The sequence below is a fragment of the Protomyctophum parallelum genome (genome assembly GCF_964188405.1).
Source record: "Protomyctophum parallelum genome assembly, chromosome: 13".
Lineage (NCBI taxonomy): Eukaryota > Metazoa > Chordata > Actinopteri > Myctophiformes > Myctophidae > Protomyctophum > Protomyctophum parallelum.
This window is the reverse complement of record NC_139708.1, coordinates 43,968,114-44,112,292: the sequence shown is the minus strand read 5'-3', so window position 1 is coordinate 44,112,292 and position 144,179 is coordinate 43,968,114. Positions and strand designations below refer to the sequence as shown.

The following is a 144,179-nucleotide window of genomic DNA, read 5'->3' as shown; positions in this document are numbered from 1 at the left end:
GTGAAGACGACTTTGACCAGCAGGATGCAGAGGTGGTCTGTAAGCAGCTGGACTGTGGGGCTCCTTCAGTCCTCCAGGGGGCGCTCTATGGAGAAGGGAAGGCTCCAATGTCGACCAAAGAGTTCCAGTGTGAAGGCAGTGAGTCTGCTCTCCTGGACTGTAGAACCTCAGACTCAACTAGAAACACCTGCTCACCTGACAAGACTGTTGGACTCACCTGCTCAGGTAAAAACATAAAAAATACACTTGAGGTTTGGACTATTAGTTTACAATAAAAGTATGATTTTTTAACCGCTTATTCAATTTTCTCTGTACAGCTACTGATGTCAGGTTGGTAGGGGGAACCAGTCGCTGTAATGGTATATTCGAGCTGCATCACCTGGGGAAGTGGAGAACAGTGAGTGATTATCAGTGGAACCAGCGGACAGCAGGCACAGTGTGTAGACAGCTGAACTGTGGCTCTCTTGTTTCAGAGAAAGAAATTAATTCTGGAGATCTTCAACCTGTATGGTTGATCAGATCTTCTTGTGAGTTACATGATGCTTCGCTGAGGGAGTGTATATTAAAGTGGGATCATACATCTATCTCCAGAATAGAGGTGATCTGTTCAGGTGACAAACAATGACTTGAACAAAGCAACTCATTAAAGATTAACATCTTATTTCACCATAATAATAATAATAAACTATTTATATAGCACCTTTCTTACAGAGTTGCAGTTCAAAGTGCTTCACAGGCAGGACAGAAATCAGGTACTTTACAGTTAGGTCATAACATATCAGACAAAGGTCATAACAGACAACATATCAGATATCCTTTGGTTCTGCATGTTCCATAAGGATATGTATCCTGCTACAGCTCAACTCTGCTGGTGACATTACACTATCTTCATTGTGGTTCATATAAATATTTATCTTCATTGCAGGTATTGTTCATTGTCCTTTTTAACAAATGTATTGCTTCTGACAGAAGGTTCCGCCAGTTGGAATCTAACCGGCAACTGCTTCTGGCGTAACGTTCCGTCTGATAAGCGCTGATGGGCGCTGTTGATGTTCTGTTTGTTTTTAACACTTTGGTCAGCTTTTGTTGTTTTAAATGTGCTATATAAATAAAGTTTGATTGATTGATATCAAACCGGATCGCTGATTTATTTTTTTGGTTGGCCTTTCCTTCTTTAGCGATCCTAAACCATCAGTTTTGTTGAAGAAGGTCCGACTCCCGACCCAGTGTTTGGGGAAACACCGCTCTATGACATATCTGTGAATCATGACATGATGCATTTAGACACGTTTCTGTCTGATCTGACTTCCTTCCTTTAAAAGGTAGGGTAAGTGATGTTTTTGAGTGGTGCAACCACTCCAAGGAACAGCAATGTCCGTGTTGTTCACCTATGTATGTGACGTTAATGAGCACGAGTATGACTATTAGTACCAGTAGGGGCGCTGTTGTGCCAGAAACAGAGAGAGAGGTAGTGCTGTACTGTTGCCTGCTAATGAGAGAGAGGGGGAGGGAGAGAGAGGAGTTGCACCACTCAGTTCACACAGGTGTGATTTTTTTGTTTAATGTTGGTTATTTCCTAAGTAAAGTTGTCGTTAACTGATTCTATTTTGAACTGAGTATGAGCATTTGGGTCCAATGAAACACATCCGGGTCCTGACGGAATGATCCAGCCATCCAGCGGAACTCTGGTCCTGGTCCAGTTACCCCTGGTTGAGTTCCCCCTGGTCCAGCGATTCCGATCATTTGATTTTGAGTATATGTCATCATCATCTTCGGTTTTAAGTCTACTTTCCAGGCACCGTGTGGATTGGACTGGACTCTATATATGGCTTTCTTCCACTGGGAACGATCCATGGCAATACAGATTTTTCCCGATCCAATATATAACATTTGTGCCATATCAAAACAATACAATATCCAAAATCACAGGCAATATCCAGTCTAATATCATGATATAATATTGATACTAGGGATGTCCCGATCACATTTTTTTCCTCCCAATCCGATTCCGATTATTTGAAAATGAGCTCATCGGCCCCCGATTTCCAATCACGGGATCAGATTGGGACAACCCTAAAAGGGAGTCATTAGCACACCTGGGCACAAAGGTGGAAATGCTTCCAATCACAGTCTCAGGAAGGTGGGTGAAGGGAAGGGGCGCAGGGGGACACGAGAGGAAAAGTCAGGGAGACGACCTCCAGGCATGGCACAGGTCTTTCTTTTTGAGAAGCATGTAAACAAGTAAAATATTTAAAAACTTACTTTACTTGTTTCTAAAGCTATCAATGGTCTCGCACCTTCCTACCTACTAGGGCTGTCCCCGACTAAGGATTTGTATAGTCGACTGATAGATGAATAAATTAGCTGTTAGTCGACTAATAGTCGACTAAGCAAAAAAAAAAAAAAAAAAAAAAAAAAAAAGGTTTTTTTTTTTTTTTTTTTTTTTTTTTGCCCCAAAAAAATTGTATATAAAAATACAATATTTACAAAAATATACAAAAATATTGTATTATTCCACTAGGTCTGTGGGGGACATAAACACATTTGAACATTCTGACTGTTCAAATCTTTCTTTTTAACAACTGAGAGGCTTGTCATTAGCCAGATTGAGCACAGCAGGTGAGATTGAGATTCTGGAGTCTATCAGGCCAGCACACTGTGCGATTCAAGTCACAGGCAGTGGCACATTGCCACACAGGCAGACACACTCCAGATGCACATTGGAGATTTGAACAGTCAGAATGTTCAAATGTGTTTATGTCCCCCACAGACCTAGTGGAATAATACAATATTTTTGTATATTTTTGTAAATATTGTATTTTTATATACAATTTTTTGGGGCAAAAAAAAAAAAAAAAAAAAAAAAAACTTTTTTTTTTTCTTTTTTTTTTTTTTTTTAGTCGACTATGAGGTGGTCAGTCGACTGAGACCCGTTCCGATCGATTAGTCGACTATTCGACTAATCGAGGTCAGCCCTACTACCTACAGGACTGCCTATATGTCCCAAAACCTCCCCTGCACCGTCCTACACTGCTGGGCTGCTCGATGTCTAAAAATGGCAACTAAAAAGCACGGTGAAGCAGCTTTCTGCTTCTGCGGGCCGACGCCGTGGAACAAATTCCCACTATACGTTTGACAGGCAGCCTCTGTAGACATTTTTAAAGCACAGCTGAAGACCTACCTCTACTCTTGCTTTTAGTTGAAATCCTTGTTATTCATGTCCTCCTCACTGTATTGCATTACTGCTATTATTTTAATGCAGTTTTATGCCTTTGCTTTTCTTTCATTCTCTATTGCTCTGTAAAGCACTTTGAGTTGCATTGCATGTCATGAAGGTGCTATACAATAGTATACAATAGTTGAATATGTATATCATGTGTTTTCCCTTTGAACCTAACCTCAAATAAATCCAAATCCAATGTCAAAGTCCTTCACTATCATTATATTGAGCAATTCTTATCAAAGTCAACAGTCAGTCTGAACTGTTACATGGAAAGTGCGTGCGTGCGTGCGTGCATGCATGTGCATGCATGTGCACGTGCGCGCGCTGGTTGTGGGGAGGCTATGGAGGGGGCGTGGACCAGACAGTGGGTGTCTGGCATATCTGTGGAGCTTCAGCAGACACAGGAGCAGACAGGGGGTGAAGGTGTCTTCAGGCAGCAGGATGAAGATGGTAACGTGGCTGAGTGTGACCTCTCTCCTCCTTTCCTCCCTAACCATGGAGCTGCACTGTAAGTAGATGTAATCCTTCACCTCCTGATACCATGGTGAGACTGGACCATCTCACACTGATCACATGTTTTAGAGTGTAGAGAACAATAAACGCTCGCACACTGAGGGCTCCAAATGCGACAGATTCTTTATTGTTCCACAAAATACTGTGACATTTTCACCTCAAAGCTATTCCTCACAGTTTTAGTTTTATTTTTTGTTGGTGCATTAAAGCATCTGTCACATTGGAGCAATTAATGGAGCCCTCAGTGTACGAGCATTTTATGTTTTGTAATAATCACAACTAGTAACGTTTTCAGATAATTGTAGTGGAGTAAAAGTACAATTGCCATTGAGATGTAGTGGAGTACTGGAGTGAAAACTGGACTCCAGTAAAGTAAAAAAGAATGGTCGAAATTGTACACCTACTTAGGGACACTTAGTAGCTTAATTACTTGAGTAAATGTTCTACTTACATGCTACTTTGCGTCACTGCACATAGAACCGTTACACTTTCTGGTTCTAGATAGTTTACTAAAGCTTATGTGTCTCATAGTATACTGATAACCTCTCTTGTTCTGGAGAATATTCATTTATAACAGGTTATGATAGTGAAGTATCAACCTCATGTCCTATAGATACGGAGATGTGTTGTTGCCTTGAATTTGTATTTTGTGATGCCCCACACATACACACACTATGACTCGTTACGCTAATGGCTAATTGACTCCCTCCATACCATGTCCTGTTATGTTTAATGCTGTGCTTTCCATCCTCACACACACTATACTACTGTTTGACACATCCACCATTACACCAGTCATTACTGACTCCACACCTCACAGGATCCGTGCTGTTCTGTTCTGTTGCTCTTCAGTTTATCCTTTAGTTTATTGTTTGTATACGCCTAATTTAATAAATCCCATTCTGTTACACATTTACCTCGTCTCCTGCCCCAATCTTTGCCAGAGCCAGCTATGACAATTTGTTTGTAGACACTGTAGGTTATTGATCTTGTTCAGGTCCTGGATTAAAGTTCACATAAAAACCATGAGTTGACTCCTCCTGATCTGTCACTCACTCTCTCTCACACACACACACACACACACACACACACACACACACACGCACACGCACACGCACACGCACACACACGCACACACACACACACACACACACACACACACACACACACGCAATAGTAAAAGTCATCTGACTATCTTTACAAAAAAGAGAAATGGCGCCACCTTAAGTCAGGAATGGAAAACTGACCCAGTGTTTCGTTTCAGCAGAATCATTAAAATGTCTGAATTAATCTGTATGTTGTTGGAAACACAATATAATACAGAGGTCATGACCTCTGTGTCCTAAATGTAGCTACAAGGTTGGTGGAGAAGCCTTTATTTGTACAATTTGTGTAAAAGTACAAGGACAAGGAGGAAAGGTTAGTTACTAGCGCTATACGCTGAAACTCATTGATTTATCATTTCTCTCTTCAGCTCGCCGGGTTCAACCAACAGACCCAACAGGTAAGCAAACATGAACAAACAACTCAACATATTATAGATCATTTTGCATTACATGTTTTGTGTTCGGTGAAAATAATGGGGATCGTTTTGAAATCGGTTCAATTCATACCAATATGGATTTTTGTACAGTTACGATACCCTACCGGTGCTTACCGCTTATTGCGACCGGAGGTCGCAGATAACTATGAAACCTTGCGTTTTTGTCACCTCACTCGCAATCCCCGTCACTCACCCCAGGCAAGGCCCCAGGTGCCCAGGTCATCGTGACATCACGTGAAAAAGTTCCATACTTGGGCATTCCCAGCTGATACCCTAATATAATCCCTGTTATGCCCATATATGGAGATCCCTGACTGTGATCAATATTAAAGGAGAATTCCATACTAAAAGGATTTCTTACCTTTCTTTGTCGTTGTTACGTCCCCACCAAAGAGGTCCAGGTGTTATTTTGTGCAAAAGCTTCTCATTGGCTATTTCCCCTACGATAAGCCCTAAATGAATTGCATTGAATTGAATGGGAATTGAATGGGGCTATGGGGTGTTTTTTTGTATTATATCCTCTCTTCAGAATGCAAATAATATCCCAAGCGGCACACTTTACTACTTATTTCGATGGAAATAAGCAAATTAGCACACCACCCCATAGCCCCATAATCCCCATTCAATTCCCATTCAATTCAATGCAATTCACCCACGTCCCCACCTCTTAAGCCTATAGTAATGCCAATATATGGTCATATTGTGACAGTCTCATGATAACCACTGTGGTTGCTGCAAAGGTCACAGTTAACTATGGAATCATGCATTTCCCGTCAGTCAATCAGTCAGTGTATCTCTCAAAATCCCCATACATGGGGAAAGCCCCATATATGGTGCCCAGATCGCATGACATCATCAGGGATGGAGATCCATGATGTCATATACTAAAGCGACCTGCTGTCACAATTTAGCCCATATTTGGAGATCCCTGATGTCATCAATATTTGTATATGGATATATCTCAGAACCTGTTCTGACATTCCATATGTTGATCGTTCCCCATCCATCCTTCCTTTTCGATGTCTCCCTTTTGACTGATACCTGTCCATTTAAACTCTAGATGGGCCTGCCCTGAAGTTATTTGAAGTTATTTGCCCTGAAGTTATCTGCCAGGCGCGGGCCTGGCAGAGGGCAAAAACTAGAGTTCTCAATAGGCCCGAGAATTAAGGCCTGGCCCTACCTGGGCCCTCATCAAACCCTGTATATTCAATACACTGCCCCCGCTGCAACCCTTAGATGTCCATATATGGAGCTGACCTGTTCTGACATTGCATATCTTGATCTTACACCCTGTACGCTCAAGATTCGCTCCATATATGGCCAGTGCACGCGACGGGCGAGGTCGCTTCTCGCCCCTAGCCGTCTTGTATTGTACATCTCTAATATATAGATTTGTTTGTCTTTGACTTTGTACAGATGGTGATGTCAGATTGGTGGGAGGAACCAGTCACTGTGATGGTAAACTGGAGTTGAAAAGCGAAGGGGAGTGGAGACAAGTGGACCCTTATAAATGGATCTTTCATTTGTCATCTGTGGTATGCAGACAGTTGAACTGTGGCAGTGCTGTTTCAACAAAAGAGAGTCCTGGTGCTAAAGGGAAACCTACATGGCGGATTCGTGATTCTGAATGTGACGGAACTGAATCTTCAATGAGGGAGTGTGGATCAAAGGCCAAATCAAAGTCCGACAACAGACTGAAGTTGGTCTGTTCAGGTAACAAACTGACTTCAGCAATGACAGTAATCTCCTGTATGATTTGTTGAGTGTGTGGAGTGGAGTGAGTAAATATGACAGGAGCTGAGATCTGCTCATGAATTTGTATTTCATTTTTGTATTTTTAGAGAGTGTTAGTTTATTGCAGGTTATGTCATATTGTCAACTATAGAGAGCAGTGCATTGTTCACTCAGATGTCAGTGTTCAGATTCTCTCCACCTCCTCCTCCATGTGGCATTTAGTTCTGTAATGGGCGATTCTGTTATTGTGTATATGTTTATGTTTACTATGATCATGTTATATTCATCTATGTATCTAGCCAAAGATTTAGACTCTCGTAGATGTATACAAACTTTCATTCCCCACAGTGCTGACCGCAGCACCCACTGCCTCCATAGAGGTCCCCCCCCCCCCCCCCCCCAAAAGAAAAAAGTTCAGTTGTGCAGTTTTGTAGGAAGGCTTTGCCACATCTAACGTGGATAAGCCTTTATATTTATGATTTGTGGCAAGAGTGATTTGTGGCAAGAGCTTCAAATGTAAACTTTTTCTTCCTTGAACCCTTCCCCCCCTCCATGCACAAGAAATAAGTTAGTTACTATAGTGCTAGTTACACTGAAACTCATCAGTTTTATCATTTCTCTCTTCAGATGAGGTTCAACCAACAGACAACACAACGGGTAAGCAGACATGAACAAACAACTAAACATGATAGATTATGGCCTTACATGTTTTGCTCTCTCTCTCTTATGGCCAATTCCGATTTTGCTGGTGAAAGTAAAGGTAAAGGCCCCCTCCCCACAGTGAGACGGTCTGCTCTGCAAGTACAAAGCCATTGACCGTCACATTATTATTGCGTCATTAACATTGGTGAAAATAATCGGGATCATTACTTGCGCAAGCAGAGCGCGCAAGTAATAGTTTCGCCCGGCTCGTACGCACCGTCCCAGCCAACCCGCCACTTTTGATGCGTATGCACCGTCCCAGCAAATTGTGCCTGATTTGCTGGGACCAGATTACATGGTGTGTATATGTATAACTAGCTCTCAATGATGACGTAAGAAATTAAAGGACCCAATGCCAGAGTGTAATTGGTTTTCGATGGTGACGTAATGACGATATGTTTTAGTGTTGGGAGGATTAAAGGTGATGCTCCTGTGTATACATGTATGTAATCTGGCACCACTGCCGTATCAGGCACAATTTGCTGGGACGGTGCATGTACGCATCAAAAGTGGCGGGTTGGCTGGGACGGTTTTTGGCGCAAAGTAACCACAGTATACCGCTAATAAACTTACAAATTACATATACACATATATAGTATATGTATAACTAGCTCTCAATGATGACGTAAGAAATATGTGGATTAAAGGACCCAATGCCAGAGTGTAATTGGTTTTCGATGGTGACGTAATGATGATATGTTTTAGTGTTGGGAGGATTAAAGGTAATGCTCCTGTGTATACATGTATGTAATCTGGCAACACTGCCGTATCAGGCACAATTTGCTGGGACGGTGCATAAGCATCAAAAGTGGCGGGTTGGCTGGGACGGTTTTTGGCGCAAAGTAACCATAGTATACCGCTAATCAACTTACAAATTACATATACATATAGTATATGTATAACTAGCTCTCAATGATGACGTAAGAAAAATGTGGATAAAGGACCCAATGCCAGAGTGTAATTGGTTTTCGATGGTGACGTAATGACGATATGTTTTAGTGTTGGGAGGATTAAAGGTAATGCTCCTGTGTATACATACTGTAATCTGGCGCCACTGCCGTATCAGGCACAATTTGCTGGGACGTTGTATATGCATCAAAAGTGGCGGGTTGGCTGGGACGGTGCGTACGGCGCAAAGTAACCACAGCATACCGCTAATCAACTTACAAATTACATATACATAGTATATGTATAACTAGCTCTCAATGATGACGTAAGAAATATGTGTATTAAAGGACCCAATGCCAGAGTGTAATTGGTTTTCGATGGTGACGTAATGACGATATGTTTTAGTGTTGGGAGGATTAAAGGTAATGCTCCTGTGTATACATATATGTAATCTGGCACCACTGCCGTATCAGGCACAATTTGCTGGGACAATGCATACGGTGCGTACGGCGCAAAGTAACCACAGTATACCGCTAATCAACTTACAAATTACATATACATAGTATATGTATATGTAATTGGTTGACAGTTTGTAGCGGTCGAAAGTACTTGCGCGCTCTGCTTGATATGGCATTTTCTATGGACGATTTCGATACGCTACCATTATGTCATGCATCTATACATATATATATATATATATAATATATATATATATAATATATATATATATATATTTATATATATATATATATATATATAAATATATTCTGTTTATTCTCTTGTCTCTGCACAGATGGTGATGTCAGATTGGTGGGAGGAAGCAGTCACTGTGCTGGTAAACTGGAGTTGAAAAACGGAGGAGAGTGGAGACAAGTGGACCCTTATGCCTGGAACATTAGGTTAGCATCTGTAGTGTGTAGACAGTTGGACTGTGGTAATGTTGTTTCATCAAAACAGAGTCCTGGTTCTCAAACCGAACGTTTATGGTGGATTATTGGATATGAAGAATGTGATGGATCCGAATCTTCAATGAGGGAGTGTGGACGAAAGCACCATAGTAATGCTGCCTCCAGCAGAGTGGAGCTGGTCTGTTCAGGTAACAAACTGACTTCAACAAGGACAATAATCTTCTGTAAGATTGTCATGAGTGTGTGGAGTGTGTGTATTAGTGAAGTTAGTACCAAAATATGACAATTTTGTTCTTTATCTTTCCTAATTAGTGTCTCTAAGTAGCCTTACTCACACCTCTCTCTCTCTCTCTCTCTCTCTCTCTCTCTCTATCTCTCTCTCCAGAGTCTGTGAGGTTGGTGAATGGGTCTAGTCCATGTTCAGGCAGAGTGGAGGTGAAGTCTACTCAGTCGTGGGTCTCAGTGTGTGAAGGTGACTTTGACCAGCAGGATGCACAGGTGGTCTGTAGGGAGCTTGGATGTGGGGCTCCTTCAGTCCTCCAGGGGGCGCTCTATGGAGAAGGGAAGGCTCCAATGTCGACCAAAGAGTTCCAGTGTGAAGGCAGTGAGTCTGCGCTCCAGGACTGTAGAAGCTCAGACTCAACTAGAAACACCTGTTCACCTGACAAGACTGTTGGACTCACCTGCTCAGGTAAAAAGACCAAAAAAAGCACTTCAGGTGTGGGTTGTTATTTTACAGTCAATGTAAACTTTATTTTTTGTACTGCTTATTCTCTTCTCTCTGTACAGAGCCTGTTGTCAGGTTGGTGGGAGGAGCCAGTCGCTGTGCTGGTAGAGTGGAGACAAAACATGAGGGAGATTGGAGAATAGTGCAGATGAGCTGGTGGAACTTGAAGTCAGCATCTGTAGTGTGTAGAGAGCTGGACTGTGGCTCTGCTGTTTCAACAGAAACAAGTTCTGGTTCATGGCAAGCTGCATGGAAGATAAGTCCTTCTTGTGTTGGATCTGAATCTTCACTGGGGGATTGTGGAAAAAAGAAGTATAAGTCATCTGATGAAAGACTGGAGGTGATCTGTTCAGGTAACAAACGATTACTAAAACAAGGACGGTAATCTTTTTTCATCTCATATTATGTACAATTTAGAGACTGTAGACATTTAGCAAACTCTTAATCAAGAGCAATTTACAGTAGCCTAAGCAAGTTAAAACACAAGGTAATACAGCAAATGCATAGAAATAGTCATCTAGGTTCATAGATAAACCAAGAATAAATCGTCAGTCTAAACTGTATAATATCAGAAATAGATAATATGTACATTGAAACTATACACACTATAGGAAGCCAGGTCTAAAAATGAATCTGACATCCGTCTACATAACATGCTATCTTTACACTTTAACATTTGAATAAGCCTGCAAGGTTGTCAAGTTAGGGCAAGTGCTACGGGCTAAGCTTGAGTCTGAATTGGTGAGTCTTCAGATTATGGCAGAAGAGTGGGCCGGGAGTGACATGAATGATATGAGTTTTTATTTTATGAACAATAAATGTATGTCTACCACATTAAACCACACATCTGTATTTTGGGTACATTTTCCATGTCAAGTGTTTAATAGAAATATATAATAATAATAATAATGATAATAATAATAAGGGTAATAATATGTGTATGGCGTGCGTGTATTTTTATGTATGTTTTCTAACTATAACATAATTATATCATTCTCTCTCTCTCTCTCTCTCTCTCCAGAGTCTGTCAGGTTGGTGAATGGGTCTAGTTCGTGTTCAGGCAGAGTGGAGGTGAAGTCTACTCAGTCGTGGGTCTCAGTGTGTGGAGGTGACTTTGACCAGCAGGATGCAGAGGTGGTCTGTAGGGAGCTTGGCTGTGGGGCTCCTTCAGTCATCCAGGGGGCGCTCTATGGAGAAGGGAAGGCTCCAATGTCGACCAAAGAGTTCCAGTGTGAAGGCAGTGAGTCTGCTCTCCTGGACTGTAGAACCTCAGACTCAACTAGAAACACCTGCTCACCTGACAAGACTGTTGGACTCACCTGCTCAGGTAAAATACAAACTTCACCTTAGGTTTGGATTACCGGTAAGACGCCCTGAGGACGAGCGCGCACACATCCGCCCGGATGACGGCAGACTGTCAGATCAACATATGGAATGAATTCTGTAGTAGCATATATTGAGCGTGATGAGGTCAGAGCAACATAATGGGATGTCAGAACAGATCAGCTCCATATATGGAGATATAATGGTGGCAGCGGGGGCAGTGTCTTGACTGTACAGGGTCTGATGAGGGGCTAGGTAGGGCTGGGCCTTATTTTCCGTGCATGTTAAATGGACAGTTATCAGTCAAAAGGGAGACATCGAAGAGGAAGGACGGGTGGGGAGGGATCAACCTATGTCAGAACAGGTCAGCTCTATAGAGATCTAAGGGTTTGAGGCCAGATGTAGATTTGCTAGCCGGCTTAGGTAAAGTGTTAGGTTTTTATTGAGGTTAAGGTCAGTAATATTTACTTAAGTTACTTTAGGAATACCAGGCCGCGCAGTTCCGCCGGTTGTACGCCCGAGGCGAGTTGGTACCAAGATGACACGTCTGGTATTCATTAGGTGATGATCCAGTCTTCTCCATGTATGGCTATCCAGGGTTTGATGAGGTCAGTGTTGTGATCTTCATATATGGAGACGGCCATAGATATGGAGAGTCGACCATATGGTGGCGTGATGTCATTAGGTGTAACGGGCTGACAACCATATATGGAGGTGTGACCGAACGGTCTCAATTATGTTACAATCAACGTAATGTTACTTTTTCAAATGTTTGTCTCTTGTCTGTGCAGAGCCTGCAGACATCAGGTTGGTGGGAGGAACAAGTAACTGTACTGGTACACTGGAGATGAAACACCAGGGAGAGTGGAGCCCAATGGATGATCATTATGGCTGGAAACTGGAGGCAGCAATTGTAGTGTGTAGACAGCTGAACTGTGGCTCTGCTGTTTCAACACAAAGGCATTCTGATGTGCCATGGACATTGCCGTTGCCTAAATGGAGGATGATATCGAACTGTGATGGATCTGAATCTTCACTGAGGGAGTGTGGAACGATGTTGTCTAAGTCTCCCAGTCGCCACAAAATGGAAGTGGTCTGTTCAGGTAACAATCACTTCACCTATGACAGTAACAGTCTCTATACTATCTATCTATCTATCTATCTATCTATCTATCTATCTATCTATCTATCTATCTATCTATCTATCTATCTATCTATCTATCTATCTATCTATCTATTTGTTACTTTGCGCTGGGCAAAGGGATTCAACGGAGCAAACACGCAATCGTGACAGCTTCTCTGCAGTACCTCAGTGTGCGATATCGGCATGCAACCATTGCAACATAACATAACATCAGATATTAGACCTTGCAGAGTTGTGGCTGTGGAACGTATTCACATGGTTCCTCATCACACACAGCTTCTAAACTTTAGGTTTAATTATTGTCCAGCGTTGTTTGTTTGCCTCACACTCAGAAGAGCTTGAGACAAATGAGAGGGACATTTTCTCTCTCATTATTTTGAAAGTAATGATTAAGTAAATGTTAGATAAGTGAGTTTTCTGCAGCAGCAGGTTTGTTAATAGGCCTACTGAAGTAGAAATAACTGCAAAGCTTCAGTGAACCTTAATAATGTTGTGACAAAACTCTCATTTGATACACGCACACGTGCACACACACACACACACACACACACACACACACACACACACACACACACACACACACACTGAATATGCATGTTAATGTCGATTTCCACTTCGTATTGAGATCAACTTTATGCTAATCCTCTACATTTATAAAATCATACAGTTACTCATTTTCCAAACATTGAATGTCAAATACATGGCTGCAAACAGGAGAAACAAAATTCCATCTCGTCGCATTTCAACAGAAAACTGAAACTAATTCATTTCATATTTTGTCTCTTCAGCTGTCCATGTTCAACCAACACGCCACACAACAGGTGAACACATCTTACTCAAACAGCTAAACATCAGATTGTAGCCTTAAAACGTTTGTTTTTTAATCAAAGTACATATTGCTTTTCTTTTTGCTGTCTATTCTATTGTCTCTGTACAGAGTCTGATGATCTCAGGTTGGTGGGAGGAAGCAGAAAGTGTACTGGTACATTGGAGGTGATATACGAGGACGAGTGGTATCCAGTAAATCCTAGCGACTGGGAGCAGAAGTTATCCACTGTAGCGTGTAGACAGCTGGGCTGTGGTACTCCTGTTTCAACTAAAATGATTCAAGGATCTTACAGTGCACCGGCATGGTGGCTCATAATAAGGGACTGCTCTGGATCTGAATCGTTACTGAGGAAGTGTGGAAGTTGGAATTATAATACTGCTGACAACACACTGGAGTTGACCTGTTCAGGTAACAACAAAATGACAGTGATTGTCTGTATGTTCTTAATGAGTGTGTGGAGGCTGTCGAAATAATTATGATAATTTGTGCTGATTTTAAAACCCATTTGCTGCCAGCATTGAATCAGTCTATAGTCTGTCCCTAATTCCCTGCCACTAGCTGAAGCCAGATGTTTTATTCTGAAGACCCCAAAATGAACCGGAAGCTAAATCAATTTGGCTACCGTGTTTTTATAAGTCATCCGAAGTGTTAATATTGTAACTGTGAGGTAGCAACAATTTAATAATAAGCCGCTAACATCATGCTTTTGATCAAGCACCTCAATCTGAGAAAGGATTCAGAGAAAGCAGCGTTTTAAGATTAAATTGTATCCCGCCCTCTCTATCTCTCTTCAGGGTCTGTAAAATTGGTGCATGGGCCTAGTTCATGTTCAGGCAGAGTGGAGGTGAAGTCAAATCAGTCATGGGTCCCAGTGTGTGAAGGTGATTTTGACCAGCAGGATGCAGAGGTGGTCTGTAGGCAGCTTGACTGTGGGGTTCCTTCAGTCCTCCAGGGGGCGCTCTATGGAGAAGGGTGGGCTCCAAGGTCGACCAAAGAGTTTCAGTGTGAAGGCAGTGAGTCTGATCTCCAGGACTGTAGAACCTCAGACTCAACTAGAAACACCTGCTCACCTGACAAGACCGTTGGACTCACCTGCTCAGGTATAAAAGACAGTCTGTGCTTTGGATAATTTGACATTCAACCTAAACTTTATTTTCTTTTTTTCTTTCTTCTTTGTATGTTTATGCTCTTGTCTTTGTACTACAGACCCTGATGTCAGGTTGGTGGGAGGAACCAGTCACTGTGCTGGAACAGTGGAGATGAATAATAATGGAGATTGGAGACCAATTGATTTGAACTATTGGAACATGAGGTTCGCAACTGTACTGTGTAGGGAGCTGGACTGTGGCTCTCCTGTTTCAACAAAAAAGTTTACTCGTTCAAAGCAACCTGTATGGTGGCTGACATCTTCCTGTGGTGGATCTGAATCTTCACTGAGGGAGTGTAAGGGATCATATAGGCCAAATGAAGTACAAGAAGGCAGAGTAGAGGTGATCTGTTCAGGTAACCAACAATGACCTCAACAATGACAGTATCTATACCAGGAGACCTGAACCTTTTTGGCCGGAGACCCCCAGAAATGCTTTGGCCATGTCTTGCGAACCCCCCCCCCCCCAATACAAATTGAAGGCTACAATAACCTTAATAATAGAGAAAATAAAGTACATCATAATTAGAATACTTAAACCAGATATAATCGTTAAGGAACGTCATGCGGTGGCGCTATAACATGACACTGTGAAAAGGGTTCCATGACTTACTCGGCTATTGGGAATGTGTGCAAATATTCACTGCAATCAGAAGCTGTGTCTATTATTTGAAGCACTTTGTTCCAAACATCAGTGTGACGTTTGGGCAAAATATGTCAAAATTCAATTATGAAGTAAAGGTCGGCCTCCTGGTGACACTGACAGGCCTGTGTAAAAATGTGGGTGGAGGTTATGCTCTGGCATCGAGGGTGTGTGTGTGTTGACAGTTTCACATTGATGGGGACAACAGTGTCGGAGACTAGCTATGTAACGGACGGACACGCGCATGTACGCACGCACACACACGCACACACACACACTCATAGAAGGACGAGGAATTATATCTTTATTTAAGAACCGTTTAGGGGTTGTAAAGTTAAAAGTTATGCTTCGTAAATAACTCTCTACATAAGTAGCTAAACCCCTCTCTCTCCGTCTGTCTGTCTCTCTCTCTCTATTAAATTTCAAAATGCTGCAAAAGCATACATACAACAAAACAAATGTCAACATTGCGCACACGGAGACAATATCAGACATCCCAACAATAATGAACAGCAAGCAATACAGTAACAATGAAAATAAATGAACAAACAGAAACATGACAGCAACTTAATGACCCTGTTCAGCTGCTGTCAGTTGATGACGCCACACATATTTTGCTGCCAAAAATTGGATTGTTCTCTCAGAACATATTGAAGTGATGAGTTATTAATGGTGCATTCAAATTCTTTATATTTTGCGTTAAATTTAGGGAAGAATGATTCTCTGATGTCTTTATATTTGTCACATTGTAACTGAAAGTGTAGCTCGTGTCTGCCTGTTTCTATTGCCAGGTGGTGGTCACTGAGTCTCTCTCTCTCTCTCTCTCTCTCTCTCTCTCTCTCTCTCTCTCTCTCTCTCTCTCTCTCTCTCTCTCTCTCTCTCCCTCCAGAGTCTGTGAGGTTGGTGAATGGCACTAATTTGTGTTCAGGCAGAGTGGAGGTGAAGTCTACTCAGTCATGGGTCTCAGTGTGTGAAGATGACTTTGACCAGCAGGATGCAGAGGTGGTCTGTAGGCAGCTTGAATGTGGTGCTCCTTCAGTCCTCCAGGGGGCGCTCTATGGAGAAGGGAAGGCTCCAATGTCAACCAAAGAGTTCCAGTGTGAAGGCAGTGAGTCTGCTCTCCAGGACTGTAGAACCTCAGACTCAACTAAAAACACCTGCTCACCTGACAAGACTGTTGGACTCACCTGCTCAGGTAAATGACAAACTACACTTTAGGTTTGGATTATTATTTTACAATAAAAGTAAGAATTATTTTCAACTGCTTATTCTATTGTCTCTGTACAGCTACTGATGTCAGGTTGGTGGGGGGAACCAGTCGCTGTAATGGTATATTCGAGCTGCATCACCTGGGAAAGTGGAGAACAGTGGATGATTATCGGTGGAATGAGCGGACAGCAGGCACCGTGTGTAGACATCTGAACTGTGGCTCTCTTGTTTCAGAGAAAGAAATTAATTCTGGAGATCTTCAACCTGTATGGTTGATCAGATCCTCTTGTGAGTCGCATGATGCTTCACTGAGGGAGTGTATATTAAAGTGGGATGATACATCTATCTCCAGAAAAGAGGTGATCTGTTCAGGTGACAAACATTGACAAATCTACAGTATAGTCTCCAGGATCTAAACCTAAAACACAAAGATCAACGGCTTATTGCACCATCCTTTGTGCGTGCGTGCATGGGGAGAGGTATAGCAGATACTTAGGTATTATATGGAATCTGTTACAGCTAAACTCTGCCATTGGCATTACAGCATATCTTCAGCTTGTGGTCCATTATAAGCTTTTCTTCTTCATTGCTCATTGTCCTTTATAATATTACCACTGACCTACAGTATGATATGAGGCATTCCAACTGTCAGATTTGAGGAAGCCAATGGTTGACTCATTATATTCTAAAGCTAAGTATATCTGAAAATGTGATGTTCCTCCTCTTCCGAAAGCTTTGGAAAATAAATAATTTGATTGAACCACAGCTATGTTTTCACAGAGTTTTCTTTGTGGCATGACTCAGACGAGAAGTGTGTGTGTGTGTGTGTGTGTGTGTGTGTGTGTGTGTGTGTGTGTGTGTGTGTGTGTGTGTGTGTGTGTGTGTGTGTGTGTGTGTGTGTGTGTGTGTGTGTGTGTGTGTGTGCGTGTATACAGATCAGCGGTACATTTCTTGCAAACTAAGCCATGCATCTCCCACTAATGTTTATATTCTTTTCACATAATGTCTTGTACTTTTTTTGAACATTAAATGAAGGGTAAGTGATTTTCTGGTTAAAATAACTGTTAAAAAGCTATTGGCCCAGGCCGTAGCGTAATGGTCTGGGCACCGGACTGGTGATCCAGTCGCGGTGTGCTGCGGGTTCGACTCCCGAACCCGACACGGCCTTTACCGCATGTCATCCCCCCATCTCTCTCCCGTTTCCTGTCAGACTACTATCTGTCCCTTAAAAAATCAATAAAAGGCGTAAGCCGCAAAAAAATATCTTAAAAAAAAAAAAAAGCTCTATATTGTGATAATACTCATTTCTAAAAGTCCAATAGAGCGTCACAGTCCCGCCCCCTTTCATTTTTTTACACCTGACAGGGGGGAGTTTCCCTGGTTGGACGTAGCGTGTGGAAGGAACACGTTATTCCAACCAGTTCCTTTCCCCTCCATCAGGCACCCCGGCTGGCCAGGGGGAGGCAGTCTAGTGACCAGGATTACTGCATGTTTTTTGTGAGGGTACCTACCCTAGGGGACACGGGGAGAACATGCAAACTCCACACAGAAAGGCCCTTTCGCCAACCCCGCCTTCGGGTATGGGCACTGATGACGCGGAGGAGGAAACACGCCGCCAGCACCCACAGCGTCCCGAGCGGGAATCGAACCCAGGACCTTCTAGCTGTGAGGCGACAGCACTACCAACTGTGCCACCGTGCCCCCCAGTCCCGCCCCCTTTCATGACGACGCCAGGCCCAGGAAATTCCCAATGCATTTTTCCCATAGACATTTCAAATCGTATTTATATAAAGAGTAAGACCTTATAAGCGTCGTACAAAGCCAACTGGAGTTGTGACAAATCATGACAACAAACACAATATTTAACAAAACAAATAATTACAAAGGAAAAACAACAACAAAAAGTGTTGTAACCTGCCGTTTTCTTCTTCTTTCTAATTATTTGTTCTGCCCGAAAAACTGTTTGTCATGATTTGTCACAACTCGAGTATCTTGTATTATAACTGATCTAAACTTGACTCTTCCTGACTTTACAAGGCAGCAGCAATGCACTTAGGCTGTTGCATGCTGGAGCTCTCTGTTGTGTTCAGAATGAACTGGCTCTGCTCTGCTAATTTTACAGTTATCGAAACCACCCTTGCTCATCAACAGATCAGGCTTCAGCTGTTCAGAGGTTAATGTGAGCAATGAAGCAACATAAATCACCTCAAAATATACATTGAAACAAAATAGAAACATGAAACAAAAAACATGAATTTCTTAACTTATGTACTTATTTATAAAAAATAACTTTTCATTCTAAAGGCAGCTTTAATTGTGATGACAGCTACACAGACATAAAGGCAGACAGGCAGGCAGGCCTGCAGTCAATAGTGCAGGTGAGAATGGTAATTGAGGCACAGAAGACGAGAAGTCAAAAGTCACAATGAGCGAAATACTAAGGTTTAAAGAAAAATCACTAGTTAAGCCCTGTTCACATGTGGGGCAAAATATGAGCTTTTGAAAACTCTGAGCTTTCAAGAATGCCAGCTTGAAGCTATTTGCACTAGTGTTCAGCCAACCAGAGCACAGTGGGACAGTACTACTAATATTGTATTTATAGGCAAACATTCCCAAGGGTGCGCTCGTTTAGTGGCCAAGGAAAGCGTGAGAATGGTAATTGTAATAGTTCTGCATGGGCGGAACTTCACCTTCTAATACAAACACAAAACCCCATTCTGCCAGCTGCCTCGCTAGCCTAGTGGACTACTACGCCAACTTGCAATCCATGCTTCATGTGTTCAAAGTTTTACAACCACAGACTTTTTTAATAGTTTTTTTTTATTATTCAGGTTGATGAGGGATGCACTAATAGTTTTTGGATGAAGGTTGGTGAGGGGTGCGTTAATAGTTTTTGGATTAAGGTTGGTGAGGGGTGCATTAAAAAGATTAAAATTACTGTCACATTTACAACTGCAAAGAGCTGTGCAATTCCAGTGTGCCTTCCACCACAACCACTTTTACAACGGCACTTTATCTATAGTGTCAAAAGCCTGAAATGAACTGGTAGAGTGCTCCACACAGGAACCCAGTCCTGGTTCAGTCAGACAACTCAAGGAGGATGTAATATATATTCATTGAATATAGTGTTGTAGCCAATTTGATCATTTTATTCTGTGGTTAACTTGTTGTGAAGTTGCTATGACAACCTGGGAATGGGCGGGTTCAGTCAATCACAGGCACAGCCTACTTGTATGTGTCACAGGTGCACGGCAGCAGGGATTTTGGGAAACACCACAGGGAAGCCACACAGTTTTTCAACCATGCGTGTTTTGTTTGATTTCAGTTGTTTTGAGTTATCCTTTGTTTATTTTGCATCACGAGTTATTGTTTAGCAGGTTAAATGCCCATGATCAAGGTGAACACCGGGACCAAATTATTGTCCAGAGAAGTTTCTGGATACAGTTAATTGGTCTTCGTTTTGTATGTTGTTTTGACTATCTGCCCCCACATGTGCTATGGAGGCCTAACCAAAGTCCTAAAAGAGAAGTGTCTGGCAGGTTGATCATCAGAACAGTCAGGGTTGCTTTGGGGCTAGCCATGTTGGTAAACAAGCTTTTTATTTGTACCGACTCCCTCTGGAAGCTAGGTCAGTACAAATACAGCTATACAAACATAACATCTGTCACGGTTTGTTAAAAGTCCAATAGAGCGTTGCAGTCCCGGCCCCTTTCATGACGACGCCAGGCCCAGGAAATAGTTCCCAATGCATTTTTCCCATAGACATTTCAAAACGTATTTATTTAAAGACCTTATAAGCGTCGTACAAAGCCAACTGGAGTTGTGACAAATCATGACAACAAACACAATATTTAACCAAACAAATAATTACAAAGAAGAAAACCAACAAAAAAAGTGTTCCGTTTTCTTCTTCTTTCTAATTATTTGTTCTGCCCGAAAAATTGTTTGTCATGATTTGTCACAACTCGAGTTGGCTTTGTACGAGGCTTAAAATGTCTTTAAATAAATACTTTTTGAAATGTCGATGAGGGAAATGAACGGGGAATCATTTCCTGGGCCCTGGTAGGGGGCAGGACTGCGACGCTCTATAGAAATGCAGATAAAACAAAGTCCTGTTTTATTTTAAAGGGGACAGGAGGTGGTGGAGACATGGAAAACAGGCTTATAGGCAGACAGACAGAAGCCCCCTCGGTAGATAGATACGATCACACAGCGTTCTTTTTTCTTTTCTTTTTCTTTTATATCCCACGATTTTGTAACCCATTTTTCACCCATGTGTCAATCATCTAATGTGATCCTGGAAATGACCAGGATTACTGCATGTTTTTTGTGAGGGTACCTACCCTAGGGGACACGGGGAGAACATGCAAACTCCACACAGAAAGGCCCTTTCGCCAACCCCGCCTTCGGGTATGGGCACTGAAGACGCGGAGGAGGAAACACGCCGCCAGCACCCACAGCGTCCCGAGCAGGAATCGAACCCAGGACCTTCTAGCTGTGAGGCGACAGCACTACCAACTTTGCCACCGTGCCCCTAACACAGCGTTATTTTGTTGTACAGACATTTATTAGCGTAAACGCCACATATGCCCCAAATGCTGTGAGAACTAAAAACATAAACATAGCATACATTCAGTACAAACATTCTCATAGAGAACAATAATGATGAACATCACAAGTAAGTGTTGGCTTCTGGGCCAGTTCAGACGTGGCCCAGATCCCAGACTGGTAGACAACTTGCTTCACGTGCTGCAGCAGTGCATCTTGTGTTGGTGGAATGTGTTCCATCGTTTTGTTGTTCTCGCAGAACAATTCTCACCATGCTTCATTGACAGATTCCAAATCACTTGTTTTATCATACATGATGACTGTAAAGTGCTCAAAAAGCTGAAAGTGTTGGGCATATGGTCTTTGAGAATGTAGCCTATTGTAATATCCATTATATATAAAATAAAATAAAAACTCTACAACATTGGATAATTGGTTGCACCTCCTTAGGGTACTCTGATTTGAGGACACACCTCTCCAAATGGAACTCACCTGTGTTCCTCCCTATATAAGTGAGGTTCACTCTGCTTAATGTTGTCGATCCCTGAAGAAGACCTCTTTTGTTAGGTAGAAACCTAACATGGGTTTTTAATGGTATATTAGATGGTGACATCTAACCGCTATAAAGTGATGTACTCAATGGGTGGTTTCTTGAACAAGGTCCGTCACAGTCACGTCACTCGTCAATCCTGCAATGTTTGCGTCAGTATATGCACACTCCTCCATTCGGCTTGGAGACAAAATGGTGAGCATGTCATAGATAGCCATCTACTTGTTATCTAAACCATCCGCTATGTATTCATGCTTCTTACAATTTTAAAGTATTCATGCTTAGGAGCTAAACACGCCTGTGTAGATATTGATGCCATGAACATTTGAAGTTGCATAATATGTTCCTATTAATGCATGTCTAGCCCTACTCTGGTCTAGCCATACCGGCTATTCAGAGGTTTAAAATGGCTGCTGGACTGGGAGTAGGCCACTACTTGTCTGTTTAATTCGTTGACTGTTATCACAAGAGATGTAACATTGAAAATCAACAATCAAAGTCACGGCCCAGTAGACTTGCTAATGCTAACGTCAGGCTGAATGATGTCTCTAAACGAGGCTGCGCTGCGGATATTTGACAGTGCAGTAGTGACAACAAGAACTGTTTTTAACTGTTGAATGAATGGTAGAAAGTTGACTAATGACTTGTCATAATGGATGTGTTGGCCATTGGCTTGTTAAAGGCACCGCCAGCTCCCCGCCCGACCCACAAGCCTTGTTTCTAACCACTGGTCTTGTCCACTCTCCACAGTCCCACCGTAAGTTCTCAGCTCCACGGGTCCTTGGGCTTCCTGCCCCGTATGAGGTGCAAGTGTCACCGGGGCAAGGTCAGGAGCTTCCCCAAGGATGATGCCAGCAAGCCCATCCACCTGACCACCTTCCTTGGCTACAAGGCTGGCATGGTGAGATCAGATGCAAGCACATTTTCAGTGGACAATTTTAACTTGGACATCTGGCTAGCCATCTAACATGCACTGAAATGTGCCAGCAGTCCAATCCATGTAAAATCATGGCATATAGCCAGTACTGTTTTATTTTTTATTTATCTAGTATCATGTCGGATACATTCAACCCCTGCACTGTATGTAACCTGGTTCACACCCCATTATGAACTTTGGTCCCATTCCAGTGCCAGATTGAACTCCAGTGAGACAGCAGTGCCCTTTTGTGCTATAGCTCCCTGTTCATTCTCTGGGAACAAACTCTTGGTGCGGAAACCCAGAGGATCTAAGTTAACTACCCTTTGGCTTGAACTACTTCTGCTGGGTAAATGCATTATAAAATGTTTTATCCTTTCAGTCTCTCCCTGGAGAAGATCCACCTAAAGTTCATCGATGCCACTTCCAAACTGCAGATCGAGGAGAAGAAGGCGTTTATGGTAAGACAAATTTCTCATTGCACCACAGCAGCTTTCAAGACCTCTGACTCGTTTCCACAGCCTAGTACTATAGCTCAACTTCATATATTTGTGTGTATGTGATGAGACCATGGAAACTGCGTCAGGCATGGCGCCCGAACCGCATGAGGACACTTTCTACTGCCTTCCTTCTGACACCACAAATATTTGCATTTACAGAGCGGTGACATTTTTATGCAACATGTATTGACTGTGTTTTGATCAAAGCAGAAGAAGTCTCACCTCATGGAGGTGCAGCTCAACGGAGGCTCCATCACTGACAAGGTTGATTGGGCTCGTGAGAAGCTGGAACAGGCCGTGCCGATCTACAGTCTTCACACAGGACGAGATGATTGTCATTGGAGTCACAAAGGGTCACGGATACAAGGGTATGACATAATTATCAAGCGTAATCTTTGTTTAACAAGGTGGTTGGCAGCACTCGTGCCTCCCTAGGGCTGCATCTCACATTTTCTTTGACAATATAGGAATCATGATCTCTTATTGCATTCTCGATGGGCATTTACTTAAACATGATGCAGTAAATGGGAGTGAATACCTGAGAGGTAGCTGAAGTTATGCCTTCTATAACATGATAGTCTGTCTGTGATGAGGCTTCTCGACGGGCGGACTGAATGGGTTTATAACCCTTGCTGAATGTCGAGTACTGAGTGCAGTCTATCTTAGCATTTGAGGATGCATGTATGACTCAAGGTTCTATGTTTGTGAAGACTTAACGTTTCCTCTTACCTCTGTTGTGTGTATGTGTTGCCAGCCGTTGGCACACGAAGAAGCTTCCTCGCAAGACTCGTCGTGGTCTGCGCAAGGTTGCCTAGCTGTATCGGTGCCTGGCATCCTGCTCGTGTGGCCTTCTCTGTGGCCCGTGCTGGTCAGAAGGGCTACCACCACCGCACAGAAATCAACAAGGTGGGTAACTCCTTCGTATTTGAGATTCTAAATTGCACTTGACGTATGAGAGTTGTAAGGCGTTAACCACCTCTTTGTAGATCGGCCAGGGCTACCACACCAAGGATGGAAAGGTTGTGAAATGTGCCAGCAGTCCATCCATGTAAAATTGTTTCATAAAATCATGGCATATAGCCAGTACTGTTCTATTTATCTATGTCAGATACATTCAACCCCTGCACTTTACGTAACCTGGTTCACACCCCATTATGAACTTGGGTTCCATTCCAGTGCCAGATTGAACTCCAGTGAGACAGCAGTGTCCTTTTGTGCTATAGCTCCCTGTTCATTCTCTGGGAACAAACTCTTGGTGCAGAAACCCAGAGGATCTAAGTTAACTACCCTTTGGCTTGAACTACTTCTGCTGGGTAAATCCATTATAAAATGTTTTATCCCCTTTCAGTCTCTGCTGGTGCAGACGAGCCTTTATCCTTTCAGTCTCTGCTGGTGCAGACGAGCTGTCGTGCCCTGGAGAAGATGCACCTAAAGTTCATTGATTGTCGCTTCCAAACTGCAGAGGAGAAGAAGGCGTTTATGGTAAGACAAATGTCTCATTGCACCACAGCAGCTTTCAAGACCTCTGCCTCGTTTCCACCGCATGGTACTATAGCTCAACTTCATATTTCTGTCGTGGAGAGTGGCTCGTACTTATTGCCTCAGGCTCAGAGGTTCCATTGGTGAGCTAAGGTGATGCTAAAAGGGCTGCACACTACTTTTCGTCACTGGCTTCAACTGTCTGCTTAACTGTTTATAAATGCCATGGCCTATCCATGTTATGGGAAACATTTTCTTTGACTGGATAGTTGTAATGGAAATATTTTCCATAAAAGTTGTTCTTTAGCAACTCCTACACAGAGGGTTGGATGTCGCTATGACTACCACGTTGAGGCGGGGTATTATGCAGTGAGTACTTGGGCCTATACCATGCAGTGAAAAACCACCACACAGATCAACAAGAAGGTGGGTTTCGCCATAGTGTTTGAGATTCTAACTTGCACTTGACGTATGAGAGTTGTAAGGCGTTCACCACCTCTTCTTTGTAGATCTACAAGATCGACCAGGGCTACCACACCAAGGATGGAAAGGTTGTGAAGAACAATGCCTCTACAGAGTATGATCTGTCCAATAAGGGCATCAACCCCATGGTGAGTGTGCATTAGTGTCGGCAAGTATGAAGCATTCCTGTTTCGACTTGTATAATGTATGTAATGTTTTTATTTTCTCAGGGAGGCTTTGTCCATTATGGAGAGCTGACCAACGACTTCATCATGCTGAAGGGCTGTGTGATCGGGACCAAAAAGAGGGTGCTCACTCTGCACATGGTGAGATCAGATGCAAGCACATTTTCAGTGGACAATTTTAACTTTAACATCTGGCTAGCCACCTAACATGCACTGAAATGTGCCAGCAGTCCATCCATGTAAAAAAAAATCATAAAATCATGGCATATAGCCTGTACTGTTCTATTTTATTTATCTAGTATCATATGTCAGATGCATTCAACCCCTGCACTGTACGTAACCTGGTTCACATCCCATTATGAACTTTGGTTCCATTCCAGTGCCAGAGTGAGCTCCAGTGAGGCAGGGGAGCAGTGCCCTTTTGTGCTAGCTCCCTGTTCACTCTCTGGGAACACACTTGACTGACTCGGTCAATTGCAAATATTATGTCTGCATGGACTGACTGACTTTTCTTTCTACAGGGACCACTCAAGAAGGACCACTTGGTAAAGGAAGAGACTGCTTGAAGCCCCTGTCCTTTTGTGCTGGTTTGATGTAATTGTGCAGTACACCTCTTGATTAAAAAAAGAAACTTACAAAGACTGTTTTGCTCATTTTGTCAAATCAATTTGATGAGTTGTGTACAAATCAATTTACCGGTAGATGGGTGGTCAGGAATATGACATCTTGTGGCTGACGGAAATGGTTTGGTCAGTATTAGTAACCTTGTAGACGGCAATATTGGGAGTGCTGCAAATGCTTGGTCAATAATTAATTCAGCAGGGGTACTTGAGTTCATTGGTGCTGTTGTAGAAGGCATTTAAAAGTGTTTGGGTAGCTCGACATTGAGAGCAATATTCTCTGAGACTGGCTATAGTCTTAAATGCATTTAACATGGTGTTTCTAAATCCAAAATGCATGTGTTTAAAGTGGCCACATGCATTCCTGTAAAATGTGTCTTTGAGGATTTGGCTGACGTGAACTTAATCACTCACTGTACAGTAATAAGTCTAACCCCCTGACTCATCATTGCCAAAATATTAGTATCCACTGACACCCTGAGAGGGATCATGAGAGCCTTTCCGATGTCTCTCAAAAGGCCTTTGCAAGAACACTGCATAATCTGCAATATTTGCATCCGAAGCTCGGACAGTTCTCCAAGCAGCATTATTGAGATTTTCTGTCTGGAAATGTGTTCAAAGCATTCACCTTAAAGATCTACAAGCTCATATCGCGCCACCGAGTGGCGCGATATGAGCTTGTAGTTCTGCTATTTTTGAAAAATCGAAGAACGACTGTCATTTTTTAAAATCTGATCTCAGGTCAGAATGGGTTTAATCAGACCCAGTGTGTCCAGTGGAAACCTCGTATGAATCTGATCTCAGGTCAGAATGGGTTAAACTGTCCTCCTGGGTTTCCTGATTCTACTTTGAAAGTTCTGCATTTGGGTCAAACACAGCCCAGGGGCGCAGTGGAACACAAGGGGAAACACCCAGGCAGGCCCGGCGCCACAGGGGTGCCAGGTGCAAATTGTGCCCCCTCAGTTTACGTTTTATGTACATTATGTATAAGATTTGCCCCCTCGCCATTAAGAACCTTTTACCTAACCTCAAATAAATCCAAATTAAAGTCCTTCATTATATTGAGCTCTTATCAAAGTCAACAGTCAGAACTATGGAACATGGTGTATGTGTGTGTGTGTGGGTGGCTGTCTGGCATATCTGTGGAGCTTCAGCAGAAACAGGAGCAGACGAAGGTGTCTTCAGGCAGCAGGATGAAGATGGTAACGTGGCTGAGTGTGACCTCTCTCCTCCTTTCCTCCCTAACCATGGAGCTGCACTGTAAGTAGATGTAATCCTTGAGACTGGACCATCTCACACTGATCACATGTTTTAGAGTGTAGAGAACAAACGCTCGCACACTGAGGGCTCCAAATGCGACAGATTCTTTATTGTTCCACAAAATACTGTGACATTTTCACCTCAACGCTATTCCTCGCACATTTTTATTTTTTGTTGTGGTGCATTAAAGCACCTGTCACATTGGAGCAATTAATGGAGCCCTCAGTGTGTGAGCATTTTATGTTTTGTAATAATCACAACTAGTAACGTTTTCAGATAATTGTAGTGGAGTAAAAGTACAATTGCCTCTGAGATGACATAAAAGTAGACATAGTAGACATAAAAGTATTGAAAAGTAAAGTAAAAAGTAATGGTCAAAATTGTACGCCTACTTAGGGACACTTAGTAGCTTACTTGAGTAAATGTTCTACTTACATGTTACTTTGCATCACTGCACATAGAACCATTAAAATGTATGGTTCTAGATAGTTTACTAAAGATTATGTGTCTCATAGTATACTGATAACCTCTCTTGTTCTGGAGAATATTCATTTATAACAGGTTATCATAGTAAAGTATCCACCTCATCTCCTATAGATACGGAGATGTGTTGTTGCCTTGAATTTGTATTTTATGCCCCACACATACACACACACACTATGACTCGTTACGCTAATGGCTAATTGACTCCCTCCATACCATGTCCTGTTATGTTTAATGCTATGCTTTACATCCTCACACACACTATACTACTGTTTGACACATCCACCATTACACCAGTTATTACTGACTCCACACCTCACAGGATCCGTGCTGTTCTGTTGCTCTTCAGTTTATCCTTTAGTTTATTGTTTGTATACGCCTAATTTAATAAATCCCATTTTGTTACACATTTACCTCGTCTCCTGCCCCAATCTTTGCCAGAGCCAGCTATGACAATTTGTAGACACTATAGGTTATTGATCTTGTTCAGGTCCTGGATTAATCACTAAGGCCCAAAGTTCACATAAAAACCATGAGTTGACTCCTCCTGATCTGTCACACACACACACACACACACACACACACACACACACACACACACACACACACACACACACACACACACACACAAGCAATAGTAAAAGTCATCTGACTATCTTTACAAAAAAGAGAAACAGCGCCACCTTAAGTCAGGAATGGAAAACTGACCCAGTGTTTCGTTTCAGCAGAATCATTAAAATGTATGAATTAATCTGTATGTTGTTGGAAACACAATATAATACAGAGGTCATGACCTCTGTGTCCTAAATGTAGCTAAAAGGTTGGTGGAGAAGCCTTTATTTGTACAATTTGTGTAAAAGTACAAGGACAAGGAGGAAAGGTTAGTTACTAGCGCTATACGCTGAAACTCATTGATTTATCATGTCTCTCTTCAGCTCGCCGGGTTCAACCAACAGACCCAACAGGTAAGCAAACATGAACAAACAACTCAACATATTATAGATCATTTTGCCTTACATGTTTTGTGTTCGGTGAAAATAATGGGGATCGTTTTGAAATCGGTTCAATATGGATGGAATATGGATTTTTGTACAGTTACGATACCCTACCGGTGCTTACCGCTTATTGCGACCGGAGGTCGCAGATAACTATGAAACCTTGCATTTTTGTCACCTCACTCGCAATCCCCGTCACTCACCCCAGGCAAGGCCCCATGTGCCCAGGTCATCGTGACATCACGTGAAAAAGTTCCATACTTGGGCATTCCCAGCTGATACCCTAATATAATCCCTGTTATGCCCATACATGGAGATCCCTGACTGTGATCAATATTAAAGGAGAATTCCATACTAATAGGATTTCTTACCTTTCTTTGTAGTTGTTACGTCCTCACCAAAGAGGTCAAATCATTGAGGCCTTGACCTCTTAGGTGGGGACGTAACGACTACAAAGAAAGGTAAGAAAGGTAAAAAAGCTTTCTAGCATGGAATTCTCCTTTAAGCCTATAGTAATGCCAATATATGGTCATATTGTGACAGTCTTATGATAATAACCACTGTGGTTGCTGCAAAGGTCACAGTTAACTATGGAATCATGCATTTCCCGTCAGTCAGTCAGTCAGTCAGTCAGTGTATCTCTCAAAATCCCGGGGAAAGCCCCATATATGGTGCCCAGGTCTCGTGACATCATCAGGGATGGAGATCCGTGATGTCATATAGTAAATGCGACCTGCTGTCACAATTTAGCCCATATATGGAGATCCCTGATGTCATCAATATTTGTATATGGATATATGTCATAACCTGTTCTGACATTCCATATGTTGATCGTTCCCCATCCATCCTTCCTTTTCGATGTCTCCATTTTGACTGATACCTGTCCATTTAAACTCTAGACGGGCCTGCCCTAAAGTTATTTGTGCAGCCACGCCTGGCAGAGGGCAATCTCAATAGGCCCGAGAATTAAGGCCTGGCCCTACCTGGGCCCTCATCAAACCCTGAGCTGACCTGTTCTGACATTGCATATCTTGATCTTACACCCTGTACGCTCAAGATTCCCTCCAAGATTCGCTCCATATATGGCCAGTGCACGCGGCGGGCGAGGTCGCTTCTCGCCCCTAGCCATCTATCTTACTTGTATTGTACATCTCTAATATATAGATTTTTTTTGTCTTTGTACAGATGGTGATGTCAGATTAGTGGGAGGAACCAGTCACTGTGATGGTAAACTGGAGTTGAAAAGCGAAGGGGAGTGGAGACAAGTGGACCCTTATAAATGGATCTTTCATTTGTCATCTGTGGTATGCAGACAGTTGAACTGTGGCAGTGCTGTTTCAACAAAAGAGAGTCCTGGTGCTAAAGGGAAACCTACATGGCGGATTCGTGATTCTGAATGTGACGGAACTGAATCTTCAATGAGGGAGTGTGGATCAAAGGACAAATCAAAGTCCGACAACAGACTGAAGTTGGTCTGTTCAGTTGTGCAGTTTTGTAGGAAGGCTTTGCCACATCTAACGTGGATAAGCCTTTATATTTATGATTTGTGGCAAGAATGATTTGTGGCAAGAGCTTCAAATGTAAACTTTTTCTTCCTTGAACCCCCCCCCCCCCCCCCTCCATGCACAAGAAATAAGTTAGTTACTATAGTGCTAGTTACACTGAAACTTATCAGTTTTATCATTTCTCTCTTCAGATGAGGTTCAACAGATAGACAACACAACGGGTAAGCAGACATGAACAAACATCTAAACATGATAGATTATGGCCTTACATGTTTTGCTCTCTCTCTCTTATGGCCAATTCCGGTGAAAGTAAAGGTAAAGGCCCTCTCCCCACAGTGAGACGGTCTGCTCTGCAAGTACAAAGCCATTGACCGTCACATTATTATTGCGTCATTAACATTGGTGAAAATAATCGGGATCATTACTTGCGCAAGCAGAGCGCGCAAGTAATAGTTTCGCCCGGCTCGTACGCACCGTCCCAGCCAACCCGCCACTTTTGATGCGTATGTACTGTCCCAGCAAATTGTGCCTGATTTGCTGGGACCAGATTACATGGTGTGTATATGTATAACTAGCTCTCAATGATGACGCAAGAAATATGTGGATTAAAGGACCCAATGCCAGAGTGTAATTGGTTTTCGATGGTGACGTAATGACGATATGTTTTAGTGTTGGGAGGATTAAAGGTAATGCTCCTGTGTATACATGTATGTAATCTGGCACCACTGCCGTATCAGGCACAATTTGCTGGGACGTTGCATACGCATCAAAAGTGGCGGGTTGGCTGGGACGGTGCGTACGGCGCAAAGTAACCACAGTATACCGCTAATCAACTTACAAATTACATATACATATACATATGTATATGTAATTGGTTGACAGTTTGTAGCGGTCGAAAGTACTTGCGCGCTCTGCTTGATATGGCATTTTTTATGGACGATTTCGATACGCTACCAATTATGTCATGAATCTATATATATATATATATATATATATTCTCTTGTCCCTGCACAGATGGTGATGTCAGATTGGTGGGAGGCAGCAGTCACTGCGCTGGTAAACTGGAGTTGAAAAATGGAGGAGAGTGGAGACAAGTGGACCCTTATGCCTGGAACATTAGGTTAGCATCTGTAGTGTGTAGACAGTTGGACTGTGGTAATGTTGTTTCATCAAAACAGAGTCCTGGTTCTCAAACCGAACTTTTATGGTGGATTATTGGATCTGAAGAATGTGATGGATCCGAATCTTCAATGAGGGAGTGTGGACGAAAGGACCATAGTGTTGCCTCCAGCAGAGTGGAGCTGGTCTGTTCAGGTAACAAACTGACTTCAACAAGGACAATAATCTCCTGTAAGATTGTCATGAGTGTGTGGAGTGTGTGGATTAGTGAAGTTAGTACCAAAATATGACAATTTTTTCTTTATCTTTCCTAATTAGTGTCTACATAATGACGATATGTTTTAGTGTTGGGAGGATTAAAGGTAATGCTCCTGTGTATACATGTATGTAATCTGGCACCACTGCATAATTAGCCTTACTTACACCTCTCTCTCTCTCTCTCTCTCTCTCTATCTCTCTCTCTCTCTCTCTCCAGAGTCTGTGAGGTTGGTGAATGGGTCTAGTCCATGTTCAGGCAGAGTGGAGGTGAAGTCTACTCAGTCGTGGGTCTCAGTGTGTGAAGGTGACTTTGACCAGCAGGATGCACAGGTGGTCTGTAGGGAGCTTGGATGTGGGGCTCCTTCAGTCCTCCAGGGGGCGCTCTATGGAGAAGGGAAGGCTCCAATGTCGACCAAAGAGTTCCAGTGTGAAGGCAGTGAGTCTGCGCTCCAGGACTGTAGAAGCTCAGACTCAACTAGAAACACCTGTTCACCTGACAAGACTGTTGGACTCACCTGCTCAGGTAAAAAGACCAAAAAAAGCACTTCAGGCGTGGATTGTTATTTTACAATCAATGTAAACTTTATTTTTTGTACTGCTTATTCTCTTCTCTCTGTACAGAGCCTGTTGTCAGGTTGGTGGAAGGAACCAGTCGCTGTGCTGGTAGAGTGGAGATAAAACACAAGGAAGAGTGGAGACTAGTGCAGATGAGCTGGTGGAACTTGAAGTCAGCATCGGTAGTTTGTAGACAGCTGGACTGTGGCTCTGTGGTTTCAATAGAAACAAGTTCTGGTTCAAGGCAAGCTGTATGGATGATAAGTCATTCTTGTGTTGGTTCTGAATCTTCACTGAGCGAGTGTGGAACAAAGAGGTCTAAAAGAGATGGAACTACAGACAGACTAGACGTGATCTGTTCAGGTAATGAACAATGGCTAAAACATGGACAGTAATCTTTTTTCATAATAATAAATAAATGTGTTATATGTACACACATTTAGCAAACACTCTTAGGGCTCTATCGTATACCATGCCTTACCCGCAAACTATTATCCGTGAATAATGCAATTAGGAGCTTCCATTATGCGTTAATGGTATCTTACGGCCACTATACATTATGCCGACATCTTTATTTGCGGGTGGAGGTGTATCTGTAGGCATGTTGATGAACTTTCCCTATAATTGCTATCTTATGCACACAGGTTTAGGATAACGGAAAGCGCCTCCTCAAACCACATGACACATGTTGCAGAACATTCACAGCTCAGACGTCTCATTCTGTCTTAATTCTCCACAAATCTCTGTGATTGTAATTTTCCTATAATCAGCGTCGAGTGTCCATTCCTTGTGTCCATTGTGTGTAATTGTCTAGTCAAGAAGTTATTTAATTGGGAAGCATGAGTTCAAGTCCGTTGCTCTCCCCATGTCCCCCATATATGGGGACTAGGTTGGTGGAGGGCGTGTAGAGCCCAGGATCACATTAGATGATTGACACAGGGGTGAAAAATGGGTTACAAAATCGTGGGATAAAAAATGTATTAAAATGTTGCACTACTCACTTCACAGGGGTGTGATTTTTATTATTATTACAGTAGAAGTATTTTTCTTATGAAAGCAGAGAGTCTTATGTTTCATACGGTATATAGTATGTATATGTCGCTATAGGCCTTATTTTGTGAATATTGAGCAGTTCAGGTCCATGCATTTTCTGAAATCCTCTCGTATTTTAGACAAGACATGGACCCGACAACTAAATATTCACAAAATAAGGCCTATAGCGACATGTACATACTATATACCGTATGAAACATAAGACTCTCTGCTTTCATAAGAAAAATACTTCTACTGTAATAATAATAAAAATCACACCCCTTTGAAGTGAGCAGTGCAATGTTGCACTGCTCACTTCACAACATTGCACTGCTCACTTCACATGGGTGTGATTTATATTATTATTACAGTATTAGTTTTTTTCTTATGAAAGCAGAGAGTCTTCTGTTTCATACGGTATATAGTATGTACATTTCGCTATAGGCCTTATTTTGTGAATAATAGTTCTATAGGTCCATGCTTTCTCTAAAGTTCTCTCTGAAAAAGAGAATTTTATACCTGAACTGGATTCAATAGCCTACTGACAAACTGTATATGGGATCAATGTGTATTTTATTTGTTTTCCTCCTAAAATTAGACATTTAGGGCTTTCATTCAGTGTGTAGTATGTATATGATAATAATTTATTTATGTTTATATCTGCCTGTCAATCTCTGTGACTTTAAACCTTTATAACTCGCTATGATAACTTCATGATGATGATGATTATGTGCACATATGTGATCATTGTCTCAGTAAACAAAATCAACTTGATCAGTGTAAGCTACCAGTGTAGGATACCTTCCACAGATCGTTTCGTTTCAGAACGATAGCATAACGGTGACTTGAGAGGTTGACATGCCTGGACATGTCTGGACATGAACCACAGGAGCGATAAGCGAGAGACAATAATCCCGGCTGGCTGTGATTTCGACAAAATGACAGACAACTCGATGGCTTCCGCAGTTTAGGATGAACTATGTGTATTCGTTATCCATTACAAACGGGTCGATTACGTCCCAGACGCCTGCATTGCGGTCTTATCACTGCAATTGGCTGGCGAAGGCGCTATGGCTAATGGCGATTATGGTGATCAACTGCCGAGAATCTTTTTTCCGAGAATGAGAGAGATGCAAACTGCAAAGCGATCGATCGCAACTCGCAGTGGGGGGGGGGGGGGTTCCACGGCTGTGATATATGCTAGTATACTGCTTCTTTGTCCAAACATGGCTGACGCGACGGCGAAAAAAAGACAGTTGATCATATCTATACTGCTTCTCCTATGGCGGTCCTTCGAGAATACGTCATTCGTTTCGCGTATACCTGTCCGTGTGCGTGAAATGGCGATCGAACGTTGCAGATTATTCTTGGTTTATATACGGGTTTATATTTCCGAGAATGAGAGGACGAGGCGGCGGAATGGAGACACACACAGCCAGCCAGTGGATCTGTGTGGATGTTGAGTGCGGGGGGGAATGAAACTGTAATGCGATCGCCCCTCACTCCATCGCTGCCTCGGGAGAAACCATGTAGAAACAGGAGGGGAGGGGGAATCGAGTGTATTCACACACACTAGAGTATGGGTAACTCCATTTTAGATCCCGACATCTGCGTTGGTTTATGCCGTTGCCGTGCAGACTCCAGTACGTCGTAATGGAGGCATTGGAGGAGGAAGCTTGGCCATAGACCAGACCTCTTTTCAGGAGGGGGGGGCTTTTAACTCCCGGATCACATACCGGACCTTCCCAGAGACGATCGGTGTTACTTTCTTTGTTGTCCGGGCGCATAGGAAGTTGATGTACAGTAATCATAAAAAAAACGTATAAAACGTATAGATACGCTTCGCGTGTACGGCGTTCGATATTAATAAAGCGTATGGATACGTTTCCAGCATTCTTTGTGTTAACATACAGTAACTATAACATGTTACAACATCTCTCTCTCTCTCTCTCTCCAGAGTCTGTGAGGTTGGTGAATGGGTCTAGTTCATGTTCAGGCAGAGTGGAGGTGAAGTCTACTCAGTCGTGGGTCTCAGTGTGTGGAGGTGACTTTGACCAGCAGGATGCAGAGGTGGTCTGTAGGGAGCTTGGCTGTGGGGCTCCTTCAGTCCTCCAGGGGGCGCTCTATGGAGAAGGGTGGGCTCCAAGGTCGACCAAAGAGTTTCAGTGTGAAGGCAGTGAATCTGATCTCCAGGACTGTAAAACCTCAGACTCAACTAGAATCACCTGCTCACCTGACAAGACCATTGGACTCACCTGCTCAGGTATAAAAGACAAACTGTGATTGGATTATCTTACATTCATCCAATTTAAAATGTATTTTATTTTATTTTATTGTGTATGCTACTGCTTATGCTCTTGTCTCTGTACTACAGACCTTGAAGTCAGGTTGGTGGGAGGAACCAGTCACTGTGCTGGCACAGTGGAGATGAAAAATAATGGAGATTGGAGACCAATTGATTTGAACTATTGGAACATGAGGTTCGCAACTGTACTGTGTAGGGAGCTGGACTGTGGCTCTCCTGTTTCAACAAAAAAGTTTACTCGTTCAAATCAACCAGTATGGTGGCTGGAATCTTCCTGTTGTGGATCTGAATCTTCACTGAGGGAGTGTGAGGGATCATCATCAAATTAAGTACAAGAAGGCAGAGTAGAGGTGGTCTGTTCAGGTAATCAACAATGACCTCAACAATGACAGTAATCTATACCAGGGGTCCTGAACCTTTTTGGCTGGGGACCCCCTGGAAATGCTTTGGCCATGTCTCGCGACCCCCGCCCCACCCCACCCCCAATACAAATTGATGGCTACAATAACCTTAATAATAGAGAAAATAAAATAAATTATAATTAAATAATGAAACCATATATATTCGTTAAGGAAAGTTTATGCATGTACATAAACCTATGGAAACTCTTATCTTCCATTTTCCAGCCATCCAGTGGTGCTATAACGCATGACACTGTGAAAAGGGTTGCATGACTTACTCGCCTAGTGGGAATAATGTGTGCAAATGTACGCGGCAATCGGAAGCTGTGTCTATTATTTGAGTGCATTTTGTTCCACACACACAGAAGGACAGGGAATTAACTTAAAATCAGGAAAATATTCAGGTTGTTGTTAGGGTTAGGATTTAGGAATAGAATTTAGTGGTTAGGCTTAGGGGTTGTAAAGTTAAACCTTATGCTTCCTAAAGAACTCTCTAATCTCTGTCTGTCTGTCTCTGTCTCTGTCTCTGTCTCTGTCTCTGTCTCTGTCTCTGTCTCTGTCTCTCTGTCTCTCTCCAGAGTCTGTAAGGTTGGTGAATGGGTCCAGTTTGTGTTCAGGCAGATTGGAGGTGAAGTCTACTCAGTCGTGGGTCTCAGTGTGTGAAGGTGACTTTGACCAGCAGGATGCAGAGGTGATCTGTAGGGAGCTTGGCTGTGGGGCTCCTTCAGTCCTCCAGGGGGCACTCTATGGAGAAGGGAAGGCTCGAATGTGGACCAAAGAGTTCCAGTGTGAAGGCAGTGAGTCTGCTCTCCTGGACTGTAGAACCTCAGACTCAACTAGAAACACCTGCTCACCTGAAAAGACTGTTGGACTCACCTGCTCAGGTAAAAAAAAATGAAAAGTATATATATATATATATATATATATATTAAGGCTGTCAAAAATAACGCGTTAATGGCATTAATCAATTGCGTTAATTAATTGCGTTAAAATATTTAACGCAATTAACGCATGTTAGTGTTCCCCCTAACATGCGCCCGTGCGCGCGGCTCAGGAACGTCCAGAGCATAACAAATCTGTCACTGTGTAGCACACAGTCATGATTGAACAACACCAGAGAGATAGCTTGTGTATTGGTTGCAAAGTGGTTTGATTCTGTAACTCTGTTGCGTTACTTTGTCTGCCTAGCAAAGCCCCATTAGGCTACACTGCACACACACACACACACACACACACACACACACACACACACTACTAGTGTTAGCTATCAGCGCGCTGCAAGAATCACTCGGGTCCGTCGCAACTTGTGGACATTTTGAAAATGCCATTAATGTTTGTCCGGCTGGTTTCGTTTTGTCCTACGCGATTACGTGAATCAGCATGGCTGCGCCTGCAGTAGGCTATTACCAAAACAAACACATGGTACTTTTGTGTCGCACATGGAAAGCAACTGAAAACGACCATGGATATATTAAAGACAGTTCCCCTGTGCTGCTGTGCACAGCGCCGACAGCGGAGATAATGCACAACTCCAGGTACGAACCAAAACACTGACTGAAGCTGATTCACGACTAACTATCTCCAGACTAGTCCTGCAGTCCCGCAATGAAGGAGAGACAATCTCGCCTCTCACTACAGTCCACTACAATGCCATTCTAGCCTTAAAACCTACATTTTTATGTTATTCAATAATTACTTTAGCGCAAAATATAGGCTTTTCTAAACCAAGCCCTGTTTCCAAAAATGCTTATGTGCCATTATTGTATTTTGTGAATTTCAATTAACTATAGTCTACAGTTTAACCCATTGCTTCTCAGCTATTTTAATTTCAAGGACCCCCAAATTAAATTGATAGAAAGTAGCCTAGGCCATTTTATTATGATTTTCATCTCTGGACTGGGACCCCAGTCTCTATTCATCCATCCATCCATCTTCAACCGCTTATCCCTAGTCGGGTCGCGGGGGCAACAGCTCCACCAGAGTGTTCCAGACTTCCCTCTCCAGAGCAACATTAGTGACTTCCTCCTGGGGGACCGCAGTCTACATGGCCAAAAGCCAGTGTTGATTTAACTCAAAGTGTAGGCTAGGCCTACAAATGCTCACATCACATCATGTCTATACTAAATGCATTAGAAAACAAAAAACATTCAAAAACGAATGTATATCCGCTTTCTGTCATTTATATTTCCATTTCCACAACAATAAACAGGAAAACATGGCATATTTTGGACATAGTTCGAATGGTGATTAATCATGATTAAATTAATTTTGAAGCTGTGATTAATCTGATTAATTTTTTTAATCATTTGACAGCCCTAATATATATATATATATATATATATATATTAACGGCGTTAACGTGCTGCGTTAACAAGAGACTCTTATCGCGCGATAAAATAAATATCGGTTAATCTATTCTCAAAGTTGGGTCTGGGAGCTGGGTCTCTGTAACTGCGAGTGTAGCCTTAGCCTACTTCAAATGGAACCAAAGGACCCTTTTCTAAAAAATAAACTGTAAAAAATGGACTAGACTACCCCGTGCTATATATATATATATATATATATATATACACACACACACACACACACACTTGAGGTTTGGACTATTATTTTACAATAAAAGTATGCTTTTTTAACCGCTTATTCAAATTTCTCTGTACAGCTACTGATGTCAGGTTGGTGGGGGGGACCAGTCGCTGTAATGGTATATTCGAGCTGCATCACCTGGGCAAGTGGAGAACAGTGGATGATTATCAGTGGAACCAGCGGACAGCAGGCACAGTGTGTAGACAGCTGAACTGTGGCTCTCTTGTTTCCGGGAAAGAAATTAATTCTGGAGATCTTCAACCTGTATGGTTGATCAGATCTTCTTGTGAGTCGCATGATGCTTCTCTGAGGGAGTGTATATTAAAGTGGGATGATACATCTATCTCCAGAATAGAGGTGATCTGTTCAGGTGACAAACAATAACTTGAACAATGATTGTAATCTATAGTCTCTACGATAGAAAGCATATAACACATTAATTACTATAGTCCTACTAGACCCCAATAAATTACATCTGGCCACAAAAGATCACAGGATCTACTGAATGTGTCAAACTGACATGTTGAGCCTGACACACAGTGTGGCTTCCCCCCAGTAGGCTACCTTCACATTCAGTAGATCCTGTGATCTTTTGTGGCCAGATGTAATTTCTTACGGTCTAGTCGGACTATAGTAAATAATAAAAAAAGAAATCGCTATAAAAACAAATACATATTTAGCCCCATGCTCGAATGCCCCCGCCCCCCTGTCAAAAACAGCTAAAATCCCTAAAACGAAAGAAAGCAGCAAATGAAAAATAATTAACACTCATCTTTTACTTTCTCTAATAACAACCTAAAACATGAACCGTGGTTGAAAAAAACTAAAGTTGTCCTGTATACAAATATAATTAATTTGTTATTTTCATTGTTTTGAACAAGATTGTAGGACAGGTATTGTATTATTTGTTGTTTTTTTATATGGCCTGATGGTCAGTATTAAGCATTTACTTATGTATTCACCTGTGATAATCACATTTGGAAGTGGTATCGATGAACTTTAGGTGGATCTTCTCCAGGGCACGACAGCTCGTCTGCACCAGCAGAGACTGAGGTCACATTCATACGAGAGAGCTTTGCTGCGATTAAAACGAATCCTGCTGCGCATTGTCAGAAAGTGCGCTTCGTTTGGCAGGTGTGAAGGCTCATTCTAATCCTAATGCGCAGCAAATAACCGCATTTTACTCCGCCCAAAAACGTGGGTTTCGCTTCGCTTCGAATCGAATCGCACTTGACTACGATTCGGTGTAGGTGTGAATGCAATCCGCAGTAAATAAAGGAAATGAAGCAAACATAATGTGGCGGGTGAGGAGCTGAACACAGTTGGAGACGGAGAAGGCATATTTTACGCAGCGCAAAGATGTCCCGTTACTGTGGATAGACGTGGTCGAATAAGGAGACTGAAGCCCTGATCGAAATGAGGACATGTACATTAATCAATTGCTTAAGAAAACACATAAAAACACTGCAGTGTATTATAGCCTACATAATATTCTGTCTGTCTGTCTGTCTGTCTGTGCGTGCCGTAAACATGGAGTGCTGTCACTGTGTGGGACTGGGGAGTTATATCAGTGCGCTCATGCAGCGCTGTGCTGCATGCCCAAAAGAACAGTGTGTGGCGGCTGCGTGCGTAGAGAGAGAGAGAGAGGGGGGGGGGGGGGGTCCCAGACGGCACGACACATGCACGTTATGAGTGTAATTTTATCACCATAGATTTCACTGTGTAGGCTATAGTTTATGAATGGAACACATTGATAAAGGTCCCCCCTGCTGCGTTTCCAATTGCTGAGAATGACAGTGTGAAGGCAAACCGCAGCCAATTAAATATGCAAGAATCCCAATTTCCCCGCCCATACGGATCTGAGTCTACCGAAGTATTAGGTGAGAATCTGACCTGAAAGGATAAAGGATAAAGGCTCGTCTGCACCAGCAGAGACTGAAAGGATAAAGGCTCGTCTGCACCAGAAGAGACAGCAGAAGTAGTTAAAGCCAAAGGGTAGTTAAACCTTCAAAAGCTCATGTAAACAGTAAACATGTAAACGGGGCTTAACTTTTTCTTTAAACCTTAGTATTTGACTTTTGACTTCTCGTCTTCTGTGCCTCAATTACCATTCTCACCTGCACTATTGACTGCAGGCCTGCCTGCCTGTCTGCCTTTATGTCTGTGTAGCTGTCATCACAATTAAAAGCTGCCTTCAGAAATAAAAGTTTTTTTTTTATAAATAAGTACATAAGTTAAGAAGTTCATAATGTTTTTTGTTTCATGTCAATTTCATGTTTCATGTTTCTATTTTGTTTCAATGTATATTTTGAGGTGATTTATGTTGCTTGATTGACTAAGGTCACATTAACCTCTGAACAGCTGAAGCCTGATCTCTTGATGAGCAAGGGTGGTTTCGATAACTGTTAATTAGCAGAGCAGGGCAGAGCCAGTTCATTCTGAACACAACAGAGAGCTCCAGCGTGCAACAGCCTAAGTGCATTGCTGCTGCCTTGTAAAGTCAAGTTTATATCAGTTAAAATACAAGATACTCGAGTTGTGACAAATCATGACAAACAGTTTTTCGGGCAGAACAAATAATTAGAAAGAAGAAAACGGCAGGTTACAGCACTTTTTCTTCTTGTTTTTCTTCTTTGTAATTATTTGTTTTGTTAAATATTGTGTTTGTTGTCATGATTTGTCACAACTCCAGTTGGCTTTGTACGACGCTTATACCCAGCTAACATGTCCACCTGGGCCCAATTGGGTTTTGACATGGGCTATGGGCTTGGGTTCCAAGTGGGCCGTGCACCCAGTATTCACAAAGGGCCCACCCGTGTTAGCCCATATGGGCTTATGTGGGTTTCTAACCAAATGGGCCATTTTATTTCAGAACCATGTGTGCCACCTGTGTTTGCCTATATGGGTTTGAACTGGGATCTGATTGGGCCTTAAGTGGGTACCAGCTGGGCAAATTAACAGGCCACAATTGTGTCCGCCCTCATTGTCTTCCGTCCTGTTTCTGTTGTCACCTGCTGTCGATTGTTCATTCCTACGGATAGGATGCAGTGCGCCACATTGGCAGTGTTTCCAGTTTTCTGTAGTAGTTTCTTCAAGTGTTCAAACTTTATGACTGGATAGCACTCGATCTGTAGAGTCCTACATTACTATCTCCTACGATCAAGGGTTAGGGTTAGGGAACTGTAGCATTCCGTTTTTCATAATTTTTGAGGACGAAAATCACTCCGACACCATGGACTATAGCCCGTGGTCTAGAAGTGATTTTGTCTTTTTTTCAAATCCTCGTTTTTCATCGTTTTTGACCATGGATTATAGCCGGGTTAGGGTTAGGTTCCACGGGCTAATAAATAAATTTGGGGGTCCTTGACAAGAAAAGGTTTGGGAACCACTGTTGTAGAGGGTCTATACTAGATGATAAGTTAGTGACTTTGACAGTGTACAAATGGAACCGGTTTTCAGCAGGTCAAATGAGGTACAGAAAACCGTATGACTCCCAGGCTGATCTCACTGGGGGAAAACTGTATGAGTTTATTTGTTTAAGAACTAACAATCAATTGAAAAATATATTCTGGATGTGACACTTGCAAGTCGAATTAGCGCAGTTGGTAGAGCATTAGACTGAAGATCTAAAGGTCCCTGGTTCAAGCCAGGCTTTCGGCAGTTGAAATGAGGTACAGAAAATCCTATGACTCTTAGGCTGATCTCACTGGGTGAAAAACTTTATGAGTTTTTTTGTTTAAGAAGTAACAAGTAACAGTCAATGTAAAAATAAATACTGGATGTGTTACTTGCAAGCAGTAATAGCTCAGTTGGGAGAGCGTTAGAGCGTCTGAGGTACAGACAACCGTATGACTCTCAAGCTGATCTCACTGTGGGATGAACTGTATGAGTTTATGTTTAAGAACTAACAATACATTGAAAAATACATTCTGGATGTTTCACTTACAAGCAAACAAACAAAAAAGCAGTGTGAATTGTCTGGAGCCAGTGGCTCAGTGTGTTAGAACGCTGCCACATGATCGGGAGATGGTGAGTCGGCAGTAGAAATGAGGTACAGACAACCGTATGACTCTCAAGCTGATCTCACTGCGGGATGAACTGTATATGTTTAAGAACTAACAATGCATTGAAAAATACATTCTGGATGTGTCACTAATAGGGGATTCACACTATGGTCCCGGGTGCGCACTCGGGACCACTTGGCAGATGTTGTGGTAGTGTGAATGATGCGTACCGTTCCCGGGAGCGGATCGCCCAACCGTCCCCGGGAACGCATGGGGGGAGGGTCTCTGGACCGTTGAAGTGTATTCAGATACAGATCGTTCCAATGTGAATGCATGCAGTCGACGAGCCAAGCGTCAACAAAAGAAAAACACAGCCTCTGCACGATGCGTAACACCAGCGCATTTCTCAACGCCGCCCTTCTCCTGTTGAATCTGCTTATACGCGCAGCACCGCACTGATCTTATTCTGCGGACTACACGTGGCTCTTGGGCTTTGCTTGGCACAGTTTCCAAAGTAAAACAAAATAATAATAATGCTAAAGTAGAATCCATAGCAAACTAATACACTGGAGCACAGAACTGACTGACACAGTGAATAGCAGGCAGGCTGACAAGTAGTATAACGACAAAAAGCCAAAGGGGCAATGCAATTCAGTGTGTCTGGATTTATTTGAGACAATGTCGCACAGTTGATGGTCAGTGTCCGGGCGCGCCAGCCATCAAGCACACCGTCATCAGGAGGATTAAAGTGTGTTATGCAAGTGTACCCGGGTGCGCTGTAGAATCTCGGGCAATGTGAATCATGGCCATCGGGGACCAGGGAACCGTATTCGAAAACGGTTCCAATGAAACGGATTCAGTCCGTCTCAGTGTGAATCCCCTATTACAAGCTGAAATAGCTCAGTTGGAAGCTCATTAGACTGAAGATCTAAACGTCCCTAGTTCAATCCTGGGTTTCGGCAGTTGAAATGAGTTACAGAAAACTGTATATAGTTTCGGAAGACTTACTATAATATGTTGTTTTTCATGATTTTGAAGGATAAAAAAAAGACATAATATAGTTCATGGGTTTGGAAGACATACATGTGTACTTCATGATTTGGAGGATTAAAACATATCAGCCAAAATCCAACTCCAAACTCTAACTCACAGGCAAAGGAAGACTGTTGTTGCAGATAGCAATAGGTAACTGAGTTAGGGTGCTGTCGTCATTGTCTGGAGATTGAAGGTTCAAACCCCACTCAACTATTTAATGTGAAGTTTTCCTTTCCACACTGACATCAAGTGGCCTGGAAATTCCAGCTGAACTGTGTGCCGCTAAGTGGCCCAACGGATAAATCACAAGTTATCTGTAGAGTACCTTGTAGAATTGTGCTAGTTCAAACCCAACACACTCAGTAGGAAGGTGCTGGTTTTTGACGTGCCAATCATTCTGATTGACAGATTCCTTGGCCAATCAGATCGGTCTGCCTTCAGCCAATCCTAGGGCTCCTTACATTGTCTCGTCCAATCAAATGGTCGCAGACCCGGACCACTTCCTTGTTTATAACTGGATGAAATACTCTGACCTGTTTTAGATTTATAGTGATTCTTCAACTTCATTTTCTTCATTTTCACAGTTTTTGACGTTTTATTAATATAATTGATCATTCTAGATCACGGCTAGATCTGTAACAATCTTCTCTTATGGGGTTAGGGTTAGGGTTAGGGTTAGGTTCAGGTTCAGGTTCAGGTTCAGGTTCCGGTTCCACAGGTTAATAAAGTGTAAATGTGGGGGTCCTTGACAAGAAAAGGTTTGGGAACCACTGTTGTAGAGGGACTATAGAATAGATAGATGTTGATAGTATTAAGTTAGTTACTTTGACAGTGTACAAATGGAACCGGTTTTCAGCAGGTCAAATGAGGTACAGAAAACCATATGACTCCCAGGCTGATCTCACTGGGGGAAAACTGTATGAGTTTATTTGTTTAAGAACTAACAATCAATTGAAAAATATATTCTGTATGTGACACTTACAAGCCAAATTAGCGCATTTGGTAGAGCATTAGACTGAAGATCTAAAGGTCCCTGGTTCAATCCAGGCTTTCGGCAGTTGAAATGAGGTACAGAAAATCCTACGACTCTTAAGCTGATCTCACTGGGTGAAAAACTTTATGAGTTTTTTTGTTTAAGAAGTAACAAGTAACAGTCAATGTAAAAATAAATACTGGATGTGTTACTTGCAAGCTGTAATAGCTCAGTTGGGAGAGCGTTAGACTGTAGATCTGAAGGTTCCTTCTTCAAACCTGTGATTCGGCAGTTGAAATGAGGTACAGACAACCGTATGACTCTCAAGCTGATCTCACTGTGGGATGAACTGTATGAGTTTTTGTTTAAGAACTAACAATACATTGAAAAATTCATTCTGGATGTGTCACTTACAAGCAAACAAACAAAAAAGCAGTGTGAATTGTCTGGAGCCAGTGGCTCAGTGTGTTAGAACACTGTCCACATGTTTGGGAGATGGTGAGTTCAAACCCCAAATAAATCTTTATTTTCAAGACCAATTTCAGAAGAAGAAAACAAACAAAAAAGCAGTGTGCATTGTCTGGAGCCAGTGGCTCAGTGTGTTAGAACGCTGCCACATGATCGGGAGATGGTGAGTCGGCAGTAGAAATGAGGTACAGACAACCGTATGACTCTCAAGCTGATCTCACTGCGGGATGAACTGCATGTGTTTATGTTTAAGAACTAACAATGCATTGAAAAATACATTCTGGATGTGTCACTTACAAGCCGAAATAGCTCAGTTGGAAGAGCATTAGACTGAAGATCTAAACGTCCCTAGTTCAATCCTGTGTTTCGGCAGTTGAAATGAGTTACTAAAAACTGTATATAGTTTCGGAAGACTTACTATAATATGTTGTTTTTCATGATTTTGAAGGATAAAAAAAGACATACTATAGTTCATGGGTTTGGAAGACATACATGTGTACTTGATCATGATTTGGAGGATTAAAAAATATCAGCCAAACACTCAACTATTTACTGTGAAGTTTTCCTTTCCACACTGACATCAAGTGGCCTGGAAATTCCAGCTGAACTGTGTGCCGCTAAGTGGCCCAGCGGATAAGTCACAAGTTATCTGTAGAGTACCTTGTAGAATTGTGCTAGTTCAAACCCAACACACTCAGTAGGAAGATCCTGGTTTTTGACGTGCCAATCATTCTGATTGACAGATTCCTTGGCCAATCAGATCGGTCTGCCTTCAGCCAATCCTAGGGCTCCTTACATTGTCTCGTCCAATCAAATGGTCGCAGACCCGGACCACTTCCTTGTTTATAACTGGATGAAATACTCTGACCTGTTTTAGATTTATAGTGATTCTTCAACTTAATTTTCTTCATTTTCACAGTTTTTGACGTTTTATTAATATAATTGATCATTCTAGATCACTGCTAGATCTGTAACAATCTTCTCTTATGGGGTTAGGGTTAGGGTTAGGGTTAGGTTCAGGTTCAGGTTCAGGTTCAGGTTCAGGTTCAGGTTCAGGTTCAGGTTCAGGTTCAGGTTCCGGTTCCACAGGTTAATAAAGTGTAAATGTGGGGGTCCTTGACAAGAAAAGGTTTGGGAACCACTGTTGTAGAGGGACTATAGAATAGATAGATGTTGATAGTATTAAGTTAGTTACTTTGACAGTGTACAAATGGAACCGGTTTTCAGCAGGTCAAATGAGGTACAGAAAACCATATGTCTCCCAGGCTGATCTCACTGGGGGAAAACTGTATGAGTTTATTTGTTTAAGAACTAACAATTAATTGAAAAATATATTCTGGATGTGACACTTACAAGCCAAATTAGCGCATTTGGTAGAGCATTAGACTGAAGATCTAAAGGTCCCTGGTTCAATCCAGGCTTTCGGCAGTTGAAATGAGGTACAGAAAATCCTACGACTCTTAGGCTGATCTCACTGGGTGAAAAACTTTATGAGTTTTTTTGTTTAAGAAGTAACAAGTAACAGTCAATGTAAAAATAAATACTGGATGTGTTACTTGCAAGCTGTAATAGCTCAGTTGGGAGAGCCTTAGACTGTAGATCTGAAGGTTCCTGGTTCAAACCTGTGATTCGGCAGTTGAAATGAGGTACAGACAACCGTATGACTCTCAAGCTGATCTCACTGTGGGATGAACTGTATGGGTTTTTGTTTAAGAACTAACAATACATTGAAAAATACATTCTGGATGTGTCACTTAGAAGCAAACAAACAAAAAAGCAGTGTAAATTGTCTGGAGCCAGTGGCTCAGTGTGTTAGAACACTGTCCACATGTTTGGGAGATGGTGAGTTCAAACCCCAAATAAATCTTTATTTTCAAGATCAATTTCAGAAGAAGAAAACAAACAAAAAAGCAGTGTGCATTGTCTGGAGCCAGTGGCTCAGTGTGTTAGAACGCTGCCACATGATCGGGAGATGGTGAGTCGGCAGTAGAAATGAGGTACAGACAACCGTATGACTCTCAAGCTGATCTCACTGCGGGATGAACTGTATATGTTTAAGAACTAACAATGCATTGAAAAATACATTCTGGATGTGTCACTAATAGGGGATTCACACTATGGTCCCGGGTGCGCACTCGGGACCACTTGGCAGATGTTGTGGTAGTGTGAATGATGCGTACCGTTCCCGGGAGCGGATCGCCCAACCGTCCCCGGGAACGCATGGGGGGAGGGTCTCTGGACCGTTGAAGTGTATTCAGATACAGATCGTTCCAATGTGAATGCATGCAGTCGACGAGCCAAGCGTCAACAAAAGAAAAACACAGCCTCTGCACGATGCGTAACACCAGCGCATTTCTCAACGCCGCCCTTCTCCTGTTGAATCTGCTTATACGCGCAGCACCGCACTGATCTTATTCTGCGGACTACACGTGGCTCTTGGGCTTTGCTTGGCACAGTTTCCAAAGTAAAACAAAATAATAATAATGCTAAAGTAGAATCCATAGCAAACTAATACACTGGAGCACAGAACTGACTGACACAGTGAATAGCAGGCAGGCTGACAAGTAGTATAACGACAAAAAGCCAAAGGGGCAATGCAATTCAGTGTGTCTGGATTTATTTGAGACAATGTCGCACAGTTGATGGTCAGTGTCCGGGCGCGCCAGCCATCAAGCACACCGTCATCAGGAGGATTAAAGTGTGTTATGCAAGTGTACCCGGGTGCGCTGTAGAATCTCGGGCAATGTGAATCATGGCCATCGGGGACCAGGGAACCGTATTCGAAAACGGTTCCAATGAAACGGATTCAGTCCGTCTCAGTGTGAATCCCCTATTACAAGCTGAAATAGCTCAGTTGGAAGCTCATTAGACTGAAGATCTAAACGTCCCTAGTTCAATCCTGGGTTTCGGCAGTTGAAATGAGTTACAGAAAACTGTATATAGTTTCGGAAGACTTACTATAATATGTTGTTTTTCATGATTTTGAAGGATAAAAAAAAGACATAATATAGTTCATGGGTTTGGAAGACATACATGTGTACTTCATGATTTGGAGGATTAAAACATATCAGCCAAAATCCAACTCCAAACTCTAACTCACAGGCAAAGGAAGACTGTTGTTGCAGATAGCAATAGGTAACTGAGTTAGGGTGCTGTCGTCATTGTCTGGAGATTGAAGGTTCAAACCCCACTCAACTATTTAATGTGAAGTTTTCCTTTCCACACTGACATCAAGTGGCCTGGAAATTCCAGCTGAACTGTGTGCCGCTAAGTGGCCCAACGGATAAATCACAAGTTATCTGTAGAGTACCTTGTAGAATTGTGCTAGTTCAAACCCAACACACTCAGTAGGAAGGTGCTGGTTTTTGACGTGCCAATCATTCTGATTGACAGATTCCTTGGCCAATCAGATCGGTCTGCCTTCAGCCAATCCTAGGGCTCCTTACATTGTCTCGTCCAATCAAATGGTCGCAGACCCGGACCACTTCCTTGTTTATAACTGGATGAAATACTCTGACCTGTTTTAGATTTATAGTGATTCTTCAACTTCATTTTCTTCATTTTCACAGTTTTTGACGTTTTATTAATATAATTGATCATTCTAGATCACGGCTAGATCTGTAACAATCTTCTCTTATGGGGTTAGGGTTAGGGTTAGGGTTAGGTTCAGGTTCAGGTTCAGGTTCAGGTTCCGGTTCCACAGGTTAATAAAGTGTAAATGTGGGGGTCCTTGACAAGAAAAGGTTTGGGAACCACTGTTGTAGAGGGACTATAGAATAGATAGATGTTGATAGTATTAAGTTAGTTACTTTGACAGTGTACAAATGGAACCGGTTTTCAGCAGGTCAAATGAGGTACAGAAAACCATATGACTCCCAGGCTGATCTCACTGGGGGAAAACTGTATGAGTTTATTTGTTTAAGAACTAACAATCAATTGAAAAATATATTCTGTATGTGACACTTACAAGCCAAATTAGCGCATTTGGTAGAGCATTAGACTGAAGATCTAAAGGTCCCTGGTTCAATCCAGGCTTTCGGCAGTTGAAATGAGGTACAGAAAATCCTACGACTCTTAAGCTGATCTCACTGGGTGAAAAACTTTATGAGTTTTTTTGTTTAAGAAGTAACAAGTAACAGTCAATGTAAAAATAAATACTGGATGTGTTACTTGCAAGCTGTAATAGCTCAGTTGGGAGAGCGTTAGACTGTAGATCTGAAGGTTCCTTCTTCAAACCTGTGATTCGGCAGTTGAAATGAGGTACAGACAACCGTATGACTCTCAAGCTGATCTCACTGTGGGATGAACTGTATGAGTTTTTGTTTAAGAACTAACAATACATTGAAAAATTCATTCTGGATGTGTCACTTACAAGCAAACAAACAAAAAAGCAGTGTGAATTGTCTGGAGCCAGTGGCTCAGTGTGTTAGAACACTGTCCACATGTTTGGGAGATGGTGAGTTCAAACCCCAAATAAATCTTTATTTTCAAGACCAATTTCAGAAGAAGAAAACAAACAAAAAAGCAGTGTGCATTGTCTGGAGCCAGTGGCTCAGTGTGTTAGAACGCTGCCACATGATCGGGAGATGGTGAGTCGGCAGTAGAAATGAGGTACAGACAACCGTATGACTCTCAAGCTGATCTCACTGCGGGATGAACTGCATGTGTTTATGTTTAAGAACTAACAATGCATTGAAAAATACATTCTGGATGTGTCACTTACAAGCCGAAATAGCTCAGTTGGAAGAGCATTAGACTGAAGATCTAAACGTCCCTAGTTCAATCCTGTGTTTCGGCAGTTGAAATGAGTTACTAAAAACTGTATATAGTTTCGGAAGACTTACTATAATATGTTGTTTTTCATGATTTTGAAGGATAAAAAAAGACATACTATAGTTCATGGGTTTGGAAGACATACATGTGTACTTGATCATGATTTGGAGGATTAAAAAATATCAGCCAAACACTCAACTATTTACTGTGAAGTTTTCCTTTCCACACTGACATCAAGTGGCCTGGAAATTCCAGCTGAACTGTGTGCCGCTAAGTGGCCCAGCGGATAAGTCACAAGTTATCTGTAGAGTACCTTGTAGAATTGTGCTAGTTCAAACCCAACACACTCAGTAGGAAGATCCTGGTTTTTGACGTGCCAATCATTCTGATTGACAGATTCCTTGGCCAATCAGATCGGTCTGCCTTCAGCCAATCCTAGGGCTCCTTACATTGTCTCGTCCAATCAAATGGTCGCAGACCCGGACCACTTCCTTGTTTATAACTGGATGAAATACTCTGACCTGTTTTAGATTTATAGTGATTCTTCAACTTAATTTTCTTCATTTTCACAGTTTTTGACGTTTTATTAATATAATTGATCATTCTAGATCACTGCTAGATCTGTAACAATCTTCTCTTATGGGGTTAGGGTTAGGGTTAGGGTTAGGGTTAGGTTCAGGTTCAGGTTCAGGTTCAGGTTCAGGTTCAGGTTCAGGTTCAGGTTCAGGTTCAGGTTCAGGTTCAGGTTCAGGTTCAGGTTCAGGTTCAGGTTCAGGTTCCGGTTCCACAGGTTAATAAAGTGTAAATGTGGGGGTCCTTGACAAGAAAAGGTTTGGGAACCACTGTTGTAGAGGGACTATAGAATAGATAGATGTTGATAGTATTAAGTTAGTTACTTTGACAGTGTACAAATGGAACCGGTTTTCAGCAGGTCAAATGAGGTACAGAAAACCATATGTCTCCCAGGCTGATCTCACTGGGGGAAAACTGTATGAGTTTATTTGTTTAAGAACTAACAATTAATTGAAAAATATATTCTGGATGTGACACTTACAAGCCAAATTAGCGCATTTGGTAGAGCATTAGACTGAAGATCTAAAGGTCCCTGGTTCAATCCAGGCTTTCGGCAGTTGAAATGAGGTACAGAAAATCCTACGACTCTTAGGCTGATCTCACTGGGTGAAAAACTTTATGAGTTTTTTTGTTTAAGAAGTAACAAGTAACAGTCAATGTAAAAATAAATACTGGATGTGTTACTTGCAAGCTGTAATAGCTCAGTTGGGAGAGCCTTAGACTGTAGATCTGAAGGTTCCTGGTTCAAACCTGTGATTCGGCAGTTGAAATGAGGTACAGACAACCGTATGACTCTCAAGCTGATCTCACTGTGGGATGAACTGTATGGGTTTTTGTTTAAGAACTAACAATACATTGAAAAATACATTCTGGATGTGTCACTTAGAAGCAAACAAACAAAAAAGCAGTGTAAATTGTCTGGAGCCAGTGGCTCAGTGTGTTAGAACACTGTCCACATGTTTGGGAGATGGTGAGTTCAAACCCCAAATAAATCTTTATTTTCAAGATCAATTTCAGAAGAAGAAAACAAACAAAAAAGCAGTGTGCATTGTCTGGAGCCAGTGGCTCAGTGTGTTAGAACGCTGCCACATGATCGGGAGATGGTGAGTCGGCAGTAGAAATGAGGTACAGACAACCGTATGACTCTCAAGCTGATCTCACTGCGGGATGAACTGTATATGTTTAAGAACTAACAATGCATTGAAAAATACATTCTGGATGTGTCACTAATAGGGGATTCACACTATGGTCCCGGGTGCGCACTCGGGACCACTTGGCAGATGTTGTGGTAGTGTGAATGATGCGTACCGTTCCCGGGAGCGGATCGCCCAACCGTCCCCGGGAACGCATGGGGGGAGGGTCTCTGGACCGTTGAAGTGTATTCAGATACAGATCGTTCCAATGTGAATGCATGCAGTCGACGAGCCAAGCGTCAACAAAAGAAAAACACAGCCTCTGCACGATGCGTAACACCAGCGCATTTCTCAACGCCGCCCTTCTCCTGTTGAATCTGCTTATACGCGCAGCACCGCACTGATCTTATTCTGCGGACTACACGTGGCTCTTGGGCTTTGCTTGGCACAGTTTCCAAAGTAAAACAAAATAATAATAATGCTAAAGTAGAATCCATAGCAAACTAATACACTGGAGCACAGAACTGACTGACACAGTGAATAGCAGGCAGGCTGACAAGTAGTATAACGACAAAAAGCCAAAGGGGCAATGCAATTCAGTGTGTCTGGATTTATTTGAGACAATGTCGCACAGTTGATGGTCAGTGTCCGGGCGCGCCAGCCATCAAGCACACCGTCATCAGGAGGATTAAAGTGTGTTATGCAAGTGTACCCGGGTGCGCTGTAGAATCTCGGGCAATGTGAATCATGGCCATCGGGGACCAGGGAACCGTATTCGAAAACGGTTCCAATGAAACGGATTCAGTCCGTCTCAGTGTGAATCCCCTATTACAAGCTGAAATAGCTCAGTTGGAAGCTCATTAGACTGAAGATCTAAACGTCCCTAGTTCAATCCTGGGTTTCGGCAGTTGAAATGAGTTACAGAAAACTGTATATAGTTTCGGAAGACTTACTATAATATGTTGTTTTTCATGATTTTGAAGGATAAAAAAAAGACATAATATAGTTCATGGGTTTGGAAGACATACATGTGTACTTCATGATTTGGAGGATTAAAACATATCAGCCAAAATCCAACTCCAAACTCTAACTCACAGGCAAAGGAAGACTGTTGTTGCAGATAGCAATAGGTAACTGAGTTAGGGTGCTGTCGTCATTGTCTGGAGATTGAAGGTTCAAACCCCACTCAACTATTTAATGTGAAGTTTTCCTTTCCACACTGACATCAAGTGGCCTGGAAATTCCAGCTGAACTGTGTGCCGCTAAGTGGCCCAACGGATAAATCACAAGTTATCTGTAGAGTACCTTGTAGAATTGTGCTAGTTCAAACCCAACACACTCAGTAGGAAGGTGCTGGTTTTTGACGTGCCAATCATTCTGATTGACAGATTCCTTGGCCAATCAGATCGGTCTGCCTTCAGCCAATCCTAGGGCTCCTTACATTGTCTCGTCCAATCAAATGGTCGCAGACCCGGACCACTTCCTTGTTTATAACTGGATGAAATACTCTGACCTGTTTTAGATTTATAGTGATTCTTCAACTTCATTTTCTTCATTTTCACAGTTTTTGACGTTTTATTAATATAATTGATCATTCTAGATCACGGCTAGATCTGTAACAATCTTCTCTTATGGGGTTAGGGTTAGGGTTAGGGTTAGGTTCAGGTTCAGGTTCAGGTTCAGGTTCCGGTTCCACAGGTTAATAAAGTGTAAATGTGGGGGTCCTTGACAAGAAAAGGTTTGGGAACCACTGTTGTAGAGGGACTATAGAATAGATAGATGTTGATAGTATTAAGTTAGTTACTTTGACAGTGTACAAATGGAACCGGTTTTCAGCAGGTCAAATGAGGTACAGAAAACCATATGACTCCCAGGCTGATCTCACTGGGGGAAAACTGTATGAGTTTATTTGTTTAAGAACTAACAATCAATTGAAAAATATATTCTGTATGTGACACTTACAAGCCAAATTAGCGCATTTGGTAGAGCATTAGACTGAAGATCTAAAGGTCCCTGGTTCAATCCAGGCTTTCGGCAGTTGAAATGAGGTACAGAAAATCCTACGACTCTTAAGCTGATCTCACTGGGTGAAAAACTTTATGAGTTTTTTTGTTTAAGAAGTAACAAGTAACAGTCAATGTAAAAATAAATACTGGATGTGTTACTTGCAAGCTGTAATAGCTCAGTTGGGAGAGCGTTAGACTGTAGATCTGAAGGTTCCTTCTTCAAACCTGTGATTCGGCAGTTGAAATGAGGTACAGACAACCGTATGACTCTCAAGCTGATCTCACTGTGGGATGAACTGTATGAGTTTTTGTTTAAGAACTAACAATACATTGAAAAATTCATTCTGGATGTGTCACTTACAAGCAAACAAACAAAAAAGCAGTGTGAATTGTCTGGAGCCAGTGGCTCAGTGTGTTAGAACACTGTCCACATGTTTGGGAGATGGTGAGTTCAAACCCCAAATAAATCTTTATTTTCAAGACCAATTTCAGAAGAAGAAAACAAACAAAAAAGCAGTGTGCATTGTCTGGAGCCAGTGGCTCAGTGTGTTAGAACGCTGCCACATGATCGGGAGATGGTGAGTCGGCAGTAGAAATGAGGTACAGACAACCGTATGACTCTCAAGCTGATCTCACTGCGGGATGAACTGCATGTGTTTATGTTTAAGAACTAACAATGCATTGAAAAATACATTCTGGATGTGTCACTTACAAGCCGAAATAGCTCAGTTGGAAGAGCATTAGACTGAAGATCTAAACGTCCCTAGTTCAATCCTGTGTTTCGGCAGTTGAAATGAGTTACTAAAAACTGTATATAGTTTCGGAAGACTTACTATAATATGTTGTTTTTCATGATTTTGAAGGATAAAAAAAGACATACTATAGTTCATGGGTTTGGAAGACATACATGTGTACTTGATCATGATTTGGAGGATTAAAAAATATCAGCCAAACACTCAACTATTTACTGTGAAGTTTTCCTTTCCACACTGACATCAAGTGGCCTGGAAATTCCAGCTGAACTGTGTGCCGCTAAGTGGCCCAGCGGATAAGTCACAAGTTATCTGTAGAGTACCTTGTAGAATTGTGCTAGTTCAAACCCAACACACTCAGTAGGAAGATCCTGGTTTTTGACGTGCCAATCATTCTGATTGACAGATTCCTTGGCCAATCAGATCGGTCTGCCTTCAGCCAATCCTAGGGCTCCTTACATTGTCTCGTCCAATCAAATGGTCGCAGACCCGGACCACTTCCTTGTTTATAACTGGATGAAATACTCTGACCTGTTTTAGATTTATAGTGATTCTTCAACTTAATTTTCTTCATTTTCACAGTTTTTGACGTTTTATTAATATAATTGATCATTCTAGATCACTGCTAGATCTGTAACAATCTTCTCTTATGGGGTTAGGGTTAGGGTTAGGGTCAGGTTCAGGTTCAGGTTCAGGTTCAGGTTCAGGTTCAGGTTCAGGTTCAGGTTCAGGTTCAGGTTCAGGTTCAGGTTCAGGTTCAGGTTCAGGTTCAGGTTCAGGTTCAGGTTCAGGTTCAGGTTCCGGTTCCACAGGTTAATAAAGTGTAAATGTGGGGGTCCTTGACAAGAAAAGGTTTGGGAACCACTGTTGTAGAGGGACTATAGAATAGATAGATGTTGATAGTATTAAGTTAGTTACTTTGACAGTGTACAAATGGAACCGGTTTTCAGCAGGTCAAATGAGGTACAGAAAACCATATGTCTCCCAGGCTGATCTCACTGGGGGAAAACTGTATGAGTTTATTTGTTTAAGAACTAACAATTAATTGAAAAATATATTCTGGATGTGACACTTACAAGCCAAATTAGCGCATTTGGTAGAGCATTAGACTGAAGATCTAAAGGTCCCTGGTTCAATCCAGGCTTTCGGCAGTTGAAATGAGGTACAGAAAATCCTACGACTCTTAGGCTGATCTCACTGGGTGAAAAACTTTATGAGTTTTTTTGTTTAAGAAGTAACAAGTAACAGTCAATGTAAAAATAAATACTGGATGTGTTACTTGCAAGCTGTAATAGCTCAGTTGGGAGAGCCTTAGACTGTAGATCTGAAGGTTCCTGGTTCAAACCTGTGATTCGGCAGTTGAAATGAGGTACAGACAACCGTATGACTCTCAAGCTGATCTCACTGTGGGATGAACTGTATGGGTTTTTGTTTAAGAACTAACAATACATTGAAAAATACATTCTGGATGTGTCACTTAGAAGCAAACAAACAAAAAAGCAGTGTGAATTGTCTGGAGCCAGTGGCTCAGTGTGTTAGAACACTGTCCACATGTTTGGGAGATGGTGAGTTCAAACCCCAAATAAATCTTTATTTTCAAGATCAATTTCAGAAGAAGAAAACAAACAAAAAAGCAGTGTGCATTGTCTGGAGCCAGTGGCTCAGTGTGTTAGAACGCTGCCACATGATCGGGAGATGGTGAGTCGGCAGTAGAAATGAGGTACAGACAACCGTATGACTCTCAAGCTGATCTCACTGCGGGATGAACTGTATGTGTTTATGTTTAAGAACTAACAATGCATTGAAAAATACATTCTGGATGTGTCACTTACAAGCCGAAATAGCTCAGTTGGAAGAGCATTAGACTGAAGATCTAAACGTCCCTAGTTCAATCCTGTGTTTCGGCAGTTGAAATGAGTTACCAAAAACTGTATATAGTTTCGGAAGACTTACTATAATATGTTGTTTTTCATGATTTTGAAGGATAAAAAAAGACATACTATAGTTCATGGGTTTGGAAGACATACATGTGTACTTCATGATTTGGAGGATTAAAAAATATCAGCCAAACACTCAACTATTTACTGTGAAGTTTTCCTTTCCACACTGACATCAAGTGGCCTGGAAATTCCAGCTGAACTGTGTGCCGCTAAGTGGCCCAGCGGATAAGTCACAAGTTATCTTTAGAGTACCTTGTAGAATTGTGCTAGTTCAAACCCAACACACTCAGTAGGAAGGTGCTGGTTTTTGACGTGCCAATCATTCTGATTGACAGATTCCTTGGCCAATCAGATCGGTCTGCCTTCAGCCAATCCTAGGGCTCCTTACATTGTCTCGTCCAATCAAATGGTCGCAGACCCGGACCACTTCCTTGTTTATAACTGGATGAAATACTCTGACCTGTTTTAGATTTATAGTGATTCTTCAACTTCATTTTCTTCATTTTCACAGTTTTTGACGTTTTATTAATATAATTGATCATTCTAGATCACTGCTAGATCTGTAACAATCTTCTCTTATGGGGTTAGGGTTAGGGTCAGGGTTAGGGTTAGGGTTAGGGTTAGGGTTAGGGTTAGGGTTAGGTTCAGGTTCAGGTTCAGGTTCAGGTTCAGGTTCAGGTTCCGGTTCCACAGGTTAATAAAGTGTAAATGTGGGGGTCCTTGACAAGAAAAGGTTTGGGAACCACTGTTGTAGAGGGACTATAGAATAGATAGATGTTGATAGTATTAAGTTAGTTACTTTGACAGTGTACAAATGGAACCGGTTTTCAGCAGGTCAAATGAGGTACAGAAAACCATATGACTCCCAGGCTGATCTCACTGGGGGAAAACTGTATGAGTTTATTTGTTTAAGAACTAACAATTAATTGAAAAATATATTCTGGATGTGACACTTACAAGCCAAATTAGCGCATTTGGTAGAGCATTAGACTGAAGATCTAAAGGTCCCTGGTTCAATCCAGGCTTTCGGCAGTTGAAATGAGGTACAGAAAATCCTACGACTCTTAGGCTGATCTCACTGGGTGAAAAACTTTATGAGTTTTTTTGTTTAAGAAGTAACAAGTAACAGTCAATGTAAAAATAAATACTGGATGTGTTACTTGCAAGCTGTAATAGCTCAGTTGGGAGAGCCTTAGACTGTAGATCTGAAGGTTCCTGGTTCAAACCTGTGATTCGGCAGTTGAAATGAGGTACAGACAACCGTATGACTCTCAAGCTGATCTCACTGTGGGATGAACTGTATGGGTTTTTGTTTAAGAACTAACAATACATTGAAAAATACATTCTGGATGTGTCACTTACAAGCAAACAAACAAAAAAGCAGTGTGAATTGTCTGGAGCCAGTTGCTCAGTGTGTTAGAACACTGTCCACATGTTTGGGAGATGGTGAGTTCAAACCCCAAATAAATCTTTATTTTCAAGATCAATTTCAGAAGAAGAAAACAAACAAAAAAGCAGTGTGCATTGTCTGGAGCCAGTGGCTCAGTGTGTTAGAACGCTGCCACATGATCGGGAGATGGTGAGTCGGCAGTAGAAATGAGGTACAGACAACCGTATGACTCTCAAGCTGATCTCACTGCGGGATGAACTGTATGTGTTTATGTTTAAGAACTAACAATGCATTGAAAAAGACATTCTGGATGTGTCACTTACAAGCCGAAATAGCTCAGTTGGAAGAGCATTAGACTGAAAATCTAAACGTCCCTAGTTCATCCTGTGTTTCGGCAGTTGAAATGAGTTACTAAAAACTTTATATAGTTTCGGAAGACTTACTATAATATGTTGTTTTTCATGATTTTGAAGGATAAAAAAAGACATACTATAGTTCATGGGTTTGGAAGACATACATGTGTACTTCATGATTTGGAGGATTAAAAAATATCAGCCAAACACTCAACTATTTACTGTGAAGTTTTCCTTTCCACACTGACATCAAGTGGCCTGGAAATTCCAGCTGAACTGTGTGCCGCTAAGTGGCCCAGCGGATAAGTCACAAGTTATCTGTAGAGTACCTTGTAGAATTGTGCTAGTTCAAACCCAACACACTCAGTAGGAAGGTGCTGGTTTTTGACGTGCCAATCATTCTGATTGACAGATTCCTTGGCCAATCAGATCGGTCTGCCTTCAGCCAATCCTAGGGCTCCTTACATTGTCTCGTCCAATCAAATGGTCGCAGACCCGGACCACTTCCTTGTTTATAACTGGATGAAATACTCTGACCTGTTTTAGATTTATAGTGATTCTTCAACTTCATTTTCTTCATTTTCACAGTTTTTGACGTTTTATTAATATAATTGATCATTCTAGATCACTGCTAGATCTGTAACAATCTTCTCTTATGGGGTTAGGGTTAGGGTTAGGGTTAGGGTTAGGTTCAGGTTCAGGTTCCGGTTCCGGTTCCGGTTCCACAGGTTAATAAAGTGTAAATGTGGGGGTCCTTGACAAGAAAAGGTTTGGGAACCACTGTTGTAGAGGGACTATAGAATAGATAGATGTTGATAGTATTAAGTTAGTTACTTTGACAGTGTACAAATGGAACCGGTTTTCAGCAGGTCAAATGAGGTACAGAAAACCATATGTCTCCCAGGCTGATCTCACTGGGGGAAAACTGTATGAGTTTATTTGTTTAAGAACTAACAATTAATTGAAAAATATATTCTGGATGTGACACTTACAAGCCAAATTAGCGCATTTGGTAGAGCATTAGACTGAAGATCTAAAGGTCCCTGGTTCAATCCAGGCTTTCGGCAGTTGAAATGAGGTACAGAAAATCCTACGACTCTTAGGCTGATCTCACTGGGTGAAAAACTTTATGAGTTTTTTTGTTTAAGAAGTAACAAGTAACAGTCAATGTAAAAATAAATACTGGATGTGTTACTTGCAAGCTGTAATAGCTCAGTTGGGAGAGCCTTAGACTGTAGATCTGAAGGTTCCTGGTTCAACCTGTGATTCGGCAGTTGAAATGAGGTACAGACAACCGTATGACTCTCAAGCTGATCTCACTGTGGGATGAACTGTATGGGTTTTTGTTTAAGAACTAACAATACATTGAAAAATACATTCTGGATGTGTCACTTACAAGCAAACAAACAAAAAAGCAGTGTGAATTGTCTGGAGCCAGTGGCTCAGTGTGTTAGAACACTGTCCACATGTTTGGGAGATGGTGAGTTCAAACCCCAAATAAATCTTTATTTTCAAGATCAATTTCAGAAGAAGAAAACAAACAAAAAAGCAGTGTGCATTGTCTGGAGCCAGTGGCTCAGTGTGTTAGAACGCTGCCACATGATCGGGAGATGGTGAGTCGGCAGTAGAAATGAGGTACAGACAACCGTATGACTCTCAAGCTGATCTCACTGCGGGATGAACTGTATGTGTTTATGTTTAAGAACTAACAATGCATTGAAAAATACATTCTGGATGTGTCACTTACAAGCCGAAATAGCTCAGTTGGAAGAGCATTAGACTGAAGATCTAAACGTCCCTAGTTCAATCCTGTGTTTCGGCAGTTGAAATGAGTTACTAAAAACTTTATATAGTTTCGGAAGACTTACTATAATATGTTGTTTTTCATGATTTTGAAGGATAAAAAAAGACATACTATAGTTCATGGGTTTGGAAGACATACATGTGTACTTCATGATTTGGAGGATTAAAAAATATCAGACAAACACTCAACTATTTACTGTGAAGTTTTCCTTTCCACACTGACATCAAGTGGCCTGGAAATTCCAGCTGAACTGTGTGCCGCTAAGTGGCCCAGCGGATAAGTCACAAGTTATCTGTAGAGTACCTTGTAGAATTGTGCTAGTTCAAACCCAACACACTCAGTAGGAAGGTGCTGGTTTTTGACGTGCCAATCATTCTGATTGACAGATTCCTTGGCCAATCAGATCGGTCTGCCTTCAGCCAATCCTAGGGCTCCTTACATTGTCTCGTCCAATCAAATGGTCGCAGACCCGGACCACTTCCTTGTTTATAACTGGATGAAATACTCTGACCTGTTTTAGATTTATAGTGATTCTTCAACTTCATTTTCTTCATTTTCACAGTTTTTGACGTTTTATTAATATAATTGATCATTCTAGATCACTGCTAGATCTGTAACAATCTTCTCTTATGGGGTTAGGGTTAGGGTTAGGGTTAGGGTTAGGGTTAGGGTTAGGGTTAGGTTCAGGTTCAGGTTCAGGTTCAGGTTCAGGTTCCGGTTCCGGTTCCACAGGTTAATAAAGTGTAAATGTGGGGGTCCTTGACAAGAAAAGGTTTGGGAACCACTGTTGTAGAGGGACTATAGAATAGATAGATGTTGATAGTATTAAGTTAGTTACTTTGACAGTGTACAAATGGAACCGGTTTTCAGCAGGTCAAATGAGGTACAGAAAACCATATGACTCCCAGGCTGATCTCACTGGGGGAAAACTGTATGAGTTTATTTGTTTAAGAACTAACAATTAATTGAAAAATATATTCTGGATGTGACACTTACAAGCCAAATTAGCGCATTTGGTAGAGCATTAGACTGAAGATCTAAAGGTCCCTGGTTCAATCCAGGCTTTCGGCAGTTGAAATGAGGTACAGAAAATCCTACGACTCTTAGGCTGATCTCACTGGGTGAAAAACTTTATGAGTTTTTTTGTTTAAGAAGTAACAAGTAACAGTCAATGTAAAAATAAATACTGGATGTGTTACTTGCAAGCTGTAATAGCTCAGTTGGGAGAGCCTTAGACTGTAGATCTGAAGGTTCCTGGTTCAAACCTGTGATTCGGCAGTTGAAATGAGGTACAGACAACCGTATGACTCTCAAGCTGATCTCACTGTGGGATGAACTGTATGGGTTTTTGTTTAAGAACTAACAATACATTGAAAAATACATTCTGGATGTGTCACTTACAAGCAAACAAACAAAAAAGCAGTGTGAATTGTCTGGAGCCAGTGGCTCAGTGTGTTAGAACACTGTCCACATGTTTGGGAGATGGTGAGTTCAAACCCCAAATAAATCTTTATTTTCAAGATCAATTTCAGAAGAAGAAAACAAACAAAAAAGCAGTGTGCATTGTCTGGAGCCAGTGGCTCAGTGTGTTAGAACGCTGCCACATGATCGGGAGATGGTGAGTCGGCAGTAGAAATGAGGTACAGACAACCGTATGACTCTCAAGCTGATCTCACTGCGGGATGAACTGTATGTGTTTATGTTTAAGAACTAACAATGCATTGAAAAAGACATTCTGGATGTGTCACTTACAAGCCGAAATAGCTCAGTTGGAAGAGCATTAGACTGAAAATCTAAACGTCCCTAGTTCATCCTGTGTTTCGGCAGTTGAAATGAGTTACTAAAAACTTTATATAGTTTCGGAAGACTTACTATAATATGTTGTTTTTCATGATTTTGAAGGATAAAAAAAGACATACTATAGTTCATGGGTTTGGAAGACATACATGTGTACTTCATGATTTGGAGGATTAAAAAATATCAGCCAAACACTCAACTATTTACTGTGAAGTTTTCCTTTCCACACTGACATCAAGTGGCCTGGAAATTCCAGCTGAACTGTGTGCCGCTAAGTGGCCCAGCGGATAAGTCACAAGTTATCTGTAGAGTACCTTGTAGAATTGTGCTAGTTCAAACCCAACACACTCAGTAGGAAGGTGCTGGTTTTTGACGTGCCAATCATTCTGATTGACAGATTCCTTGGCCAATCAGATCGGTCTGCCTTCAGCCAATCCTAGGGCTCCTTACATTGTCTCGTCCAATCAAATGGTCGCAGACCCGGACCACTTCCTTGTTTATAACTGGATGAAATACTCTGACCTGTTTTAGATTTATAGTGATTCTTCAACTTCATTTTCTTCATTTTCACAGTTTTTGACGTTTTATTAATATAATTGATCATTCTAGATCACTGCTAGATCTGTAACAATCTTCTCTTATGGGGTTAGGGTTATGGTTAGGGTTAGGGTTAGGTTCAGGTTCAGGTTCAGGTTCAGGTTCAGGTTCAGGTTCCGGTTCCGGTTCCACAGGTTAATAAAGTGTAAATGTGGGGGTCCTTGACAAGAAAAGGTTTGGGAACCACTGTTGTAGAGGGACTATAGAATAGATAGATGTTGATAGTATTAAGTTAGTTACTTTGACAGTGTACAAATGGAACCGGTTTTCAGCAGGTCAAATGAGGTACAGAAAACCATATGACTCCCAGGCTGATCTCACTGGGGGAAAACTGTATGAGTTTATTTGTTTAAGAACTAACAATTAATTGAAAAATATATTCTGGATGTGACACTTACAAGCCAAATTAGCGCATTTGGTAGAGCATTAGACTGAAGATCTAAAGGTCCCTGGTTCAATCCAGGCTTTCGGCAGTTGAAATGAGGTACAGAAAATCCTACGACTCTTAGGCTGATCTCACTGGGTGAAAAACTTTATGAGTTTTTTTGTTTAAGAAGTAACAAGTAACAGTCAATGTAAAAATAAATACTGGATGTGTTACTTGCAAGCTGTAATAGCTCAGTTGGGAGAGCCTTAGACTGTAGATCTGAAGGTTCCTGGTTCAAACCTGTGATTCGGCAGTTGAAATGAGGTACAGACAACCGTATGACTCTCAAGCTGATCTCACTGTGGGATGAACTGTATGGGTTTTTGTTTAAGAACTAACAATACATTGAAAAATACATTCTGGATGTGTCACTTACAAGCAAACAAACAAAAAAGCAGTGTGAATTGTCTGGAGCCAGTGGCTCAGTGTGTTAGAACACTGTCCACATGTTTGGGAGATGGTGAGTTCAAACCCCAAATAAATCTTTATTTTTAAGATCAATTTCAGAAGAAGAAAACAAACAAAAAAGCAGTGTGCATTATCTGGAGCCAGTGGCTCAGTGTGTTAGAACGCTGCCACATGATCGGGAGATGGTGAGTCGGCAGTAGAAATGAGGTACAGACAACCGTATGACTCTCAAGCTGATCTCACTGTGGGATGAACTGTATGAGTTTTTGTTTAAGAACTAACACATACATTGAAAAATACATTCTGGATTTGTCACTTACAAGCAAACAAACAAAAAAGCACTTTGCTTTCCACACTTACATCAAATAGCACAAAAAAAAGCTGTGTAGTAGTATCCAGCAGTTAGCTCAGTGTGATGAGAGGCTGTCCTTGGGAGCCACAGGTCCAGGGTTCAAATCCCACATTAGTCATAACTGTGACACTTTGCTTTGCACACTGATTTCCAGAAGGACAACTTTAAAGCAGCCCAGAAATTCACCATGTTTGTGTGCCTCAGTGGCCCAACGGATAAGTCAGATGATATCCGTAGTATACCTAGTAGAAGTGTGCCGGTTCAAACCCGACGTACGACATGCGGTGTTCAAATCACCAACACCTAGAGTAGGCATGTCCCAGCGGTCTTTCTTTACTGTGACACTTTGCTTTCCACACTTACATCAAATAGCACAAAAAAGCTGTGTAGTAGTATCCAGCAGTTAGCTCAGTGTGATGAGAGGCTGTCCTTGAGAGCCACAGGTCCAGGGTTCAAATCCCACATTAGTCATAACTGTGACACTTTGCTTTGCACACTGATTTCCAGAAGGACAACTTTAAAGCAGCCCAGAAATTCACCATGTTTGTGTGCCTCAGTGGCCCAACGGATAAGTCAGATGATATCAGTAGTATACCTAGTAAAAGTGTGCCGGTTCAAACCCGACATACGACATGCGGTGTTCAAATCACCAACACCTAGAGTAGGCGTGTCCCAGCGGTCTTTCTTTACTGTGACACTTTGCTTTCCACACTTACATCAAATAGCACAAAAAAGCTGTGTAGTAGTATGCAGCAGTTAGCTCAGTGTGATGAGAGGCTGTCCTTGGGAGCCACAGGTCCAGTGTTCAAATCCCACATTAGTCATAACTGTGACACTTTGCTTTGCACACTGATTTCCAGAAGGACAACTTTAAAGCAGCCCAGAAATTCACCATGTTTGTGTGCCTCGGTGGCCCAACGGATAAGTCAGATGATATCCGTAGTATACCTAGTAGAAGTGTGCCGGTTCAAACCCGACATGCGGTGTTCAAATCACCAACACCTAGAGTAGGCGTGTCCCAGCGGTCTTTCTTTACTGTGACACTTTGCTTTCCACACTTACATCAAATAGCACAAAAAAGCTGTGTAGTAGTATCCAGCAGTTAGCTCAGTGTGATGAGAGGCTGTCCTTGGGAGCCACAGGTCCAGGGTTCAAATCCCACATTAGTCATAACTGTGACACTTTGCTTTGCACACTGATTTCCAGAAGGACAACTTTAAAGCAGCCCAGAAATTCAACATGATTGTGTGCCTCAATGGCCCAGCGGATAAGTCAAATGATATCCGTAGTATACCTAGTAGAAGTGTGCCGGTTCAAACCCGACATACTCCTAGTAGGCGGTGATGGTTCAAATCACTGACACTTAGAGTAGGAGTGGCCCAGTGGATAAATCAGATGATATCCATAGTCCGCACCTAGTACAAGGTGCGGGGTTCAGGTAGGAGGAGAGTAGCGTGGGCAGGTAGGAGGAAATTAGTGGGGTCAGGTAGGAGGAGAGTAAGGTGGTCAGGTAGGTGGGGGGTCAGGTAGGAGGAGAGCAGGGTGGTCAGGCAGGAGGAGAGTCGGGTTCAGGTAGGAGGAGAGCAGGGTGGTCAGGTAGGAGGACAGTAGCCTGAGGCGGAGTTCAGTCAGTAGGAAAGGGGAGGGGCCAGGCAGGGGGAGAGTAGGTAGGGGCCAGGCAGGAGTAGAGTAGGAAGGGGAGGGGCCAGGCAGGAGGAGAGTAGGAAGGGGAGGGGCCAGGCAGGAGGAGAGCAGGAAGGGGAGGAGCCAGGCAGGAGCAGAGTAGGAAGAGGAGGGGGCAGGCAGGAGCAGAGTAGGAAGGGGAGGGGGCAGGCAGGGGGAGAGTAGGAAGGGGAGGGGCCTGGCAGGAGGAGAGTAGGAAGGGGAGGGGCCAGGCAGGCGGAGAGTAGGAAGGGGAGGGGGCAGGCAGGGTGAGAGTAGGAAGGGGAGGGGCCAGGCAGGAGGAGAGTAGGAAGGGGAGGGGCCTGGCAGGAGGAGAGTAGGAAGGGGAGGGGCCAGGCAGGGGGAGGGGAGGGGAGGGGCCAGGCAGGGGGAGAGTAGGGAGGGGAGGGGCCAGGCAGGGGGAGAGTAGGGAGGGGCCAGGCAAGGGGAGAGTAGGGAGGGGAGGGGCCAGGCAGGGGGAGAGTAGGGAGGGGCCAGGCAAGGGGAGAGTAGGGAGGGGAGGGGCCAGGCAGGGGGAGAGTAGGGAGGGGATGCAGAGAAGGCAGAGGGGGTCTTCCTGATTTTTTTTATGATTTTTTTTTTTTTTTTTTTTTTTTTTTTTAGTAAATTATTTAAAAAAAATCAGGAAGACCCCGTCTGCCTTCTCTGCATCCCCTCCCCTTCCTACTCTCCCCCTGCCTGGCCCCTCCCCTTCCTACTCTCCCCCTGCCTGGCCCCTCCCCTTCCTACTCTCCCCCTGCCTGGCCCCTCCCCTTCCTACTCTCCCCCTGCCTGGCCCCTCCCCTTCCTACTCTCCTCCTGCCAGGCCCCTCCCCTTCCTACTCTCCTCCTGCCAGGCTCCACCCTACTCTCCCCCTGCCTGGCCCCTCCCCTTCCTACTCTCCTCCTGCCTGGCCCCTCCCCTTCCTACTCTCCTCCTGCCTGGCCCCTCCCCTTCCTACTCTCCCCCTGCCTGGCCCCTCCCCTTCCTACTCTCCTCCTGCCTGGCCCCTCCCCTTCCTACTCTCCTCCTGCCTGGCCCCTCCCCTTCCTACTCTCCTCCTGCCTGGCCCCTCCCCTTCCTACTCTCCTCCTGCCAGGCCCCTCACCTTCCTACTCTCCCCCTGCCTGGCCCCTCCCCTTCCTACTCTCCCCCTGCCTGCCCCCTCCCCTTCCTACTCTGCTCCTGCCTGGCCCCTTGCCTTCCTGCTCTCCTCCTGCCTGGCTCCTCCCCTTCCTACTCTGCTCCTACCTGACCACCCTGCTCTCCTCCTACCTGAACCCGACTCTCCTCCTACCTGACCACCCTGCTCTCCTCCTACCTGAACCCGACTCTCCTCCTACCTGACCACCCTGCTCTCCTCCTACCTGACCCCCCACCTACCTGACCACCTTACTCTCCTCCTACCTGACCCCACTAATCTCCTCCTACCTGCCCACGCTACTCTCCTCCTACCTGAACCCCGCACCTTGTACTAGGTGCGGACTATGGATATCATCTGATTTATCCACTGGGCCACTCCTACTCTAAGTGTCAGTGATTTGAACCATCACCGCCTACTAGGAGTATGTCGGGTTTGAACCGGCACACTTCTACTAGGTATACTACGGATATCATTTGACTTATCCGCTGGGCCATTGAGGCACACAATCATGTTGAATTTCTGGGCTGCTTTAAAGTTGTCCTTCTGGAAATCAGTGTGCAAAGCAAAGTGTCACAGTTATGACTAATGTGGGATTTGAACCCTGGACCTGTGGCTCCCAAGGACAGCCTCTCATCACACTGAGCTAACTGCTGGATACTACTACACAGCTTTTTTGTGCTATTTGATGTAAGTGTGGAAAGCAAAGTGTCACAGTAAAGAAAGACCGCTGGGACACGCCTACTCTAGGTGTTGGTGATTTGAACACCGCATGTCGGGTTTGAACCGGCACACTTCTACTAGGTATACTACGGATATCATCTGACTTATCCGTTGGGCCACCGAGGCACACAAACATGGTGAATTTCTGGGCTGCTTTAAAGTTGTCCTTCTGGAAATCAGTGTGCAAAGCAAAGTGTCACAGTTATGACTAAAGTGGGATTTGAACACTGGACCTGTGGCTCCCAAGGACAGCCTCTCATCACACTGAGCTAACTGCTGGATACTACTACACAGCTTTTTTGTGCTATTTGATGTAAGTGTGGAAAGCAAAGTGTCACAGTAAAGAAAGACCACTGGGACACGCATACTCTAGGTGTTGGTGATTTGAACACCGCATGTCGGGTTTGAACCGGCACACTTCTACTAGGTATACTACAGATATCATCTGACTTATCCGTTGGGCCACCGAGGCACACAAACATGGTGAATTTCTGGGCTGCTTTAAAGTTGTCCTTCTGGAAATCAGTGTGCAAAGCAAAGTGTCACAGTTATGACTAATGTGGGATTTGAACCCTGGACCTGTGGCTCCCAAGGACAGCCTCTCATCACACTGAGCTAACTGCTGGATACTACTACACAGCTTTTTTGTGCTATTTGATGTAAGTGTGGAAAGCAAAGTGTCACAGTAAAGAAAGACCACTGGGACACGCCTACTCTAGGTGTTGGTGATTTGAACACTGCATGTCGTATGTCGGGTTTGAACCAGCACACTTCTACTAGGTATACTACGGATATCATCTGACTTATCCGTTGGGCCACTGAGGCACACAAACATGGTGAATTTCTGGGCTGCTTTAAAGTTGTCCTTCTGGAAATCAGTGTGCAAAGCAAAGTGTCACAGTTATGACTAATGTGGGATTTGAACCCTGGACCTGTGGCTCCCAAGGACAGCCTCTCATCACACTGAGCTAACTGCTGGATACTACTATACAGCTCTTTTGTGCTATTTGATGTAAGTGTGGAAAGCAAAGTGCTTTTTTGTTTGTTTGCTTGTAAGTGACAAATCCAGAATGTATTTTTCAATGTATTGTTAGTTCTTAAACAAAAACTCATACAGTTCATCCCACAGTGAGATCAGCTTGAGAGTCATACGGTTGTCTGTACCTCATTTCAACTGCCGAATCACAGGTTTGAACCAGGAACCTTCAGATCTACAGTCTAACGCTCTCCCAACTGAGCTATTACAGCTAGCAAGTAACACATCCAGTATTTATTTTTACATTGACTGTTACTTGTTACTTCTTAAACAAAAAAACTCATAAAGTTTTTCACCCAGTGAGATCAGCCTAAGAGTCGTAGGATTTTCTGTACCTCATTTCAACTGCCGAAAGCCTGGATTGAACCAGGGACCTTTAGATCTTCAGTCTAATGCTCTACCAAATGCGCTAATTTGGCTTGTAAGTGTCACATCCAGAATATATTTTTCAATTGATTGTTAGTTCTTAAACAAATAAACTCATACAGTTTTCCCCCAGTGAGATCAGCCTGGGAGTCATATGGTTTTCTGTACCTCATTTGACCTGCTGAAAACCGGTTCCATTTGTACACTGTCAAAGTAACTAACTTAATACTATCAACATCTATCTATTCTATAGTCCCTCTACAACAGTGGTTCCCAAACCTTTTCTTGTCAAGGACCCCCACATTTACACTTTATTAACCTGTGGAACCTGAACCTGAACCTGAACCTGAACCTGAACCTGAACCTGAACCTGAACCTGAACCTGAACCTGAACCTGAACCTGAACCTGAACCTGAACCTGAACCTGAACCTGAACCTGAACCTGAACCTGAACCTGAACCTGAACCTGAACCTGAACCTGAACCTGAACCTGAACCCATAAGAGAAGATTGTTACAGATCTAGCAGTGATCTAGAATGATCAATTATATTAATAAAACGTCAAAAACTGTGAAAATGAAGAAAATTAAGTTGAAGAATCACTATAAATCTAAAACAGGTCAGAGTATTTCATCCAGTTATAAACAAGGAAGTGGTCCGGGTCTGCGACCATTTGATTGGACGAGACAATGTAAGGAGCCCTAGGATTGGCTGAAGGCAGACCGATCTGATTGGCCAAGGAATCTGTCAATCAGAATGATTGGCATGTCAAAAACCAGCACCTTCCTACTGAGTGTGTTGGGTTTGAACTAGCACAATTCTACAAGGTACTCTACAGATAACTTGTGATTTATCCGCTGGGCCACTTAGCAGCACACAGTTCAGCTGGAATTTCCAGGCCACTTGATGTCAGTGTGGAAAGGAAAACTTCACAGTAAATAGTTGAGTGTTTGGCTGATATTTTGTAATCCTCCAAATCATGAAGTACACATGTATGTCTTCCAAACCCATGAACTATAGTATGTCTTTTTTAATCCTTCAAAATCATGAAAAACAACATATTATCGTAAGTCTTCCGAAACTATATACAGTTTTTGGTAACTCATTTCAACTGCCGAAACACAGGATTGAACTAGGGACATCTAGATCTTCAGTCTAATGCTCTTCCAACTGAGCTATTTCGGCTTGTAAGTGACACATCCAGAATGTATTTTTCAATGCATTGTTAGTTCTTAAACATAAACTCATATAGTTCATCCCGCAGTGAGATCAGCTTGAGAGTCATACGGTTGTCTGTACCTCATTTCTACTGCCGACTCACCATCTCCCGATCATGTGGCAGCGTTCTAACACACTGAGCCACTGGCTCCAGACAATTCACACTGCTTTTTTGTTTGTTTTCTTCTTCTGAAATTGGTCTTGAAAATAAAGACTTATTTGGGGTTTGAACTCACCATCTCCCAAACATGTGGACAGTGTTCTAACACACTGAGCCACTGGCTCCAGACAATTCTCACTGCTTTTTTGTTTGTTTGCTTGTAAGTGACACATCCAGAATGTATTTTTCAATGTATTGTTAGTTCTTAAACAAAAACTCATACAGTTCATCCCACAGTGAGATCAGCTTGAGAGTCATACGGTTGTCTGTACCTCATTTCAACTGCCGAATCACAGGTTTGAACCAGGAACCTTCAGATCTACAGTCTAACTCTCTCCCAACTGAGCTATTACAGCTTGCAAGTAACACATCCAGTATTTATTTTTACATTGACTGTTACTTGTTACTTCTTAAAAAAAAAAAAAAAAAGTTTTTCACCCAGTGAGATCAGCCTAAGAGTCGTAGGATTTTCTGTACCTCATTTCAACTGCCGAAAGCCTGGATTGAACCAGGGACCTTTAGATCTTCAGTCTAATGCTCTACCAAATGCGCTAATTTGGCTTGTAAGTGTCACATCCAGAATATATTTTTCAATTGATTGTTAGTTCTTAAACAAATAAACTCATACAGTTTTCCCCCAGTGAGATCAGCCTGGGAGTCATATGGTTTTCTGTACCTCATTTGACCTGCTGAAAACCGGTTCCATTTGTACACTGTCAAAGTAACTAAGGGCGCTTTCACACCGGACATGTTTGGTTCGTTTAAAACGAACCATGGTCCGCTTACCCCTTTGGTTCGGTTGGTGTGAACGTGCATACGAACTCTGGTGCGGATCAAAGAAACGAACCATGGTCCGCTAAAAAAGGCCGGACTCGGTTCGCTTCCAAACGAACCACGGTGCGCTTCGTTACTGGTGTGAATGCATTCGGACTTTATAGAGGACCAAATACAGGACGATAGGCAAAATAGCCGTCGGGCGTCGGCAGTTGTGAGGCTGCATTAATAATTATAGTTATAAAAGCATGTCTTTTTTTACGGGGATCATATGACAGCTGACAGTCTGATTTTAATAGTAGACGCATACAGTAGGCTATATGTCGAGGCGCAGCGCAGCATACGAGGTTCACATGCGCAAAATGTACAAGTTATCGACATGGAATGGTGTACGGTATGGCACACGATGTAAGCTTGTAGATCTGTTTATTTTAAGCATGCGCTGGCCGCCGCCATGCAAAGTTATGACAAAGCATGCGAATCTGCGATGCATGAGTCTTCATGCGAGTTTCTCTTTCAACTCGTGTCCCCTCCTTTTTGTGTGTGTGTGTGTGTGTGCGGGCGCGTGGGCGCGCACGCACATGAGGGGACTGGGGGAGAGACCCATATATTTATATGGGAGAGACGCAGAGACAGAGAAATATTTAAAATCATCCATGTCGCGCAGGCCGCAGGTATCGAGAAAAAGCCAATGTTAAATAAGCTATACACAGGTGGTCCCAAATGATTAATTGATTACATCACTATAGCAAAAGACGTAAAACTAGGTCAACTCAATTAGCTGCAGCGGAGCTGTTCTGACTTGAAGCTCAATAACCAACTGACCAAACCATAAGATGACATGGAAATGTCCGCCGCGGCGCCGATTTGATGCGCAGAAATAACATGGGTGAAGGTGCACACATGGAAGAAAAGTCCTTTTTATCGGGGATACCTTGTTGTAGGCTATACGTCTCCGTGAATTTATGCATCAGCATTCAGCAGCAAGCACATTATTGTTCAAACACCTGCTCCTCTGTTCATCTGTTGCTCTTATTTGGCTAATACAATAATTAATAAGAATGAATGCAATAGCAAGTTGTTGCTGCCTGTCATGTTGCTGTTCTCTTCTCTCTCTGTGTGACTGAAGGTTGCCCCAAAAATTGTAGACAGTGATTTCCCCTCATGTTCTTTTCCCCCTCACTATTTGGTTCGCTTAACATGTCCACGTGTCATTTGTTTACATATTTGGTACGCTTTACAAAGTCCAGTGTGAACACCAAACGGACCAAAATCAAAATGCAAATATTTGGTCCTTGGTCCTTGATCCGGACCTTCTAAGCGAACTTTGGGTGTGAAAGCGCCCTAACTTAATACTATCAACATCTATCTATTCTATAGTCCCTCTACAACAGTGGTTCCCAAACCTTTTCTTGTCAAGGACCCCCACATTTACACTTTGGGCGCTTTCACACCGGACATGTTTGGTTCGTTTAAAACGAACCATGGTCCGCTTACCCCTTTGGTTCGGTTGGTGTGAACGTGCATACGAACTCTGGTGCGGATCAAAGAAACGAACCATGGTCCGCTAAAAAAGGCCGAACTCGGTTCGCTTCCAAACGAACCACGGTGCGGTTCGTTACTGGTGTGAACGCATTCGGACTTTATAGAGGACCAAATACAGTACGATAGCCAAAATAGCCGTCGGGCGTCGGCAGTTGTGAGGCTGCATTAATAATTAGTTATAAAAGCATGTCTTTTTTACGGGGATCACTATTGAGCTGACAGTCTGATTTTAATAGTAGACGCATATATGTCGAGGCGCACTGCGCAGCGCAAATGTAATGGCAGCGTGGTTCACATGCGCAAAAATAACAGATGTACAAGTTGTACAGATGTACACGGAATGGTATGTACGGTATGGTAAATTTGGAGCGCATCTCTCTCTCAGCGCATGCAAGCAATTATATCTACAGGCCTTTAATATAGCCTATATCAGACTATGCGCTCTCTCTCTCTCTCTCTCTCTCTCTCTCTCTCTCTCTCTCTCTCTCTCGTAATGACGGCACAGGAAGACGCATGCAGCCCCTGTGCGCACCTGTGCGTAATGTGACTATATCGTTAGATTGGAAGACAATACAGTCTGGGCTGACAACACCAATTGAAAGTAGAGTTCCCAAGGATTATGGTGATATTTAAATTTTAAAAATCGCATAAGAAATGAGCGAGATATGCCTAAATAAAATGTTAGTGGTCTTGGCAATTTATTTTATTTGTGTGCGATCCGGGGCGACGGCACGGCACAATAGATTTTCATTCATTTTTCAGATCATTGTCATGTCATTGCAGTGCAAACCATTAAATATAGCCTATATTAACTTCATAGGCTATTGTACAATATGTGACATATTTCTTTCACCCGGTATTATTGATGTGAGTTGATCAAAATAGTATTGCCTAGGCTATAATGCTTGACTTGTATAGCCTAGGCTATACAGTAGGCTATATAATGCCAGCACAGTCATTATTCTCTTTCTTTAAGACTAAAGGCAACCCTTGACTTGATGGGCTTTCTCAAATAGACTACTAATAATAATGCGACGATACCAGAAGTCCATTAACGTAATCAAAGCGATGCAATGACAAAGACAGTGAGAACAACAAAAGAACAAGCTGACGGTGTGAATCAAACTATATATATTTTTTTGTCTTCTCTGTTCTGTTGCCTCGGGAGGTGTTTTCTGCTAAACAGGCTTCGTTGTTTTTGGCTTTTGGCGAGGCTGCAGCTAGCTGCTATTGGTCCACTCCGACAGGCTGTTTTATTTTAAGCATGTGCCGCCGCCACGCAAGTTATGACAAAGCATGTGAGTCTTCATGTGTGTGTGTGTGTGTGTGTGTACATGAGGGGGAGAGACAGAGAAATATTTAATGTTAAATAGGCTATACACAGGTGGTCCCAAATGATTCATTGATTACATCACGATCACTATAGCAAAAGACGTAAAACTAGGTCAACTCAATTACTCAATTAGCTGCAGCGGAGCTGTTCTGACTTGAAGCTCAATACTAACTGACCACCTTCAAGTTTAAACCATAAGATGACATGGAAATGCCCGCCGATTTGATGCGCAGAAATATATATCTAATCGGGTTAAGGTACATGGAAGAAAAGTCCTTTTTATCGGGGATACCTTGTTGTAGGCTATACATCTCCGTGAATTGTCAGCAAGCACATTATTGTTCAAACACCTACTCCTCTGTTCATCTGTTGCTCTTATTTGGCTAATAAAATAATTAATATGAATGAATGCAATAGCAAGTTGTTGCTGCCTGTCATGTTGCTGTTCTCTTCTCTCTGTGTGACTGAAGGTTGCCCCAAAATTTGTAGACAATGATTTCCCCTCATGTTCTTTTCCCCCTCACTATTTGGTTCGCTTAACATGTCCACGTGTCATTTGTTTACATATTTGGTACGCTTTACAAAGTCCAGTGTGAACGCCAAACGGACCAAAATCAAAATGCTAATATTTGGTCCTTGGTCCTTGATCCGGACCTTCTAAGCGAACTTTGGGTGTGAAAGCGCCCTTTATTAACCTGTGGAACCTGAACCTGAACCTGAACCTGAACCTGAACCTGAACCTGAACCTGAACCTGAACCTGAACCTGAACCTGAACCTGAACCTGAACCTGAACCTGAACCTGAACCTGAACCTGAACCTGAACCTGAACCTGAACCTGAACCTGAACCCATAAGAGAAGATTGTTACAGATCTAGCAGTGATCTAGAATGATCAATTATATTAATAAAACGTCAAAAACTGTGAAAATGAAGAAAATTAAGTTGAAGAATCACTATAAATCTAAAACAGGTCAGAGTATTTCATCCAGTTATAAACAAGGAAGTGGTCCGGGTCTGCGACCATTTGATTGGACGAGACAATGTAAGGAGCCCTAGGATTGGCTGAAGGCAGACCGATCTGATTGGCCAAGGAATCTGTCAATCAGAATGATTGGCATGTCAAAAACCAGCACCTTCCTACTGAGTGTGTTGGGTTTGAACTAGCACAATTCTACAAGGTACTCTACAGATAACTTGTGATTTATCCGCTGGGCCACTTAGCAGCACACAGTTCAGCTGGAATTTCCAGGCCACTTGATGTCAGTGTGGAAAGGAAAACTTCACAGTAAATAGTTGAGTGTTTGGCTGATATTTTGTAATCCTCCAAATCATGAAGTACACATGTATGTCTTCCAAACCCATGAACTATAGTATGTCTTTTTTAATCCTTCAAAATCATGAAAAACAACATATTATCGTAAGTCTTCCGAAACTATATACAGTTTTTGGTAACTCATTTCAACTGCCGAAACACAGGATTGAACTAGGGACATTTAGATCTTCAGTCTAATGCTCTTCCAACTGAGCTATTTCGGCTTGTAAGTGACACATCCAGAATGTATTTTTCAATGCATTGTTAGTTCTTAAACATAAACATATAGTTCATCCCGCAGTGAGATCAGCTTGAGAGTCATACGGTTGTCTGTACCTCATTTCTACTGCCGACTCACCATCTCCCGATCATGTGGCAGCGTTCTAACACACTGAGCCACTGGCTCCAGACAATTCACACTGCTTTTTTGTTTGTTTTCTTCTTCTGAAATTGGTCTTGAAAATAAAGACTTATTTGGGGTTTGAACTCACCATCTCCCAAACATGTGGACAGTGTTCTAACACACTGAGCCACTGGCTCCAGACAATTCACACTGCTTTTTTGTTTGTTTGCTTGTAAGTGACACATCCAGAATGTATTTTTCAATGTATTGTTAGTTCTTAAACAAAAACTCATACAGTTCATCCCACAGTGAGATCAGCTTGAGAGTCATACGGTTGTCTGTACCTCATTTCAACTGCCGAATCACAGGTTTGAACCAGGAACCTTCAGATCTACAGTCTAACTCTCTCCCAACTGAGCTATTACAGCTTGCAAGTAACACATCCAGTATTTATTTTTACATTGACTGTTACTTGTTACTTCTTAAAAAAAAAAAAAAAAAGTTTTTCACCCAGTGAGATCAGCCTAAGAGTCGTAGGATTTTCTGTACCTCATTTCAACTGCCGAAAGCCTGGATTGAACCAGGGACCTTTAGATCTTCAGTCTAATGCTCTACCAAATGCGCTAATTTGGCTTGTAAGTGTCACATCCAGAATATATTTTTCAATTGATTGTTAGTTCTTAAACAAATAAACTCATACAGTTTTCCCCCAGTGAGATCAGCCTGGGAGTCATATGGTTTTCTGTACCTCATTTGACCTGCTGAAAACCGGTTCCATTTGTACACTGTCAAAGTAACTAACTTAATACTATCAACATCTATCTATTCTATAGTCCCTCTACAACAGTGGTTCCCAAACCTTTTCTTGTCAAGGACCCCCACATTTACACTTTATTAACCTGTGGAACCTGAACCTGAACCTGAACCTGAACCTGAACCTGAACCTGAACCTGAACCTGAACCTGAACCTGAACCTGAACCTGAACCTGAACCTGAACCTGAACCTGAACCTGAACCTGAACCTGAACCTGAACCTGAACCTGAACCTGAACCTGAACCTGAACCTGAACCTGAACCCATAAGAGAAGATTGTTACAGATCTAGCAGTGATCTAGAATGATCAATTATATTAATAAAACGTCAAAAACTGTGAAAATGAAGAAAATTAAGTTGAAGAATCACTATAAATCTAAAACAGGTCAGAGTATTTCATCCAGTTATAAACAAGGAAGTGGTCCGGGTCTGCGACCATTTGATTGGACGAGACAATGTAAGGAGCCCTAGGATTGGCTGAAGGCAGACCGATCTGATTGGCCAAGGAATCTGTCAATCAGAATGATTGGCATGTCAAAAACCAGCACCTTCCTACTGAGTGTGTTGGGTTTGAACTAGCACAATTCTACAAGGTACTCTACAGATAACTTGTGATTTATCCGCTGGGCCACTTAGCAGCACACAGTTCAGCTGGAATTTCCAGGCCACTTGATGTCAGTGTGGAAAGGAAAACTTCACAGTAAATAGTTGAGTGTTTGGCTGATATTTTGTAATCCTCCAAATCATGAAGTACACATGTATGTCTTCCAAACCCATGAACTATAGTATGTCTTTTTTAATCCTTCAAAATCATGAAAAACAACATATTATCGTAAGTCTTCCGAAACTATATACAGTTTTTGGTAACTCATTTCAACTGCCGAAACACAGGATTGAACTAGGGACATTTAGATCTTCAGTCTAATGCTCTTCCAACTGAGCTATTTCGGCTTGTAAGTGACACATCCAGAATGTATTTTTCAATGCATTGTTAGTTCTTAAACATAAACTCATATAGTTCATCCCGCAGTGAGATCAGCTTGAGAGTCATACGGTTGTCTGTACCTCATTTCTACTGCCGACTCACCATCTCCCGATCATGTGGCAGCGTTCTAACACACTGAGCCACTGGCTCCAGACAATTCACACTGCTTTTTTGTTTGTTTTCTTCTTCTGAAATTGGTCTTGAAAATAAAGACTTATTTGGGGTTTGAACTCACCATCTCCCAAACATGTGGACAGTGTTCTAACACACTGAGCCACTGGCTCCAGACAATTCACACTGCTTTTTTGTTTGTTTGCTTGTAAGTGACACATCCAGAATGTATTTTTCAATGTATTGTTAGTTCTTAAACAAAAACTCATACAGTTCATCCCACAGTGAGATCAGCTTGAGAGTCATACGGTTGTCTGTACCTCATTTCAACTGCCGAATCACAGGTTTGAACCAGGAACCTTCAGATCTACAGTCTAACTCTCTCCCAACTGAGCTATTACAGCTTGCAAGTAACACATCCAGTATTTATTTTTACATTGACTGTTACTTGTTACTTCTTAAAAAAAAAAAAAAAAAGTTTTTCACCCAGTGAGATCAGCCTAAGAGTCGTAGGATTTTCTGTACCTCATTTCAACTGCCGAAAGCCTGGATTGAACCAGGGACCTTTAGATCTTCAGTCTAATGCTCTACCAAATGCGCTAATTTGGCTTGTAAGTGTCACATCCAGAATATATTTTTCAATTGATTGTTAGTTCTTAAACAAATAAACTCATACAGTTTTCCCCCAGTGAGATCAGCCTGGGAGTCATATGGTTTTCTGTACCTCATTTGACCTGCTGAAAACCGGTTCCATTTGTACACTGTCAAAGTAACTAACTTAATACTATCAACATCTATCTATTCTATAGTCCCTCTACAACAGTGGTTCCCAAACCTTTTCTTGTCAAGGACCCCCACATTTACACTTTATTAACCTGTGGAACCGGAACCTGAACCTAACCCTAACCCTAACCCTAACCCTAACCCTAACCCTAACCCTAACCCTAACCCCAACCCCAACCCCAAACCCTAACCCTAACCCCATAAGAGAAGATTGTTACAGATCTAGCAGTGATCTAGAATGATCAATTATATTAATAAAACGTCAAAAACTGTGAAAATGAAGAAAATTAAGTTGAAGAATCACTATAAATCTAAAACAGGTCAGAGTATTTCATCCAGTTATAAACAAGGAAGTGGTCCGGGTCTGCGACCATTTGATTGGACGAGACAATGTAAGGAGCCCTAGGATTGGCTGAAGGCAGACCGATCTGATTGGCCAAGGAATCTGTCAATCAGAATGATTGGCACGTCAAAAACCAGCATCTTCCTACTGAGTGTGTTGGGTTTGAAGTAGCACAATTCTACAAGGTACTCTACAGATAACTTGTGATTTATCCGCTGGGCCACTTAGCGGCACACAGTTCAGCTGGAATTTCCAGGCCACTTGATGTCAGTGTGGAAAGGAAAACTTCACAGTAAATAGTTGAGTGTTTGGCTGATATTTTTTAATCCTCCAAATCATGAAGTACACATGTATGTCTTCCAAACCCATGAACTATAGTATGTCTTTTTTTATCCTTCAAAATCATGAAAAACAACATATTATAGTAAGTCTTCCGAAACTATATACAGTTTTTGGTAACTCATTTCAACTGCCGAAACACAGGATTGAACTAGGGACGTTTAGATCTTCAGTCTAATGCTCTTCCAACTGAGCTATTTCGGCTTGTGAGTGACACATCCAGAATGTATTTTTCAATGCATTGTTAGTTCTTAAACATAAACTCATACAGTTCATCCCGCAGTGAGATCAGCTTGAGAGTCATACGGTTGTCTGTACCTCATTTCTACTGCCGACTCACCATCTCCCGATCATGTGGCAGCGTTCTAACACACTGAGCCACTGGCTCCAGACAATTCACACTGCTTTTTTGTTTTTTTCTTCTTCTGAAATTGGTCTTGAAAATAAAGACTTATTTGGGGTTTGAACTCACCATCTCCCAAACATGTGGACAGTGTTCTAACACACTGAGCGACTGGCTCCAGACAATTCACACTGCTTTTTTGTTTGTTTGCTTGTAAGTGACACATCCAGAATGTATTTTTCAATGTATTGTTAGTTCTTAAACAAAAACTCATACAGTTCATCCCACAGTGAGATCAGCTTGAGAGTCATACGGTTGTCTGTACCTCATTTCAACTGCCGAATCACAGGTTTGAACCAGGAACCTTCAGATCTACAGTCTAACGCTCTCCCAACTGAGCTATTACAGCTTGCAAGTAACACATCCAGTATTTATTTTTACATTGACTGTTACTTGTTACTTCTTAAAAAAAAACGTATAAAGTTTTTCACCCAGTGAGATCAGCCTAAGAGTCGTAGGATTTTCTGTACCTCATTTCAACTGCCGAAAGCCTGGATTGAACCAGGGACCTTTAGATCTTCAGTCTAATGCTCTACCAAATGCGCTAATTTGGCTTGTAAGTGTCACATCCAGAATATATTTTTCAATTGATTGTTAGTTCTTAAACAAATAAACTCATACAGTTTTCCCCCAGTGAGATCAGCCTGGGAGTCATATGGTTTTCTGTACCTCATTTGACCTGCTGAAAACTGGTTCCATTTGTACACTGTCAAAGTAACTAACTTAATACTATCAACATATATCTATTCTATAGTCCCTCTACAACAGTGGTTCCCAAACCTTTTCTTGTCAAGGACCCCCACATTTACACTTTATTAACCTGTGGAACCGGAACCTGAACCTGAACCTGAACCTGAACCTGAACCTAACCCTAACCCTAACCCTAACCCTAACCCCATAAGAGAAGATTGTTACAGATCTAGCAGTGATCTAGAATGATCAATTATATTAATAAAACGTCAAAAACTGTGAAAATGAAGAAAATTAAGTTGAAGAATCACTATAAATCTAAAACAGGTCAGAGTATTTCATCCAGTTATAAACAAGGAAGTGGTCCGGGTCTGCGACCATTTGATTGGACGAGACAATGTAAGGAGCCCTAGGATTGGCTGAAGGCAGACCGATCTGATTGGCCAAGGAATCTGTCAATCAGAATGATTGGCATGTCAAAAACCAGCACCTTCCTACTGAGTGTGTTGGGTTTGAACTAGCACAATTCTACAAGGTACTCTACAGATAACTTGTGATTTATCCGCTGGGCCACTTAGCGGCACACAGTTCAGCTGGAATTTCCAGGCCACTTGATGTCAGTGTGGAAAGGAAAACTTCACAGTAAATAGTTGAGTGTTTGGCTGATATTTTTTAATCCTCCAAATCATGAAGTACACATGTATGTCTTCCAAACCCATGAACTATAGTAGGCTATGTCTTTTTTAATCCTTCAAAATCATGAAAAACAACATATTATCGTAAGTCTTCCGAAACTATATACAGTTTTTGGTAACTCATTTCAACTGCCGAAACACAGGATTGAACTAGGGACATTTAGATCTTCAGTCTAATGCTCTTCCAACTGAGCTATTTCGGCTTGTAAGTGACACATCGAGAATGTATTTTTCAATGCATTGTTAGTTCTTAAACATAAACTCATATAGTTCATCCCGCAGTGAGATCAGCTTGAGTCATACGGTTGTCTGTACCTCATTTCTACTGCCGACTCACCATCTCCCGATCATGTGGCAGCGTTCTAACACACTGAGCCACTGGCTCCAGACAATTCACACTGCTTTTTTGTTTGTTTTCTTCTTCTGAAATTGGTCTTGAAAATAAAGACTTATTTGGGGTTTGAACTCACCATCTCCCAAACATGTGGACAGTGTTCTAACACACTGAGCCACTGGCTGCAGACATTTCACACTGCTTTTTTGTTTGTTTGCTTGTAAGTGACACATCCAGAATGTATTTTTCAATGTATTGTTAGTTCTTAAACAAAAACTCATACAGTTCATCCCACAGTGAGATCAGCTTGAGAGTCATACGGTTGTCTGTACCTCATTTCAACTGCCGAATCACAGGTTTGAACCAGGAACCTTCAGATCTACAGTATAACGCTCTCCCAACTGAGCTATTACAGCTTGCAAGTAACACATCCAGTATTTATTTTTACATTGACTGTTACTTGTTACTTCTTAAACAAAAAAACTCATAAAGTTTTTCACCCAGTGAGATCAGCCTAAGAGTCGTAGGATTTTCTGTACCTCATTTCAACTGCCGAAAGGCTGGATTGAACCAGGGACCTTTAGATCTTCAGTCTAATGCTCTACCAAATGCGCTAATTTGGCTTGTAAGTGTCACATCCAGAATATATTTTTCAATTGATTGTTAGTTCTTAAACAAATAAACTCATACAGTTTTCCCCCAGTGAGATCAGCCTGGGAGTCATATGGTTTTCTGTACCTCATTTGACCTGCTGAAAACCGGTTCCATTTGTACACTGTCAAAGTAACTAACTTAATACTATCAACATCTATCTATTCTATAGTCCCTCTACAACAGTGGTTCCCAAACCTTTTCTTGTCAAGGACCCCCACATTTACACTTTATTAACCTGTGGAACCGGAACCTGAACCTAACCCTAACCCTAACCCTAACCCTAACCCCATAAGAGAAGATTGTTACAGATCTAGCAGTGATCTAGAATGATCAATTATATTAATAAAATGTCAAAAACTGTGAAAATGAAGAAAATGAAGTTGAAGAATCACTATAAATCTAAAACAGGTCAGAGTATTTCATCCAGTTATAAACAAGGAAGTGGTCCGGGTCTGCGACCATTTGATTGGACGAGACAATGTAAGGAGCCCTAGGATTGGCTGAAGGCAGACCGATCTGATTGGCCAAGGAATCTGTCAATCAGAATGATTGGCACGTCAAAAACCAGCATCTTCCTACTGAGTGTGTTGGGTTTGAAGTAGCACAATTCTACAAGGTACTCTACAGATAACTTGTGATTTATCTGCTGGGCCACTTAGCGGCACACAGTTCAGCTGGAATTTCCAGGCCACTTGATGTCAGTGTGGAAAGGAAAACTTCACAGTAAATAGTTGAGTGTTTGGCTGATATTTTTTAATCCTCCAAATCATGAAGTACACATATGTATGTCTTCCAAACCCATGAACTATAGTATGTCTTTTTTTATCCTTCAAAATCATGAAAAACAACATATTATAGTAAGTCTTCCGAAACTATATACAGTTTTTGGTAACTCATTTCAACTGCCGAAACACAGGATTGAACTAGGGACGTTTAGATCTTCAGTCTAATGCTCTTCCAACTGAGCTATTTCGGCTTGTAAGTGACACATCCAGAATGTATTTTTCAATGCATTGTTAGTTCTTAAACATAAACTCATACAGTTCATCCCGCAGTGAGATCAGCTTGAGAGTCATACGGTTGTCTGTACCTCATTTCTACTGCCGACTCACCATCTCCCGATCATGTGGCAGCGTTCTAACACACTGAGCCACTGGCTCCAGACAATTCACACTGCTTTTTTGTTTTTTTCTTCTTCTGAAATTGGTCTTGAAAATAAAGACTTATTTGGGGTTTGAACTCACCATCTCCCAAACATGTGGACAGTGTTCTAACACACTGAGCCACTGGCTCCAGACAATTCACACTGCTTTTTTGTTTGTTTGCTTGTAAGTGACACATCCAGAATGTATTTTTCAATGTATTGTTAGTTCTTAAACAAAAACCCATACAGTTCATCCCACAGTGAGATCAGCTTGAGAGTCATACAGTTGTCTGTACCTCATTTCAACTGCCGAATCACAGGTTTGAACCAGGAACCTTCAGATCTACAGTCTAACGCTCTCCCAACTGAGCTATTACAGCTTGCAAGTAACACATCCAGTATTCATTTTTACATTGACTGTTACTTGTTACTTCTTAAACAAAAAAACTCATAAAGTTTTTCACCCAGTGAGATCAGCCTAAGAGTCGTAGGATTTTCTGTACCTCATTTCAACTGCCGAAAGCCTGGATTGAACCAGGGACCTTTAGATCTTCAGTCTAATGCTCTACCAAATGCGCTAATTTGGCTTGTAAGTGTCACATCCAGAATATATTTTTCAATTGATTGTTAGTTCTTAAACAAATAAACTCATACAGTTTTCCCCCAGTGAGATCAGCCTGGGAGTCATATGGTTTTCTGTACCTCATTTGACCTGCTGAAAACCGGTTCCATTTGTACACTGTCAAAGTAACTAACTTAATACTATCAACATCTATCTATTCTATAGTCCCTCTACAACAGTGGTTCCCAAACCTTTTCTTGTCAAGGACCCCCACATTTACACTTTATTAACCTGTGGAACCTAAACCTAACCCTAACCCTAACCCTAACCCTAACCCTAACCCTAACCCTAACCCCATAAGAGAAGATTGTTACAGATCTAGCAGTGATCTAGAATGATCAATTATATTAATAAAACGTCAAAAACTGTGAAAATGAAGAAAATTAAGTTGAAGAATCACTATAAATCTAAAACAGGTCAGAGTATTTCATCCAGTTATAAACAAGGAAGTGGTCCGGGTCTGCGACCATTTGATTGGACGAGACAATGTAAGGAGCCCTAGGATTGGCTGAAGGCAGACCGATCTGATTGGCCAAGGAATCTGTCAATCAGAATGATTGGCACGTCAAAAACCAGCATCTTCCTACTGAGTGTGTTGGGTTTGAACTAGCACAATTCTACAAGGTACTCTACAGATAACTTGTGACTTATCCGCTGGGCCACTTAGCGGCACACAGTTCAGCTGGAATTTCCAGGCCACTTGATGTGAGTGTGGAAAGGAAAACTTCACAGTAAATAGTTGAGTGTTTGGCTGATATTTTTTAATCCTCCAAATCATGAAGTACACATGTATGTCTTCCAAACCCATGAACTATAGTATGTCTTTTTTTATCCTTCAAAATCATGAAAAACAACATATTATAGTAAGTCTTCCGAAACGATATACAGTTTTTGGTAACTCATTTCAACTGCCGAAACACAGGATTGAACTAGGGGCGTTTAGATCTTCAGTCTAATGCTCTTCCAACTGAGCTATTTCGGCTTGTAAGTGACACATCCAGAATGTATTTTTCAATGCATTGTTAGTTCTTAAACATAAACACATACAGTTCATCCCGCAGTGAGATCAGCTTGAGAGTCATACGGTTGTCTGTACCTCATTTCTACTGCCGACTCACCATCTCCCGATCATGTGGCAGCGTTCTAACACACTGAGCCACTGGCTCCAGACAATGCACACTGCTTTTTTGTTTGTTTTCTTCTTCTGAAATTGGTCTTGAAAATAAAGATTTATTCGGGGTTTGAACTCACCATCTCCCAAACATGTGGACAGTGTTCTAACACACTGAGCCACTGGCTCCAGACAATTCACACTGCTTTTTTGTTTGTTTACTTGTAAGTGACACATCCAGAATGTATTTTTCAATGTATTGTTAGTTCTTAAACAAAAACCCATACAGTTCATCCCACAGTGAGATCAGCTTGAGAGTCATACGGTTGTCTGTACCTCATTTCAACTGCCGAATCACAGGTTTGAACCAGGAACCTTCAGATCTACAGTCTAACTCTCTCCCAACTGAGCTATTACAGCTTGCAAGTAACACATCCAGTATTCATTTTTACATTGACTGTTACTTGTTACTTCTTAAACAAAAAAACTCATAAAGTTTTTCACCCAGTGAGATCAGCCTAAGAGTCGTAGGATTTATCGCTGGACCAGGGGGAACTCAACCAGGGGGAACTGGACCAGGACCAGAGTTCCGCTGGATGGCTGGATCATTCCGTCAGGACCCGGGATGTGTTTCATTGGACCCAAATGCTCATACTCATTTCAAAATAGAATCAGTTAAAGGGATTGTGACATTAAAAAAAAGGTTTTGGAATTGTTCTTGTTTTTGTTTTCTAATCTCAATTGCACCCAAAAAACATGAACTTTTAACATTCAGTAGATTTTCTGTGAACTGGGGTTTTCTGGCTCAAACAGGTGCTCTGATTTGCCGGCAGTAAGTGACATCACTTACTGCAAATCCCATATATGTCAATGGGATTTGCCAGCAGATGTCACTGTTTCACTGTGTTGCCTGTTTTCATTGTAGCTCAAAAGGCCCAAAAAACCCCAAAGAAAACTTCAGACCACAGAAAATCCACTGAATGTTCAAAGTTCAGGTTTTTTGGGTGTAATTGAGGTCATAAAACCTAAAAGAAAAAAGAAAAATAAATGAAAATGAATGTCATAAAACCTTTAACGACAACTTTACTTAGGAAATAACTAACATTGAACAAAAAAAATCACACCTGTGTGAACTGAGTGGTGCAACTCCCCTCTCTCTCCCTCCCCCTCTCTCTCATTAGCAGGCAACAGTACAGCACTATCTCTCTCTCTCTGTTTCTGGCACAACAGCGCCCCTACTGGTACTAATAGTCATACTCATTAACGTCACATACATAGGTGAACAACACGGACATTGCTGTTCAAACATCACTTACCCTACCTTTTAAAGGAAGGAAGTCAGATCAGACAGAAACGTGTCTAAATGCATCATGTCATGCATTCACAGATATGTCATAGAGCGGTGTTTCCCCAAACACTGGGTTGGGAGTCGGACCTTCTTCAACAAAACTGATGGTTTAGGATCGCTAAAGAAGGAAAGGCCAACCAGCGATCCGGTTTGATATCAATAATAACGCTTATCAATCAATCAAACTTTATTTATATAGCACATTTAAAACAACAAAAGTTGACCAAAGTGTTGTACAGGTTAAAAACAAACACAACATCAACAGCGCCCATCAGCGCTTATCAGACGGAACGTTACGCCAGAAGCAGTTGCCGGTTAGATTCCAACTGGCGGAACCTTCCGTCAGAAGCAATACATTTGTTAAAAAGGACAATGAACAATACCTGCAATGAAGATAAATATTTATATGAACCAAATGAAGATATAGTGTAATGTCACCAGCAGAGTTGAGCTGTAGCAGGATACATATCCTTATGGAACATGCAGAACCAAAGGGTATCTGATATGTTGTCTGTTATGACCTTTGTCTGATATGTTATGACCAAACTATAAAGTACCTGATTTCTGTCCTGCCTGTGAAGCACTTTGAACTGCAACTCTGTAAGAAAGGTGCTATATAAATAAAGTTTATTATTATTATTATGGTGAAATAAGATGTTAATCTTTAATGAGTTGCTTTGTTCAAGTCATTGTTTGTCACCTGAACAGATCACCTCTATTCTGGAGATAGATGTATCATCCCACTTTAATATACACTCCCTCAGCGAAGCATCATGTGACTCACAAGAAGATCTGATCAACCATACAGGTTGAAGATCTCCAGAATTAATTTCTTTCTCTGAAACAAGAGAGCCACAGTTCAGCTGTCTACACACTGTGCCTGCTGTCCGCTGGTTCCACTGATAATCACTCACTGTTCTCCACTTCCCCAGGTGATGCAGCTCAAATATACCATTACAGCGACTGGTTCCCCCTACCAACCTGACATCAGTAGCTGTACAGAGAAAATTGAATAAGCGGTTAAAAAATCATACTTTTATTGTAAACTAATAGTCCAAACCTCAAGTGTATTTTTTATGTTTTTACCTGAGCAGGTGAGTCCAACAGTCTTGTCAGGTGAGCAGGTGTTTCTAGTTGAGTCTGAGGTTCTACAGTCCTGGAGCGCAGACTCACTGCCTTCACACTGGAACTCTTTGGTCGACATTGGAGCCTTCCCTTCTCCATAGAGCGCCCCCTGGAGGACTGAAGGAGCCCCACAGTCCAGCTGCTTACAGACCACCTCTGCATCCTGCTGGTCAAAGTCGTCTTCACACACTGAGACCCACGACTGAGTAGACTTCACCTCCACTCTGCCTGAACATGAACTAGACCCATTCACCAACCTTACAGAACCTGGAGAGAGAGAGAGAGAGAGAGAGAGAGAGAGAGAGAGAGAGAGAGAGAGAGAGAGATTTAGGAAGCGTTTAACTTCACAACCCCTAAGCCTAACCACTAAATTCTATTCCAACCCTAATATTTTCCTAATGTTAAGCTATAAATGAACTCCCTGTCCTTCTCTCTCTCAACAGAGCAGAACCTCCACAAATATTTCACTTGGGCCTGTCACAGCATCACCAGGAGGCCGATTCTTGCTATTAACATAATTATTTATTGATATTACTCAGACAGATTTTGTCCAAACGTCACGCTGATTGGAACAAAATGCCTCAAATAATAGACACAGCTTCCGATTGCCGCGTACATTTGCACACATTATTCCCACTAGGCGAGTAAGTCATGCAACCCTTTTCAGTGTCATGTTATAGCACCACTGGATGGCTGGAAATGGAAAATAAGAGTTTCCATAGGTTTATGTACATGCATAAACTTTCCTTAACGAAAATATATGGTTTCAGTATTTAATTATGATGTATTTTATTTTCTCTATTATTAAGGTTATTGTAGCCATCAATTTGTATTGGGGGTGGGGTGGGGCGGGGGTCGCGAGACATGGCCAAAGCATTTCCAGGGGGGTCCCCAGCCAAAAAGGTTCAGGACCCCTGGTATAGATTACTGTCATTGTTGAGGTCATTGTTGGTTACCTGAACAGACCACCTCTACTCTGCCTTCTTGTACTTCATTTGATGATGATCCCTCACACTCCCTCAGTGAAGATTCAGATCCACGACAGGAAGATTCCAGCCACCATACTGGTTGATTTGAACGAGTAAACTTTTTTGTTGAAACAGGAGAGCCACAGTCCAGCTCCCTACACAGTACAGTTGCGAATCTCATGTTCCAATAGTTCAAATCAATTGGTCTCAAATCTCCATTATTTTTCATCTCCACAGTGCCAGCACAGTGACTGGTTCCTCCCACCAACCTGACTTCAGGGTCTGTAGTACAGAGACAAGAGCATAAGCAGTAGCATACACAATAAAATAAAATAAAATATATTTTAAATTGGATGAATGTAAGATAATCCAATCACAGTTTGTCTTTTATACCTGAGCAGGTGAGTCCAATGGTCTTGTCAGGTGAGCAGGTGATTCTAGTTGAGTCTGAGGTTTTACAGTCCTGGAGATCAGATTCACTGCCTTCACACTGAAACTCTTTGGTCGACCTTGGAGCCCACCCTTCTCCATAGAGCGCCCCCTGGAGGACTGAAGGAACCCCACAGTCAAGCTGCCGACAGACCACCTCTGCATCCTGCTGGTCAAAGTCACCTTCACACACTGGGACCCATGACTGATTTGACTTCACCTCCACTCTGCCTGAACATGAACTAGGCCCATGCACCAATTGTACAGACCCTGAAGAGAGAGAGAGGGCAGGATACAATTTAAACTGTCTATGCAGAATTTACATATTTACACTATCCACTTTTATTAAATCAGAAAGAGATCGCTGATAGCCACCTGGCCATCAGAGTTCCCGTCGCTACAGTATAACGCTCGGCTCGGCTGGGGTCCGTTAAGTACAATCTTAAAACGCTGTTTTCTCTGAATCCTTTCTCAGATTGAGGTGTTTGATCAAAACCGTGATGTTAGCGGCTCATTACTAAATCGTCGCTACCTCACGGTTACAATATTAACACTTCGGATGGCTTTAGCTTTAGCCGATTTAGCTTCTTCATTTTTGCGTCTTCAGAATAAAACATCCAGCTGCAGCCGTGTCAGGGAACGGACTACAGACTGAATCAATGCTGGCAGTAGCCTACATTTGTTTAAAAATCTGCACAAATTATCATATTCAGAAGATCACTGTCATTTGTTAATACCTGAACAGGTCAACTCCAGTGTGTTGTCAGCAGTTATATAAGTCCAACTTCCACAGTCCCTCAGTAAAGATTCAGATCCAGAACAGTTCCAAGCTACTATAAGCAACCATGCGGGTGCATAACCGGAACCATAAATCCGTTGTGTTGAAACAGGAGTACCACAGCCCAGCTGTCTACACGCTACAGTGGATAACTTTATTAACTTCTGCTCCCAGCCACTAGGATTTACTGGATTCCACTCGTCCTCATGTTTCACCTCCAATGTACCAGTACACTTTCTGCTTCCTCCCACCAACCTGAGATCATCAACCTCTGTACCGAGACAATAGAATAGACAGCAACAAGAAAGGTACTTTGATTAAAACCGTTTAAGGCTCCAATCTGATGTTTAGTTGTTTGAGGTGTGTTTGTTCACCTGTTGTGTGGCGTGTTGGTTGAACATGGAGAGCTGAAAGGACAAAAGATTAATTGTTATTAGTTAATTAGTTTAAGTGTAACAGAGTACATGGATCTTCTCTAGCAGTACAGCAGGTTGGATTCTCTGTTGAAATACGACGAGATGGTATTTTGTTTCTCCAGTTTGCAGCTATTTATTTGACTTACTCACTGTTTGGCAATGAATAACTGTTACTATTACTATAGATTTCTCAGAATACACACTAATACATATGAATAGAGGGTTAGCGTAAAGAAGAAAGAAAGAAAGAAAGAAAGAAAGCACATCAAGTAAAAGAAGGTGCAGAAAATACTGTAACATAGATACCGTACCGCACAGTAAAACTTAAACTTAAAACTTAAAATACCATACCATCAATACTTGTGATAGATAGGAGTAGAAGATAAAATAAGAGACTGTATAGATTACCGTCATTGGTGAAGTGATTGTTTGTTACCTGAACAGACCACTTCCAGTTTGTGGCGAGTATCAGACATATCAGACAACAATGTTCCACACTCCCTCAGTGAAGATTCAGATCCATCACAGTTTGATACCAACTGCCGTGCAGGCAACCATGTGTCATCAGAAGTTCTTTGTGTTGAAACAGCCGAGCCACAGTTCAGCTGTCTACACACTGCAATTGCTGACTCCAGTTTCCACCGATATTTATCATCCACTGGGCTCCACTCTCCCTGATGTTTCATCTCCAGTGTACCAGTACAGTTACTGGTTCCTCCCACCAACCTGATGTCTTGAGGCTCTGCACACAGACAAGAGAAAAACAGCACAAAAAAGTAATATGATGTTGATTCTAACATAATAAACCCAACTTAAAATGTAGTTAGTTTTTTTTTTTACCTGAGCAGGAGAGTCCAACAGTCTTGTCAGGTGAGCAGGTGTTTCTAGTTGAGTCTGAGGTTCTACAGTCCAGGAGAGCAGACTCACTGCCTTCACACTGGAACTTTTTGGTTGACAATGGGGCCTTCACTTCTCCATAGAGCGCCCCCTGGAGGACTGAAGGAGCCCCACAGCCAAGCTCCCTACAGACCACCTCTGCATCCTGCTGGTCAAAGTCACCTCCACACACTGAGACCCACGACTGAGTAGACTTCACCTCCACTCTGCCTGAACATGAACTAGACCCATTCACCAACCTTACAGACTCTGGAGAGAGAGAGAGAGAGATATATAGAGAGAGAGAGAGAGAGAGAGAGATGTTGTAACATGTTATAGTTACTGTATGTTATAAGAAAAAAGTAAAAAAAAGAGAAAAGACAAGATAAGTGAACAAATTAACTTATAACACAATTTAGGCATTTAGCAAGAACAAAGAATAAGCAAGAACAAAAACATAGCGATACATCGTATACAAAAAATAGTTATCATGAATCATACGTATACAAGTATAATATCGCAACAATGGAATATAATGCAACTATGCTTATATATTGAAAGTGCTATGTCTACATAAAATGTTACATAAGTTGAGCCTTTGCATTCGTCTGTAAGGTAAGTGCTACAGCAAGTTCTACTTGCAAGATATAGGGGTGCCATGCCTTTGGTTGCTTTGAATGCCAGCATCAACATCTGAGTTTTGTATGTAGCTCAAATGTAGCTCAAAAGTTCAGCGATCAGGTCACAAATGGTTAGATTTACACCCTCCACAGCACACTCATTAAAAACATACAGAACAACTGTACACGCAAGGAAGGCATACACGTGCATGTACAGTATGCACGTGTACGCATGTGCACACACACACACACACACACACACACACACACACACACACACACACACACACACACACACACACACACACACACACACACACACACACACACACACACACACACACACACACACACACACACACAAAAGAATACGGATGCAGGGTTTAATGTGGTAAGCATACAATATTATTATTATCATTATTATCAAAAAAGAATAATCATTCATGTCACGTCACCAATTGTCCGTCATAATCTGAAGACTCATCGCTTCAGACTCCAGCTTAGCCCGTAGCACTTGCCCTAGCTTTGACAACCTTGCAGGCTTATTCAAATGCTAAAATGTAATTTAGATAGCATGTCATGTAGACGGATGTCAGGTTCATTTTAAGACATGGCATCGTACAGAGTGTATAGTTTCAATGTACAGATATTATTTATGTCTGATATTATTCTGTTTAGACTGATGATCGTTTCTTGGTATACTTATGATCTTAGATGACCATTTTGGTGCATTTGTTGAATTAGGCCTACCTAGTTTTTAACTTGCTTATTGTAAATCACTCTAGAATAAGGGCCCTATCTTGCGTCAGGGGCACTTTATCCATAATTTAGGGATTTAGCATTGTGTAAGAGGCGTGCCCCCGTAAAATTGTCTGTCTTGTGCCACAGCCTAAATCCTTAAAACACCTCCGCTACCCGTTACATTATGCATAGGTGTGGTTTGGGTGTAACAATAATTAGATCTATTATCCATTACACATTATGCCCAGTGATATCTTACTATGGCCCATGGAAGCACAACGTGTGCTGCCTTGGAATACATTTAAATTTGATACGGAGGGTTGTTTTATGTGGCCAGTATCTGTCATCTACTCCATGCTGTCTCACTATTGCCCCACTCCCGTGCCGGTTTTTCCCACCGCTCACAGATACAGTATGCACCAAGAACACTCGTCATTGCCACAGACGAAAAACAGTCAAAGGGCCGATTCATACTCCTATTTTACCACTGTTTCGGCGCTGTAGTGCCGAAATGATTTCGGCTCGTCAGAAACTTTCAATAGCACCAAAGAGTCGACTTTAGGACGGTGTCATGACAATCCACACCTGAAGTGCTTTTTTTGGTCTTTTTACCTGAGCAGGTGAGTCCAACAGTCTTGTCAGGTGAACAGGTGTTTCTAGTTGAGTCTGAGCTTCTACAGTCCTGGAGAGCAGACTCACTGCCTTCACACTGGAACTCTTTGGTCGACATTGGAGCCTTCCCTTCTCCATAGAGCGCCCCCTGGAGGACTGAAGGAGCCCCACATCCAAGCTCCCTACAGACCACCTGTGCATCCTGCTGGTCAAAGTCACCTTCACACACTGAGACCCACGACTGAGTAGACTTCACCTCCACTCTGCCTGAACATGGACTAGACCCATTCACCAACCTCACAGACTCTGGAGAGAGATAGAGAGAGAGAGAGAGAGAGAGAGAGGTGTGAGTAAGGCTACTTAGAGACACTAATTAGGAAAGATAAAGAACAAAATTGTCATATTTTGGTACTAACTTCACTAATACACACACTCCACACACTCATGACAATCTTACAGAAGATTATTGTCCTTGTTGAAGTCAGTTTGTTACCTGAACAGACCAGCTCCACTCTGCTGGAGGCATCCTTACTATGGTCCTTTCGTCCACACTCCCTCATTGAAGATTCGGATCCATCACATTCTTCAGATCCAATAATCCACCATAAACGTTCGGTTTGAGAACCAGGACTCTGTTTTGATGAAACAACATTACCACAGTCCAACTGTCTACACACTACAGATGCTAACCTAATGTTCCAGGCATAAGGGTCCACTTGTCTCCACTCTCCTCCATTTTTCAACTCCAGTTTACCAGCGCAGTGACTGCTGCCTCCCACCAATCTGACATCACCATCTGTGCAGAGACAAGAGAATAAACAGAATATATTTATATATATATATATATATATATATAAATATATATATATAATATATATATATATTATATATATATATATATATATATGTATAGATGCATGACATAATGGTAGCGTATCGAAATCGTCCATAGAAAATGCCATATCAAGCAGAGCGCGCAAGTACTTTCGACCGCTACAAACTGTCAACCAATTACATATACATATACTATGTATATGTATATGTAATTTGTAAGTTGATTAGCGGTATACTGTGGTTACTTTGCGCCGCAAATGTCCCAGCAAATTGTGCCTGATACGGCAGTGGTGCCAGATAACATACATGTATACACAGGAGCATTACCTTTAATCCTCCCAACACTAAAACATTACGTCACCATCGAAAACCAATTACACTCTGGCATTGGGTCCTTTAATACACATATTTCTTACGTCATCATTGAGAGCTAGTTATACATATACTATGTATATGTAATTTGTAAGTTGATTAGCGGTATGCTGTGGTTACTTTGCGCCAAAAACCGTCCCAGCCAACCCGCCACTTTTGATGCTTATGCACCGTCCCAGCAAATTGTGCCTGATACGGCAGTGTTGCCAGATTACATACATGTATACACAGGAGCATTACCTTTAATCCTCCCAACACTAAAACATATCATCATTACGTCACCATCGAAAACCAATTACACTCTGGCATTGGGTCCTTTAATCCACATATTTCTTACGTCATCATTGAGAGCTAGTTATACATATACTATATATGTGTATATGTAATTTGTAAGTTTATTAGCGGTATACTGTGGTTACTTTGCGCCAAAAACCGTCCCAGCCAACCCGCCACTTTTGATGCGTACATGCACCGTCCCAGCAAATTGTGCCTGATACGGCAGTGGTGCCAGATTACATACATGTATACACAGGAGCATCACCTTTAATCCTCCCAACACTAAAACATATCGCCATTATGTCACCATCGAAAACCAATTACACTCTGGCATTGGGTCCTTTAATTTCTTACGTCATCATTGAGAGCTAGTTATACATATACACACCATGTAATCTGGTCCCAGCAAATCAGGCACAATTTGCTGGGACGGTGCATACGCATCAAACGTGGCGGGTTGGCTGGGACGGTGCGTACGAGCCGGGCGAAACTATTACTTGCGCGCTCTGCTTGCGCAAGTAATGATCCCGATTATTTTCACCAATGTTAATGACGCAATAATAATGTGACGGTCAATGGCTTTGTACTTGCAGAGCAGACCGTCTCACTGTGGGGAGGGGGCCTTTACGATATACTTTCACCAGCAAAATCGGAATTGGCCATAAGAGAGAGAGAGCAAAACATGTAAGGCCATAATCTATCATGTTTAGTTGTTTGTTCATGTCTGCTTACCCGTTGTGTTGTCTGTTGGTTGAACCTCATCTGAAGAGAGAAATGATAAAACTGATGAGTTTCAGTGTAACTAGCACTATAGTAACTAACTTATTTCTTGTGCATGGAGGGGGGGAAGGGTTCAAGGTAGAAAAAGTTTACATTTGAAGCTCTTGCCACAAATCACTCTTGCCACAAATCATAAATATAAAGGCTTATCCACGTTAGATGTGGCAAAGCCTTCCTACAAAACTGCACAACTGAACTTTTTTCTTTTGGGGGGGGGGGGGGGGGACCTCTATGGAGGCAGTGGTCAGCACTGTGGGGAATGAAAGTTTGTATACATCTATGAGAGTCTAAATCTTTGGCTAGATACATAGATGAATATAACATGATCATAGTAAATATACATATACACAATAACAGAATCGCCCATTACAGAACTAAATGCCACATGGAGGAGGAGGTGGAGAGAATCTGAACAATGACATCTGAGTGAACAATGCACTGCTCTCTATAGTTGACAATATGACATAACCTGCAATAAACTAACACTCTCTAAAAATACAAAAATGAAATACAAATTCATGAGCAGATCTCAGCTCCTGTCATATTTACTCACTCCACTCCACACACTCAACAAATCATACAGGAGATTACTGTCATTGCTGAAGTCAGTTTGTTACCTGAACAGACCAACTTCAGTATGTTTTCGGACTTTGATTTGGCCTTCCATCCACACTCCCTCATTGAAGATTCAGTTCCGTCACATTCAGAATCACGAATCCACCATGTAGGTTTCTCTTTAGCACCAGGACTCTCTTTTGTTGAAACAGCACTGCCACAGTTCAACTGTCTGCATACCACAGATGACAAATGAAAGATCCATTTATAAGGGTCCACTTGTCTCCACTCCCCTCCGCTTTTCAACTCCAGTTTACCATCACAGTGACTGGTTCCTCCCACCAATCTGACATCACCATCTGTACAAAGACAAAAAAATCTATATATTAGAGATGTACAATACAAGTAAGATAGATGGCTAGGGGCGAGAAGCGACCTCGCCCGCCGCGTGCACTGGCCATATATGGAGCGAATCTTGGAGGGAATCTTGAGCGTAAGATCAAGATATGCAATGTCAGAACAGGTCAGCTCAGGGTTTGATGAGGGCCCAGGTAGGGCCAGGCCTTAATTCTCGGGCCTATTGAGAACTCTAGTTTTTGCCCTCTGCCAGGCGCGGCTGCACAAATAACTTTAGGGCAGGCCCGTCTAGAGTTTAAATGGACAGGTATCAGTCAAAATGGAGACATCGAAAAGGAAGGATGGATGGGGAACGATCAACATATGGAATGTCAGAACAGGTTATGACATATCCATATACTAATATTGATGACATCAGGGATCTCCATATATGGGCTAAATTGTGACAGCAGGTCGCATTTACTATATGACATCACGGATCTCCATCCCTGATGATGTCATGCGATGTCACGAGACCTGGGCACCATATATGGGGCTTTCCCCATGTATGGGGATTTTGAGAGATACACTGACTGACTGACTGACTGACGGGAAATGCATGATTCCATAGTTAACTGTGACCTTTGCAGCAACCACAGTGGTTATCATGACTGTCACAATATGACCATATTTTGGCATTACTATAGGCTTAAAGGAGAATTCCATGCTAGAAAGCCTTTTTACCTTTCTTACCTTTCTTTGTAGTCGTTACGTCCCCACCTAAGAGGTCCAGGCCTCAATGAATTGACCTCTTTGGTGAGGACGTAACAACTACAAAGAAAGGTAAGAAATCCTTTTAGTATGGAATTCTCCTTTAATATTGATCACAGTCAGGGATCTCCATGTATGGGCATAACAGGGATTATATTAGGGTATCAGCTGGGAATGCCCAAGTATGGAACTTTTTCACGTGATGTCACGATGACCTGGGCACCTGGGGCCTTGCCTGGGGTGAGTGACGGGGATTGCGAGTGAGGTGACAAAAACGCAAGGTTTCATAGTTATCTGCGACCTCCGGTCGCAATAAGCGGTAAGCACCGGTAGGGTATCGTAACTGTACAAAGATCCATATTCCATCCATATTGAACCGATTTCAAAACGATCCCCATTATTTTCACCGAACACAAAACATGTAAGGCAAAATGATCTATAATATGTTGAGTTGTTTGTTCATGTTTGCTTACCTGTTGGTTGAACCCGGCGAGCTGAAGAGAGAAATGATAAATCAATGAGTTTCAGCGTATAGCGCTAGTAACTAACCTTTCCTCCTTGTCCTGTACTTTTACACAAATTGTACAAATAAAGGCTTCTCCACCAACCTTGTAGCTACATTTAGGACACAGAGGTCATGACCTCTGTATGATGTTGTGTTTCCAACAACATACAGATGAATTCAGACATTTTAATGATTCTGCTGAAACGAAACACTGGGTCAGTTTTCCATTCCTGACTTAAGGTGACGCCGTTTCTCTTTTTTGTAAAGATAGTCAGATGACTTTTACTATTGCTTGTGTGTGTGTGTGTGTGTGTGTGTGTGTGTGTGTGTGTGTGTGTGTGTGTGTGTGTGTGTGTGTGACAGATCAGGAGGAGTCAACTCATGGTTTTTATGTGAACTTTGGGCCTTAGTGATTAATCCAGGACCTGAACAAGATCAATAACCTACAGTGTCTACAAACAAATTGTCATAGCTGGCTCTGGCAAAGATTGGGGCAGGAGACGAGGTAAATGTGTAACAAAATGGGATTTATTAAATTAGGCGTATACAAACAATAAACTAAAGGATAAACTGAAGAGCAACAGAACAGAACAGCACGGATCCTGTGAGGTGTGGAGTCAGTAATAACTGGTGTAATGGTGGATGTGTCAAACAGTAGTATAGTGTGTGTGAGGATGTAAAGCATAGCATTAAACATAACAGGACATGGTATGGAGGGAGTCAATTAGCCATTAGCGTAACGAGTCATAGTGTGTGTGTATGTGTGGGGCATAAAATACAAATTCAAGGCAACAACACATCTCCGTATCTATAGGAGATGAGGTGGATACTTTACTATCATAACCTGTTATAAATGAATATTCTCCAGAACAAGAGAGGTTATCAGTATACTATGAGACACAATCTTTAGTAAACTATCTAGAACCATAAAGTTTTACGGTTCTATGTGCAGTGATGCAAAGTAACATGTAAGTAGAACATTTACTCAAGTAAGCTACTAAGTGTCCCTAAGTAGGCGTACAATTTTGACCATTACTTTTTACTTTACTTTAGTTTTCAATACTTTTATGTCTACTCCAGTACTCCACTACATCTCAGAGGCAATTGTACTTTTACTCCACTACAATTATCTGAAAACGTTACTAGTTGTGATTATTATTACAAAACATAAAATGCTCGCACACTGAGGGCTCCATTAATTGCTCCAATGTGACAGGTGCTTTAATGCACCACAACAAAAAATAAAAATGTGCGAGGAATAGCGTTGAGGTGAAAATGTCACAGTATTTTGTGGAACAATAAAGAATCTGTCGCATTTGGAGCCCTCAGTGTGCGAGCGTTTATTGTTCTCTACACTCTAAAACATGTGATCAGTGTGAGATGGTCCAGTCTCAAGGATTACATCTACTTACAGTGCAGCTCCATGGTTAGGGAGGAAAGGAGGAGAGAGGTCACACTCAGCCACGTTACCATCTTCATCCTGCTGCCTGAAGACACCTTCGTCTGCTCCTGTGTCTGCTGAAGCTCCACAGATACCTTCACCCCCTGTATGCTCCTGTTTCTGCTGAAGCTCCACAGATATGCCAGACAGCCACCCACACACACACACCATGTTCCATAGTTCAGACTGACTGTTGACTTTGATAAGAGCTCAATATAATGAAGGACTTTAATTTGGATTTATTTGAGGTTAGGTAAAAAGTTCTTAATGGCGAGGGGGCAAATCTTATTTTTACATAGTAAAATAATATGTACATAAAACGTAAACTGAGGGGGCACAATTTGCACCTGGCACCCCTGTGGCGCCGGGCCTGCCTGGGTGTTTCCCCTTGTGTTCCACTGCGCCCCTGGGATGTGTTTTGGACCCAAATGCAGAACTCATTTCAAAGTAGAATCAGGAAACCCAGGAGGACAGTTTAAAGGGCACGCTGGTCTGCCCTTTAGGTAGCCTGGCGCGGCCGGACTCATAGCGAGGATTCACTGACGTCTCATCAGCCTCTTTAAGGGCCACTTAACCCCTTTTTCAACCAAATCTTATTTTAATGATGTTTGGGAGACAAGAAACCCCGAAAAGTGTTTGTCTCCCAAACATGATTCAAAATAAGATCTGGTTGCAAAAGGGGTTAAGTGGCCCTTTAAGGTGAATGCTTTTAGTTTTAACACATTTCCAGACAGAAAATCTCAATAATGCTGCTTGGAGAACTGTCCGAGCTTCGGATGCAAATATTGCAGATTATGCAGTGTTCTTGCAAAGGCCTTTTGAGAGACATCGGAATGGCTCTCATGATCCCTCTCAGGGTGTCAGTGGATACTAATATTTTGGCAATGATGAGTCAGGGGGTTAGACTTATTACTGTACAGTGAGTGATTAAGTTCACGTCAGCCAAATCCTCAGACACATTTTACAGGAATGCATGTGGCCACTTTAAACACATGCATTTTGGATTTAGAAACACCATGTTAAATGCATTTAAGACTATAGCCAGTCTTAGAGAATATTGCTCTCAATGTCGAGCTACCCAAACACTTTTAAATGCCTTCTACAACAGCACCAATGAACTTAAGTACCCCTGCTGAATTAATTATTGACCAAGCATTTGCAGCACTCCCAATATTGCCGTCTACAAGGTTACTAATACTGACCAAACCATTTCCGTCAGCCACAAGATGTCATATTCCTGACCACCCATCTACCGGTAAATTGATTTGTACACAACTCATCAAATTGATTTGACAAAATGAGCAAAACAGTCTTTGTAAGTTTCTTTTTTTAATCAAGAGGTGTACTGCACGATTACATCAAACCAGCACAAAAGGACAGGGGCTTCAAGCAGTCTTTTCCTTTACCAAGTGGTCCTTCTTGAGTGGTCCCTGTAGAAAGAAAAGTCAGTCCATGCACAGACATAATATTTGCAATTGACCGAGTCAGTCAAGTGTGTTCCCAGAGAGTGAACAGGGAGCTAGCACAAAAGGGCACTGCTCCCCTGCCTCACTGGAGCTCAATCTGGCACTGGAATGGAACCAAAGTTCATAATGGGATGTGAACCAGGTTACGTACAGTGCAGGGGTTGAATGCATCTGATACTAGATACTAGATGACATATGATACTAGATAAATAAAATAGAACAGTACTGGCTATATGCCATGATTTTATGAAACAATTTTACATGGATGGACTGCTGGCACATTTCAGTGCATGTTAGGTGGCTAGCCAGATGTTAAAGTTAAAATTGTCCACTGAAAATGTGCTTGCATCTGATCTCACCATGTGCAGAGTGAGCACCCTCTTTTTGGTCCCGATCACACAGCCCTTCAGCATGATGAAGTCGTTGGTCAGCTCTCCATAATGGACAAAGCCTCCCTGAGAAAATAAAAACATTACATACATTATACAAGTCGAAACAGGAATGCTTCATACTTGCCGACACTAATGCACACTCACCATGGGGTTGATGCTCTTATTGGACAGATCATACTCTGTAGAGGCATATGGATAAATTTAAATGGGATCCATCTTTTATAATGAAAGCAAGGACTGTATAATTTGTAAAACATATTGTAAATCTATAACTTCAAATAACCCAGCTGGGAGACCAATTAAATACCGTGCTGTATTTACCTTGAAAATGAGTGATTAGCCCTTTAAATGACAATCACGGTACCAAAAATAGAAACATACCTTAAAAAAATGATTTGGAGGCAGGATGAAATAAGTTTCGGAGAGAGCTTAAGGTTTAACAATTATTTTAGTCGGTATAAAGTCAATTTACATAGAGAATGTGCTACATGGTTCAGAATATATTTACATCAATATAATTTAGAATAATCAATTGTTGATTCCAAAAAGAACCCGAAGCTGAACTGAACTGAACTCCTCTTCACAGTCTTTGTTCCAGGCTAAATACTGCAGATCCCGTCAGATTTGTTGATATAATGTTCATTGGCTGGAGATGTTTCATGTCCGCAATGTCAGATGACAAAACCAGTGTTGGCTGTCCCTCATTAGTCCAAAGCCTAGATGATGAGGATGGCGTAGCGACGCAGAGTTCATCTTCCTTGGTTCAGTCATTGATGCCCATTGAGGCCTGGAGAGCGGCAGCGCCTAGGCAGGCGTTGCGAGGCAACCTGTAGATAACTTCTTTCCCTGTACCAAGTTACTAGGCCAACTGGCCAAGGTCAAACTAGACTGATAACACAGCAGCTGCATGTTGAATTAAAAACAGCGCCTACAGTATTGAAAGTTTGTATAGCTGGAGGCAGACCCCATGGAGACTGAATAAGGAACATGGTGACTGAATAAGGAGTCAACAAGATATTAAATGGGACAGATGAAAGCATATTTTGACCATAAACATGGATGACATGACATTATGATGATAAGGAGAACAGGCAGTAGGTTAAGAGTAAAATTATGAATAAGGTGACAATATCAATGACCCGGCCTGGCTCATAGTTCAGGAGAAGGAGAATATGACCACTGGACATTAGTTTGTATACAAATAAGACCCTTTTTATCTATCATTCTTCACAACCTTTCCATCCTTGGTGTGGTAGCCCTGGTCGATCTTGTAGATCTACAAAGAGGTGGTGAACGCCTTACAACTCTCATACGTCAAGTGCAAGTTAGAATCTCAAACACTATGGCGAAACCCACCTTCTTGTTGATCTGTGTGGTGGTGGTAGCCCTTCTGACCAGCGGTGGCCGAACGGTTTGCGGAGCGGTCTTGATAACGGAAGGTCGCCAGTTTGAATCCCCGGAACGGCACGTTAAAATTACCACTGCTGAAGAGCCCTTGAGCAAGGCATTGAACCCCTACCATGAAATGTTCCATGAACAGGGTGTGGCTGTAAACAAGCATCTCGAGCTTAGTCCACTTCCCTGGGTAAACAAAGAACTTTGCTTTATGCCAGGCACAGATACAGCAAACCAGCACAGGGGGCTTCAAGCAGTCTATTCCTTGAACAAGCAGTCCTTGAGTGGTTCCTGTAGAAAGAAAAGTCAGTCAGTCCATGCACAGACATATTTGCAATTGACCGAGTCGGTCAAGAGGTGTTCCCAGAGAGTGAACAGGGAGCTAGCACAAAAGGGCACTGCTCCCCTGCCTCACTGGAGCTCACTCTGGCACTGGAATGGAACCAAAGTTCATAATGGGATCTGAACCAGGTTACGTACAGTGCAGGGGTTGCCCATGTATATCAGAAATATACTAGATGTATAACTTGTTTGCACTAATGTAACATTTAAATTGTGCTACACATTAATGCCAGCCAAAATACCCAGGATAAAGTTACATTTGAAATATCCTTATATGTACAGGCACTAGCAGTGGTTTTTCACTGCATGGTATAGGCTCAAGTACTCACTGCATAATACCCAGCCTCAACGTGGTAGTCATAGCGACATCCAACCCTCTGTGTAGGAGTTGCTAAAGAACAACTTTTATGGAAAATATTTCCATTACAACTATCCAGTCAAAGAAAATGTTTCCCATAACATGGATAGGCCATGGCATTTATAAACAGTTAAGCAGACAGTTGAAGCCAGCAACGAAAAGTAGTGTGCAGCCCTTTTAGCATCACCTTAGCTCACCAATGGAACCTCTGAGCCTGAGGCAATAAGTACGAGCCACTCTCCACGACAGAAATATGAAGTTGAGCTATAGTACCATGCGGTGGAAACGAGGCAGAGGTCTTGAAAGCTGCTGTGGTGCAATGAGACATTTGTCTTACCATAAACGCCTTCTTCTCCTCTGCAGTTTGAAAGCGACAGTCGATGAACTTTAGGTGCATCTTCTCCAGGGCACGACAGCTCGTCTGCACCAGCAGAGACTGAAAGGATAAAGGATAAAGGCTCGTCTGCACCAGCAGAGACTGAAAGGATAAAACATTTTATAATGAATTTACCCAGCAGAAGTAGTTCAAGCCAAAGGGTAGTTAACTTAGATCCTCTGGGTTTCTGCACCAAGAGTTTGTTCCCAGAGAATGAACAGGGAGCTATAGCACAAAAGGACACTGCTGTCTCACTGGAGTTCAATCTGGCACTGGAATGGAACCCAAGTTCATAATGGGGGTGTGAACCAGGTTACGAAAAGTGCAGGGGTTGAATGTATCTGACATATGATACTAGATACATGCCATGATTTTATGAAACAATTTTACATGGATGGACTGCTGGCACATTTCACAACCTTTCCATCCTTGGTGTGGTAGCCCTGGCCGATCTACAAAGAGGTGGTTAACGCCTTACAACTCTCATACGTCAAGTGCAATTTAGAATCTCAAATACGAAGGCGTTACCCACCTTGTTGATTTCTGTGCGGTGGTGGTAGCCCTTCTGACCAGCACGGGCCACAGAGAAGGCCACACGAGCAGGATGCCAGGCACCGATACAGCTAGGCAACCTTGCGCAGACCACGACGAGTCTTGCGAGGAAGCTTCTTCGTGTGCCAACGGCTGGCAACACATACACACAACAGAGGTAAGAGGAAACGTTAAGTCTTCACAAACATAGAACCTTGAGTCATACATGCATCCTCAAATGCTAAGATAGACTGCACTCAGTACTCAACATTCAGCAAGGGTTATAAACCCATTCAGTCCACCCGTCGAGAAGCCTCATCACAGACAGACTATCATGTTATAGAAGGCATAACTTCAGCTACCTCTCAGGTATTCACTCCCATTTACTGCATCATGTTTAAGTAAATGCCCATCGAGAATGCAATAAGAGATCATGATTCCTATATTGTCAAAGAAAATGTGAGATGCAGCCCTAGGGAGGCACGAGTGCTGCCAACCACCTTGTTAAACAAAGATTACGCTTGAGGATAATTATGTCATACCCTTGTATCCGTGACCCTTTGTGACTCCAATGACAATCATCTCGTCCTGTGTGAAGACTGTAGATCGGCACGGCCTGTTCCAGCTTCTCACGAGCCCAATCAACCTTGTCAGCGATGGAGCCTCCGTTGAGCTGCACCTCCATGAGGTGAGACTTCTTCTGCTTTGATCAAAACACAGTCAATACATGTTGCATAAAAATGTCACCGCTCTGTAAATGCACATATTTGTGGTGTCAGAAGGAAGGCAGTAGAAAGTGTCCTCATGCGGTTCGGGCGCCATGCCTGACGCAGTTTCCATGGTCTCATCACATACACACAAATATATGAAGTTGAGCTATAGTATTAGGCTGTGGAAACGAGTCAGAGGTCTTGAAAGCTGCTGTGGTGCAATGAGAAATTTGTCTTACCATAAACGCCTTCTTCTCCTCTGCAGTTTGGAAGTGGCATCGATGAACTTTAGGTGGATCTTCTCCAGGGCACGACGGCTCGTCTGCACCAGCAGAGACTGAAAGGATAAAACATTTTATAATGCATTTACCCAGCAGAAGTAGTTCAAGCCAAAGGGTAGTTAACTTAGATCCTCTGGGTTTCCACACCAAGAGTTTGTTCCCAGAGAATGAACAGGGAGCTATAGCACAAAAGGGCACTGCTGTCTCACTGGAGTTCAATCTGGCACTGGAATGGGACCAAAGTTCATAATGGGGTGTGAACCAGGTTACATACAGTGCAGGGGTTGAATGTATCCGACATATGATACTAGATAAATAAAAAAATAAAACAGTACTGGCTATATGCCATGATTTTACATGGATGGACTGCTGGCACATTTCAGTGCATGTTAGATGGCTAGCCAGATGTCCAAGTTAAAATTGTCCACTGAAAATGTGCTTGCATCTGATCTCACCATGCCAGCCTTGTAGCCAAGGAAGGTGGTCAGGTGGATGGGCTTGCTGGCATCATCCTTGGGGAAGCTCTTGACCTTGCCCCGGTGACGCTTGCACCTCATATGGGGCAGGAAGCCCAAGGACCCGTGTCGTGGAGCTGAGAACTTACGGTGGGACTGTGGAGAGTGGAGAAGACCAGTGGTTAGAAACAAGGCTTGTGGGTCGGGCGGGGAGCTGGCGGTGCCTTTAACAAGCCAATGGCCAACACATCCATTATGACAAGTCATTAGTCAACTTTCTACCATTCATTCAACAGTTAAAAACAGTTCTTGTTGTCACTACTGCACTGTAAAATATCCGCAGCGCAGCCTCGTTTAGAGACTAGAGACATCATTCAGCCTGACGTTAGCATTAGCAAGCCTACTGGGCCGTGACTTTGATTGTTGATTTTCAATGTTTCAATGTTACATCTCTTATGACTAGCTGTAGATAACAGTCAACGAATTAAACAGACAAGTAGTGGCCTACTCCCAGTCCAGCAGCCATTTTAAACCTCTGAATAGCCGGTATGGCTAGACCAGAGTAGGGCTAGACATGCATTAATAGGAACATATTATGTAACTTCAAATGTTCATGGCATCAATCTACACAGGCGTGTTTAGCTCCTAAGCATGAATACTTTAAAATTGTAAGAAGCATGAATACGTAGCAGATGGTTTAGATAACAAGTAGATGGCTATCTATGACATGCTCACCATTTTGTCTCCAAGCCGAATGGAGGAGTGTGCATATACAGACGCAAACATTGCAGGATCCAGCGTGAGTGACGTGACTGTGACGGACACGGACCTTGTTCAAGAAACCGCCCATTGAGTACATCACTTTATAGCGGTTAGATGTCACCATCTAATATACCATTAAAAACCCATGTTAGGTTTCTACCTAACAAAAGAGGTCTTCTTCAGGGATCGACAACATTAAGCAGAGTGAACCTCACTTATATAGGGAGGAACACAGGTGAGTTCCATTTGGAGAGGTGTGTCCTCAAATCAGAGTACCCTAAGGAGGTGCAACCAATTATCCAATGTTGTAACGTTTTTTGTTTTTTTATGTATAATGGATATTACAATAGGCTACATTCTCAAAGACCATATGCCCAACACTTTCAGCTTTTTGAGCACTTTACAGTCATCATGTATGATAAAACAAGTGATTTGGAATCTGTCAATGAAGCACGGTGAGAATTGTTCTGCGAGAAGAACAAAACGATGGAACACATTCCACCAACACAAGATGCACTGCTGCAGCACGTGAAGCAATTTGTCTACCAGTCTGGGATCTGGGCCACGTCTGAACTGGCCCAGAAGCCAACACTTACTTGTGATGTTCATCATTATTGTTCTCTATGAGAATGTTTGTACTGAATGTATGCTATGTTTATGTTTTTAGTTCTCACAGCATTTGGGGCATATGTGGCGTTTACGCTAATAAATGTCTGTACAACAAAAGAATGCTGTGTTAGGGGCACGGTGGCAAAGTTGGTAGTGCTGTCGCCTCACAGCTAGAAGGTCCTGGGTTCGATTCCCGCTCGGGGCGCTGTGGGTGCTGGCGGCGTGTTTCCTCCTCCGCGTCATCAGTGCCCATACCCGAAGGCGGGGTTGGCGAAAGGGCCTTTCTGTGTGGAGTTTGCATGTTTGTGGGTACCCTCACAAATAACATGCAGTAATCCTGGTCACTAAACTGCCTCCCCCTGGCCAGCCGGGGCGCCTGATGGAAGGGAAAGGAACTGGTTGGAATAACGTGTTCCTTCCACGCGCTACGTCCAACCAGGGAAACTCCCCCCTGTCAGGTGTAAAGGAGCAACTTGGACACTCAGGCATGAAGGAAGCATGAGTTCAAGTCCGTTGCTCTCCCCTTGTCCCCCATATATGGGGGACTAGGTTGGTGGAGGGTGTGTAGAGCCCAGGATCACATTAGATGATTGACACAGGGGTGAAAAATGGGTTACAAAATCGTGGGATAAAATATATATATATAAAAAAAAGAACGCTGTGTGATCGTATCTATCTACCGAGGGGGCTTCTGTCTGTCTGCCTGCCTGCCTGTCTGTCTGCCTATAAGCCTGTTTTCCATGTCTCCACCACCTCCTGTCCCCTTTAAAATAAAACAGGACTTTGTTTTATCTGCATTTCTATAGAGCGTCGCAGTCCTGCCCCCTACCAGGGCCCAGGAAATGATTCCCCGTTCATTTCCCTCATCGACATTTCAAAAAGTATTTATTTAAAGACATTTTAAGCCTCGTACAAAGCCAACTCGAGTTGTGACAAATCATGACAAACAATTTTTCGGGCAGAACAAATAATTAGAAAGAAGAAGAAAACGGCAGGTTACAACACTTTTTTTGTTGGTTTTCTTCTTTGTAATTATTTGTTTGGTTAAATATTGTGTTTGTTGTCATGATTTGTCACAACTCCAGTTGGCTTTGTACGACGCTTATAAGGTCTTTAAATAAATACGTTTTGAAATGTCTATGGGAAAAATGCATTTGGAACTATTTCCTGGGCCTGGCGTCGTCATGAAAGGGGCCGGGACTGCAACGCTCTATTGGACTTTTAACAAACCGTGACAGATGTTATGTTTGTATAGCTGTATTTGTACTGACCTAGCTTCCAGAGGGAGTCGGTACAAATAAAAAGCTTGTTTACCAACATGGCTAGCCCCAAAGCAACCCTGACTGTTCTGATGATCAACCTGCCAGACACTTCTCTTTTAGGACTTTGGTTAGGCCTCCATAGCACACGTGGGGGCAGATAGTCAAAACAACATACAAAACGAAGACCAATTAACTGTATCCAGAAACTTCTCTGGACAATAATTTGGTCCAGCTGTTCACCTTGATCATGGGCATTTAACATGCCGTTTATTTGATTTTTTTTAATTTGTAGTACTATTCACCTTGCTCATGATCAATCAATCAAACAAAGACAATTAGGAGAGCCATTTCAGCTTAATTGTTGTAGAGTTTCAGTTCCAATTCCACGTGTTTAATTTGTATCCTGACTGAGTTCTCTATCCTGGTTGGATAAAAGTATCCCGACCTGAAAATGCAATTTCTGTTTAATAAAGAGCTGGAGAGACATGGAGACTCCTTTTACTGACAACACTTTATAGAAATGAGTATTATCACAATATAGAGCTTTTTAACAGTTATTTTAACCAGAAAATCACTTACCCTTCATTTAATGTTCAAAAAAAGTACAAGACGTTATGTGAAAAAAATTAAAACATTAGTGGGAGATGCATGGCTTAGTTTGCAAGAAATGTACCGCTGATCTGCACACACACACACACACACACACACACACACACACACACACACACAGAGTGTCACACACACACACACACACACACACACACACACTTCTCTTCTGAGTCATGCCACAAAGAAAACTCAGTGAAAACATAGCTGTGGTTCAATCAAATTATTTATTTTCCAAAGCTTTCGGAAGAGGAGGAACATCACATTTTCAGATATACTTAGCTTTAGAATATGAGTCAACCATTGGCTTCCTCAAATCTGACAGTTGGAATGCCTCATATCATACTGTAGGTCAGTGGTAATATTATAAAGGACAATGAGCAATGAAGAAGAAAAGCTTATAATGGACCACAAGCTGAAAATATACTGTAATGCCAATGGCAGAGTTTAGCTGTAACAGATTCCATATAATACCTAAGTATCTGCTATACCTCTCCCCATGCACGCACGCACAAAGGATGGTGCAATAAGCCGTTGATCTTTGTGTTTTAGGTTTAGATCCTGGAGACTATACTGTAGATTTGTCAATGTTTGTCACCTGAACAGATCACCTCTTTTCTGGAGATAGATGTATCATCCCACTTTAATATACACTCCCTCAGTGAAGCATCATGCGACTCACAAGAGGATCTGATCAACCATACAGGTTGAAGATCTCCAGAATTAATTTCTTTCTCTGAAACAAGAGAGCCACAGTTCAGATGTCTACACACTGTGCCTGCTGTCCGCTCATTCCACTGATAATCATCCACTGTTCTCCACTTTCCCAGGTGATGCAGCTCGAATATACCATTACAGCGACTGGTTCCCCCCACCAACCTGACATCAGTAGCTGTACAGAGACAATAGAATAAGCAGTTGAAAATAATTCTTACTTTTATTGTAAAATAATAATCCAAACCTAAAGTGTAGTTTGTCATTTACCTGAGCAGGTGAGTCCAACAGTCTTGTCAGGTGAGCAGGTGTTTTTAGTTGAGTCTGAGGTTCTACAGTCCTGGAGAGCAGACTCACTGCCTTCACACTGGAACTCTTTGGTTGACATTGGAGCCTTCCCTTCTCCATAGAGCGCCCCCTGGAGGACTGAAGGAGCACCACATTCAAGCTGCCTACAGACCACCTCTGCATCCTGCTGGTCAAAGTCATCTTCACACACTGAGACCCACGACTGAGTAGACTTCACCTCCACTCTGCCTGAACACAAATTAGTGCCATTCACCAACCTCACAGACTCTGGAGAGAGAGAGAGAGAGAGAGAGAGAGAGAGAGAGAGAGAGAGACTCAGTAACCACCACCTGGCAATAGAAACAGGCAGACACGAGCTACACTTTCTGTTACAATGTGACAAATATAAAGACATCAGAGAATCATTCTTCCCTAAATTTAACTCAAAATATAAAGAATTTGAATGCACCATTAATAACTCATCACTTCAATATGTTCTGAGAGAACAATCCAATTTTTGGCAGCAAAATATGTGTGGCGTCATCAACTGACAGCAACTGTATTGCTTGCTGTTCATTATTGTTGGGATGTTTGATATTGTCTCTGTGTGCGCAATGTTGACATTTGTTTTGTTGTATGTATGCTTTTGCAGCATTTTGAAATTTAATAGAGAGAGAGAGACAGACAGACGGAGAGAGAGGGGTTTAGCTACTTATGTAGAGAGTTATTTACGAAGCATAACTTTTAACTTTACAACCCCTAAACGGTTCTTAAATAAAGATATAATTCCTCGTCCTTCTATGAGTGTGTGTGTGTGCGTGCGTACATGCGCGTGTCCGTCCGTTACATAGCTAGTCTCCGACACTGTTGTCCCCATCAATGTGAAACTGTCAACACACACACACACCCTCGATGCCAGAGCATAACCTCCACCCACATTTTTATACGGGCCTGTCAGTGTCACCAGGAGGCCGACCTTTACTTCATAATTGAATTTTGACAGATTTTGCCCACTGATGTTTGGAACAAAGTGCTTCAAATAATAGACACAGCTTCTGATTGCAGTGAATATTTGCACACATTCCCAATAGCCGAGTAAGTCATGGAACCCTTTTCACAGTGTCATGTTATAGCGCCACCGCATGACGTTCCTTAACGATTATATCTGGTTTAAGTATTCTAATTATGATGTACTTTATTTTCTCTATTATTAAGGTTATTGTAGCCTTCAATTTGTATTGGGGGGGGGGGGGGGGATGGGTTCGCAAGACATGGCAAAAAGGTTCAGGTCTCCTGGTATAGATACTGTCATTGTTGAGGTCATTGTTGGTTACCTGAACAGATCACCTCTACTCTGCCTTCTTGTACTTCATTTGGCCTATATGATCCCTTACACTCCCTCAGTGAAGATTCAGATCCACCACAGGAAGATGTCAGCCACCATACAGGTTGCTTTGAACGAGTAAACTTTTTTGTTGAAACAGGAGAGCCACAGTCCAGCTCCCTACACAGTACAGTTGCGAACCTCATGTTCCAATAGTTCAAATCAATTGGTCTCCAATCTCCATTATTTTTCATCTCCACTGTTCCAGCACAGTGACTGGTTCCTCCCACCAACCTGACATCAGGGTCTGTAGTACAAAGACAAGAGCATAAACATACAAAGAAGAAAGAAAAAAAGAAAATAAAGTTTAGGTTGAATGTCAAATTATCCAAAGCACAGACTGTCTTTTATACCTGAGCAGGTGAGTCCAACGGTCTTGTCAGGTGAGCAGGTGTTTCTAGTTGAGTCTGAGGTTCTACAGTCCTGGAGATCAGACTCACTGCCTTCACACTGAAACTCTTTGGTCGACCTTGGAGCCCACCCTTCTCCATAGAGCGCCCCCTGGAGGACTGAAGGAACCCCACAGTCAAGCTGCCGACAGACCACCTCTGCATCCTGCTGGTCAAAGTCACCTTCACACACTGGGACCCATGACTGATTAGACTTCACCTCCACTCTGCCTGAACACAAATTAGGCCCATGGACCAATTTTACAGACCCTGAAGAGAGATAGAGAGGGCGGGATACAATTTAATCTTAAAACGCTGCTTTCTCTGAATCCTTTCTCAGATTGAGGTGCTTGATCAAAAGCATGATGTTAGCGGCTTATTATTAAATTGTTGCTACCTCACAGTTACAATATTAACACTTCGGATGACTTATAAAAACACGGTAGCCAAATTGATTTAGCTTCCGGTTCATTTTGGGGTCTTCAGAATAAAACATCTGGCTTCAGCTAGTGGCAGGGAATTAGGGACAGACTACAGACTGATTCAATGCTGGCAGCAAATGGGTTTTAAAATCAGCACAAATTATCATAATTATTTCGACAGCCTCCACACACTCATTAAGAACATACAGACAATCACTGTCATTTTGTTGTTACCTGAACAGGTCAACTCCAGTGTGTTGTCAGCAGTATTATAATTCCAACTTCCACACTTCCTCAGTAACGATTCAGATTCAGAACAGTCCCTTATTATGAGCCACCATGCCGGTGCACTGTAAGATCCTTGAATCATTTTAGTTGAAACAGGAGTACCACAGCCCAGCTGTCTACACGCTACAGTGGATAACTTCTGCTCCCACCAACTAGGATTTACTGGATACCACTCGTCCTCGTATATCACCTCCAATGTACCAGTACACTTTCTGCTTCCTCCCACCAACCTGAGATCATCAGACTCTGTACAGAGACAATAGAATAGACAGCAAAAAGAAAAGCAATATGTACTTTGATTAAAAAACAAACGTTTTAAGGCTACAATCTGATGTTTAGCTGTTTGAGTAAGATGTGTTCACCTGTTGTGTGGCGTGTTGGTTGAACATGGACAGCTGAAGAGACAAAATATGAAATGAATTAGTTTCAGTTTTCTGTTGAAATGCGACGAGATGGAATTTTGTTTCTCCTGTTTGCAGCCATGTATTTGACATTCAATGTTTGGAAAATGAGTAACTGTATGATTTTATAAATGTAGAGGATTAGCATAAAGTTGATCTCAATACGAAGTGGAAATCGACATTAACATGCATATTCAGTGTGTGTGTGTGTGTGTGTGTGTGCACGTGTGCGTGTGCGTGTATCAAATGAGAGTTTTGTCACAACATTATTAAGGTTCACTGAAGCTTTGCAGTTATTTCTACTTCAGTAGGCCTATTAACAAACCTGCTGCTGCAGAAAACTCACTTATCTAACATTTACTTAATCATTACTTTCAAAATAATGAGAGAGAAAATGTCCCTCTCATTTGTCTCAAGCTCTTCTGAGTGCGAGGCAAACAAACAATGCTGGCACCATTCACAGCGCAGAATGCACAATAATTAAACCTAAAGTTTAGAAGCTGTGTGTGATGAGGAACCATGTGAATACGTTCCACAGCCACAACTCTGCAAGGTCTAATATCTGATGTTATGTTATGTTGCAATGGTTGCATGCCGATATCGCACACTGAGGTACTGCAGAGAAGCTGTCACGATTGCGTGTTTGCTCCGTTGAATCCCTTTGCCCAGCGCAAAGTAACAAATAGATAGATAGATAGATAGATAGATAGATAGATAGATAGATAGATAGATAGATAGATAGATAGATAGATAGATAGATAGATAGATAGATAGATAGATAGATAGATAGGTAGTATAGAGACTGTTACTGTCATAGGTGAAGTGATTGTTACCTGAACAGACCACTTCCATTTTGTGGCGACTGGGAGACTTAGACAACATCGTTCCACACTCCCTCAGTGAAGATTCAGATCCATCACAGTTCGATATCATCCTCCATTTAGGCAACCATGTCCATGGCACATCAGAATGCCTTTGTGTTGAAACAGCAGAGCCACAGTTCAGCTGTCTACACACTACAATTGCTTCCTCCAGTTTCCAGCCATAATGATCATCCATTTGGCTCCACTCTCCCTGGTGTTTCATCTCCAGTGTACCAGTACAGTTACTTGTTCCTCCCACCAACCTGATGTCTGCAGGCTCTGCACAGACAAGAGACAAACATTTGAAAAAGTAACATTACGTTGATTGTAACATAATTGCGACCGTTCGGTCACACCTCCATATATGGTTGTCAGCCCATTACACCTAATGACATCACGCCACCATATGGTCGACTCTCCATATCTATGGCCGTCTCCATATATGAAGATCACAACACTGACCTCATCAAACCCTGGATAGCCATACATGGAGAAGACTGGATCATCACCTAATGAATACCAGACGTGTCATCTTGGTACCAACTCGCCTCGGGCGTACAACCGGCGGAACTGCGCGGCCTGGTATTCCTAAAGTAACTTAAGTAGATATTACTGACCTTAACCTCAATTAAAACCTAACACTTTACCTAAGCCGGCTAGCAAATCTACATCTGGCCTCAAACCCTTAGATCTCTATATATAGAGCTGACCTGTTCTGACATATGTTGATCCTCCCCACCCGTCCTTCCTCTTCGATGTCTCCCTTTTGACTGATAACTGTCCATTTAACATGCCCGGAAATTAAGGCCCAGCCCTACCTAGCCCCTCATCAGACCCTGTACAGTCAAGACACTGCCCCCGCTGCCACCCTTAGATCTCCATATATGGAGCTGATCTGTTCTGACATCCCATATGTTGCTCTGACCTCATCACGCTCAATATATGCTACTACAGAATTCATTCCATATGTTGATCTGACAGTCTGCCGTCACCCGGGCGGATGTGTGCGCGCTCGTCCTCAGGGCGTCTTACCGGTAATCCAAACCTAAGGTGAAGTTTGTATTTTACCTGAGCAGGTGAGTCCAACAGTCTTGTCAGGTGAGCAGGTGTTTCTAGATGAGTCTGAGGTTCTACAGTCCAGGAGAGCAGACTCACTGCCTTCACACTGGAACTCTTTGGTCGACATTGGAGCCTTCCCTTCTCCATAGAGCGCCCCCTGGATGACTGAAGGAGCCCCACAGCCAAGCTCCCTACAGACCACCTCTGCATCCTGCTGGTCAAAGTCACCTCCACACACTGAGACCCATGACTGAGTAGACTTCACCTCCACTCTGCCTGAACACGAACTAGACCCATTCACCAACCTGACAGACTCTGGAGAGAGAGAGAGAAAGAGAGAATGATATAATTATGTTATAGTTAGAAAACATACATAAAAATACACGCACGCCATACACATATTATTATTATTACCCTTATTATTATTATCATTATTATTATTATATATTTCTATTAAACACTTGACATGTTGTTGGAAAATGTACCCAAAATACAGATGTGTGGTTTAGACATACATTTATTGTTCATGAAATAAAAGCTCATATCATTCATGTCACTCCCGGCCCACTCTTCTGCCATAATCTGAAGACTCACCAATTCAGACTCAAGCTTAGCTCGTAGCACTTGCCCTAACTTGACAACCTTGCAGGCTAATTCAAATGTTAAAGTGTAAAGATAGCATGTTATGTAGACGAATGTCAGATTCATTTTTAGACCTGTCTTCCTATAGTGTGTATAGTTTCAATGTATTATCTATTTCTGATATTATACAGTTTAGACTGACGATTTATTCTTGGTTTATCTATGAACCTAGATGACTATTTCTATGCATTTGCTGTAGGCTATTACCTTGTGTTTTAACTTGCTTACTGTAAATTGCTCTTGATTAAGAGTTTGCTAAATGTCTACAGTCTCTAAATTGTACATAATATGAGATGAAAAAAGATTACTGTCCTTGTTTTAGTAATCGTTTGTTACCTGAACAGATCACCTCCAGTCTTTCATTAGATGACTTATCCTTCTTTTTTCCACAATCCCCCAGTGAAGATTCAGATCCAACACAAGAAGGACTTATCTTCCATGCAGCTTGCCATGAATCAAAACTTGTTTCTGTTGAAACAGCAGAGCCACAGTCCAGCTCTCTACACACTACAGATGCTGACTTCAAGTTCCACCAGCTCATCTGCACTAGTCTCCAATCTCCCTCATGTTTTGTCTCCACTGTACCAGCACATCGACTGGCTCCTCCCACCAACCTGACAACAGCCTCTGTACAGAGAGAAGAGAAGAGAATACGCAGTACAAAAAAGAACGTTTACATTGACTGTAAAATAACAATCAAAACCTGAAGTGTTTTTTTTTACCTGAGCAGGTGAGTCCAACAGTCTTGTCAGGTGAGCAGGTGTTTCTAGTTGAGTCTGAGGTTCTACAGTCCAGGAGAGCAGACTCATTACCTTCACACTGGAACTCTTTGGTTGACAATGGAGCCTTCCCTTCTCCATAGAGCGCCCCCTGGAGGACTGAAGGAACCCCACAGCCAAGCTGCCTACAGACCACCTCTGCATCCTGCTGGTCAAAGTCACCTTCACACACTGAGACCCACAAATGAGTAGACTTCACCTCCACTCTGCCTGAACACGAACTAGACCCATTCACCAACCTTACAGACTCTGGAGAGAGAGAGAGAGAGAGAGAGAGAGAGAGAGAGAGATGTCCACTCCACACACTCATAAACATCATACAGGAGGTTACTGTCATTGTTGAAGTCAGTTTCTTACCTGAACAGACCAGCTCCACTCTGTTGTCTGCAGTATCGCCGTGCTTTGATCCACACACCCTCAGTGAAGATTCGGTTCCATCACATTCAGATGACCTGATCGACCATGGAGGTTGCGATCTACGTCCAGGTCTCCATTTTGTTGAAACAACAGTTCCACAGTCCAACTGTCTACACACTACATTTGATAATTGAACGTCCCAGCCATAAGTGCCCACTTGTCTCCACTCTCCTTTGTTTTTCAACTCCAATGTACCAGCACAGTGACTGGTTCCTCCCACCAACCTGACATACCCATCTTTACAGAGAGAAGAGAATAAGCATTACAAAAAATAAAGTTTACATTGACTGTAAAATAACAATCCACACCTGAAGTGTTTTTTGTTTTGTTTGTTTGTTTGTTTACCTGAGCAGATGAGTCCAACAGTCTTGTCAGGTGAGCAGGTGTTTTTAGTTGAGTCTGAGGTTCTACAGTCCTGGAGAGCAGACTCATTACCTTCACACTGGAACTCTTTGGTTGACAATGGAGATTTTACTTCTCCATAGAGCGCCCCCTGGAGGACTGAAGGAGCCTCACAGCCAAACTCCCTACAGACCACCTCTGCATCCTGCTGGTCAAAGTCACCTTCACACACTGAGACCCACGACTGATTAGACTTCACCTCCACTCTGCCTGAACACGAACTATACCCATTCACCAACCTTACAGACTCTGGAGAGAGAGAGAGAGAGAGAGAGAGAGAGAGAGAGAGAGAGAGAGAGAACATGATGTTATAGTTAGAAAACGTGCATGATAATACATGCACACCATACACATATTATTATTATTATTAATATTAATATTAATATTATTATATATTTTTAATAAACACTTTGTTGTTGGAAAATTTACCCAAAATACGGATGTGTGGTTTAATGTGGTAAAAATACATTTATTGTGCATTAAAAAACTCATATCATTCATGTCACTCCCACTCTTAGACGATTCAGACCAGCTGGGGGGCAGTCAGACAGATATTTTGTGAAGCCACTAAGGAAATCGGGATTTCCTGAAAGTTCATATAATGGCCTGTTGTGGCGCTGTCATTGGGCCCAAAAAAACCCATAGCCCCATATAAGTCCATGTATTTGGGCCCAACTTCACCTAGACTGTATTACCTTAATAAACATGGTCATGAATACTTTCTCCTTCCAGTCACTAGTTTAAAGTCTCATTTATAATTTTATAAATTATGGTCCCATATATTAAAAAAATGACCATAAAGTTGCGTATGATATGAGGGGCGTGGCTACCGTTACAGTCTATGATCGGGAATCCCCACCCACTCGAGTCAAAATAAAAACCAACTAAGAAGAAGGGGGGAAGTCCCGCCTCGTTGTCTGGGCCAGCCAATGGCCAGCTGGGCCAAAATGGATCTAGAAAGATGGTGATTTACAAGTGTAAAGATAGCATGTTATGTTGCCTAGACGGATCATGTCAGATATGGGACAGCGAGTGCATTCTCCGGCAGCCGGCACCCGCCGGTCTGTGGCGGTTTAGGAGGCTTTGTCGGTGGCAGAGGAAACACTGCAATTGGCAATTGGCGGCGTCGCCATGGCTGCTGACGCTGCTGGAGAATGCTTCTGGGAGGGATTCATTTGTTGACCTGGCTATAGTATAGTGTGTATAGCCTACTGTAGTTTCAATGTACAAATTATCTATTTATGATATTATACAGTTTAGACTGATGATTTACTCTTGGTTTACCTATGAACCTAGGTGACTATTTCTATGCATTTGTTGTATTACCTTGTGTGTTTTTTTTATCATCATTTATTTTGAGGGTTTTCTCTTTTCTGACATAGACACAAGGACAACACAACATACTTACATACAAGACAGTGTACATATAAAATACTAACAACAATGTATATAAAAACAACAATGAAAACAAAGGAAAAGATTACAAGAAAAATAAATAAATAATACTAATTTCCAAGTGGTACAGGGTTGTGAAATGCACGTGTGCAAGTGAAGGTGGGTTCCGTCCTACACAAACAGGGTATGAATCATGAAACGGTCAGAATCAACTGCTCTCTTCGATATACTCCAAAAAGGGGGTCCATACCTCTACGAATACATCTGCCTTATTTTGTGTTTCATATTTAAGCCTCTCCAGGGGTAATAGTGACATTATTTGGGCCGTCTACATATGTTCTGAAGGTATGTCATCTGTCTTCCATAAAATTAAGATACATTTATTTGCCAAGAAACTCAATAGATCAAATAGTTTCCGATGGGCAGAGCTCATACTTACATTTGGGTCTGACCCCAAAATATATAACAGGATTTCCTCAATTTTACCGTAAGGATTTCTTCCATTTGATTGTGAATTATTTGCCAAAATGGTTAAATGTTTGGACAAAACCAGAACATAATGCAGGTAGGTATACCCAACGTTAGTTTACGTCTATTACATAGGGGAGAGTACTCCCTGGACATTTTGTTTAGACAAACAGGGGTTAAATATGTTTTGAAAATGAACTTGTAATTATGTTCCAGGATTCTAGGAGTAAGTGAAGATAGGTTTACTTTTGCACATATTATTGTCCATGTTTCCTGATCAATAACAGTTCAATCTTTTTCCCACCTTGTGTTTAACTTGCTTACTGTAAATTGATCTGGATTAAGAGTTTGCTAAATGTCTACAGTCTCTAAATTGTACATAATATGAGATGAAAAAAGATTACTGTCATTGTTTGTTACCTGAACAGTTCACATCCAGTCTTCCTCCAGAGTACGCAGTCTTCTTTTTTCCACAATCCCCCAGTGAAGATTCAGAACCAACACAAGAAGGACTTATCTCCCATATCTTGTGAAATGAACCAGAAATTGTTTCTATTGAAAAAGCAGAGCCACACTCCAGCTCTCTACACAGTACAGATGCTGACTTCGAGTTCCACCGGCTCATACCCGCTAGTCTCCATTCTCCCTCGTATTGCGTCTCCACTGTACCAGCACAGTGACTGGTTCCTCCCACCAATCTGACATCACCATCTGTACAGAGAAATGAGAATACACCCTATATATTTATATTTTATATATTGGAGATGCACGATATAATCGGTAGCATATCAAAATCAGTCATAAAAATCGAGATCGGTTTCGAACCGATCTCAAAATAATCCCCATTATTTTGACCGATGTGGAGCAGGGCTTACCATTTACTTTCACCAGAGAGAGAGAGAGAGAGAGAGAGAGAGACATGTAAGGCTACAATCTATAATGTAGTTGTTTGTTCATGTTTGTTTACCTGTTGTGCTGTCTGTTGGTTGAACCTGGAGAGCTGAAGACAGAAATGATAAAAATCAATCAATTTCAGTGTAACTACTATAGCGTCAGTACAGTAACTAACGTTTCCTCCTTGTCCTGGATTTCCAAGGAATGTGTGGCTTCTCCACATCAGTCAGAACGTCAGCACACACACTAATAAAAATGTATGCAGGAATTAATATGCAGTAAGACAATCAGTGGTTTGTCGTTGCAAGAAATCAGACTGGTTGTCATGGAGACTTATCCGTGCACACTGCAACCTTGTACAGTAGCTACATGTCATGAAGGACACAAAGGTCATGACCTCTGGATTAGGTATTGGGAGGCATTTGAATGTTTCTGCTGAAGCGAAACACTGGGTCAGTCTTCCAGTCCTGGGTTGCGCCATTTCACTTTTTTACAAAGATAAGCAGATAACTTTTATTATAGTAAGACAGACAGACGGTGCATATATAGGAGATAAAGGAACTTCTGACCCTTAATGAAAATAAAAATGAAAATAAACCTGAATTAATCAACTTTGGCCAAAATTCACTCCCCATCTCCTCCCTGGGCCCCCTCAGTGCCAACTTACACTTAACAGTAAGATGTGCTATTTGTTTTAAAAGCCCTATGGGTTTGCCCCCATGAACCTTTATAGTCCTGTATGTCCCAACCAAGGTCAGCTAACCATGCAGTTACTGTTGACTGACCTCAAAACCAGAGGTGACCGGGCCTTTTGCAGCGGCCGGCCCCAGACTCTGGAACGGCATACCCTTCCATGTTTCCTCTACTCCCTCATTAGAGGCCTTTAAATCCCTACTAAAGACCCATTTCTTCACCGTGGCCTTCGACACTGCCTGATTACATGGCTTGTTTTAACTTAAATTATTTTAGCTCTGTCTATTTTTTATATTTTGTTCATATAATTTGCTATGCATTCATGTTGTTTGCTTGCATTGATCTGTTTTTCTTGTGCCTGTGTTTGTTTTGCCTTTGTGTTGTTAACCTGTTCAGCACTTAGTAGTGAAGTTAGTCGACAATTGGTCCATTGGTCGTAATATGTGCTCTATAAGTTTGAGTTGAGTTGAGGATAAAAGCCAACTCATCATGTTTTATCATGTGAACTTTGGGAATTTACGATGAATCGAGGACCTGAACAAGATCAATTATCTGTAGTGTCTACAAGCAAATTGTCATAGCTGGCTCTGGCTATGGCACATTTTGGAGCAGGAGACGAGGTAAAAGGGATTTATTAAATTAGGCGTATACAAACAATAAACCGAAGCGCAACAGAACAGAACGGCTCCTATGAGGTGTGGAGTCAGTAATCAGTGGTGTAATTGTGGATTTGTCAAACATAGTGTAGTGCGTGTGTGGACACAAACATTAAATGCCATTAACAATAAAGATAATTTAATATTTGTTTTGACACCGTTTGTTTTACATCATCATTACATCACCTGATCAACATGAGTTAGACTTTATATATTAGCGACCCTCACTTCACACAGGTGTGATTTTTAATGTTTGTCTAGACAAGACAAACATTAAAAGCTGTATGTCTACAAGCTTGTACATTTTATCCATTTGTGAAATTTTTATAAACCTTTTATAAATGTTCTAGATGAGAACAAAATAATTACCTCTCTACTGTATACAGTGTTTCTAAAAGTACATGAAAAACGTGACTAAATGTATTGCATAATATTGAGTTTTGATGCAAACATACTTTTGAAGCCGAAAATGCTCTACTTATAGGTAAAAGGGGTACTTGAACTCATGATCAGAATGGAGTTCCTGTCCCAAGCTGAGTGTGTGCAGTTAACGCAATAATCGCTGGTCACTTGTCACCACACATAACACTAACAGGGCTTGTGTCACTCTAAAACATGACAAAAGGGAAACAACGTCCCCAAGCCAGGCTTGGGCAGGTGCAGCAACGAACAGTAAGCAGAGAAAAAAATGTAAATAACGCTCGCACACTGAAGGCTCCAATGTGACAGAAAGAAAACAGTCTGAGGATGAGCTTTTTTGTGTTTTTTGAGGTGCAAAAAAGCATGTCGCATGGGAGCGAACGTTTATGTTTGCCCACACTCTAAAACATGCAGTGTGAGATGGTCCAGTCTCACCATGGTATCAGGAGGTGAAGGATTACATCTACTTACAGTGCAGCTCCATGGTTAGGGAGGAAAGGAGGAGAGAGGTCACACTCAGCCACGTTACCATCTTCATCCTGCTGCCTGAAGACACCTTCACCCCCTGTCTGCTCCTGTGTCTGCTGAAGCTCCACAGATATGCCAGACACCCACTGTCTGGTCTACGCCCCCTCCATAGCCTCCCCACAACCGACACACACAAACACACACACACACACACACACACACACACACACACACACACACACACACACACACACACACACACACACACACGTTATGTAACAGTTCAGACTGACTGTTGACTTTGATAAGAAGAGCTTAATATAACGCAGGACTTTGACATTGGATTTGGATTTATTTGAGGTTAGGTTCAAAGGGAAAACACATGACTAACTAAAAGCAAGAATAGAGCAAGGTCTTCAGCTGTGCTTTAAAAATGTCTACAGAGGCTGCCTGTCAAAGTGGGAATTTGCCGGCCCGTAGAAGCGGAAAGCTGCTTCACTGTGTTTTTTAGTTACACTTTTTTAGGCACATCGAGCAGCCCAGTAGTTAGGACGGTGAGGCGGCGGTTTGGGTCATATCTAGACAGGCAGTCCTGTAGGTAGGAAGGTGCGAGACCATTGATAGCTTTAGAAACAAGTAAACCGTGGCACAATCGGTTGCCTCACAGCTAGAAGGTCCTGGGTTCGATTCCCACTCGGGCGCTGTGGGCGCTTGCGGCATGTCCTCTCCTCCGCGGCATCAGTGCACATACCCGAGGCGGGGTTGGCGAAAGGGCCTTTCTGTGTGGAGTTTGCATGTTCTCCCCGTGTCCCCTTACAAAAAACATGCAGTAACCCTGGTCTCTAAACTGCCTCTCCCTGGCCAGCCGGGGTGCCTGATGGAGGGGAAAGGAACTGGTCGGAATAACGTGTTCCTTCCACATGCTACGTCCAACCAGGGAAACCCCCCCCCCCCTCAGGTGTAAAGGAGTGACTTGGACTCTCATGCAAGAAGGAAGCATGAGTTCAAGTTTGTTGCTCTCCCCATGTCCCCCATATATGGGGACTATAGGTTGGCGGAAGGTGTGTAGAGCCCAGGATCACATTAGATAATTGACACAGGGGTGTTTACATGCTTCTTAAAAAGAAAGACATGTTGTCACACTCTGTACCATGCCTGCACATCTCCCTGACTTTTCTCCTCGTGTTCCTCTGCGAACCTTCCCTTCACCCACCTTCCTGAGACTGTGATTGGAAGCATTTCCACCTTTGTGCCCAGGTGTGCCAATGACTCCCATGTAGGGTTGTCCCAATCTGATCACGTGATCGGAAATCGGGGGCCGATGACGTCATTTTCAAATGATCGCAATCGGATGGGGAGAAAAAAAAACATGATCCGGACATCGCTAGTATTAATCCATGAAATGATCCATTTCATGATATTAGACTGGATATTGGTGATTTTGGATATTGTATTATTGTAATATGGCACACATGTTTTTAAATATCGGATAGTTTCAAGCTGGCATTCTTGAAAGCTCAGGGTTTTGGAAATTTGAAGCTATACGCTTTTGCTGTCCAGCTTCATGAGAATGTGCAAATGTGCAAACACTAATTTGCATATATATTACATTAAAATGTTACGTTAATCTTTTGCGCCACACTGTTTATGTGAACAGGGCTTAACTAGCAATTTTTTAAAACCTACCTTTGTTTTTTGTGCCTCAATTAGCATTCTCAGCACCTGCACTGTTATCTGCAGGCCTGCCTGCCTCAGCCTGTTTTCAATGTCTGCTCCCACCACACGTGTGTTTATATAAAACAGGACTTTGACTTTTGTGTCATCTGCATTTCTGTCGGATTTTAACAACTTTACCGTGACACTTACAGATGTTATGTTTGTATAGCTGTAATTGTACTGACCTAGCTTCCAGAGGGAGCCAGTACAAATGGAAAGCTTGTTTACCAACATGGCTAGCCCCAAAGTAACCCTGACCAGACTGTTCTGATAAACCTGCCAGACACTTCTCTTTTAGGACTTTGGTTAGGCCTCCATACCACACCGTGGGTGCATATTGTCAAAACAACATACTTGCCAAAGAAGACCAACTGTAGGCTATCAAGAAATTGAACTTCTCTGGACAAAAATGTGGTTCTGCTGTTCACCTTGGGCCTTTTATAGTGCCATAGTCCCAGTATGCAGTATCTCAGGATGCAGTCTGACACGCAGCTAAGGTTGCTTGATGTGGAATGTATCTAAATTAGGGCCGGGACTTTAACACGTTAATTGAGATGAATTAACTACAGAAAAATGTACGTGTTAAAACAATTAAAGCATTTAATCGCTCCTTTTTTTCTCACCGCGGAACGATTCTCACTGGGCGCGTTTCTAGTACTGAATTGGCTGCGGCACGCCTACTCTACACTCTGCTCCATAGAGCGAGGCGAGCAGCAGCAGCAGCAGTACACTTTACACTACAGGATACAGCTCCGTCAGAAAGCCCAAACCCAAATGAATCGAATGAAGAAGCCGCTTATATCGCTTTTGCTCCATGGATGGGACATTTAGATGTAAAAGCTATCGGATGGACGCGTGGATAGCGGCATGGCTGTGTGCAATGTCAGAGGGAAAGGAGATCCATATATGACCAATGTTAGCTTCCATGTTAGTGCTAGCTGCTTCAGTTTGACAGTTTCACATGTCTCACAGGACACCGGAGACGCGCAGTGATTTCACCACAGCACGAAGCTGTCAAGCTGTCCTCGATGCGAAACATACTGAAGTAGCAAGCGTGGGAATTCCGTGGTCAGACAATGGTCTGCCCCAACCTCATGTGAAATGTTTCCCCCCTAATAATGTTGTTTTTATTTGTTTTCTCATGCCCCGCCATGTAAAGCACATTTAAGTATTCAAGGCTACACACTGAAGACACTTTATAGGCTATAGGCACTTGCTGCACTTGTTTATCTGTTGGGATAAAAAATGTGTATTGCTTAAAGGGGAATACCACTCATTTTCAAAAGAAATCTATGGAGTTGTGTGCACTGGAAATAATAAAAAGTCCCCCCATTCTGTGTTGCCTAGAACTGGAGGTCTGAAAAAAACAGTAACATTATGAAGTACATTTTTGTGATGTCACTGAGATAACTTCATAATGTTTCTGATTTTTTTCAGACCACAGAATGGGGGGGGGGGGGGGGGGGGCTTTCTTATTATATTATCCACACAACAACTCTAAGGTCCTATATTAACACATTGAGTACGCCGACTGCCTTCAAAATATAGGCTATAGAATACCGGAGGTGTCTGATCGCTTTTACTTTGAAAGCCATGAACCGGAAACACTTTCCTAAAAAAGTTGACTTTACAAAGTGACCTCAACATCCCCGATCATCTTAATATATTGTTTTACGCTCCAAAAAGCGTTCATATTTTGCGGGAGAGACGGATGAGGAGCAGAAAATAAGTGCCAGCATATCGCTCTATTCATCACCACGGAGAGCGCCCTGGATTAGGAGCTACGAGTCATTCTTTCCGTCTCGCTAACGTGGGAGTCAATAATAAGCTAATAGTTGCACTGAGCGTTAGCATACGGCAAGCGAAAAGCGAAATGCCAAAAAAATAAATAGGAAAAATTCTGAATATTAATATCTCGCCCCGCATCGCTGGGATGTCGCTAGGACGTCCTCAGACGTCCTTAGAACTCTACGTTCGGTATCCTATGACGTTCTCAGGCGTCCTACGTGCTGTAAGTGTTAATGATAGTAAAATGTTGAAAATGAGTGGGATACCAAAAAAACATTAAAAGAAAAAGGTTTCTCACTGTTCTCGGGTTGAATATTGATATGCGATTAGAATGCGATTAATCGAGATTAATTAATTACAAAGCTTCTAATTAATTAGATTACTAATTTTAATCAAGTCCCTGCAGCCCTAATCTAAATGCATTTGTTTGGTCCTGCTTTTAATTTATTTAATAAAATATTGAAAATGTCCATGCATACTGATTTGAGGTTTTTAACTTTCGATAGTATGTATGTTCTTTGTTTTTTAACATTCTGATTTTTTTTTTTTCTTTTTTTTTTGTACTGTTTGTATTTGTACTCAATAAGTTGAGAAACAATCTTTTCATTTTGGGTCATAAGATGAAACGTGTTATTTGGTGACTTATCTCCAGGCCCCGTTGACATGACAAGGCTCCCTGCTACGCTCCCTGCAGAAAGATAAATATTTTACCAGATGTGCCTTTTGACACGGCAACTGTTGTTTTTGCTGGGTTACACACACACACACACACACACACCCTCTTCTCATCTCTGAGGAGCCATGCCGCAAAGAAAACTCAGTGAAAACGTAGCTGTAGTTAAATCAAACGATTTATTTTCCAAACATTTCAGAGGAAGAGAAACAACGCATGCTCCCACACACACACACACACACACACACACACACACACACACACACACACACACATCCTCCCTCTTCTCCTAAAGATTGATTTAACATTGCATGTTCCGGTATACTTATAGCTTTTAGAATATAATGAGTCAGAGACAGATTGGACCGTTCAGCTCAGCTGTACTATATGTGCAGATATCAAATCTGTCAATTGGAATGCCTCATATGTACCATAGGTCAGTGGAGAGTGATATATGCTCTAAAAAGGTGGTGATATTAGAAAGGTAATGAACAATACCACATTAATGGAGGGGGAAAAGGTTGTATGTCCTATAAGCTGAAGATATACTGTAATGTCAATATCAGAATTGATCTGTAGCAGGTTCATATCCTCATGTGTTTTGTGTTATTTTATTTTTAATTGGAAATTATGGAATTATGATTGAATTTCACATTGGTTTTACAGTATGAATTCTTACTATGTGCAAAAGACTGCAAAGGAAATAACCTGTAGATTATCCTTTGGTTTCTATCCCTAGAGACTAAAGGTTACTGTCATTGTTCGAGTCATTGTTTGTCACCTGAACAGATCACCTCTATTCTGCCAATAGATGTCTCAGCCCACGTTAATACACACTCCCCCAGCGAAGAATCACTTGCCTTACATGAAGGTCTAATCAACCATACACGTTGAAGATGTCCAGAAGAAATGTCTTTTGTTGAAACAAGAGAGCCACAGTTCAGCTGTCTACACACCACAGATGCTGTTTCCCGGTGGCACTGATAATCAGCCACTGTTCTCCACTGTCCCTGGTGGTGCATCTCGAATATGCCATTGCAGCGACTGGTTCCTCCCACCAACCTGACATCAGAAACTGTACAGACAATATAATAAGCCGTAAAAAATAAGTGTTGCTTGATTGTAAAAATAATAATGCAAACCTAAAGTGTAGTTTGGCATTTACCTGAGCAGGTGAGTCCAACAGTCTTGTCAGGTGAACAGGTGTGTAGTTGAGTCTGAGCTTCTACAGTCCAGGAGAGCAGTCTCGTTACCTTCACACTGGAACTCTTTGGTCCACATTGTGGATCTTACGTCTCCATAGAGCGCCCCCTGGAGGACTGAAGGAGCCCCACAGCCAAGCTCCCTACAGACCACCTCTGCATCCTGCTGGTCAAAGTCACCTTCACACACTGAGACCCACGACTGATTAGACTTCACCTCCACTCTGCCTGAACACGAACTAGACTCATTCACCAACCTTCCAACTCTGGAGAGAGAGAGACGCACACAAGCTTAGTGAATGAGGCCAAAATAATAAATAGTGATCTTATCATTGATTGATTGATATGTTGATTGATTGATTTCTTTCTTTCTTTGGCTTTTAAAGCCTGATTGATTTTGTATGCATTTGTATTGTATGTTCTCCTTGTGTTGCATTGTGTTTTTATTTGTTGTTATGCCTACTGTACAGCACTTTGGTCAACTCTGTTGTTTTTAAATGTGCTTTAAAAATAAAGTTGGATTGGATTAGATTGATTGATCGATTGCTTACTTTATTAATAGTTTGCAAACAGTTCAATGACGTGCTAGACTGGAACCCATGCTTTCTATGGCATAGGCAGCTCCCGACTAGCTGCAGATACGCAACATGAGACGCATTTATTAGAGCGACAAAGAGAGAGGAGTGTGTGTGTGTGTGTGTGTGTGTGTGTGTGTGTGTGTGTGTGTGTGTGTGTGTGTGTGTGTGTGTGTGTTAAGGCTGTCCCCAAACATTCAAGGTTCGAATGTTCGCTCGTTAGGGTTGGCACTCGAATCTTAATTAATGGGTTTGAACCATTCGTTTTTTTTATTAATTTTGTTTTATAAAAATAAATATTATTATAATTTTTTTATTTTTATTAACTCGAAAATATATCTCGGCGAGAATGTGATACGAGCATGTCAAAAAAAGTAAGTTTCTAGTGTATTCCTGTCAGAAGTTATGTCTATCTCCCTTGTTGTACTGTCCCTCTCCTTGACCAACCTTGACCAACAAGCCAATCACACAACAGACAAAATGATTTTCCTTCTCTTATTCGCGCTGCTTGCGTTCCCTTCTCTGACTCTGCCTCAGTCAGGTTTGCGCGCACACACACACACACACACACACACGATACAGAAAGACAACGGGCGCAAGCCTTTGATATGAGCAGCACGTGCTCTCATCGCGGCACGCACGAAAAACACACACACACACACAGAGAGAGAGAGACGACTTTACGATGATCCCCGTTCCAATGCGTTGTGGTGAAAAGGGTAGATCGCTCACCGTTTGGGGGCCGCGGTGCGAAGCCCCCAAACGGTGAGCGATCTACCCATTGCTCGAGCGAGGGAACCACCACGATACAGAAAGACAACGGGCGCGAGCCTACATTGATGTGAGCAGCATGTGCTCTCACAATTTGAGAAAAAGGTTCTCTCTCTCTCTCTCTCTCTCTCTCTCTCTCTCTCTCTCTCTCGCACTGCCCTCGACAGAACCGAAAGTGCTATATACTTACAGTAGGCCTACAGCAGTGCAGAACCGAGAGAGTGGATGTAAACTGCGCAGATTTTATGATCACATCACACACACGCACAGAAAATAATTCGTCCGTGTGTGTGTTGAGAGAGACGAGAGAGATTGATAAAGAGCGGGGGAGACGCGCTGTGCGCTCTGATCGAGACGGTTATTTTTTTAATTAATTAGAAACAAATGGTCCGAATGTTCACTCGAAAATTCCTGCCGAAGTTCGAGTCCTAAAATAAGGGTTAGGGTACAGCCTTAGTGTGTGTGTGTGTGTGTGTGTGTGTTTGTGTGGGCGAAGGCGTGGCTCCGGCTTCCAGCTTTGGTAACCAGTTCCCTCATCTCCCTCAGTTAACACGCCTGGCTGCCATCATCATCATCCCATGTGGCCAAGTACTTTTTTTAAAAACCTTTGTTTTTTGCTCCTTGTAATGTTGTATCTTCTGTGCCTCCGCATAGACCATATTCATAAGGCGGTCATCTTGCCATTAAGTTAACAAAATGCCACCCTGTCACCCTGCTTTTGACTTTTGTGTTTGGGTCTGCCAGTGTGACACCAAATCGTGACACTTACAGATGTCATGAACCATGTTTTAGCTGTTGTCCGGTCCAACTGATGCAAAGCAACAGCAACATGGCTAGCCCCATCTTTTAGGACTTTGGTTAGGCCTCCATGCCACACCATGGGGGCATATATAGTCAAAACAACATACTTGCAAACCGACCGTATCTAGAAGCTGAACTTCTCTGGACAATAATTTGGTTCTGCTGTTCACCTTGCTCATGGGCTTTTAGTGCCATATAGTTTCAGCTCCCAGGATGCAGTCTAACACGCTTGATGTGGAAGAACACTAAATGTACTTCCTATATATCAAAATGCATTTGTTGGGTCTTGTTTTCTCTTTTTTTTTTTAATAAAATAAAATATTGACCATTCTTCCTGCTTAACTCGGAACCCGCCATTTGCGTGAATTTGCCATTGGCGTAGATTCACCAATCGGTCTGTTATAGTGCTTTTGATCGATCAAGTTGAGATTCTACTCACATTAGCATTGGGTTGCTAGCTGATGATGTCGGTGACGTGTCATTAGTCAGAAGGTTCATTTTTCCGAAATTACTATCCCTATCTCTAACCCTAACCTAAACCTAACCGCAAGCACGGGAGCAAACCTAAACCTAACCGCAAGCACGGGAGCAGTGCATGTTCGGACTAATGGGACTTCGGATCTATGGGCAGTTTCCATGATGTCAACAAGACTGGAGCACACCATCTTGAATTCCTCGTGCCCACTCTATCCGTTTCTTTCAATCGCCTTTATCTCAAATTCCTTGTCCCAGATGGAATCTCTGGTCAAAAAAAGGTTTATTATTCCACGGCCCATAGCCGATGCTGTGAGGCTTTCTCGTTGCTGATCGGGAGACCAGGAGTAGATGCAACAACACACACAGACAGGATAGTAGTAACATTTGTTACATCCAGTCGCGGGTTTTGGCTCTTCAAAATAAGGGTTGAACGGGGGGGAATCCTGGCAGACACACGGGGACTACACATTTCACGTCCCCAAATGAGACAGCGGCCCCACTTCTGGTCCGTTAGAACGGTGTACTGCAGGCCAGCCCATAGAAGTCCACTGAAATTCAACTGCAGTTACCTACGAAATTAACTGAAGACTATATTGATTTGAATAAAAGTACGTTTCGAAATGTATGAAGTGTCTTTGTCTTTCTCAATAGAGGATGTATTTCACATTTAATTTACCACTCGAATGAGTTACCCATAATGTTAACAGAGCAGAGGGGAGATAGCAGACAGAGAACCTGTCGCTTTTAAGGGACGTCACTGCCTTTACGAGGCTACGAGCGCCAACTTTGAAGAGTGGAATTCTCAATAATAAATCCCGAACCCCACTGACTTTGTTCATTCATGTCTATATTTTGTCATGGTCAAGCCAAGATTCCGTGAGTGTGTAGATGTCGACAGGCCGGCAGTATGTTGTGAAGTTGGCTGGGATCAAGGGTCAGGGGCCGGTGATTTCTCAGGGCAATCCTCATTTAAGGAGGGGCCGCCCCCAGCAGATGACGCAGTCTTCAAAGTATGAGGAAGAGGTCCTCAGAATGCGGACCGGGCGGCCCCAGAAGAATGAATATGGGCATTGGGGTCGCAAGAGATATAATGTTTACCCAAGGCGTTATGAGTTTCTTTCAAGAGAGCATGTCCAGAAGATTGAAGATGGGCATGTTTACATTCAAGAGAGCATGTGCAGAACAATGACGTTCTGGCCAGGGACACAGATCTGATAGCTGACCACATGTCAAAACGACCAGTACTTCACCTCAGGAGAAGATCCGAAGGCGGCGAAGCCAGGGTGGACTGCAGGAATCGCCAAAGTGTTTTTGTATAAATATATTGTAAAGTTTGTATGTTCAAGTTTATATGGGTACTGTGAAAAGATATTTTATACCCCATAGGATAAAAAGAAGGGAAACAGCTGACTTGCATGTTGTCCTCCTTATCAGGAGTTTAGAGAACTGTCTGGCTGACCTAGTGACCTCCCCTGGTTTCCCTCTAAGTCTCTAGGAGAGATTTACACTCCCACCCCTAGTTTCACCCCATGTTGGCAGACACTATGATTTCATTTTATTGTGTGTTGTTTTTGTTTTCACCTCCGAAACTGATATAATGATTATTAACTGGTTTTTGTAATAGTTTACGAGTTTAATTGAAAAAAGGGATGTTTGTTTTCGCCTCCCTATTAACTAAGTAGAAGTTTGATTCCAGGTTGCTAATGTGTTCATATGACAACATATGGTATAAACCATACAGGTTAAGTAAAAATACAAGTTTTAATATAAAATAGGGAAGATGTTATTTTAGCCTCCCTGGATTCTTACAGACAGTATTGTGTTTTGAATTAGTTTTAATGCTAAAATGTAATGTTTGTAGGAGGTGTGTTTGTAGAGGACAGGGCAAAAGGTCCTTAGATCTCTTTAGTTGATAAGTAAAGGCCCATAAATAAAGAGGAGTTGGCATAAAAATGTGTGTCTGTTTTCCCCTCACTAAGCCATAGTGAGTTATTGGCCTTCTTCAAAAAATATCAAAGCATGGTAAAGAAAAACAAAAAACAAACAAAGGTTACATCCCCCTCAGGGAGATACAGTATAAAGCCTCTCAGGGCAGAGGGTTTGGGGTTCGAGTCTTCAGTCCAGAGGGGAGAGGAGAGGTGCCAGATGACAGAGGATGCTCTAAGCTTTTCAAAGAAAGTAGATAGCCCAGTTTTAGAAACTTTGTAGTAATTTACCGTATATCTCTAGTTTTTATTTTTCCTAAGTTATTTTCTTTGATTTTTGGATAATATCATTTTTGTATGCAACTACAACTGTATAATAAATCTTCACATTTTTTGGAAAATCTACACCCTGGTCTTGTATCCGTCTATTTTGGTGAGTATACTGTGTAATTAATATTGAATTATGTTTCCAGGGTATAATGATGCACTATTGGGTGAGCGATATGTCAGTTGCCTCAATGGTCATGCACGGTCAGGACAAGCAGAAGAAATCTACTGAAGTTTGCATTTCAACCCAACTCATGTCACAGGCGAGACGCTATGACCTCTGTGTTCAACGGCCAGACTCCTCAGGCGAACCGCTGAGGGTGTCCTAATAACAGAGGCCGCACTATCCTCTAGGCGAGATGCTGGGGGTATAGGGCGGTGCTCTCTCTTCATCAGCAGTTCAATAGATACCCAGGCCTTACAGGCGAGTTGCTGTAGGGTCCTGGGATCTGATTTCACCATATAATATACCTGGAACTTCCACCGTTGATCGGTGGAGGTGGACCGCGACAATTCAACTCAACTCAGCTTCACCGTACTATTACAGACAGAAAGAGTGACCGACCGAACTTGAACCTACAAAAGGGGGCAGAAGTGTCAAGTACACTCAGACTGTCTAACATGGCGTCCCTGAATTTTTTTTGAGTGTGGTGGCGCGTTGCACGCGTTCATCCTCAAAACTGAACCGCTGGTCTTTTAAGGAACAAGTATGGAAAAGATGACAGGTGTCAAGCGGACCCTGGAACACAAGCACACAAATAATCAAGCGTTGGAGGTTCATGGAGTGTGAATCTCCCAGCATTACATGTAACAAAAGGGACATAAAGGATATTTGCTCTCAATGTGCATGTGAAAATGATATTGGCTCTGGATGCTGATTTGCACTTGGGGGAAAAAAGAGACGGATTTGGGCTTGGGAAAGACAAAAGGAAGAAACGGATTTGCACTTGGAAAATAAAATAAAAAGAGACGGATATGCACTCATTTCTTCCCGTGCTCCACACTTGGTGATTGACGTGTGCCAGGACGCGCACTCATTTCAATCGGAGCAATTAATTTGCGCAACAGCGTTGGTTGGGTGAACGATAACACAAACAATGGGTTGATTGCGGAAAGTAATCACAAGAGGGGAATATGAAACGTGCAAAGCCCCAAATGGAGACACTGGTTTTGGAATGAGTAGACACTGGGAGGAGTGTGGAACATGCTGTGCAGGAAGGGTGAAGAGCCCCAGAGCCTGGGACGCTCACACTGACACGATCATCCCAACCATTCAATCCCAACCATTCACACTCAGTGTGGTGAGTTTATGCCTACTGCATGTGCGTTTGGCTATTCAAGGAGATTGGGAGTTGGACATGTGCGTCTGGTGAACAGACCCTGGGTGAGATGGGCTATATACAAGTGCACAAGCCGCCTGCTACTGTTGCAGAGGAAGACAAACCAGACGCATGAGGGAGATAAGCTGGCAGGGCCAGGATTGGGACAGGCGTCTGCTGGGACAGTGGAGAGAAGACCTGTGTATGACATACGTGTTGGACTAAATTAAACAAAAACTAGATGAGTTAAAGGTGAAGATACACCCTAAATATAAAATGTAAGAATTAAAGCAGGGATGGTGCTTTCTCCCGGGTTCCTGATTCCTGGAACAGGCAGGAGGGAGAAATGACAGTTACCAAACCTGTTAGTCTTCCTATACACCACAGAGTGTGGGGTGGATTAAGGTATTATTATTAGTATGATTATGATTGGTGCACAGAGGGATCCACCTCCCTCCTGTTGTTTTCCCCTAACTAACTAACACACTAACAAACTAACTAACTAACAAACTGACTAACTAACTGGAGGTGTGATCCCAAACTAAGTCTAAAGCTGAAGTTGAAAATACACTGTACTACTATATAAACTAGATTATTATTACTATTATATATACTTATAAATTACTTGCCTTATAGTATTTAAGTGTGATTTCTATTTCTACCTCTTGACCAGTTCCCACTTGCGAAGAGACGCGGTCTCATTGGGTTTTCACTGGTTAAATAGAAGTATAATAAGAAATATAATCATACTTAGAGTTAGCCTTTATTCACCTAGTATCAATATGAAACAGGGTTCCTTTGCACAAGGAGCGGTCCAGAGGAAATGGCGATCCAGGAGGATGGTCACGGTTGGAACCTGTGAATTACCGGGGTGAACGATATTTGTCATTATAAAATGGGATTTTATAATGACATTAGTGTGAGATACGATCAAGTGCGATTTCTGTTGATATCTGCAAGGCCAGAAGTCAACAGCAACAACACAGGAGAAGAGAGGGACGTGCTGGTGGAGCGGGGTCGTGAACCCCCTCCCTCCAGCCTGTCGCTGTCTGTTCGCTGCGCAAGAGCCAGTGTAAATTCTGTGGCTGTATTATAACAACACCTACACCTACGTGAGTGATGTAACAGATTACTAGATCCATTCATAAAGTCGTGAAACCGTGCCTTGGATGCATGAAGGCGGGCACATATAGAAGTATGTCGCATGTGAAACAGCGACATGCATATGTGTCAAAAACATACGGTGAAGGACGAGAGGTGACAAAGAATATTATAGGCGTTGATATAGGATATATTGTCATGTAGATCAGTGACATGCATATGTTTGAATTTTGTTCTTTGCGTGTGGCCCCGTGACATGCAAATGTGTCGGAAACGATAGGAGCCACCGCGGAGTGATTTCAAAATGGACAATGGGACGGAGGATCAAGTCATGGAGACATGGAGACCTTGAAATTGTCCCAGTTCTTTTTGAATTTTTACGTGAACTTTTTTGTATACCTTTTTATGACACTGGAGTGACAACCTACCTGCGTCGCCGTGACGACCTGTCTACTCCCTGTCTGATATAGGATGTATTGTCACAGATGGATCTGTGACATGCATATGTTTGAACTTTGTTTGTCACATGTGGAACAGTGACATGCATATGTTTGAATTTTGTTTTTCGCATATGGAGCTACGACAAGCAAATGTGCCAGAAAGATATGGTGAAGGAAAGAGATAAGGAAACTATTCATTATATTGGAGCAACCCCAAAAGTGTCTAATGGCTGCTGTGGAACACAAGGCTGTCTAAGCCATGGGATTTTGGGAGTTGACCTCGTTTGAGATAACATGTGACCCCTGACCTGTTGGAGGCAGGCTAGGGGTCCCAGAGGAGGTATGAAGGATGCTGGTATACTGGCATGTCACAGTGAGGAAAACAGAAGCTCCTTGAAAACCAGCCTGTGATTAGGCCAATTCAACAACTCCTTGCATTTGAGATTGGATTGGGCAAACATCCTAACTTCATTAATTCGACCCCCTCCAGCCATCAGGTGGTTGAGGAAACAGGGCCGACATGGAGGAAGGATTTTGATTGTAACTACTATTATTGCATATATTGAACTATGTTTTTTTCCCCACATTTAGGTTGATTGACTGGCTCTAGTAGCTTTGACGACCCAGAGGGATCTTGGACAAGGTCAGCGGTCGAGGAAATAACGAAAATGAATGCGTACGGTGTTTCTAGTCCGATAATGAACTGGTATTCATATGACCTACCGGAGGAGTGGAGGAGATTCAAGCAGCATGCTGAATTAATGTTCTCAGGCCCACTTAAGAAGACAGCAGAAGAGGAGAAATGCAGTTACCTGTTGCTTTGGATGGGGGACAAAGGAAGGGATATCCTCAACACATGGACGCTATCGGAGGATGAAGCTAAGAAGTTAAATACATACTACGGGAGATTTGCAGACTACGTCACTCCGAAGGTTAACCCTATACTTGCCCGGTGCAGATTCCATGAAAGGAGGCAGGGCAGCGGGGAGACAGTCGCTCACTTTGTGACTACGCTGAAGCAGTTAGTCGAAGACTGTAACTACACAAATGGTGAAGAGATGATCCGGGACCATATTGTATTTGCAACCAACTCACAGAGAGTGCACGGTCATTTACTTAGCCAGGGACCAGAGCTCACGCTGGAAGGAGCTATCGATATAGCCCACTTCCATGAGCGATCACAAGCGCATGCAATCCCCCAGAAACCAGGAAAGCCTCACCTTTTGAGAGGGAGTAAGCACAATGAAATGACAAAAGCCTGCGGCGGGTGTGGAGGACAACACCCCAAGTCAACAGAGTGCCCAGCAAATGGAAAACAGTGCCTAAAGTGCGGTCGTTGCAACCATTTCGCAAAAGTGTGTACACGGAAAATGAGGAGGAATGAGGAGGATAACTCTGAGCGGATTGTGGACACTCTCACTTCAGAGAGGGAAGGGGAGGAATGTGCATATGCAGACATAGGATTGGGGCCAATGAACAGGAAGCTGACTTTCAAGCTGGACACAGGGGCACAAGCAAGTGTAATACCTGCCAAGGATTTTGACACGCTCATGCCCGGCACACAATTAATGGCTGCAGATCGTACGTTGAGGGGCTACGGTGGGCATGTGCTGGAAGTGAATGGATACTGCAAAATGATAGGCACATATGAAGCAAGGTCAACCAAAGAGAGCTTCTATATAGTAAACTGCTCCGGCTCACCTATCCTGGGCTATAAAGCATGCAAAGCCCTGGGACTCATCAAGGTGGTGTACGCAGTAAACAGCGACAAAGAGAATACCTCAGGAGAGGAGCCATATTCACCCAGTCAAGAAATTAAGGAGTTGCTTTTTGACTCTTCGGAGGAGGACATAAATCTTTCTGACACAACCCTGGAGGAGGTTATCTCCCCATCAGATTCCTTTCTCACTTCACCCCCAAAGCGGCTTAAAGCCGAGGGTGAGAAGGCAGGGGCTCAGGGTATCCCACAAGTGACTGAGAACCCCCAAATGTCCTCAACCGGTGGGCGAGGCCTTGAGCCTCTGATTGATACTCAAGAAGGTAATAAACCAATACTGGACTTTGAAGATGAAGCAACACATGAGAGCAAAGAAGGGGAGGAGTGTTTTCAAGTCTCCTGTTCTTCCCCCATACAGTTTGAGACAATCTTACACTGGCAGGATGAATCAACAGATGTGGATGGAGTGTTGGGAATTGAAATTAAGCCGGAGGGGCCGGAGGTCGATGTCATATCTGAAGCGGTGGAACCAACAGAACTGTCAACGAGCGTTTCTTGTCAGCCAGACTATGAAGTAAATGAGGAAACAGGGATACTGGGGCCTGTTATCAAATCTGACCAGGTGATAGATCCCGAGTCCACTCAAATATCAGGGACACAGGAGGATGGGTCAATTATGCAGCCCGGAGGGCAAATTCCTGTGCCATTCTTATTTCCGTGTGTACGATTCTATGATGCAGGAAGAGCTGAACTAAGCTCCTTAGAACTTTCAAATCCAAACAGTTGGGACAGGATTGCTATGATGACACCAGGCATACTACCTACCGACACGGAGGGAGTGTATAAACAATGGAATATGACACATAGGATTGAGATGATGAACAAATCGACCTTGGTGAAGTGTTCAGGTTACATGATGGCCTTGAAGCAGATGGACCAGTATGATGTCATGGTCACTGTGTACTCCCAGGATAGCGGATTATGGGCTGACATTAAGGCAATCGGAGATGGTGAAAATGAAGGAAGGGTGTTACAAGAGGTCATCCTGGAAGTTAATGGGTGGGGCAAGTGGAACTCTACTATGGGACAAGGTGCTGCAACTATGGAAACTGAGTAACACAGTTTCCACATCACAAAATGTATATAAGAATAACCTCACCTGTATAATGATTTGAATAATGATTGACGTTGCCTGATTGTGTCACTATTATGTCACTGGGAACAAAAGTAAGAATTACATCGGTGCTGATCATCCACATTAACCACCTCTACTTCTTTCATTCCATGAAGGCTCCTGAAATCCAAGTAGCGCTGGGAGATGGCAGCTGGGAGTGATGAGGAGAGACAGAAGACAGGAGGGAAAAGGAGGAAAGGACAGCAGGATGACAAGACAATGGAGGGAATACCCAAAGAGAAGCAGGGCCCGCTGCTAGTTGCATTCTCGAAGTGTTGGAAGCAGTGGAAACTGAAACTATCGGCATCAGAAAAAAGCAAGTCTAAAACACAACTACAGGAAGAACAGGTTGACAGGGATCTGGGAATCAATCCCTTAATGAAGAGGAAACACAGTGGACAAGTGATTCATGTGGATAGCAAACGATCAAAGCAGGATATGGAGAAAGACAACGAGAAATCAGGTGAGGATTCACCTTCAACAAAGTATAAGGAATTGAAAGAGCAAAGGATCAGACAGCAGCGTGAATGGGGAGGAAGAAGCAAGCAGCACCAGGAGAATAAATCACAGACGGGGAACCATGAAGAGCCACCTCAGGCAGTCGCAGAAGCTGAACAGGGTGAAATTAAACCACCGATGTTAAACAAGAAGGGGGAGAGTAGCAGGGGGTTATCCAGACAAGATAGCCAGAAGATAACTACAACCCCAGTAACCTCTGGCTCAAGTGCCAAGCCATTGCCCGGTGAGGAAAATGATACAGGGGACAAAGGTATGAACGATGATGACTCAGTATCGGTAGTGGAGGGACGACAGGTGGAGGGTTCCACACCCTCTCCGCTAAGACGGGTACAGTTCTTCGCAGCTGATGGGTCCAAGATCAGCAAGAGACATTTGGCTGACCCCAGGAACTGGCAGGATATCGCGATGATGATGCCGGGAATTAGCCCTCTCCCCACAAAGGGGGGGGTATTCAGGAGCTGGACGCCGAATACGAGAGTTGACGTGATAAATGCATCCACTCTTCTGGGTAGTGCAAGAGTGCTACCCTCCGTACCACTACTTCCTGGGCAACTTGTGGCCACAGTTACTCTATATGCACTGCAGTCTAGTCTCACGAAATACTGGGCTGAGGTAAAGGCAATCAAACAAGTAGGAGGACTCCAGGTGGTTATACAGGAGGTCATACTGGGAGTTCAATGGGGGTCCATAAAGGAAGTGAATAGAGGAGTGATGAGGTGGAGGACCCAAGACCCCGACCTGGAATGAATGGATTAAAGGTCGCCAGGAGGGGCGCAGGGGAGCCTGTGACCAGCAATATGAGGGAAGTGACCCCAGAAACTTCAACAGGGGGTGTCGACAGGCCGGCAGTATGTTGTGAAGTTGGCTGGGATCAAGGGTCAGGGGCCGGTGATTTCTCAGGGCAATCCTCATTTAAGGAGGGGCCGCCCCCAGCAGATGACGCAGTCTTCAAAGTATGAGGAAGAGGTCCTCAGAATGCGGACCGGGCGGCCCCAGAAGAATGAATATGGGCATTGGGGTCGCAAGAGATATAATGTTTACCCAAGGCGTTATGAGTTTCTTTCAAGAGAGCATGTCCAGAAGATTGAAGATGGGCATGTTTACATTCAAGAGAGCATGTGCAGAACAATGACGTTCTGGCCAGGGACACAGATCTGATAGCTGACCACATGTCAAAACGACCAGTACTTCACCTCAGGAGAAGATCCGAAGGCGGCGAAGCCAGGGTGGACTGCAGGAATCGCCAAAGTGTTTTTGTATAAATATATTGTAAAGTTTGTATGTTCAAGTTTATATGGGTACTGTGAAAAGATATTTTATACCCCATAGGATAAAAAGAAGGGAAACAGCTGACTTGCATGTTGTCCTCCTTATCAGGAGTTTAGAGAACTGTCTGGCTGACCTAGTGACCTCCCCTGGTTTCCCTCTAAGTCTCTAGGAGAGATTTACACTCCCACCCCTAGTTTCACCCCATGTTGGCAGACACTATGATTTCATTTTATTGTGTGTTGTTTTTGTTTTCACCTCCGAAACTGATATAATGATTATTAACTGGTTTTTGTAATAGTTTACGAGTTTAATTGAAAAAAGGGATGTTTGTTTTCGCCTCCCTATTAACTAAGTAGAAGTTTGATTCCAGGTTGCTAATGTGTTCATATGACAACATATGGTATAAACCATACAGGTTAAGTAAAAATACAAGTTTTAATATAAAATAGGGAAGATGTTATTTTAGCCTCCCTGGATTCTTACAGACAGTATTGTGTTTTGAATTAGTTTTAATGCTAAAATGTAATGTTTGTAGGAGGTGTGTTTGTAGAGGACAGGGCAAAAGGTCCTTAGATCTCTTTAGTTGATAAGTAAAGGCCCATAAATAAAGAGGAGTTGGCATAAAAATGTGTGTCTGTTTTCCCCTCACTAAGCCATAGTGAGTTATTGGCCTTCTTCAAAAAATATCAAAGCATGGTAAAGAAAAACAAAAAACAAACAAAGGTTACATCCCCCTCAGGGAGATACAGTATAAAGCCTCTCAGGGCAGAGGGTTTGGGGTTCGAGTCTTCAGTCCAGAGGGGAGAGGAGAGGTGCCAGATGACAGAGGATGCTCTAAGCTTTTCAAAGAAAGTAGATAGCCCAGTTTTAGAAACTTTGTAGTAATTTACCGTATATCTCTAGTTTTTATTTTTCCTAAGTTCTTTTCTTTGATTTTTGGATAATATCATTTTTGTATGCAACTACAACTGTATAATAAATCTTCACATTTTTTGGAAAATCTACACCCTGGTCTTGTATCCGTCTATTTTGGTGAGTATACTGTGTAATTAATATTGAATTATGTTTCCAGGGTATAATGATGCACTATTGGGTGAGCGATATGTCAGTTGCCTCAATGGTCATGCACGGTCAGGACAAGCAGAAGAAATCTACTGAAGTTTGCATTTCAACCCAACTCATGTCACAGGCGAGACGCTATGACCTCTGTGTTCAACGGCCAGACTCCTCAGGCGAACCGCTGAGGGTGTCCTAATAACAGAGGCCGCACTATCCTCTAGGCGAGATGCTGGGGGTATAGGGCGGTGCTCTCTCTTCATCAGCAGTTCAATAGATACCCAGGCCTTACAGGCGAGTTGCTGTAGGGTCCTGGGATCTGATTTCACCATATAATATACCTGGAACTTCCACCGTTGATCGGTGGAGGTGGACCGCGACAATTCAACTCAACTCAGCTTCACCGTACTATTACAGACAGAAAGAGTGACCGACCGAACTTGAACCTACAAAAGGGGGCAGAAGTGTCAAGTACACTCAGACTGTCTAACAGTAGACCAAAAGGTGAAGAGGCCTATCACCATGAGGCCGATTTAAAATAAATATATCGGGAGCCTATATCTGGGAGTGTATACTGTGCACATGCTGTATTAAGGTTTCACGGCGGCGATCAGTCCAGTGGTGTCTGAGACGAGCTGTTCAGAGATGGACAGACAGATTCATCCATCGTGTGTCTTCAATGTGGATCTCTGCCGTCATGGTGATGTTGTGATATTGGTTGATGTCATAGTCATGACGATGTCATGGTGTATGAAATGGCTCAAAAATGGACGACCTGCACAAGTCTGCATTTCCAGCCTTGCACTGCAACAGTTTGTTGTTGTGCTGTGTGTGATGTCAGACCTAGCTCCCGGTCAGCCTATACATAAAGTGCAAAGTGAGAAGTATAGGTGTTCATTCCGAAGGAGTTTCATGAGGCACAGCCCAGGTGAGTGACTACTGTCCAACCCCAACAGAAGAACCCAGAACTCTCGTCCCCATCACAGTCCATTTATAGCCGTGTATTTGATGATGGAAGGAAGGAGTGAGCCCCAATATTTCCAGACTCGGGTCTCCTGTGCTGAGCATCCGCATGCCTGTGCCTCCAACTTCCTCCATGAACCCGTGAAAAAGAGGAGCCACAACGACCTATACTGCCAAACACTGAGGAATGGACGGATCCCTTCAGCAGCCTGTCAGCGAATCAACTGCTCTGTAACCAGCCTGAAACAAAGAGACACAGATGAACCTAAATCTAACAGCCATCAACAGTTTACCAAGAATGTAGCTCTCACGGGAGAACTAAAGACAAATCAGCCGAGTTACACAAGAAAGAAAACCCACATCTGTAAACAGTGTGACAAGAGTTTCAGTAGGTTACATAATCTGCAGACACATCAGCGTATCCACACTGGAGAAAAACCATACCACTGTGAACACTGTGGCAAGAGTTTCACTGGTTCAGGTGATCTGAAGATACACCAGCGTATCCACACTGGAGAAAAACCATACCACTGTAAACAGTGTGACAAGAGTTTCAGTAGGTTACCTAATCTGCAGAGACATCAGCGTATCCACACTGGAGAAGAACCATACCACTGTAAACAGTGTGGCAAGAGTTTCAGTAGGTTAGATCATCTGCAGACACATCAGCGTATCCACACTGGAGAAAAACCATACCACTGTAAAAACTGTGGCAAGAGTTTCACTGAGATAGGTAAACTGAAGATGCACCACCGTCTCCACACTGGAGAAAAACCATACCACTGTAAACAGTGTGGCAGGAGTTTCACTGAGATAGGTAAACTGAAGTTGCACCACCGTCTCCACACTGGAGAAAAACCATACCACTGTAAAGAGTGTGGCAAGAGTTTCACTGAGATAGGTAAACTGAAGTTGCACCACCGTCTCCACACTGGAGAAAAACCATACCACTGTAAACAGTGTGGCAAGAGTTTCAGTAGGTTACCTAATCTGCAGACACATCAGCGTATCCACACTGGAGAAAAACCATACCACTGTAAAAACTGTGGCAAGAGTTTCACTGGTTCAGGTGATCTGAAGAAACACCAGCGTCTCCACACTGGAGAAAAACCATACCACTGTAAAAACTGTGGCAAGAGTTTCACTAATTCAGGTAATCTGAAGAAACACCAGCGTCTCCACACTGGAGAAAAACCATACCACTGTAAACACTGTGGCAAGAGTTTCAGACAGTCAAGTCACCTGAAGGTACACAAGTGTACTATTTTGTCTGATATTTTAGTGTAGTCCTGCTCTTAACACGATTAATGCCAGGAAGGAAGACGTTTTTGAGGTGCGCTATAGCCCCTACAGTATATTCAGCTAGAGCCTAGTGTCGATTTTTGTCCTAACACAAAAATGTAATGCCATTTACAACGAATGGAGAATTTACATCATGTAGACGAGCAAATCAGTATTTTTGTTAAATTCCCATAGACAATGAATGGAGAATTTACATCATGTAGACGAGCAAATCAGTATTTTTGTTAAATTCCCATAGACAATGAATGGAGAATTGACGTCATATGTGTCTGTGAGCAAATCGACATGTTACGTCATGATGATGTACGATGATAAGGGCGCCCCTAATTTGTATTTATTTATTTCAACGAAGAAAGAAAGTAAATACCAGGCGTCTATGGGGGAGGATGTGGTTATCTCCTGTCATCTGGGGAGAAAAATGTATTGGCAGTTGAATATAGATTGTTTTCACCAAAAATGCAATATGGAAAAATAAATCAGAGGTGAAATAAACATATTTTTATTAATCCTATAACATTAGACCGGACGGGCTGGTATTTTTGAGGGGCACCTTTATATACAGCTTTAATGTTTGTCTTTCAACGATGCTTGTTTAAGAAAACACCATAGACAATAAATAGATAGATAATAGTTTGTTTTGAGGACTAAAACAAACATTAGCACCCGTTTAAAGAAACACCATGGCCTGGGCCGTAGCTCAGCGGTCCAGGCACCTTGGCTGGTCATCCAGTCTGGCAGTGTGGCGCGGGTTCGACTCCCGATCCCGACGGCCTTTACTGCATGTCGTCCCCCCCATCTCTCTCCCCACTTCCTGTCAGCCTACAATCTGTCCCTCCATAGAAAAATAAAAGTGAAATAAAGGCAAAAGCCACAAAAAAACATTAAAAAATAATAATAATAAACATTGTAACGTAAACACGTTGTAATTGATGTTGTAAGATGATAAGAGCACCCATCACTTCATACAGGTGTGATTTTTATTTTTTGAGGGGCCACTCCTTAATGTTTGTCTTTAGTTCAATGTTTGTTTTTTAAACTTGACAATGAAGGGAAACTTTACGTCATAATATAACTCATTACGTCATAGTGTTAACTCATTACGCCATATTGTCACTTTGAGTCTTTATTGTTAATGGCGTTAAATGTTTGTTTTGACACCGTTTGTTTTACATCACCATTACATCACCTAATCAACGTCAGTTAGACTTTAATATATTAGCGCCCCTCACTTCACACGGGTGTGATTTTTAACATTCCGATTACAATACAGGGGAAACTGTTGCGCCTTTCTTTGCCCTTTGTTCCAGTTTAACTGCAGGTGCAGTGTTCTCAAAAAGGGAAAACGGGCAGAATTGGTCCCTCGCTCCCCGCATTAAACATAAAGAAGACTCCTTAGACTGAGACAATAGACAATAGACAAGAGACAATAGAATTACTTTTATTTTTAAATGCTCATAATAAAGTAGGCCTACTCTGTGCTCATAGTGAGTTACAATTAGCAAGCAAACGTTTCGGTCCTGGGACCTTTCGTCAGTGCTATAAGATAATTGTTGTAACAATCTTTAAATTTTGGGTCATGAGATAAAACGTGTTCTTTGGTGACTTATCTCCAGGCCCCGTTGACCCGACAAGGCTCCCTGCTACGCTCTGCAGAAAGATAAATATTTTCACACACACACACACACACCCACACACACACGCACACACAAACAATTACAACACACACACACGCACACACTTCTGCATCAAGTGTAAACGATAAAAAAAAATATGATCTCCTTTTTTTTGTGCAAGCCATATTCCAGGTCACATATTCCAAATATTCCTGATTATGATTGATTGATTGTAAGGCAGGTTTGTGAAATGTCCGGGTTGGACAATCAGGAAGACAGTTTTCCGGCCATGGAAAACCGCTGATTCTACCAAATTCCCACTATAGGCACTGCACACCTACGACTCATCGGGAAAAGAAAAAAAAGGCCTCGAGCCTCCAAGGGCGTTTGGTTAAAAAAAATACCACTAGTTGGTAGCAGCTAATAATCACTGTCATGTCACATTGAGCTGTGTTGTTTGGTTGTAATTGTTCCCACTTCACAGTGTGTGCACTCACTGCACTAGCAGCGCTGAGAGTTGGCGATTGCATCATTGTATAGCCTATGCCGCCTTCCAGTTATACCTTACACTTACAGTCATTTCAAGACAAAGTAAAATTGTTTAATCAAGCTGCTTTTGTGTATTTTTCTACTTGGCTGTGCTGTATGCTGTTCATGCTTTGAAGTCCGATAATACACACTGACACACCAAAAAAAATGTTTTTTTTTAAATAATAATTATTAAAATGATGTCATGAACGGGGACTCCCGATCCTTAAGGCCGCCCCATGAGGTGTACAGCCTAGTACTATTTGTGAGGGCGGCGTAGTCATTTCATAATGAAGCCCTGCTAAATTTATCAAATTTACTCCAAATCATCCCTTCATATTGTTCTAATTTTGTCACCGCATGCTCTTTCTCTGCATCCCACTTTCCTTGAAATGTTTGTCACATTTTCCTTCAAGTATTTATTCAGTTATTGACATTATTATTAGGGTCGGGACTAATTGCGATTAATTTAGATTAATTAACTACAGAAAAATTTATCGCGATTAACTACAGATAAATTAATCGCACCTTTTTTTTCACCGTGGAACGTTTCTCACTGGGCGCTTTTCTATAGTACTGAAAACTGGAAATAATAAAAAGTCACCCCATTTTGTGTTGCCTAGAACTGGAGGTCTGACAAAAAACAGTAACAATATGAAGTAAGTACAGCTTTGTGATGTCACTGAGATGTACTTGTTACTGTTACTAATTGTTTTTCAGACCTCCAGTTCTAGGCAACACAGAATGGGATGACTTTTTATTATTATTTCCACAACAGGTATATTAATGACAGTAAAATGTTGAAAATGAGTGGTATCCTGTAGTCACTATTCGTT

At 42.4% G+C, this 144,179-nt stretch overlaps 1 pseudogene across 1 annotated transcript; it reads right to left on the bottom strand.

Annotated features, from left to right (window-relative positions):
* Window positions 1-26,943: 26,943 nt before the first annotated feature.
* On the bottom strand, window positions 26,944-110,465 carry LOC310868704 (large ribosomal subunit protein uL3-like; annotated as a pseudogene). The gene is made up of 12 exons: window positions 110,450-110,465; window positions 109,785-110,051; window positions 108,030-108,185; window positions 103,812-104,030; window positions 103,310-103,407; window positions 102,893-103,060; window positions 102,362-102,513; window positions 100,590-100,634; window positions 99,503-99,559; window positions 99,326-99,421; window positions 39,255-39,340; window positions 26,944-27,091 (listed from the first exon to the last, which is right to left on the bottom strand). The product of its transcript is annotated as a large ribosomal subunit protein uL3-like (transcript).
* Window positions 110,466-144,179: the final 33,714 nt, after the last annotated feature.